Source organism: Dermacentor variabilis, chromosome 5 (assembly GCF_050947875.1).
Source record: "Dermacentor variabilis isolate Ectoservices chromosome 5, ASM5094787v1, whole genome shotgun sequence".
NCBI classification, from domain to species: Eukaryota; Metazoa; Arthropoda; class Arachnida; order Ixodida; family Ixodidae; genus Dermacentor; species Dermacentor variabilis.
This window is the reverse complement of record NC_134572.1, coordinates 180,733,336-180,872,564: the sequence shown is the minus strand read 5'-3', so window position 1 is coordinate 180,872,564 and position 139,229 is coordinate 180,733,336. Positions and strand designations below refer to the sequence as shown.

Here is a 139,229-nt window from a genome sequence, read left to right as displayed (position 1 = left end):
CGTTACAACTCAGCCCATACCATGACGTCATCGCACGGTACTAACGTCGATATTAAGATGATTTCCTGTGACCTTACACCTAATCAAGCTGAAGCTCTTTGCCGCGTTCTTGAAGGCTATTGCGACATTTTTGACGTTGACAATAGACCCTTAGGTGAAACGTCCGTCGTGACCCATCGCATAAATACTGGCGATGCGAACCTATTCACCGACGTCCATATCGTGTTTCTGCGTCGGAACGAGTTGTTATCCAACAGGAAGTCAAAAAGATGCTTGCAAAGGACATTATCTAGCCTTCCTGTAGTCCCTGGGCATCTCCCGCCGTACTTGTCAAAAAGAAGGATGGAACGTGGCGCTTTTGTGTAGATTATCGCCACCTGAACAAAATCACAAAAAAATGACATGTACCCTTTGCCACGTATTGATGACGCTCTAGACTGCCTGTACGGTGCCACCTATTTTTCTTCTATCGACTTAGGGTCCGGCTACTGGCAGATATCCGTCGATGACATGGACTGAGAGAAGACTGCATTTCTTAACCCTGACGGCCTTTATCAGTTCAAGGTGATGCCTTTCGGTCTCTGTAACGCGCCCGCCAGCTTCGAACGAATGATGGACTCTTTGCTTAAGGGGTTCAAGTGGTCCATCTGTTTCTGCTATCTGGACGACCGTCATCGTTTATTCGCCCGCATTCGACACGCATCTAGACCGTCTTTCAGCGATTCTTGACGTGTTCCGCCGCACCGGTCTCCAGTTGAACTCGTAAAAATATCATTTCGCTCGCCGCCAAATCGCCGTCCTTGGACACCTCGTAGATGCCAGAGGCGTGCGACCCGATCCGGACAAAATTCGCGCCGTTACGAATTTTCCTCTTCCGAAGTCTACCAAGGACGTTCGTAGGTTCGTATGGCTGTGCTCTTACTTCCGACGCTTTGTGAAAAATTTTACGACCATCGCACGTCCCCTTACCGACCTCTTGAAGAAAGACGCCCCTTTTTCTTGGGGTCCTGACCATGCCGCATCTTTTTCGCAGCTGAGTACTCCCCTTGCCACGCCTCCAATTCTGGCCCACTTTGACCCGTCTGCCTCAACGGAAGTTCGAACTGATGCCAGTGGTCACGGCATTGAAGCAGTGTTAGCACAGCGCCAGCGTGGACATGGTCGCGTTATACCCTAAGCCAGCCTACTTCTATCACCCGCTGAGCGCAATTATTCAATCACAGAGCGCGAGTGCCTCGCTCTTGTGTGGGCTGTTGCGAAATTTCGTCCATACTTGTACGGACGCCCCTTCTGTGTCATCACTGATCACCACGCTCTGTGCTGGCTATCCTCGCTCAAGGATCCCACGGGACGACTCGCTTGCTTGGCGTTACGCCTGCAAGAATATACTTTCTCCGTGGTATATAAGACGGGACGCTTGCTCCAGGATGCCGATTGTTTGTCCCGCTACCCCGTCGACGAACCGACTGATGAGGACGCCATCGCTTGCGTTTTCTCTGTGTCCCAGTTGCTTCAAATCGGCAACGAGCAACAGCGCGATCCCTCATTACGAGCCCTCATCGACCGTCTGGAGTCAACTCCTGGCGACGCCTCTCTCCGGATGTTTCTCCTTAAGGAGGGGGCATTATACCGCCGCAATCTCGATCCACACGGCCTTGACCTTGTGCTCGTAATTCCATCGCGTCTGCGTTCGACTGTCCTCCAGCAACTTCACGATGCTTCCTTGGCTGGACACTTGGGCGTATCGCGCACATACGACCGTGTACGCCGTCGATTCTTTTGGCCGGGTCTCGCCCGCTCCGTGCGGCGCTACGTTGCCGCTTGTGAGCACTGTCAGCGCCGGAAGAAACATTCCACACCTCCAGCTGGATGTCTCCAGCCGATCGACATCCCACTCGAACCCTTTTTCCATGTTGGTCTAGACCTTCTTGTACCATTTCCTCTCTCGGGCTCCGGAAATAAATGGGTCGCCGTCGCTACCGATTATGCTACGCGGTACGCAATCACCAGAGCCCTACCGACAAGTTGCGCTACTGACGTTGCTGACTTTCTTCTGTATGACATCATTTTACTGCACGGTGCTCCGTGCCAATTACTCACTGACCGTGGCCGCAGCTTCCTGTCGGCAGTCGTCGAGGACATCCTCCGCTCCTGCTCGACAACGCACAAGTTCAGCACGTCCTACCACCCACAGACCAACGGCGTCACGGAGCGCCTCAATCGGACCATCATCGACATGCTTTCCAAGTACGTTGCGACCAACCACCATGACTGGGATCATTACTTACCGTATGTGACGTTCGCGTATAATTCATCGCGTCACGATACCGCCGGCTATTCACCATTCTATCTCCTATATGGCCGAGAAACCGTGTTGCCCTTGGACACTTTGCTGCCCTCGGCCACACGTTCCGGCACTGAATACGCCCGCGACGCGATCGCACACGCCGACCACGCGCGCCAGCTCGCCCGTACCCGTCTCAAGGCCTCCTCACAGGAGCATCAGAGATGCCTCTATGATTGCCACCATCGTGACGTGCACTTTTCTCCGGGTTCTCTGGTGCTTCTCTGGTCACCCGTTCGACGTGTGGGCCTTTCCGAAAAGCTGCTGTCGCGCTACACTGGCCCTTACCGTGTGGTACAAGGGACCGATGTCACGTATGAAATCATCCCCGCCGATCTCTCAGCGTCATCATCAGCTGCAAGTGACATCGTTCACGTGGCAAGACTAAACCATACCACACACCTTACACCGCGGATGTGTAGATTAAGCACCGGGACGGTGCTTCTACAGCCGGGGGTGATGCTACGGAACAGCCGCCACAGTGTGGCTGCACTGAGGACGACAAAGACGACGTGTGTGCCCGTTTGATATAGCGTCACCATTTTGGCCTCCGTGAGTTTTCTCTAAATAAATTGTAAATAGTATTCGGCTTCAGCTTCACGTAACAATATATACCTCTTATTATGCTGTTTAATTACGACTACAGCTACCCTCTCATTAATGCTGTAGATTTCGTCAATGTTGCGCGCTATGTCCTAATTGATCAGGAATCCTACCACGTATTGTTTCTTATCTAGGTAACCTCTATTGCGAAGCGCATGTCCGTTATTCAGCAGTGCATAAGCCTCACCAGTTCTTCTAATTTCACTAAGGCCTATGATATCAGAAACAGTGCCTGATATTTCCTCAAAGAGTCCTGCTAAGCTATCCTCTCTCGAGATGGTTTGGGTGTTAAACGTTGCAAGGGTCAGTTTCTCTTGGCAGCTTCCATGAAGGTCATACTCACCAAAAGAGGCGTGTTCTGTTTCTACCTGGAGTACTATAGTCTGAAAATGCATGGGGAAGCAAATAGTAGGATTGGGATAACTGTAATTGGGGGGTTGGCCAACCTACAATTTAGGGATGTGCCAATTTAAATTGGGGGGTGTGCAAATTTAACATTGGCGGTTGGCTAACTTGGAATTCGGGCATGGGCCAACATAAGTTCTGGGATTTCATCAACGTAAAACTTGGTGGTTGGCCAACTTACATTTGCGGTGGGTGAAGTAAAAATTTGGGTGTAGACCAAATGAAATTTGGGTGTGGACCAACTTGAAATTTGAGCGCCGGCCGACTTAAATTAGTGGGTAGGCCAACTTGTAATTTTTGGGTGGACCAACTGATATATCGGTGTATGCGTACGCATGCTAGACACATCCAGTGGCGCTTCTTTATAATTCATTCCTCCAAGGTCATTCACGCAAAACGCGCCATAGATTTGCCCCACCCTCTCCCATTTATATTTAAGAAGTCGTGATTGAGCTCGCAACAGCGACAAGTGCTTCTGTACGCTCTAAGAAAAATTTCAACATAAAGTGCGCTGTCCGATGTTTTTCACTCACCGCTAACGCAGCCAGAAAAGGGTGCTTAGGTGATATGATGCGGCAATCTTAAGTGGCACTGTTTAGATTTGCACCATATTGTCATTTTCTTAACCGAAATGTGCACTACATTTCATTTTTACAGCGATATCGTTCATTCTATTATTTCCATAGCCTTTCAGATGTCCGGCGAAGTAACCCCAAAGTCACTTCTGAGAGATATTGAAAAAACATTAAATTAAATAAAAGCCGAATTAAATAAAAGCCGTGATGCCTATATTCGAAATGAAAGGCAAAAATTTCGTCCAAAAATGTAGCACGAAGCCACAATGGAAACCTATACGCGTTTCTCAGGAAGATGCTTCTTGAAATTTTGTCCTGGTCCGTGGTTCAAACCCGGAACCAGCACCTTTCATGGGCGGTAGAGCGACCACTCCAGAAAGGCATTAATACTGGGTTAGAATCCCGGGCCAGGATGAAGTTTTTCTCAACTGCGAAGCAATATTTCTCAGAAAGGCGCATGGGTTTCCTTTGTAGCATTGTGCTACATTCGGTCGGATAATTTTCCATTTAATGACACTTCCTCCACCTTGCGTGATTCTGCAGAAGTAATTTGGAAGATTCGAAATGCGGATCTACAGTTTGCAATTAGAAAGTTCAAATCTTTATTGCCAGAGAAAAGTAGTGGCAAGGAAAGATTGCCATGCGGAAACGTTAACAGCGTCATTGCCACACTGAAAAGCGCAACAGCAGCCAAAGGTGCGAGCCTATGCAACATGGCTTGCTCGATCCCGTCAACATTGGCTCATGTTTAAATGCGTTTCAACACATGTTAACTCTACAGGCTTTGAGGTTTGAAACTGTTTCATCATATGTTTGCTACTGTTGCAAATGGGTTGCAAGCCCCAAGGGAAGCGTTGGCCTGGCGGCCTGGGGCACAAATGGAAGCATCCGAAGGTCCTGGCAAAGCATGAGTCGACTGCTAACAGAACAACTTGTTTATTCTAGCAACGCAAAAGAGCGGCCGGTCAGGTCGACCGAAGTGGAGAGACGGGAGACCACATTACTCGACGGAAGAATTCAAAGCCCCACTCGGCGTCCGGGGCAGCTGCTTTTATACTCTCGGAGTCGAGGGCAAGAAGGAACGGCTTGCGAGAGGCGCCCGTGACGGCGTGGCACGGACACGCTGAGAGACACGTTGAGACAAGAAGTGACGCATCCGCCGGGCCGGCGCCGCTCAGACCTCCTCGCTTCACAGTTGGGGAGCTCCTCTCCCCGGCTGCCGCACTTTGACAAGCGTGGGAACCAACATGCACACACTCACACACACACACGAAGACACGTGGCATTGAAACATGCCTGGACGCGCTTGGCAGGAAGCGTTACGCGAGTGCTGAGCGGGCCAAAATGTCCGCCGCTTTGAGTGAAGCCCCGGCGTCCGTTGCATCCGCGCCGGTTACACCGCACGTCGTAGGCGAAACGTAACAGACAGCCCCGCCGGGAGAAGGAGATCCCGATGGTCAGGGGACTGCATCCGCTGTCCGGAGGGATGTCGCTCGATGATGCTCATAACCGAAGTCGGTTGTCCTTCGGCGTTTCTTGGGCGCTGCGCAAAGAGAAGGTCTCGTTCTCACGTTCAGGTTCACACAGGACACTGCAAAGTGACTTCGGGAGAGTTGCCATTTTCGTTCTCGTTCCCAGCAAGCGTTAGAACTACGCCGAAACTCAACCGCTCAGTCAGCAAGCACGACACAACCCCCACTAAGCCCTGCCAGGCTCTTTCCCCTTTTATACTACTGCCTAGTTCCTTACAGTCTAGCAGCACTCAGAACGCGTCCAAAAATTGGAAAATTGCACTAGAAAGCACGTCATCACTTCGAAACACTAAACAAAAGCAATATGTGAAAAATCCTGCCTCAGGAAGAAAACATCAGTAGCAAACAATTTTGAGGCTGATTCCTACGTTAGGGGCCTCGACTAAAGCCATCGGCGTTACCGTTGAGACTCCCCTTTTTGTAACGCACCTCAAAGGAATGTTGTTGCAAAGCGAGGCTCCAGCGCAGGAGGCGGCCATTTTTGGAAGAGATGACCTGCAGCCATTGGAGAGGGCAGTGATGCGTCTCGAAGCATGCGAAGCGGAGAGCGCAGCAAGCGACCGTACACCAGCTGAGCAGGCGAAAACCCCGTAGCCGCATGCGGCGCGGTCCTTAATGCAAACATCACCCCAGGCAGACAAAGCTCCTAGTCAGTTTGTTGTTCAAACCACAATGCTCTCAACACGCGCTTCAGGACGGTGTGGGGCTTCTCAACGGAATTCGACTGTGGGTGCTACACTGAGCTGTGTAACAGCTTAACCCCACACCTTTCGAGAAAGGCTGTCGTCAAAGCGCTAGTAAACACTGTGCCCTGATCTGACTGGATTTCCGTAGGAAAACCAACTCGTGCATATATGGACAGTAGTGCAGTGAATATCTCAACTGAGCTGAGTTCTTGAAGCGGCACTGCTTCAGGGAACTTTGTCGCTGGGCAGATCACAGTCAAAATGTGTCTGTACCCCGTGGTTGTTACCGGCAGAGGTCCCACTGTATCAATAACGAGCCGCCTAAAAGGCCCCGTAATGATAGGTACCAACTTCAACGGCACCCTCGATTTGCCCCCTGGTTTGCCCACCCGCTGACAGGTGTCACATGTCCTCACAAAGTGTTCTGCGTCACGAAAACACCCTGGCCAATAGTACTCTTGCAAGAGACGGTCCTTAGTCTTCTTAACTCCTAGGTGTCCGGACCACGAACCTCCATGCGACAAGCGAAACAGATCCTGACGGTAGCACTGAGGCACGATCAGCTGATCGAACTCCACTCCCCTGCGGTCTAGATACTTCCGGTAAAGGACCCCACCTCTTTCCACAAAACGAGCATTATTCTTGGCGATACCTTCCTTGACATTGCAGCGCATTTTTTCTAGGCTGCCATTTTTTTGCTCGGCTATCAAAGCCGACCGGCTGACTTTCAGCAACCTATTAAGTACGTCTGATGTAGGCGCGATGTGCAAATCTGCAGATAGCTCTTCTAACTTTCCCGTGTCGGGCATTTCCTCTCCAGTATCTGGTGTCTTCAACGCTACAGGCTCAATTTTATTCAGTTCGGACGTGCTCTGAATATCAGCTTCCTGCGCCTCCGACCCTTTCTCATTGTTTGACAACGTCGGCCCCGCAACTACCGCCTTTGCAGCGAGCTCCCGAACTCTCGATCGGGTTAAGGCCTGAACGCTAGCCTCACCAAACAAAAGCCCCTTCTCGCGCAGGTGGTGATCAGACCAGTTCGAAAATAGGTACGGGTACTGGGGGGGGGGCAGCATAGATGACACTGCGGCCTCCGTCTCAAGTGCTCCAAAAGGTCCTTCAATAAGCACTTTTGCTACGGGCAGACACACGCTATGAGCTTCCACGGCTTGCTTGATCCATGCGCACTCGCCCGTGAACATATCGGGTTCTACGTAAGAGCGGTGAACTACATCCACTGTAGCTGCGGAATCACAAAGCACTCGGCACTCTTTCCCGTTCACGAGGAGGTCTCGCATGTAAGGCTCGAGAAGCTTCATGTTCACGTCAGTGCTACATAAGGACAAAAACACGACTTTTGTTTGTGTGTCTGGACACTGCGCCGAAAAGTGACCCGGCAAGCGCGCGCGTATAACACACGCGCGCTTGCCTCGTCTCGAACCGCTTTCTGAGTTCGGCTTCGGCTGCCGCCGTATCCTTACGTTCGGTCGGACTGCTTTCACTCGCTCCCGCACTACGTGTGTCCCCCCTTGCTCTCATGGGCGTGAACTTCGGCCTCTCAAACTTGAAGCCAAATTCACCCTTTTGACCGTCCTTAGCTCCCCGAGCCCGACGCGTCACAAACCGCTCGGCTAGCTCAGCTGCTTTAGCCACCGTACTAACGTCTGGCCTATCCAAGACCCAGTACCGCACGTTCTCAGGTAACCGACTATAAAACTGTTCCAGCCCTAAACATGCAGAACTTTCTCGTGGTCACCAAACGCTTTCTCTTCTTTGAGCCACTCCTGCATGTTTGACATAAGTATGTAGGCAAACTCTGTATATGACTCACTTCTGCCTTTCTCATTTTCCCGAAACTTCCGACGGAACGCCTCCGCTGACAGCCTGTACTTTTTTAGCAGACTCGATTTCACTTGGTCGAAATCCTCTGCCTCCTCTCTCTTCAAGCGAGCGACAACGTCGGCCGCCTCGCCGGGTAACAAAGTGAGCAAGCGCTGTGGCCACATTTCCCGAGAGAATCCCTGCTCCTCGCACGTTCGCTCATAGTTAACCAGGAACAAACCAATGTCATCTCCAAGCTTAAACGGCCGCATCAGGTCAGTCATTTTGAACGATACTCGTTCTCCTGCACTATGTGCCTGACCTCCATTACGAGCGCGTTCCATCTCTACTTCGAGACGCTTCATTTCAAAAGCGTGTTGACGGTCGCGTTCCTCTTTTTCTTTCTCTTTCTGTTCTTTACATTCGCGCTCATCTTTCTCTTTCTGTTCTTTAAGTTCGCGCTCTTCTTTCTCTTTCTGTTCTTTACGTTTGCGCTCCTGTCTTTTTGCCGTCTCCCTCTCCTCAATCGTCTCACGGCATTCCGACAGCTCGTCATCCTCAGCTTCTAACTCAAGAACAGCCCTTAGCAGTTCTGGTTTTCTGAGTTTGTCTGAGACATCCAGACCCAACTCTCTTGCAAGCTCCAGCAATATCGGTTTGCGCAACGACTTCAAATCCATGGCTGCTCTGAATGCTGCTTTCTCTACTGCCTACTATTGTCTTGCCGCAAACTAACCCGGCAGCAACGACAACCGCAATTACCAGCTCTGTTTCTGACACTAACAAAAGCCTGGCAAAACTCAGAAGAAGAAAGTCCCGCACTCACCAAACCTCGCAGCCAAGAATTCAGAGCAGTCGTTCCGCTGCAGGCAACCAGTCATCACACAGGGCTCGTTGAACTGCTCCCGGATGGTCGTTGTGCTGCTCAGCATACAGTCGACCGCATATCTTCGCTGCTGGCCTCCGTAGTCGCAATCTCACCGCTGGCAAACAGCCGGCGCGGATGCAACGGACGCCGGAGCTTCGTTGAAAGCGCGGACATTTTGGCCCGTTCAGCGCGGTCGCAACGCCTCCTGCCAAGCGCGTCCAGGCATGTTTCAATGCAACGTGTTTTCGTGTGTGCGTGTGTTTGTGTGTGCATATTGGTGCCCACGCTTGTCAAAGCGCGGCAGCCGGGGGGAGGAGCTCCCCAACTGTGAAGCGAGGAGGTCTGACCGGCGCCGGCCCGGCGGATGCGTCACTTCTTGTCTCAACGTGTCTCTCAACGTGTCCGTGCCCCGCCGTCACGGGCGCCTCTCGCAAGCCGTTCCTTCTTGCCCTCGACTCCGAGAGTATAAAAGCAGCTGCCCCGGACGCCGAGAGAGGCTCCGATTTCTTCCGTCGAGTAACGTGCTCTCCCGTCTCTCCACTTCGGTCGACCTGACCGGCCGCTCTTTTGCGATGCTAGAATAAACAAGTTGTTCTGTTAGCAGTCGACTCATGCTTTGCCAGGGCCTTCGGATGCTTCCAGTTGTGCCCCAGGCCGCCAGGCCAACGCTACCTTTGGGGCTTGCGACCCAGATGCAACAACTGTCTGCCAGCGGTGAGATCGCGACAACGGAGGCTAGCAGCGAAGATATGCGGTTGACTGTATGCTGAGCAGGACAACGACCATCCGGGAGCAGTGCAACGAGCCCTGTGTGACGACTGGTTGCCTGCAGTGGAACGACTGCGCTGAATTCTTGACTGCGAGGTTTGGTGAGTGCGGGACTTTCTTCTTCTGAGTTCTGCCAGGCTTTTGTTAGTGTCAGAAACAGAGCTGGTAATTGTGGTTGTCGTTGTTGCCGGGTTAGTTTGCGGCAAGACAATAGTAGGCAGTAGAGAAAGCAGCATTCAGAGCAGCCATGGATTTGAAGTCGTTGCGCAAACCGAAATTGCTGGAGCTTGCAAGAGAGTTGGGTCTGGATGTCTCAGACAAACTCAGAAAACCAGAACTGCTAAGGGCTATTCTTGAGTTAGAAGCTGAGGAAGCCGAGCTGTCGGCATGCCTTGAGACCATTGAGGAGAGGGCAAAAAGACAGGAGCGCGAACTTAAAGAGCAAAACGAGAAACAGGAGCGCGAACTTAAAGAACAGAAAGAGAGAGAGCAACAAGAGAAAGAAGAAGAGCGCGACCGTCAAAACGCTTTGGAAATGAAGCGTCTCGAGGTAGAGATGGAACGCGCTCGTAATGGAAGTCAGGCACACGGTGCAGGAGAACGAGTATTGTTCAAAATGACTGACCTGATGCGGCCGTTTAAGCTTGGAGAGGACATTGGTTTGTTCCTGGTTAACTTTGAGCGAATGTGCGAGAAGCAGGGGTTCTCTTGGGAAACGTGGCCACACGCTTGCTCACTTTGTTTCCCGGCGAGGCGGCCGACGTAGTCGCTCGCTAGAAGAGAGAGGAGGCAGAGGATTTAGACAAAGTCAAATCGAGTCAGCTAAAAAAGTACAAGCTGTCAGCGGAGGCGTTCCATCGGAAGCTTCGGGAAAATGAGAAAGGCAAAAGTGAGTCATATACAGAGTTTGCCTACAGGCTTATGTCAAACATGCAGGGGTAGCTCAAAGAAGAGAAAGCGTTTGGTGACCACGAGAAAGTTCTGCAGTGTTTCGGGCTGGAACAATATTACAGTCGGTTACGTGAGAACGTGCGGTACTGGGTCTTGGATAGGCCAGACGTTAGTACGGTGGCTAAAGCCGCTGAGCTAGCCGAGGAGTTTGTGACGCGCCGGGCTCGCGGAGCTAAGGACGGTCAAAAGGGTGAATTTGTCTCCAAGTTCACACCCATGAGAGCAAGGGGGAACACACGTAGTGCGGATGCGAGTGAAAGCAGTCCGACCAAACGTAAGGAGACGGCGGCAGCCGAAGCCGAACGCAGAAAGCGGCTCGAGACGAGGCAAGTGCGCGTGTGTTATACGTGCCAGAAGCCGGGTCACTTTCCGGCGCAGTGTCCGGAAACAAAAACAAAAGTCGTGTTTTTGTCATTATGCAGCACTGGCGAGAACATGAAGCTTCTCGAGCCTTACATGCGAGACCTCCTCGTGAACGGGAAAGAGTGCCGAGTGCTTCGCGATTCCGCAGCTATGATGCATGTAGTTCACCCCTCTTACATAGAACCCGATATGTTCACGGGCGAGTGCGCATGGATCAAGCAAGCCGTAGAAGCTCATAGCGTGTGTCTGCCCGTAGCAAAAGTGCTTATTGAAGGACCTTTCGGAGCACTTGAGACGGAGGCCGCAGTGTCATCTATGCTGCCCCCCCAGTGCCCATACCTATTTTCGAACAAGTCCGATCACCTCCTGCGCGAGAAGGGGCTTTTGTTTGGTGAGGCTAGCGTTCAGGCCTTAACCAGACCGAAGGTTTGGGAGCTCGCTGCAAAGCCGGTAGTTGCGGGGCCGACGTTGTCGAACAATGAGAAAGGGTCAGAGGCGCAGCAAGCTGATATTCAGAGCTTGTTGGAACTGAATAAAATTGAGCCTGTAGCGTTGAAGGCACCAGATACTGGAGAGGAAATTCCCGACACGGGAAAGTTAGAAGAGCTATCTGCAGATTTGCACATCGCGCCTACGTCAGACGTACTTGATAGGTTGTTGAAAGTCAGCCGGTCGGCTTTGATAGCCGAGGAAAAGAAGGATGGCAGCCTAGAAAAGATACGCTGCATTGTCAAGGAAGGTATCGCCAAGAAAAATGCTCGTTTTGTGGAAAGAGGTGGAGGCCTGTACCGGAAGTATCTAGACCGCAGGGGAGTGGAGTTCGATCAGCTGATCGTTCCTCAGTGCTACCGTCAGGATCTGTTGCGCTTGTCGCACGGGGGTTCGTGGTCCGCACAACTAGGAGTTAAGAAAACTAAGGACCGTCTCTTGCAAAAGTGCTATTGGCCAGGGTGTTTTCGGGACGCAGACCACTTCGTGAGGACATGTGACACCTGTCAGTGGGTGGGCAAACCAGGGGACAAATCGAGGGCGCCGTTGAAATTGGTATCTATCATTACGGAGCCTTTTAGACGGCTCGTTATTGATACAGTGGGACCTCTGGCAGTAACAGCCACGGGGTACAGATACATTTTGACTGTGATCTGCCCAGCGACAAAGTTCGCTGAAGCAGTGCCGCTTAAAGAACTCAGCTCAGTTGAGATAGTCAATGCACTACTGTCCATATTTGCGCGAGTTGGTTTCGCTGCGCAAATCCAATCAGATCAGGGCACAGTGTTTACTAGCGCTTTGAAGACAACTTTTCTCGAAAGGTGTGGGGTAAAGCTGTTACACAGCTCAGTGTACCACCCACAGTCGAATTCCGTTGAGAAGCTCCACTCCGCCATGAAGCGCGTGCTGAGAGCATTGTGTTTTGAACAACAAACGGACTGGGAGCTGTGTCTGCCTGGGGTGATGTTTGCATTAAGGACCGCGCCGCATGCGGCTACGGGGTTTTCGCCAGTTGAGCTGGTGTACGGTCGCTCGGTTCGGTCTCAGCTTCGCATGCTTCGAGAATCGTGGGAAGGCAGGGGCGACGACCCAGTCGTGGTGGAGTACGTGCTTAGGCTCCTCGAACGCTTAAGAATGGCACAGGAGTTGTCAGGTGAAGCAATGGCAAAGGACCAGCAGAGGGCCAAGGTTTATTATGACCGGACAGCGAGGGCCCGTCGTTTTGAGGTGGGCGATGAGGTCATGATATTGCGCACATCGCTAAAAAACAAACTCGACGTGCAGTGGGAGGGCCCAGCACGAATTGTTCAAAAACTGCCGGACGTCAACTTCGTGGTGAGTCGGCTAGGAAAACGGAAAGCACAGCAAGTTTACCACTGTAATCTGCTGAAACCCTATATGCAACGGGAAGCAGTGGTGTGTACGATGGTAAATGTTCCCGAAGAGCTTCCGGTCGGGCTTCCGGGACTAGGCTCAGTGACGAACAGGGAAGACACCGTTCAAGTCATTAGTGACTTAATCAGGAAAGCACCGCTGTCGCCTGAGCAGAAAACCGAACTACACCAGCTCTTACAAGAGTTTCAAGGTCAGTTCTCTGAGAGGCCTGGTAGGACTTCTGTCCTTACTCATGATATAGAACTTACCTCCCCAGAGCCAGTACGATCCAAGGCGTAGCGGGTGTCACCCCGCCAGCACGATATTATGGAGGCTGAGGTAAAGAAAATGCTACAGCTCGGTGTTATTGAGGCGGGTGAGAGTGATTATACCTCCCCTTTGATTTTAGTTGAGGTGCCGGGCAAGGATCCTCATCCTTGCGTCGACTACCGCAGGCTTAATTCCATCACTAAGGATCAAATTTATCCGATCCCTAACATCGAGGAGCGCCTTGAGAAAGTTAGTAGCGCTCAGTTTATTTCCACCCTACATCTTGTCAGGGGTTATTGGCAGGTTCCACACACAGAAGAGGCTAGTAGGTATGCGGCGTTCATTTCACCAATGGGAACATTCCGTCCTAAAGTGTGGAGTTTTGGTTTGAAGAACGCGCCATACTGTTTTTCAAGCCTCATGGATAAAGTGTTGTGGGGACAGCAAGAATTCGCTTTACCGTATTTAGACGACGTAGCGATATTCTCCTCATCCTGGCCTGAGCATATGGCACACTTGCGAGCAGTGCTAACCCGCCTGCGCGAAGCGGGCTTGGCAGTCAAGGCTCCCAAGTGCCAGTTAGCACAGGCCGAGGTTGTCTACCTCGGTCACGTGATTGGTCGGGGTCGTCGCCGCCCCTCTGAAATAAAGGTGGCCGCTGTGCGAGACTTCCCGCAACCGCGCACGAAGACCGATATTCGGTCGTTCTTAGGTGTCGCCGCCTACTATCAGAGGTACATCCCCAGGTACTCTGATATCGCGGCTCCCCTGACGGATGCTCTAAGAAAAACAGAGCCCCAAACAGTCGTCTGGCACGAGACAAAGGAAAGAGCTTTTAGCGCCCTAAAGAGCGCCCTAACAAGCCAGCCTGTGCTAGGATCGCCAGACTACAAAAAATGGTTCGTTGTTCAATGCGATGCTAGAGAGCGAGGCACGGGCGTTGTACTGTGCCAACGGGAAAATGGAGAAGTGGAACACCCCGTCCTGTATGCTAGTCGTAAGCTGACCAGTCGTGAGCAGGCGTACAGCGCCACCGAGAAAGATTGTGCGTGTCTCGTGTGGGCCGTTCAGAAATTGTCATGCTACCTAGCCGGCTCCAGGTTTATCATTGAGACGGATCACTGCCCTCTCCAATGGCTGCAGACCATCTCTCCCAAAAATGGCCGCCTCCTGCGCTGGAGCCTCGCTTTGCAACAATATTCCTTTGAAGTGCGTTACAAAAAGGGGAGTCTCAACGGTAACGCCGATGGCTTAAGTCGAAGCCCCTAACGTAGGAATCAGCCTCAGGGTTGTTTGTTACTGATGTTTTTCTTCCTGAGGCAGAATTTTTAACATATTGCTTTTATTTAGTGTTTCAAAGTGATGACGTGCTTTCTAGTGCAATTTTCGAATTTGTGGACGCGTTCTGGGTGCTGCTAGACTACTCTAAGGAACCAGGCAGTAGTATAAAAGGGGAAAGAGCCTGGCATGGCTTAGTGAGGGTTGTTTCGTGCTTGCTGACTGAGCGGTTGAGTTTCGGCGTAGTTCTAACGCTTGCTGGGAACGAGAACGAAAATGGTAACTCTCCCGAAGTCACTTTGCAGTGTCCTGTGTGAACCTGAACGTGAGAACGAGACCTTCTCTGTGCACTGCGCTCAAGAAACGCCGAAGGACAACCGACTTCGGTTATGAGCATCATCGAGCGACATCCCTCCGGACAGCGGATGCAGTCCCCTGACAATCGGTATCTCCTACCCCGGCGGGGCGGTCTGTTACGTTTCGCCTACGACGTGCGGTATAGCCGGCGCGGATGCAACGGACGCCGGTGCTTCGTTCAAAGCGTGGACATTTTCGCCCGTTCAGCACGGCCGCAACGCCTCCTGCCAAGTGCGTCCAGGCATGTTTCAATGCCACGTGTATTCATGTGTGCGTGTGTGTGTGTGTGTGCATGTCGGTGCCCACGCTTGTCAAAGCGCGGCAGCCGGGGAGAGGAGCTCCCCCAACTGTGAAGCGAGGAGGTCCGACCGGCGCCGGCCCGGCGGATGCGTCACCTACTCGTCCCAACGTGTCTCTCAGCATGACCGTGCCCCGCGTCACGTGCGCCTCTGACGAGACGTTCCTTCTTGCCCTCAACTGCGAGAGTATAAAAGCAGCTGCCCCCGGACGCCAAGAGAGAGGCTCCGATTTCTTCTGTCGAGTAACGTGCTCTCCCGTCTCTCCACTTCGGTCGACCTGACCGGCCGCTCTTTTGCGATGCTAGAATAAACAAGTTGTTCTGTTAGCAGTCGACTCATGCTTTGCCAGGACCTTCGGATGCTTCCAGTTTTGCCCCAGGCCGCCAGGCCAACGGTACCCTTGGGGCTTGCGACCCCATGTGCAACACCATGTGCGGTTGCCGAGATAGCTCGGTAACCTGGAAATGACGAAATTTCATTTCTAGTTTCCTGTAGTAAGGTAACATATGGTTTGTTCGACTCTGTGGCGATAAATTACTGCAGTGGGGCCTTTCGCCTATGAAAACTGGCGCAGTTCCACTGCTATATGATAAATTATTTAGTGTGGCCCGCCATTGTTGAGGCTTGTAATGGCCTCTAGGACGCTACCTGTAGCTCTAGCTGCCGCTGGAGCGACTTCCACACTCATTGGTGCAGCGCGCTTAGTTTGCACGTTTTCAAGAACTTGAACTCTAAAGAGCAGCATTTGATTGCCCTTGATCAATTCATTCACGGATTTTCGTAAACGGTCCAGCGAGCGTTGTGTCGCCTCCTTCGTTGTGGCAGTTTCTTCGGCTGCCTCCTGCGAGGGCGTGGCACTACGTTTAGCAGTACGCGCCTGCGCTTCTCCGTTTGCCGAAGAGCAATCTTGCCTTTGTTGAAGGTTTGCTTGCTGAAAGGCTTCGAAATCGGCCTTCATCTTTTGGATTTCTGCCTTGAGGCTAGCGTTTTCTTGCAATAGCTGTGTTACTCGGGGGTCTTCCCTATGCTGTGGCAATGTTACCTGCGTAACTTTTTTGGCGCCTTGTCCGTCTTGGGCGTGACTCGGCCCGCCCGTGAGGGTCCTTCCTGGATGCGCGCCCGGGATTGGGAACACCCCTTCGAGCGGGAAGGTCCTCTGGAATGGGAGCAGCCTCTGAAGCGAGACCGGCGGGAGGGGGGCTCTGGAGAGGCTGCGTGGAAGAGCCGCTGCTGTCTGCGAACACGCACGTCCAGGCGCGCTTGTCAGACTGGAGTCACGTGAACGAACTTCCTGGGTCGCCTGTAACTTCTTGGCGCGCAAGCGCCGGCGTCGTCTTTGTCGTACTATGTAGGGCAGCTGGAATCACTGCTTGTACTTGCGGTCCTCAGTGAGGCGAGGACCCCCGCAGATAGAACACTTTGGCGTGCATTGATGATCTTCGGCAGGGGAGGCTACACCGCATCCCCTGCATTTCTTCCTCCTTGGGTTCGGGCACACATCAGCTCGATGTCCCAAATCACCGCAGTTGTAACACACTTCCACTTGTATTCTGTATAGCGTGCAGGGCAACATGCCCGCGCCACACATGACGTAGTTGGGCACTCTCATATCTTGGAAGAGCACACCACCACCACCGTCGTAGTAGTTTCGATGTGTCTCACTTCGATCGCTTTCGGGTTCCGTTGGTTGACAATCATTGTCCGCAGCTGAGCATCGCTGAAGTCGGCGTCGACCCCGCGAACGACTCCCTTGCACGTGTTGTCCGAGGCGGCTAAATAAGCTGCCACGTCGTACTTGCCTTCCCTAAGGTGTATCTGCTGAACTGACGCGTAGGCACACGCGTTCTTCCTCGCCTGCGTAGAAAAGAGAATGTTCTGAGCAGCTTGACGCAGATGATGTCTTAACCCACTGCGTCCGGAGCTAAGTCCACCGCCACGGCCAAAGCTTGGGCTAGCCGAATCGTACTGACTTTCTTAACGTCGAGGCATCCCCTTGGTCTGACGATCATGCGTATATGGTCCCGAGGCTGTTTCGGGAGTCTTGAGGCGTTCACGAGCTGCTGCATCGCGCTCTCTCGGGTGACCGTGCGGCGGCCACCTTTCCCGCCACTGTGCGTCTCCGTACTGGCCGTCGACTTCCGACTCTCCGTCGAGCCTTCTTGCTTCTGCCCACTGCCATGGTCCAGCTCGGGCAATTCGCTTCGTCGGGGTCAATCTCGACCACTTCCACCACCTCAAGTTAAGGCATTTCGCCCCACAACGCCGAGTAGGCCGTGGCTTACCATGGACACCGCACCGACGCTAGGCTGCGTCCGGTAGGGTGAGCCAACGAACACTGTGGTCGGTAGTTCAAAGTCTCACAAATATTCGAAAAGCTCACCTATCAACAAGAGTTCGGTATGGGCTGGTTTCTTGCTACATACTGCGTCGTATAATGCACAACTTTCCAGGATTTGGCAAAAAAATTCACCAAAATCATTTGAAGAAGCAGGAGCCGATTTGGGCGTCCGCACTCCTCCAGGGATCAAAACATTTTTCGTAAAGCTACATTCGGCAACCCTTCATGTCAAAACCTGCTTAGATAAAAGGGGCTGTTTCGTGGTGTGGCAGACAAACTGACTCTTGTGTCCAGGTGCTGAAACGATTGATCATTGCTTTGTAGATTGTATGGACGACGTGTTCGTCTGAGGCATTCTCCAAAGAACATTAAAAAGGATTTGGACGTCATACAATACATAATTAATTTGCTATGTTTTAAAGATCCCTCTGACCCACCATATAACATGTTCATGGTACTTGGCCTTCATAGCCTTTGGCGCAGTAGAATGTGTGACAGGCACTGTGAAGCACCGCGAACGAATCGGTCGTTTTTTTTTCAGGAATCTGTTGCCCATGCTCGCAGTGTGTACGCTCCACAAGAAAGAGCGCCAGACTGGATACATTTATTGGACGCTATCAGATGCTTCCCCGACTTTTCTATCATTTCATTCCCTTAAGTTTCTTTAGCGGTTTGTTCTTAAAGCGAAGCTTTCATTGCCTCTTCCTTCGACTTTCCCATTGCTGCGGCTGCTGTTGGCTGCTTTCGCGCACACCGCGTAGGGGGTGGTTCAGAGCGGGTATGCAGATGACAGCGCGAGTAAGAGAGGAAAGGCGACGGGAAAAAGTAGTTTTCCTCCCACCACGTAGCATGTGCACAATGCTCTCTGCAGCTCGGTTTAGGGCACGAAGACGAAGAAGACGAGTTCTTGATCAGCTGCTAGCCCTGTTTCGCTCTGGTTTTTTTCGGTTATATTTGTGCGTACCGATGCCGCCGAGGCGGGTGCGATATCAAAAGCAATGACGGACGTTCCGCCTCCTCTGCCGCCAAGGTTGGGGGCTGGCCTTCAAGCTGCAAGTCGGTCTGCTGCGCTCGACCACCTCAACGCGACTCTGCCAAGGTCATCGAGCTGCTCAGACATCGACGACATGGATTCTGACAGCGGATATACCGAGGTCACAAGTCGTCGGTTGAAGCGGAAACTTCGTACGACATCAAACGTGAGTGAGTTTAACTACAATAAGCCGCCCACACAGCAAGCGTACACAATCGCCTACATCCCCGTCGCTGCTACAGGCAACCTCAATTCCCTCAATAGGCAAACTCTCACTGACTATCTCGAGAGGCTGGCTCCAGGGCAAATCAGAGAGGTCCGAATTAATCCCAGAAGAAACATACTTACTGTTGATGTGACTACACGAACCATCCTCGACACTTCGAAAGCTGTAACTGAGCTAGGAAATATACTTGTCCGCTCATTCATCGTACATTGAGGCAGCACCACCGCCGGTGTTATCTACGATGTCGATACATATATTGATAATGACGATCTCCCAACGCTAATCTCCTCAACTGTCTATATCACAGACATACACCGTTTTGTACGGTCGAGGTGCATAAAACTCATTTTTGAGGGAGAGCCCTTACCAACACTTGTAAAAGTGGGTTATGTGCGACATCCTGTCCGTCCATACATCCCTAGGCCCTTGCAGTGCCGTAAATGCCAGAAAATCGGGCATGTAAGTGCTGCGTGCGTGAACAAGATGACATGTCCGCGGTGTGGTGGTGATCACAATGAGTTGACGTGTGCTGGCTCTGACTTGAAGTGCCCTAACTGCGATCGGCCGCACGAGGCAACGTCGAAGAACTGTCCAAAATTAAAGACTGAAATGTCCGTGCTAAGGAAAATGGCACGAGATCGATCTACGCACAGAGAAGCGGCTACCAAGGTCCTCCGCCGCCAGAGGCGCTCACGTAATCGCAGAAGGAGATCAGCATCGACAACAAGACAACCTGCACTCCAGGAAAAGTCGTCGTGCGATCCAGCTAGTCCTCAAACGTCAGAGCCACCTTTAAACACGTCTACTCTTCTGAACACCAAGGACACTACTATATGGCCTTCCCTGCCAGCTCGGAGTAGAGAAGTGCAGCCGGAACGCCAGCGTGAACATGAACCTTCATCGTCGGATGGGCAAATCAAGGCAATGCTTGCACAGTTGATTCGTTCCTTGCGAATGCTGCTCATCGGAGTTAAGACGCCCGTTGTCAAGGCTGCGGTGCAAATTCTCGACGCACTAGAACCAATGCTTGCTGCTGTATAAAAGCTAGTAAACGCCATGGCATTATCAACTTCAAGGTTGTCACTACAGGAAAGGATAAGCGGTTCCGTAATATTCCAGTGGAACGCACGAGTCTACGGGGTCGCCGGGGAGATGTTAAACAGAGTGCTCAATCATCGCTTTCCAGTTATCGTAATATGCGAGCCGAATATGACATCGCCCATTTAGACTCTCTGGCTAAGAACAATTCGCGTCTGGGACAAGTGGAAATACTAGCAAAGTTTTACTATGTGTGCGGTGTGACCTCACATATTCGCTAAACCAAGTTCCGGTGCATAGCAGCAACGAGTACGTCTCTATAACACTGAAGCTAAAGCGCCTGATAATCTCAATCATCGGTGGCTATATTTCTCCCAGGGGAAGATTTGACTCTGGACACCTGAAACTTGTTCTTGACTCTTGCCAAGGACCTCATATTATTGTAGGTGATTTCAACGCGCACCACCATCTTTGGGGTAGTAAGATCACAAATCTTCGAGGAAGACAACTTCTTAACTTCACAAGCAGCAATGATCTTGACATCCTGAACGATGGCTCACCAACATTTCTTCGTGGCACAACGTACAGCAGCTGCCTCGATTTAGCTATCGCTTCACGATGCCTTTCGTCTTCTGCTGCCTGGTGCACAGGTGCTGAAACGTATGGCAGTGATCACCTACATACTTATGTACAACTGAGATGGTTTACAAGACTTCCAAGTTCTCATACGCAACGCAATGACTGGGATGCTTTTCAGAACAAGCTAGAAGAATCCTGCAACTGTGTAATTTCCCCGAAAGAGATTGAAGAGCGCGTTAGAGCAGCAATGCACGCAACAACACGCATCATCCAAACATCAAATTGAAGAACATCCGTTGAAGTTATACATGCAGAGCTGCGGGCAGTCCGACGTCGCGCCGATGGGAAATATAGGCGAACTAAATTGATATCAGACTTGAGGACGGCACGCCGTGTGCTAAAGAAAATTGAAAGATACTTAGACAAGCTCGACAGACAAAGTTGGAGGTCCTTTTGCACCAGCCTGGACCCAAGAAAACCGTTGTCCACAATATGGCATGTTGTACGAGCACTACCATCTTCATCCACAACAGCTACGTCCCTTCCGAGCTTTGGCTATCATCTAGACGCGGAGTGAGATGGAAATCGCGGAATATTTCTTCATACACCTCTCTGGATCTACAACATCGATAGCTTCAGTGCTCAGGTGTGCTCCTCCAAAAATGGACGATCGTCTCGACCTCCCATTCACACTGCAAGAGCTACGTGCAGCGATTTCCTCTTTAAGACACTTAAATGCGCCTGGTCCTGATGGCATTACCTATTCTACCTTGCGCCATCTAGGCCCTCCAGCGACCGAAGAGCTCCTAGCTTTATAAAATCTCTCTTGGTCCTCGGGAACTGTGCCTGCACACTGCAAGACAAGTAAAATCGTGGCATTATTGAAACCAGGCAAGACACCCCATGCTATGCTTTCCTACAGACCTGTGGCGCTTGCCAGTTGCATAGGTAAAACCATGGAATGCATGGTTTTGACGCGCCTGGAGTGGTTTTTGGAGAAACATAGTATATATCCAGACGCAATGACAGGTTTCCGAAAGGGTAGGTCGTCAATCGACAGCGTCATTGACCTAGTAACGCCTGTTGAACATCAGAAACGTCGCCGTCGATTAACGGCTGCTGTCTTTCTAGATATCAAGGGTGCTTTTGACAACGTTCTACATGATGCAATTTTAAATGCCCTAGAAGAATGTGGCGTCGGGGGACGTATGCATCAATGGATAACCAGCTATCTTCAAGAGAGAACGATATTCATGACAACTCCGGACGGTGAAACAAAGAACCGTCCCGTCTATCGTGGAGCGTGCCTCAAGGAGGTGTATTGAACCCAACCTTATTTAATATCGTTCTCATTGGACTGGTCAAAGAACACGCAGGCACAGTCTCGGTCTCTGTGTACGCAGACGACATCTGTATATGGACCACTAGCTTAACGCGCTTGCAAGTGCAAACGAAGCTGCAGCGCGCGGTGTCGATAACGTCGATATACCTAAACAGTCGCGGACTGTAGCTCTCACCGGAAAAAAGTGTGTCCATGTCATTTACGCGGAAGTCAATGGCCTGCAACCCGGTTATGATTGATGGGAAGATTATACCTTCAGTAACCCACCACAAGTTTCTCGGAGTCATCATCGACCGTGACTTATCTTGGTCGAAGCACCTCTCTGAATTAAGAAAAAAGCTAGACAGGTTTACTCAGATCATTCGACATATGTCTGGAAAATCATGGGGACCATCCAAGTCATTTCTTCTGCAGCTCTACCAGGCACTTTTTGTTGGCTACTTCCGCTACAGTGCGCCTGTACTTTCTCGGATTTGTGCAACTGCTGTACGCACACTTGAAAGTGCTCAGGCTCGCGCACTGAGAATTTGCCTTGGACTACCACGATGTGCGTCTATTTGGGGCTCGATTGCAGAGGCACGTGCGTGCCCAGCTCGAGTTTATCTGCAACATGAGCCATTGCGAGTGCATCTAAGGCTACTGACCAGACACAGGAATCATCCACTCACGAACGTCACAAGCGTACGATCTGTGTCTGCCTACTCAGAAGCCGTGTTGTCGCAGCAAGACATTGCCGTCGGACTTCCAACCGTATGACATACCCCAAGTTCCACTCTGGACGATGGCAAAGCCAACGGTGAGACTCTCAATCCCTGGAATAACGAAGAAGTCGAAGATGCCGCTTGTTGGGGGCTCAAGCATTTCGCGCTATCATACATTGCTTACATGTATGGATATCACGAACATGTTTTTACAGATGGTTCTGTGACACAGACCTCTTCCGCGGCGGCCTACACGGCGCCAGGAATGGGGATCGCAAAACGATTCAAGATAGGACACAGGACCTCGTCTACAGCAGCTGAGTTGACCGGAGTTCGAGAAGCAGTTCGCTGGATACTGCGACAGAGTCTCGAGAAGTGGACAGTGTTCTGTGACTCAAAACCAGCACTGCAACTCATCAGCAATTATATGAGTGACAGAACCGCATATAGTCCTCTAATCCATGACATCATGTCTCCACTTGCTGAGTCGTCTCACTCCGTGCATACCATCGTGCTGCGGTGGATTCCCGGCCATTGTGGAATAGCTGGAAACAAACAGGCTGACGCGGAAGCAAGAAAGGCGCACACTGACGGAACTATTATAAAAATTTATTTTTCCCGGTATGACATTAACGCCTTGCTCCATACCTCCCTTAAACCTTCTACGGCACGACATTGGGACAACCCCGAACATTGACAAGAGCGCCTTCATAGACTTGACGTTGGATTACAATTCCGGCTTCCACTTCGGTTGCGGAGAAGCCAAGAAACACTCTTTCATCGATTACGGCTGGGTGTGGCATACACCCACCAATACCTTCACAAGATTGGACAAGCACGGGACCCTGAATGTAGCGTCTGTCACACTCTCGAGACAATAGCTCACGTACTTTGTGTGTGCCCTCAATATGCGGCCGAACGAAGAACACTCAAATGTACAGTTGACAGCTTGGACTCCCGCCCCTTTTCTGAAGAAAAGCTTTTGGGCGTGTGGAGGAGTGTTCACTGTGCCCAACGTGCCATAAAATCACTGTTGAACTTTTTAAGTGAGACGATCGCGTCTAGAAGCTGTGAGACGAAATCTGTTTGCGCAAGACCTTTTTGGGACAATATTACTTTTTGTATGGACAAGATTATTCTTACGTGTATTGCGTCTACAGTGCGCACCCGCATATAGGACAACGTTCATATGGGGTCATTCCATGCCAAACGACCCGACCCCAAAAGTGACCATCGCTGAAGCTCCTGAAAAAATTTGGGCTAGATGACTTTTGTGTGAATAAGGTTTCGCCAAAGTATTTTCGTCGAAAAAAATTTTGTGATCACGTCATCGCTCTTTGAAATTTCCGGGAAGAAGCAAAAGTAGGTTGGAGGTATCTTTTTTGTTCAAGTCTGAAAGTAGGTATAATAATAAACTTTATTTTAGAACACTGTACCGGCATCCTTCTTTCATATTACGTTATAATTAAATAAATTTTAGAATTTTCCGAATTTATTTGGCTCAGTAAAAAAGCAAAAAAGTTGCGTTTTCAGACATTTCTTGCATAAACTGCGTTGACTTTTCAGCCGCAATAATTTTTCTGTCTTTTTTCCTTTGGCTATATTGTATGTTAAAATAATTCCCAATTATTAAGAAATATATTTTTTGAGAAAAATACCTTCGAAGTTGGAAAAAAATGACTTTTGGCGAGATTCAGGCCACATTTAAGCATTAAGGCCCTCCAGATAAAAATATGTCAGATAGGTCAATATACGCACCGGCCTCTTAGCTTGTGATATTGAAAGTTTAATTCGAGTAAATTTTGCTCGAAGCAAGAAATTTTCTTTTTGATGTCAGCAACCCATGTCATTAGTAGGCACTGCATACGTGCCGCCGCTCTGCTTGTCGTCTGCGTATCGTCATCTGCTTTCTCCTCCTTGTCTGCCGCCCAGCAGGCGGCGGCTAGTATATATAACTTATGCAGATTAAAATTTTTCGCGTTCTTTTGGTTTTTGCTCTTTCGGTGCTTATGAAAACGCGAGGAAAACGGCTTTACATCCTTCTGGGGAAGTTTGTTTACCCTTACCTCTGTATTCATGTGTTTCTCCGAAGAAAATAGTGTGATCATCTAATAGACATACAAGGCGGCAGACGAGGCTTCCTGTGAGCGAATTTTAAGGGAATGCGTGCAAACGTTGTCGCTACGAAGGATCATCGAAAAGAATATGGCACATTACTCGGTCCAACACGTTCAGAATGGATGCGAATCCAAGCTTCAGTATCATGCCTTCCAGTATCAATTTCTTGCAATGCTAAAGGTAAGAAAATGCCTCGAGCATTGACTTGCGATTTGAAATCTTTGCGCAATTCATCTAGAGCGCCTGAACTGAATCAGACTTTTCCACGAGAATAATAATTGAAGGCATCATCTAAAACGATGCTTCCTATGCTATATCAACTGCGCGATATTTTCGTGAACAGACTGAGGTCATCTAATCAGCCCATTTACAGTGCGGCATGTTTTGAGGTACGTCAGAAAAGCCAAAATCTTAGACAATGAGACCAACAGAATGCAGTGCGGCTAAAACGAGCCTATTTCTGGAGGCTTACTGGTACGCTTGGCACTATTTTTCAGGAAGCGAACTTCCGCCATGCTCTTTCGGCCCAAAGAACTCCCACAAAACAGCGTACTGCAGCGAGCAGCGGCTGGCAACTGTAGTTAGTTTGACTGACATAGATCGGCGTCTTCTTGCGCTGCGCTCAAGAAGAAGCCTGGGTGACGATGCGACCATTTGTATGCACCACAAACAACTTTACCTTCATCGATACACTTCTAAAGTCGCTTCGAAGTTGTGCTCAGACCCATTCTTTAGACATGCGAAGCATTGCCGGGGGTCGACCGTCATCACACTGGCCGTTGTTGATGCCCACCCTTCTCTAGGCCTGGTTCCAGGAAATCGAATCTCTGAAGCCTGCAAGCGGTACTTGTATAGTACTGAAAGAATGGCAAATTTGGTGTTGCCAGAAGAACAACTCGACGTTCTGGTCGGAGGTAGTGAAAGTGAGCCTGAATCAAGTTGTACAGGAACAGAAAAGGAGGCCTTAGAAAGAGGTGTTGGCAGCAGCGTAAAAAGAAAACTGCATCGCGGAAGACAGACGCACGCTAAAAACAAAGTGGAAACAATGCGAGAAAATGCGAAAGGAATAACGGCTAGGTCCCCGGAAATGTGCCAACCATCGACCCTTGACAAACGCGAGGGCGCTGAACTCCTCCTGTATGATTATGTCTGCTTGATGCAAGACTTGAAAAACAAGTTTTCCCAACAACATAGCCGAGAAAAAAAATACAGTACCTCACTTTAGCCCCGCAATCTTGGTCTCGTGAAAAAATGATGGAGTTCTTTGGTGCATCGGAACGACAAGTTCGCGAGGCAATGAAAGTCAAGTCTAACAGTGGTATTCTAGGCAGGCCGCAAACAAGACGTGGTCTTCCAGTTAGTGAGGAAGTGAAGTCATTGGTCAGAGCTTTCTACGAGGATGACTCTGTCTTATTGCCTACCAGGAAAAAGGACACTCTGAAAGGCCATCAAAAGCGACTATTGTTGATGAACCTGAAGGAAATGCATGAAGAATGGAAGAATCTTTACAATTTAAAGTGTGGCTTTTCAACGTTCGCCGCTTCGCGTCCTCCCCACTGTGTTTTGGCTGGTGGAAGTGGCACACACACAGTGTGTGTCTGCATGAGCCATCAGAACTTTAAACTAATGCTTCATTCTAGTGGGCTCAAGGAGACAGCTGAAGAGCTCCTGGCTACACTTGTATGTCGACTTGATAACCAAGATTGCATTTTCGGCAAATGCGCATCCTGCCCTGGCATAAAGCACGCTGAGAATCTGCTTCTACAATGTCTTGCCCATGTCGCAGAGAGCAGAGACAACATCCTTGTCCGGCAATGGATAAGTGAAGTCCGCTGTAGACTCGAAACCATGGTTTTGACATCAGAAGAGTTTTCCGAAAAGTTCACAGACATGTTGAATCAACTTAAGATCCACCATTTTATCAGTAAGCAGCAAGCTCGCTACTTTCGAGAACTGAAGTTTAACCTAAGCCAACACGAGGTCGTGATGCTGCTGGATTTCGCGGAAAATTGCATTTTTACACTTCAGGACGCACCACAGTCGTACCACTGGGTTAACACCCAAGCTAGAATCCATCCCGTAGTTGTCTATTTTCGGAAGGCGCAAAGCGACCCTGGAGAGGTTTCTGCGTGGCGTTTCGCTGTTGATTCTGACTGCCTGGAGCTTGATACAGTCGCAGCACACACATTTCAGAGTGCAGTGCGCGAGGTAGTAAAACAATATCTGCCTTAAGTAAAAAAAATCGTTATTTATCTCATGGAGCTTCATCACAATATAAGAACAAAAAGAACTTTTTTGAATCTTTGCTACCATGAACAGGACTTTAATCTATCGGCAGAATGGAATTTCTTCGCCACTTCACACGGCAAAAGTGCATGCGATGGTGTCGGCGGCACACTCAAACGTCTGGCAGCAAGAGCAAGCTTGCAGCGGCCATATCACAGCCAGATTCAATTTTCAGAGGATCTGTTTGACTGAGCTAAAAGTAATATCAAGGGAATTACAGTAATGTGGGTACCTAATTGCAAAATACAAGGAAAAAGAACAGAGCTTCGTTTGAGATTCAGCACAGCAACCGGTGTTAAAGGAACGCGATTATTCCACCACTTCAAACCAGTGACGGTTTCAACTCTTCGGGTTGGTATCACCTCATACTCAAATACCGAAGAAGTTGAAGTAAAGAAGAGGGCATGAATACTATGGAGTCTTTCATTTGTCTGTAAAAGTTCATGTGGGAAGAATTGAACATGAGTGAACGAAAAAACAGAAGGCAGCCGACAAGTTGAATCAGGCTCTAATCTCCAGCTGTGAGCGTCTGTGGCCCGGTCAACAGCCGTCTTCATTCTGGTGCGGAACAGCAGAAAAGAAGCGGCCGTGTTGCCTCCCGCTCTGTAGGAGGCAAAGTTAGCCAATAACTGCTATTGCAAGACACCCACATCGATGCCGTGTTCGCCAATCTCACAGCCCCGAGCCACAAAAATGACAAGAGGTGAACTGACAAAAACAGGCCATTTACAATGTGTTTAGACTGACGTCAAACGACATAGCCGACACAGTCAACGTTTTTTCGGCGAAGAGCTGGAGTGCGTATGTGAGCACAAAAACTCTCTGGTGGCTCATACGCATCGTGCAGTGAGGCTGAGCTCAGCAGTGGCTGCTACTAATGACATGGTTTGCCGACTTAAAGAAATTTTTTTCGCTTCAAACAAAATTTACTCGAATGAAACTTTCTGTATCACAAGCTAAGAGGCCGGTGCGTATATTGACCTATCTGACATATTTTTATCTGGAGGGCCGTAATACTTAAATGTGGCCTGAATCTCGCCAAAAAGTCATTTTTTTCCAACTTCGGATCTATTCTTCTCAAAAAATATATTTCTTAATAATTGGGAATTATTTTTAGCATACAATATAGCGAATGGAAAAAAGTCAGAACAATTATTGCAGCTGAAAAGTCAACGCAGTTTATGCAAGAAATGTCTGAAAACGCAGCTTCTTTTGCTTTCTTTTACTGAGCCAAATAAATTCGGAAAATTCCAAAATTCATTCAAATATAACGTAATATGAAAGAAGGATGCCTGTAAAATGTTCTAAAATAAAGTTTATTATTGTACCTACTTTCAGACTTGAATAAAAAAAATTACCTCCAACCAACTTTTGCTTCTTCCCGGAAATTTCAAAGAGCGATCACGTGATCACAAATTTTTTTTCGACGAAAATACTTTGGCGAATGCTTATTCACACAAAAGTCATCTAGCCCAAATTTTTTCAGGAACTTCAGCGATGGTCACTTTTGGGGTCGGGACGTTTGGCATGGAATGACCCATAGTATCTCATTGTACCATAACATAATCACCCGCCACCTACCTTTCCTTGGGTATGGACAACATTACCCTTACGTGCATTGCGTCTACAGTGCGCATCCCCATATTGGACAACGTGTATATAGTACCTCATTGTACCATAACATAATCACCCGCCACCTACCTTTCCCCGGGTATGGACAAGATTACCCTTACGTGCATTGCGTCTACAGTGCGCATCCCCATATTGGACAACGTGTATATAGTACCTCATTGTACCATAACATAATCACCCGCCACCTACCTTTCCTTGGGTATGGACAAGATTACCCTTACGTGCATTGCGTCTACAGTGCGCATCCCCATATTGGACAACGTGTATATAGTACCTCATTGTACCATAACATAATCACCCGCCACCTACCTTTCCCTGGGTATGGACAAGATTACCCTTACGTGCATTGCGTCTACAGTGCGCATCCCCATATTGGACAACGTGTATATAGTACCTCATTATACCATAACATAATCACCCGCCACCTACCTTTCCCTGGGTATGGACAAGATTACCCTTACGTGCATTGCGTCTACAGTGCGCATCCCCATATTGGACAACGTGTATATTGTACCATTGTACCATAACATTGTACCATAACATTGTACCATAACATAATCACCCGCCACCTACCTTTCCTTGGGTATGGACAAGATTATCCTTACGTGCATTGCGTCTACAGTGCGCATCCCCATATTGGACAAGGTGTATATAGTACCTCATTGTACCATAACATAATCACCCGCCACCTACCTTTCCCTGGGTATGGACAAGATTACCCTTACGTGCATTGCGTCTACAGTGCGCATCCCCATATTGGACAACGTGTATATAGTACCTCATTGTACCATAACATAATCACCCGCCACCTACCTTTCCTTGGGTATGGACAAGATTACCCTTACGTGCATTGCCTCTACAGTGCGCATCCCCATATTGGACAACGTGTATATAGTACCTCATTGTACCATAACATAATCACCCGCCACCTACCTTTCCTTAGGTATGGACAAGATTACCCTTACGTGCATTGCGTCTACAGTGCGCATCCCCATATTGGACAACGTGTATATAGTACCTCATTGTACCATAACATAATCACCCACCACCTACCTTTCCTTGGGTATGGACAAGATTACCCTTACGTGCATTGCGCCTACAGTGCGCATCCCCATATTGGACAACGTGTATATAGTACCTCATTGTACCATAACATAATCACCCGCCACCTACCTTTCCTTAGGTATGGACAAGATTACCCTTACGTGCATTGCGTCTACAGTGCGCATCCCCATATTGGACAACGTGTATATAGTACCTCATTGTACCATAACATAATCACCCACCACCTACCTTTCCTTGGGTATGGACAAGATTACCCTTACGTGCATTGCGTCTACAGTGCGCATCCCCATATTGGACAACGTGTATATAGTACCTCATTGTACCATAACATAATCACCCGCCACCTACCTTTCCTTAGGTATGGACAAGATTACCCTTACGTGCATTGCGTCTACAGTGCGCATCCCCATATTGGACAACGTGTATATAGTACCTCATTGTACCATAACATAATCACCCACCACCTACCTTTCCTTGGGTATGGACAAGATTACCCTTACGTGCATTGCGCCTACAGTGCGCATCCCCATATTGGACAACGTGTATATAGTACCTCATTGTACCATAACATAATCACCCGCCACCTACCTTTCCTAGGGTATGGACAAGATTACCCTTACGTGCATTGCGTCTACAGTGCGCATCCCCATATTGGACAATGTGTATATAGTACCTCATTGTACCATAACATAATCACCCGCCACCTACCTTTCCTTGGGTATGGACAAGATTACCCTTACGTGCATTGCGTCTACAGTGCGCATCCCCATATTGGACAACGTGTATATAGTACCTCATTGTACCATAACATAATCACCCGCCACCTACCTTTCCTTGGGTATGGACAAGATTACCCTTACGTGCATTGCGTCTACAGTGCGCATCCCCATATTGGACAACGTGTATATAGTACCTCATTGTACCATAACATAATCACCCGCCATTTACCTTTCCTTGGGTATAGACAAGATTACCCTTACGTGCATTGCGTCTACAGTGCGCATCCCCATATTGGACAACGTGTATATAGTACCTCATTGTACCATAACATAATCACCCGCCACCTACCTTTCCCTGTATTTCTCACTTCCCCTTTCCCCAGTGAGGAGTAGCAGGCTGGAGACACGCTCCCCAGGCCGACCTCTCCTCCTTTCTGTTCATTAAAATCTACTCCTCCTCCTCCTCCTCTCTGCAGCTCCTTGGCCGTCGCCACATTAGCCGCTTGACAGGCGTAATTATCCGTGACTCCCCTCAGAAGCATTGCTGAAACTGCAGCGCTTCCCTTTCTACTAACGTGTGAGGCCAGAGGGGACACAGAACTGTAGAGAGAAGTAGAACAAGGAGAAGGAGAAGAGGTACTTCCAATATAAGAGAGGGGGGAGGTGATGTAAGAAGGCAAGGACACCCCACTGCTATACGACAGTGGTTGCGGGGAAACAGGATATGCTTAAGTTCAAGATACGGTACAGTACGTTGCTGCTACTTCTGAAAAATAAACGTCATGCTAACATGTCAAGCGGGCAGCTTACGCAGGGTTTGCAGAAGCAGAGCCGCAATAATAAAAGCGCATTGCAGCGTCCAGCAGACACTACGGAAGCGGTTGACCGTCAAATCAACACTTCTGTGGCTGCCAGGTTAGCTTTGCGGCTATGGCACTGCTAGAGCTAGTAAATGTGATCCCAATCACGGCAGCCGCATTTTGACGACGGCGAAATAGAAAACGCACGTGCACTTAGATTTTGGGACGCGTTAAAGTACATGATGGTGTCAAAATAATCCAGAGTCTGCCACTGCTCCTTGCCTCATAATCGGAGTGCGGTTTTGGAAAGTACAGCCCCATATTTCAACTTTAATACTTGTGTCTTAATGCGATGTGCTATGTCAGGAAATGACAATGCTGAACCCTCTCATTAGTTATAAAATATGGCGGCCAACAAAGCCTCAAGCAAACACCTCTCCCTGTGTGTTCGGTGTACTACACAGACAGACAGCAGTGGTGCATGCAAGGTAACGTTTGAAATCAACTCACCACTCTGGTGTTAGCCTAACTTTGAAGAAATTAAGCTTTAGCCGTCAACATCACCGCTAGTTATCGTCAAAGTATCCAGCACGGAAAGCTTCGCTTACATCGATACCCACAGTGTGTGGGATCCGCATATATTTTTTCCTATTTTGCTTCAGATTGCGCTCTCATGTAAACGAGAAAAAAGAAAGCTGGCGTGGTTCAGTGGCAGAGTAGCTGATTCCTAGGCACCGAGCCCAGGTTCCATCCCGGTGGAAACTGGATTTTCTTTTTTTTTCTCATTCCCGGCTATAGCTGCTTCGGACACCTTCGGTGGCGGCGGCGGTGGCGGTAGCGGAGGCGTACACAATCGCCACCAGAAATGGTTGTTGGAATGAGCGCCTACCTGGCGTCTCTCCGCTTTCGATATTCGCCGCATAACAGAGATTAATGCTGTAAAAGTGGCGGTGAATGTTCAAGCGTTTTGTGTGCGCTATGTCGGATGACCTTGCTTGCTTGATGGTGCACTCTTGAAAGGTTAAGCATCGCACTGTGGTCTCGAATTGACGCTTGAGATCGTGCTGGCACACTGAAGCTTCAGAGATGGGAAAGTCCGCTGCGAATCACTCACCAGCAGTGACTCACCACCAGCGCGGCACATTATGTTGTGCCTGGCGATCCCTTGAAACAAGGCATGCTTCAACGGCAGACAAGCAGCTGTCTCGGGTGCTGATCACGCTTCGTCGTTTGCTTAATGCGACTAAATCAGCGTCACCTGAGACTTACGGACAAGCAGTCATGTTCCGTATCTTTGGCTTTTCGACGCCCAGAACTGACGTGCGAGACGAGCGCCTGTCTGGACTAGGTCTGGACTGCGCCGACGGCAACGCCTAAATAATGACAGCTCACTTAGAGATGACAACGCCGCCCTTAGACTACTGAGAAGGCCAGTCTGCCGATCCTGACCGATTTACCATCAGGAAGAGGCCATAATTGATAAAAGGGCCATTGTCGAGGACGCCCGGGAAACGGCGTTGACGGCAGGTTGTTAGTTTACCACGTGGTTTCCTCCTACTGTGTAACGTAAGAGACTACGGAGCAGGAAAAAGGGTAGCAGCTCGGCAAAAGGTAGGGACGCTGAGGGTGGGAGTTTGTGAACGGGTCGGCGTTTGTGATTGGCCAGTAATTTCCTTTGACGACTTAAAGAGGGGAATAAACGGGATAAAAAGCGGATATGGACTGCTGTGGAGAGAGGCTCGGACATGCGAAGACTATAGCATGTATTGTGCTCCGAACGGTGGAGCCGTTTACGTAAAACACAAAAGGTACATCTGGCTACAAAAGTTTACGGACCACGGGATAGCAGAAACCGTTCGAACTCCAATCAGCATTTAGCAGTAGCCAGGAGAACTGTATACGAAAATTTGTCAAAATATTCTAGCCAATGCCAGAAATGCAAATACCAGGCTGCGTTCTGAGGTTGCGGAGATATTCAGCTTTTTCACAGATTTTATGGTCTGTAATATTTTGTAGCGGGTGTACATTTGAATGTAAACCTTTTTCACGTCTCTTACACGTAACTCGGGACTTTTCTTTCTCCGACCACCTGGCACGGCACCATCCATTGAACCTTCGTGGCCGCACGGACCCCCGACTGCAGAACAATTTTATTATTTGCCGAGCCTATATGCAGATGCATTTGCTGAACGGGGCCGAGCTGGCTCAGTCTTGTGTATATAAAAAAAACTTAAACACTGAGATTTTTCGTGCAAGAATCACGATAAATTATAAAGCGCACCGCAGTGGGAGATTTCGGGAAAATGTTGATAGCCTGGCGCTCTTGATATACACCCAATAAACGGAACACGGACGCTTTTTTATTTTGCATTTAGCCCTTGTCGAATCCCGGCCGAAATGCCTGAGATTCGATCCAGCGCCCTCCATCGTTGCAGAGCAACACTATAGCCACTGCTTCACCACTGCGCGTTTACCTACATTGTAATCATGTTTCAGAGATTTGCAGCTAAGGAACAATGACGGTCTCAGAGGCGTCTCGACGACATTGCGCAGACTTTCAGCGGTAGCGATATAAATCCAAGTAAACCACGACAGCTAATGAGTTGTCGGTAGTGATACACGTGGTGACCTTGCGGGTGAACGTGGGCAAGCAGTATTTGGGTTTCTTCTTTTTTTATTTGGTATACAATATAGGAAATGCATCTTTTGTGTCAGGTCGTGTTAAGCGACTGTACCCTACCACGCGTGAAACAATTCCTGCTTTTTCCCGCATTCTATACTCATTACCAAGGAGACGAATGCGCCGGCATGTGAAAGTCATTTGATAGAATAAGGCTGTAGAAACAGTGGCAAGCACCAAAATTTTCTTGCTATAGGATCGGGGCCCTAAGTACTTCGTCATTTGTTAAAATTGTCTCCTTGGTAAAGCACGCCTAGTGATTTAGATACACAGCCATGAACAAAAGAATACGGAACAGGGATTGCTTGATAAGGACGATTTTTTGCTCTGTCTGTGAATGCAACTTGAAATTGAGCAGTGCAGTCCAAACTTGACATTATGAACTTTCCAGTGTACTCGTAAATTTCAGTTTATGCATGTTAATTACAAAGAAATTAAGTTTTTTCGTCGACCCTGTCGTCCGTATACATTTGCGCACGGGTGTACAACTTATGGTGTCATGGCTTTCAGCAATGCTTTCATAAATTGGTACATAATAGTGCTAGCTAAATACAACAGGCATGTTTAGCCCATCAGTGCTTTTCACAGTGTTGCGTGAGATCATTCTGGCAACTTCCTGGTGCTGGAAATTTGCTACAGACACAGCAGTGTGTATATACATATATATATATATATATATATATATATATAATGATGCAAAGGGCCACTGCCAAATGAAAACACGGGGAAGCGAGAGAAGAGAAAGGGGAAGACCGCGTTGCTACTAGGCTTTAACTTACTTCTTATTAATTGTTATTATTCAAAGTTATTTTACCCTATGAGATAACTTTATTTCACATCTCTTACACTCTAAAAACTGGGGAGGGTATCGCAGGAGTGAAACGGCCCATTTACTCTTCAAAGCGTTGTTTTACTCTTGTAAAATGTAGAGTGGAGTGAAACACATTGTTCACTCTGTCACGAAGGCGAGAGTGAAATGTGCTTTTCACTCTGCCCTTCTGAGATAGAGAGTAGAATGGCCGTTCTACTCTTGCGGCACTACAACACAAAACGTAGCGTAATCTTCTACTTCGACTGTACGAGGCTGGCCCCGAACATGGCGGTGTATCACTCACGCACGCTGAACAAAGAACACACAGTTTTGCTTCCAAGAGAATAGGCAGCCACGGTTCAAAGGAACGTGTAGCCAGCGCTATACTTTTTCACTCGGAGTTGCTCCACCGCGCGCGCGCTCAACATCGCGGAACAGCACAGCACCGGAGAAAAGTGATCTGTCCAGCGAGCAGCAACAAGGCCATCCAACGTAGACCGTGTGTCAGCCATCTCGCTCGCCGTGAAAAACACCACAGTTGTTCGTCATTCGTTGGATATAACAACAAATCCTCCACGGTAAGTGAATTCTAACTTAGGTGCACATTCTGCGTATATGACATTTTATCGCCAGGAAGTCGTATCGGAGCTTAGCCGACAAGATTGACAACGGACTAGGCAAGCGCGCTGTGTCTCTTGATGTCAATCGATAAAGCCAATCGTCGCGATAACTCCATGTGATTTTATCCCTTGCCGCATCCGTAAGAGCTTTGAAAATTGCAAACACTGCGAGAACCATGGTACGTTCAATAAGACGTGAGGTGTAAGGACGCTTAAAATGGTTTGCTCACCAGCCCATGATTCCGAGCCTATGCTTGGCTTCCGTTTTGTGTATTTCAATTTATGCAGTTTAGCAGTCTACTGTTGAAATAAGGAGTCACATAAGAGAAAGAGTTATTTGGCTGGCAGCATGCTTTCGTTATAAATAAGCCGCGCGTATGGCAGGGTCTCGCCCATGGGTATTCGCCCAAGTTACATGCAGCACCAGTGCTAGTTAGAAACTTTGGCGCAGGCATTCAGCTGCATGCTGCAGGTCAATTGGGCGCGTTATCTTGAACTTACTGAAAACGCACGAGGAATTCGTTTTATGCTGAATAAAGTATAAACCCCATATTATCGATCTTGCGCGCGACAGCTACAAGCGATGCAAAGGAGATGGCTATCGCGTTCGCTCGTCGCCTACAAGTTGTACTCTATGCGAGCGACGATTTTGAGCGACGTCTCCCCGGTGTTGCCGATATGAGGGCTGCAAATACGCGTCGAAAGCAGCGTGACGCGTGCTTTAGTAACTTAAGTTTATGTATTTTACAGTAAAAAGTAGCATCAAATATTTCCTAAGGTCTTGTAGTAGATTCTTATCGTTGCACGTATAAAAATTGAATCGTCTACTCGTTCCGCGAGACAGTCGGTAGTATTTGAGGGAAGTACTGTATATCTAGTTGCGACTTCGCGCTATTGGCTGTATTGTAGAAAAAATTTGCCTCACTTTACAGAAAATCTGCTGGAAATTTGTGACCGAACACTCTTAAGAATAAGAATGGGCTGGGGTGCGTTTGGCAGGCATTCCCAAATCATGAACAGCAGGTTGCCATTATCCCTCAAGAGAAAAGTATATAATAGCTGTGTCTTACCAGTACTCACCTACGGGTCAGAAACCCGGAGGCTTACTAAAAGGGTTCTACTCAAATTGAGGACGACACAACGAGCTATGGAAAGAAGAATGATAGGTGTAACGTTAAGGGATAAGAAAAGAGCAGATTGGGTGAGGGAACAAACGCGAGTTAATGACATCTTAGTTGAAATCAAGAAAAAGAAATGGGCATGGGCAGGACATGTAATGAGGAGGGAAGATAACCGATGGTCATTAAGGGTTACGGACTGGATCCCAAGGGAAGGGAAGCGTAGCAGGGGACGGCAGAAAGTTAGGTGGGCGGATGAGATTAAGAAGTTTGCAGGGACGGCATGGCCACAATTAGTACATGACCGGGGTTGTTGGAGAAGTATGGGAGAGGCCTTTGCCCTGAAGTGGGCGTAACCAGGCTGATGATGATGATGATGATCACTCTTCCGTAAGTTAAGAACGGTCATTTCCGTAGAACGGACAACTGTAAAAGAGAGACCGTAATGCAAGATACGAGTGCTTCTGTATTTAGAAAACGGAATACTCTGTATTCTGAATCTGTACTGTAACCGTTAAAATACAGGTGCTTGCCGTATTCAGAAAACGAGACTCCGTATGCTGAGTCTGTACTATATCCGTTACAGTACAGGTGCTTCCCGTGTTTCCTCTTGCAGAGCATATCCATTGTTCGGAGAATGTGCCATTGGGGACAAAATTGCCCAGGACGCGCGATAGTAGACCGAATTTTATGGTGCACTATTTGCTGGGATCAGCCGTGCTAACATCGGCGTTCGGAATGTCCATACGTGACCCACTGTTTTCAGCGGTCTTGAACAGAAATGCAATTTGGTCAATGCTCGCACTTCCAGGGTACTTTTGTCCACGATACATCTCCTTTAATGCAAATGTCATGAAGGCAGCTCATAGCGGAAGCAGCAGGTCAGCATCGAGAAAATTGTCTTGCCAACACACTGACATGGCTGCAGAGATAAAACAATTCGCACATTGTGATATGAATGCATTGCATAGCATATATACAAAAAGGTGCAACATTTCAGTCCTCAAGTTCTTAGATCACAGAAGCAACTTTATTTTCAATCACTCGTCTTGCACTTTTTCCTGGTGAAAGTTGTTCTTTACCCCAAACACTTGCAAGGATAAACTTGCTGCTGTTAGGAGAAACCAATAGTATTCGTGAATATCCATCCTAAAGAAAGCGCCAAAGAAGTATAATCACAGAACACGACAAAGCAGTAACTTCTGTGTTAGAAAAACATGTAAGTAGACCAACATTGTTGGAACAAGGGATGTTGTTGTAGCTAACATTTAAACATAGATGCTTGTCAGCAGGGTAGCAAATGTTTTCCTTGGCTGTGTTGTTTTGGATTCTGCATAGCTCACTGGCCCCTAGCCTCATTGGGGGAGAAGAAACTGGTGCATATAATAGGTCAAGAGAAGCCAAAGTGTTAAAGGCAGGAAGGGTGTGCTTAACAGTGGTGATTGTGATAGAGCGGGTATGAGCACTGCTGTCAGTTCTTGCTAAGAGCAGGGGTGACCAAAACAGAAAAAGATGTACACATGTAAGCAGTCAATAATCCAGTAGACCTAATCTTCCCAGCAGTCAAAATAGGTATCAAGATAAACAGTTTGCACTTTTGGAAAAAGAAAACGAAGAATTAAGGAAAATAAATTTTGTATCAAGATGCAACTGGTTAAGATCACTGTAAATGGTAAATGAAGGCACATTAAGAATACATATTTTGTTGAAAGCCGATGAAGAAAAGATATATTAAGCAAATATTAAAAAATAGGGACAATAAAATTAAACTGGGTATGATCATAAACAAGTAAAGAACAGCCTGTGGAAAAAATTAGGATGGGCAACATGATAACCAAGTGAAAGATTGCAAAACGTCGAGCGCTGTTTATATTCATGCTGCTGCTGGCGGCTTCAAGTTTCTGTCTTCCTGTGGAAGCTTTGTCTTACTTGAACAAGGAAATGGGTCATTTTTAAACAAGTCAGTTGAAATGCAGTTCAAAGCTTCAGCATTATAATGAAAGAAAATATTATGGGCAGTTCTCCTGGTTGTGCTTTCATTCACCAGTTATTTCCACCGGTGTAAGCTCAAAATTTAATGGTCTAAATGGACCTTAGCTCCTGGCAAACCATTAGCTGGTCTTTTTTTCAAGACAGATTCCTGCACATGATATATGTTGGCAGGAGCGCTAGCGCACTACATTATACTTGTTGCCACAACCAAAGTGAAACTTGGTAACAGTGAGAGAAAAAAACCAGCATTCCACAATACTGATTCAAGTCGTCTGGAAAAGTTGCTTCAGTTATTGTACACCCCCCACCCCACCATAGACACAATTATACACCACACTGACTCTCATGGTGTCAACCATGCTGTTATAACACTAGGCATCAAGAGAGAATTAGGGGATAAGAGGGCACAATTCTTTGTGTTAGAAAATCAAATGGTGCTTTACAATAATGCTACATTCCAACTAACAAAGGAGCAGCCGGTTTGTGAGAAAGTGAACACTGCATACGAAAGCTAATGGCATTCTGTGCAGCAGAATGCTGCCGATGAGGTGGTATGCGCACAAGTGCACTCTTTCACACAAAATGACATCCTGCAGTCAAACCTTGTGCCAACATTAGAGTTTGAAAAACACCACAGGGGAAAGCAAAGAGTGTTAAATTTGTTGAAAATTATAAAAAAAGATTTTCGATTATTCATTATCCTTACTGTTCGTTAAAGATACAGACTGTTCTCTACAGGTGCTGTAAACAGGCACCCTGCTTTTACAGGCGTAGCAACAATGGCCTGTGGCCCAGACAAGGAGGAATGCTCATGAAGTTTCTGCAAGAGTATACCCTACGAATTACGCCCCATTTCACATTCCAATGTGGTAGAAGAGGAAGACGAAAAGAACTATATTCTGGTGGAGGATGCATACCCCAGAATAGAAGAAAGAAGTGTACCCGAACCATTGCTGTTGCCGATGCCTGTGCACTAGCAGTTACATATAATATGGCAGTTACAATTGTTTTTCCACAAGCACTGCAAGCTGCTGCCACTTTACCAGTACACAGCTGTAATAAATTTTGGGCAAGTTAAAGCTCTCTAATGGATTTATCTCATATCAAACAATTGGAATGCAGTATTCTGCAAATAAGTGAAGCGCGATGTGCCATCCCATGCAACGAAACACCTTTGAAGAATCTGAATCACCACCTGCACTTTTAGGCAAAGTTACACCCTTTGGAGTGCCCCTTCTGTCACACAACAATAATCGTTATCTGCCTTGATGGGTTTCCTTTCTTGAAAATGCCGCGCCCGCTACTTTCCTGTCGGGAATGCTATCATGCTGATCACGCGCCTTCCGTTCGTTACTGGAAAGTATCGGGCTTGCAGTGTTAAAGAAAGGAAACGCTTCAAGGCAGATGACGATTATCGTTGTGTGGCAGAAGGGGCACTCCAAAGGGTGCACCTTTGCCTAATAGTGTGGGCAGTGACGAGGTAAAAGAGTGTGTCCTGTGTAAAGTAGTGCACCTGTATAACCTAAAGCTGTGGAGAATGCATTTAGTATGAGCTGTGAAGGTTTCTAATTTTAATTGCACACAGTAAAAACCTCAAAGCAGTTTTGCAAAATGAAAGCCCCCTACCTTTTCGTTGTTCAAAGGTAATGACACGTCGGGCCATAACATGTACATTATGGGTTTCGTTCCGAAACAATCAAAGTGGATAACACCACCCTAAGTATTATGTGCCTTCTGTCTCACATTTTCTCTGAAAGATTGTAAGATTGTTAGTGACGAGTGCTACGATCGGCAGGGAAACGGATTTATGGAGCAATATAAGGTATTAACTACTGTGATCTCAGTTCCTTCACTGCTGTTTAAGCATTATCGGGTCTTAAAGTAAAAAAAATGAGGCATAAATACAACATGTATATTTCACGTCACAACCCTCATGAGGTATTTAGTAGTCTGGATTATAAAGGATTCCAGATTTACAACGCAGGACAGATTTTATTCCACTGAAAGAATGGCATCATGCCAATGATTCTGCATTTGGTGCTCTATTTATTTGTATTTAGTTCATTTGGAATGTGTGTGCATTATCAGCGATATCGCTTGACATGTTTTAGATTGACTGTTTTCCCAATTTAGGCAAATTCGTATTCGCAAATAACCTTGTATGATACCAAGAACTTGCTTAGCAGAAGTATTTCTAACGTTTGCAAGATATGAGGCTCTTGAATGCATATCTAAGCCTGGGGTGCACGCCGCCCTCTAATCTCATCAGCAAGTTTCTGGAACTCATCTACAGGGTTTCTTATGATGAATGTAATGTTGCTTGAACGTGAGAAATAGGGAATTTAAACAGCTGAATTATGCAGCATAAGAATGATGTCAGCAAGAAGCATCAAGAAGCACTGTCGCTTGATGTGCATAGACTATAAAACGCAAGAATCATTTGGAATGATTTAAAATTCTGGCATTGGAGCGAAATGTCTTTTAATCTATGTATAAACTTTGATTATTCACTTTACTACCACTACCTTAACCAGAGACATTCATAATCATTATCATATCTATGCCACATCATCCTAGCCAATATTCAAGCCTTCATAAGCTGCTTTTTTTACTGCTAATTCTCTGTGAGAAAGGGTGTCGGTATGAAGACCATATCATATACTTATTACCCATTTTGCGATAAATTATAAGGGAAAAACTTCACACCAAAATGCATCGAGATTGATCAAGACCTATGTTTGAAGCTGTTGACTCTTTTTTCCATTTGCCATCTTTGACCCACCTACTTAGCTAAGTAGACCGAAAAGCTGCAGGAGAAAGGTGGGGGTGCCAAATTAGACTTGTGCCCCAGGGGACCCTTTCACGGTCATTGGAGGAACTGCCTGTGGCCTCGGCATCGTCCTTTAGGCCCTGGCCATGTCTAAGAGACCTTGTCTCCACAGGCTGCATAAAGAAGGTTAATTTTCTGAGCCAAGTGTTTTTCTTAAAAGAACCCATTTAAGTCGTATTCGTGTCTTTGCACCACAAAACGGACACATGACTGGTCACTCAAGACACTACGTGTATTGACAGGCTGATTCCTTGGAAAAACACTTTTAGGTAGCACACAATGAGTAACAGTAACAGAAAAGTGTATCGGGAGGCTTTCATATTGCTCTACAACTTTCATTGACACTTTTCATTTAATTATTTGAGATGTTTATTAACTAATTAAGAATTATGTAATTAGGCAGAACGCAAGAAATAATCCGAGTATCTCCAAGCGATGGCAAACAACGTTACCCTCATTCTGTCTAGATACAACGCATTTACATATTTCTAAATCTTGGTGCACGCTAGTTAGGACACCCTGTAGATCAAAGAATATTACAATTTTCATAATCATCTCTTGCGTGTCATTGGTCGCTATGGCTGCTTCAAGTTATTCTTTCAGTACGGTACAAGCAGTTTTGAAGCAAAATTGCTTTGCATCAAGGGCGTGTAACATAGAAAATCGAGCAAAAGGTCAAGTTGTGTTCACTATTCAGATGTTTAACTAAGAAGCTGCAGGAAAAGAAGACAGGACACAACACCTAATAAACAATGCAAAATTTGAAAATCTCAACTGAACAAGAAACCAGTTTTTGAAAACACAGAAAAAAGCCACCAGCTTACGTTGAGTACACCCTTGCTATGTACGCCAAGTGAAGTTGTTACCGCAATGCTTGGGCATCATATGAACGTAACAATCAACAACGTTGAGCAGAATATTAACACCACTAAATGAACCGGCCTTTGAAGATTCTTGATCTGAAATCCTCAACGACTTGTTCTGGAGTTTAATCTGTCGAGCTCAATCTGCATTCTCAAAAGCTGGCTTTCGGCCATACTTTCTCTAAACGCAACATCAGCCTAAGTGTCAAGATAGGGTTGACCTGTAGATAAAGTGGATAATGCATGGCAAACATGATGAACACTCTTACATGTTGAACAGAGTGTTCACTCCTGCAGCCATGAAATTGTGTGATGCAGACATATGATATATTGAAGCTGGTTTTGTGAAGTGTTTCATGCTTCCAAGGCTTCTTCTCCAGGTGTGAAAGCTGTCTTCACTAGCTAAATAAGCGATGAGCATAAAAAAAGAACTTCAACATGCTCACAATACGTTGGCCATTTGCAATTAACCAGCAGTCTTTTTGGGCTCCTAGGTTGCCTGGTGCAAATCTACTACGCCACAGTACTTGCGTTACGCAGTACCAGCCACTTTAATATGCAATGTGTTCAGAGCCTTTTCCCTCTGTTTTTCTGCTTTGGAAGCAGTTTACCATGTGTTCAGTAGGCGTCGAGAAAGGAGACAGAAAACACTGTGCACCATTGATTTCTAATATGTTTTGCTGGATGCAGCGGACCGCACCGGATGCAGGTGAAGCCAGTGGAAATGCAGTGTCATGCAGTCGCTTGTCCTGGAAGCAGAGCATGTGGTGGACTAACTAGTGCGTGCGATCACATCATATTGTCACGTGGTGGTGACGTTAAGAACACAGTAGCAATACTGTCAAAGGCAAAACTAGATTTTATTGGGCGAACCTGTGCCCACAAAACAGGCTACACTTATAGCACAACGAAAGCGGGGAAAAGAGTCGGTGATCGTCGGAAATCTGATGAGCGGGTCAAGCGCGTCGACTTTTATAGAGCAGTCGTCGAATGTTCCAGACTAATCGTTTGGACCCGCGTTCCTTCCACAAAGTTCTACACCATTCGCGTTACGCAATGAAATCAGATAACACAAGGTTCGGCGACAACAGACAGCCGGGTAGAAGCATCGATAACTTTCCAGAAACGTCGGATACATGCAGGCGCGTCCGTCGCTGTGCGATTACAGTTGTTAAGCGGCGAAAAGTGGTCGTCCGATAAAGATAAGCACACGTGTCAATACCCCCCTCTTAAAAAGCATCGAGCCGATGCTGCATACAAGCGAAAGTAATAAAGAAAAACACCCGTAGCAAAGAAAACAATAAAATAAGGAAGTTCGTCAGCGTCTGTAAAAGGGTTTCAGACGCACCACGTGGACCACTTCAGATCGTGCGCGGCGCCGCTGTGAATGCGAAATTCCGTCTGGCACGACCTCATAGTCCAGTGCGCCAATACGTCGAATGACATTGTAGGGTCCGAAATAGCGGCGCAATAGTTTCTCACTCAGACCTCGTCGGCGTATCGGTGTCCAAACCCAAACACGGTCGCCGGGCAGGTACTCGACGAAGCGTCGTCGGAGGTTGTAGTGTCGGCTGTCGGTCCTCTGTTGGTTCTTGATCCGTAGGCGGGCAAGCTGACGGGGTTCTTCGGCGCGCTGCAGATAGCTAGCGACGTCAACATTCTCTTCGTCAGTGACGTGGGGCAGCATGGCGTCGAGCGTCGTTGTCGCGATCCTGCCGTAAACCAGCTTAAACGGCGTGATCTCTCTTGTTTCTTGCACTGCCGTGTTGTAAGCGAAGGTTACATACGGCAGGACGCCATCGCACGTCTTGTGCTCGACGTCGACGTACATTGTTAGCATGTCGGCGAGGGTCTTGTTCAGGCGCTCCGTGAGACCATTCGTCTGCGGATGGTAGGCAGTTGTCCTCCTGTGGCTTGTCTGGCTATACTACAGAATGGCCTGGGTGAGCTCTGCTGTAAAAGCCGTTCCTCTGTCGGTGATGAGGACTTCTGGAGCACCATGTCGCAGCAGGATGTTCTCGACGAAAAATTTCGCCACTTCGGCTGCGCTGCCTTTTGGTAGAGCTTTAGTTTCAGCAAAGCGGGTGAGACAGTCCGTCGCCACGACGATCCACTTATTCCCGGATGTTGACATCGGAAACGGCCCCAACAAATCCATCCCAATCTGCTGGAATGGTCGGCGAGGAGGTTCGATCGGCTGTAGTAATCCTGCTGGCCTTGTCGGTGGTGTCTTGCGTCGTTGACAGTCTCGGCATGTCTTGACGTAACGGGCGACGTCGGCGGTCAGACGCGGCCAGTAATACCTTTCCTGTATTCTCAACAGCGTCCGGGAGAACCCCAGGTGCCCAGCGGTTGGATCGTCGTGTAGGGCGTGCAGTATTTCTGGACGCAGCGCTGAGGGTACAACAAGAAGGTAGCTGGCGCGGACTGGTGAGAAGTTCTTCACGAGCAGGTTGTTTTGTAGCGTGAACGAAGAAAACCTGCGTTTAAATGCCCTAGGGACAACTTCGGTGTTCCCTTCCAAATACTCGACGAGGCCTTTTAGCTCCGGGTCTGCTCGTTGCTGTTTAGTGAAGTCTTCCGCGCATATTATCCCAAGGAAGGCGTCGTCGTCCTCGTCGTCTTGCGGCGGGGGATCGATGGGGGCGCGTGATAAGCAGTAGGCGTCGGAGTGTTTTCTTCCGGATTTGTATATTACCGTGACGTCATATTCTTGTAGTCTGAGGCTCCACCGCGCCAGCCGTTCTGAAGGGTCCTTTAAGTTAGCTAGCCAACACAAGGCGTGGTGGTCGCTGACGACTTTGAATGGCCTGCCATAGAGGTAAGGGCGGAATTTAGCTGTAGCCCAAATGATGGCGAGGCATTCCTTTTCAGTCGTAGAATAATTGCTTTCCGCTTTTCACAGCGACCGGCTAGCATACGATATCACCCGTTCAAGTCCTTCTTTCCTCTGAACTAGGACGGCACCGAGGCCTAGGCTACTGGCGTCAGTGTGAATTTCGGTATCGGCGTCCTCGTCGAAGTGTGCAAGTACCGGCGGCGACTGCATGCGTCGTTTGAGTTCTTGAAATGCCTTGGCCTGCGGCGTTTCCCACTTCAACTCGACATCACATTTGGTTAGATGTGTTAGCGGCTCCGCGATACGTGAAAAGTCCTTGACAAAGCGCCTACAGTAGGCACACATGCCAAGGAATCTGCGCACTGCCTTCTTGTCGGTTGGCTGCGGGAACTTTGCGATGGCAGCTGTCTTCTGTGGGTCGAGGCGTACTCCTGATTTGCTGATGACGTGGCCTAGAAACAAAAGCTCATCGTAAGCGAATCGGCACTTTTCCGCCTTATCTTTATCGGGCGACCACGTTTCGCCGCTTAACAACTGTAATCGCACAGCGACGGACGCGCCTGCATGTATCCGACGTTTCTGGAAAGTTATCGATGCTTCTACCCGGCTGTCTGTTGTCGCCGAACCTTGTGTTATCTGATTTCATCGCGTAACGCGAATGGTGTAGAACTTCGTGGAAGGCACGCGGGTCCAAACGATTAGTCTGGAACATTCGACAACTGCTCTATAAAAGCCGACGCGCTTGACCCACTGATCAGATTTCCGACGATCGCCGACTCTGTTCGCCGCTTTCGTTGTGCTATAAGTGTAGCCTGTTTTGTGGGCACAGGTTCGCCCAATAAAATCTAGTTTTGCCTTTCACAGTATTGCTACTGTGTTCTTAACGTCACCACCACGTGAGAATATTGCTGCCGAAAAAATTTTTGTGGTTTTTCACATTTTAGGAGTACTCTACATGTCTGGTAAGCGTTTTTATGACAATCTCAACCCGTATAAGATAGTGTTCTCTTACATCAAGTTTTTTCTCATTAACCAGTGTTTCCATTGCACGCCACTTATGTTAGCAACACTGTGGACACTGCAATGGAAAAATTCTGGACACCTCGAAACACTGCTTGGGTAGTTTATGGCACATCAGGCAGGCATGTTAGGGGAAGAAATGCCACACACCCGTGCAAACGAAGTGCTGCTGCAAAGTTGTGAAGCAGCAACTTCCAGGACAAGGTTGGCTTTAGTCGACGGCGCTCGATGTGCTGTCCATCCCATGTAGTAGAGATCAGTGGTGTGGACCCTTTTATACTGGCTTTCTTTTCAGGTCGGAACCTTGGCAACAGCTTCCACCATACTTTTTTGAACCTGCAACATGTGCAGAGAAAGTCACATCACTGTGCGTTGATTGTATGGCTTTATTGTTCTACACATTCTATCAAATCATTAAAAAATACAGTTCGCACATTTTTACTGTTGTATATAAACAGTCTAGTTGCTATACACGCAAAACATTACCATCCCTCTAACAGAATGCAACAATAGAAGCATACACTGTAAAGCTACGCTAAAATTTAAATTGATGTGACACCATATGAGCATAAAGTATGCTTTCTGTATGCACTAGCCCTGTGTCAAGTAAACGTTAAATGTCAATCATTTATGGTGTATTTCTACTTATTCTGGGTCATCAAAGAGTACAATCAATGTTCCAAGTTTACACACTGTTGGCTTTTGATTGCCTATGTGATACGTTTCCTACTTACGCATGCAGTAATCCCACTGTAATAAGGAAAAAGAGTTAGAAAAAGAAATGCCGTGATAATCTTCGACTTTTGCTGACGGCAGGAGCAATGGCCAATAGCATGTGGCTGAAGCTACATAAATACTCAGTTTTCACAGAGATTAATTGTTCAGCAAGTAATAAAGAGGTACGCTGTGCGCCTCTGCATGACCAATAAAATCTTGACTACTTGACACTGCACTAAAGCTGCTGCTTGGTATTGTTCGGCAGTTCGGCTTTAGTTTTCTGATATACAGAACTGTTTATGTACCAGGAGTTTAGTTAGCGATATAATGGAACTTGGAGCACTGGTCATTTGCACATAAATAATGCGACAGCAAATATAACACAAGGATAGGAATATGGGTCTCTTAGAAAAAGTACATATACATTATGATTATAATGTGATGGGATACCACAATGAAACAGAAAGCAACGTATGGAAGTGGACGGCACTTCCATGCCACCAAGGTTATTGGACAGACAGTACTTCAGAAGTGCCCGCAACACAGTCAAACAAGGCAAAGCCGCATTTCCTTGCCTTCAACACAATGCGTGGCGGGCTAGTTGGTGTGAATCCATACATAGTTTGTTTAGCGCAAAACAAAGGACACAAGAAAGACGAACAGCACAAGGTGCTGCTCTCAACAGACATCACTTTATTGCGTCACTCCTTTACAGATAGCAGAATCTAGAAGAACATGCGCAGCGAGCACCATGTGCAGGAACCACCAACATCCGATCACAAGAGCGCACTCATGCGACGGCATCCAAAAAACCCTATTGAGCACTGCACAAGGTTAAAGAAGGCACACTAATGCACTGTGACCCCAATGACTGAATGAAGAAAGCTTCCGATAACTCTAGGGGGATGGCATCACAGCACTTTTTCAAAACCGTAGTATCACAAAACATGGCTTTGCACTTCCATATTTTACAATGTTGAGCCAAATGGGAACCATTGCCTGTTGGTATGGATCGCTGATGTTCACAAACTTTCGTGATACTATGATTTTGAAAAACAGCCGTGATACCACCTCCCGAGAGTTATCGGAAGCTTTCTTCACACAGTCATTGGGGTCACAGTGCATTAGTGTGCCTTCCTTAACCTTGTACAGTGCTCAACATGTTTTTTTTTCCTTCATATGTGTGTGCTCTTGTGTTCGGATGTTGCTGGTTCCTGCACATGGTGTTCACAGCGCATGTTCTTCTAGATTCTGCTGTCTATAAAGGAGTGACGCAATAAAGTGATGTCAGTTGAGAGTAGCGCCTTGTTCTGGGTCGTCGTTCTCGTGTCCGTTATTTTGCGCTAAAAAGTAATTATGTGTTCCTTGTGTGTGTTTGAAGACAGCTCCCCACACAGTAGCGATTCCAGCATTGCTGCCCAGTGGTTTAGCTCGCCGCAGTTTGAAGTGCAACAATATATAAGGAGAGAAAGCTGCATTATAGCCTTGTTGCAAACAAGAATATAACGTGAAGTGCATTCTGAGGAGAGAAACTATCAATAAAAATTTCATGATGCACCACTGTGCAGGGTTTTATACAAAGTCAAATACATTTAGTGCAAATATCACGCTACGATAGTGCACAATGGTGGTAATCTGTAATAATATAAAAGGTGCCTTAATGTTACAACAAAAGTTGACATAATAATAGCCCTGTAAATTTTAGCATGCAGGGGCACCACTTGGTTAAACAATAGTGATGTAATGTCTATGTGTACAAGTATTACTCATGCGTTTCTGCCATTGTTCAAATGGCATAAATGAATGGGTAATACTTGTATACATAGATATTAGATCACTATTGTTTAACCAAGTGGCTAAACTATGTCTGTCTCATACGAGATTAGAATTAAAGGATAAATTATATGTAGTCACCCTAACAGTAACAACTCATTTGAACTTCACAGTAAGTACACGCCAGTTGATGCCAGCCTCCCCCAATCCTAACTGTGCTGCATGCTTTACAGAGAAATTATAGTGGTATCACTTAACTCTGAAGCTATTCAGGACTGTAGCATTGTAGAAGACATCTACAAATGTCCCATTTCATGTATAACAGCCTGAATCGCTTGCACATCTTACCAAGTGCAAATTAGAATAACTTCTTGTTTAGCATTTTTGCCTGCTAGACCACAATCCATTGACATCAATACATTAACATATTACCTCAAAGAACCTAATTCAGCTTATAGATTAACAGCTTCGAATACTGCCACAGCTGCATTCTGTCATATACGTCACAACCATAAAGGAGTGCTTGTCCACCAGCACTCCAATGTCACTAAGAGTGATCACCTACACAACTAAGTATATGGTCATGATTCAGATAGCAAAGAGCGAAGAGAAAAAAAAAATCGCTCACTTTGAGAGCTACAATACTGCGATAACTTGCGAGAAATGGACCCATTGCAGGCAGCAGACCTCTTCTCAGCTCTAGCAGAACAACAGCAACTTGCCTTTCAGTAAAAGAAAATGAGTAATTAGTAATGATAAGTTACCTTGTTTATTTTCTAAGTATCAATACAATGTGACTTTCAAGCAAATCTACTCTCCGCTTTAGTAATACAACTGAATTATTCGTAAAACAGAGTCTATGATGATACCATTCGCATCTCTTGTATGTCCAAATGTTTTCGCACTGACACACCGTTTACTGCTTGCTTACTGACACGAATATCTTGACTGCCCAGACATTATTCGAAGCAACACTTCTTGCTGCACCGCAAAAAGTTGCACCAAGGAAACGCAGCGGAGCAGCCAGAGCGAAGAATTTTTTTATATGGTTACAATAAAACGTGCACCCAAACAAGAAAGTAACGATCACAGGTGGTGAGCCACTGATAATGCCTCGAACGTTTATTTCCGTATTCTAACAGAAGTTCTTGTATCGGATACAGTATGTTCTCAAGCCAATACAAGCGTCAATACAAGTGCGCAACTGAACGCAGTTTTATTCTACGCTTTTAACGCGAGTGAGCAAAAGGTTAGAAGTACCAAACAGAAATTGCGACAGAGCCGATCGCGCTACCACTGGAATCGATCTGAAAAGATAGGGTGATCCTTTTCCCCATTCATGCGTCATTTTTGCCCTAAGACGTTGAATAGTGGTCTTTTGAAAGAATATTTCTATTCGCGACACCGGCTTACCACACATAATTTTAACACCTACGTTATGCAAACCAAATAAGATTAAAATGGCCTTACCTCATGAGCAAGTTACGAGCGCGCGTAGACTGTTGAACACCCGTTGAGAGCCAGCAGGCTATCCGTGTCCAAGCGCATGCGTGCACCCAAACACAGGACAACTTCTTCGATGCCGCAGCGTGCAGAGTTTTGTAGACGAAGTGAAAGACATCCAGCGCAAATATCCCCGCGTGATGACGGCAAATGACGAGCGCCCAAGCGTACACCATGCGGCGACGAATTCGGAACTTTGCCAATTCAAACGTGCCGAGATCCAACCAGCGTAACCATCCATCGTTTCTGTTCTTCGCTCCCGATGCGTCAATCTCTCTTTCTTGGGGTCTTGCTCCACTCTTGAGTACAAATCAAGAGATATTTATGGCAAACTAACAACTTTTACACCACGCCACGATAAACGCCGGCTGACTTCACATCTGCCGGTTCGTCCACCACTCCTAACGGAAGCGCAGCGCGCGCTGCCCCCTGGTGCCGCCCTCTGTGAGCGAGGAGAACAGAACAGAATCGGTTTCGTTTTCGCATTTGTGCTCTAGTTGCTGGAACTGCAAAATAATTCCTTGACAATTAATTTAATTCTAAAAGAGGAGGACGCTTTCTCTCCCATAAGTTAGTGCGTTTTATACAAAGGGAGAGAGAATGCAAGAAGCAGAAAGGCAGGGCGGTCAAATCAAATCAAATCAGTTTATTTTTCATCTCAAGGATGAGGGCAGGCTCGGGATAAAAGTGACATCAGTCACTTGAGGGGAACCCGAGCCTCCCTGATACATGGAATGCATTGAGGACAGACGAACCGTTGAGACAACCAAACCGTTTGCTACTGAGGATAGCAAAGCACTGTGCTGCAATGAAGTGCAAAGCAGTGCACTGCGATACGTCCATAAGCTCTAGTATAGTGATAATTTGGGCTGGTTGGTGCGTGTAATGAACGGGTAAATAATGAGGTAAGTCATAACATTTACCCATGCATAAACACATGGAACTAATGGTGTTGCATTCTAGGTCAAAAAGAAATAAAGTTTAATCGGCACATCTCGTTACTGGGCATTCTTTCTTTCCGTATTTCTTTTCTTCTTTTTGACAGTATACACAGTACTAGCAGTGTAATAGGTCCTTCATCTTCAGACACCTTCCGGTAGTTTGCACACATGTCGATGCATGTTCGCGTTCGTTATTCTGCCGTAAAAGAATGAGCGCGCTTACCGGTCTTCTTTCAAGATGAAGTGCCAAATGTTTGCGATTACATCTTACCGCAAGAATTAACACATGAACAGTGAAGATTATGCGTAATCTATTTGTGTCAATAAGTGGGCAGTTTTTGTTAGAGACGAGATATTTTGTAAATATTATGGGAAGGAGGTAGACCAACTACATAGCAGTTCAGCAATGCCCTTTGGCACTTAGGTTAATTGCTTGCCGCATTCGAAAATTCCATCCGACCGTTGTGCTTGGATCTATAAGCCGCCAGTCCCCTTCGAGTCCATTTGTTGCCAAATGAAAGCGCAGTTAGGGTCATTATACCACTCCCTGCGTTTCGGTACTGATTTATAGTGCGCACAATTTTTGGCGTAAGGAGCACCAATGTCATACCCAGTGCACCAGCACCTGAGTGCCGCAAGCTTGTTTACGTATGCACGTATGCTCACGGCTCTTCGTTCACTTAAAAATATATGCTGTATTATTAACTACAAAGCGCTTAATTTCAGAACATTGCGAGAACACGCTAATACTTGCGCATATGATCAGCCTTACAAGGCCCATATGCGCGGCAAACTGCGACCGGAATAGAAGATGCGTATATATATTTATGCGATCTGTTATTGCAGCTTTTGGTAGAAGGCTAGCTCTCACATCTTGTACGTATCTTCATAATGCGTACGGTTTGCGTGTTCAATAAAATATTGTTAGGTGAAACTTTGTGAGTACGAGCGCTCATTCAGACAGCTTAAATTTTCTGACAATATATGGATGTTCGCATAACAAAAATACGGAATTCTCTCTGTTTCATCCAAAACAGTGTATAGCCGTTATATGTTTGCAGTGAAATGTCCGGAAAGCTTAAAACGGAGAGCATTTTCCGTATAGTAATGGCAGATTTTGCCGTATTTTTGAAATATGACACACTTTCCGTATTTTTACCTGCAGTTCTCCGTATAATGACGGAAATTTTTTACAGTGTATAGTCCCTCATAGAACTTCCGGGAGACGAGCGAAAATTTCTACATTTCCAGAACAGAGTCGCTCGTCGCCATCGCGCACTACATCGCCCTCATGGTGTTTAGTCCTAAGACAACTGTTTTTGCTCATGTATTGAAATTGCGTGATTATATGCCTGATTTTATGTCTCCTGTTGCGGTTTCCGAGCACGGTGCGAATCAGAAAGGGTGCTTATATTTACGAACTCGGTGAATTGTCAAGAAGCGATATGCATCGGCATCGAATATAACGGCTGCTTTGAGTAATTACAATTTCAGGGGCGCTTTGAATACGCTTATTGTTATGGACATGCCTGTGCATTTGCTAATATGAATTGGCGTTTCAGAGTTATATGAACAGCTAAACTACCCTTCCTCTGGGGGTTACCAACGTAATGTGTGCATCTTGCTACTGCAACGCAGATCAAAATGTGTTATTGCTTTAATATTTGTAGTAAAGAAATAAAGTATCAAAATAAAACGTTGCTTTAATTCCGTGTTACCCGTCGTCGGTCGTACACAAAACACAGAGTTTGTCTAATAAACTAATAACTGCAGTCGAACTGCAACTTTTACTTGTCTTGAAGAATGTAAAATGCTAGATTTCAAACTGCAGCAGTCGTCGAGTCTGTCAAAAGTGAACTCCATTGCGCACCCCATCAATGAAAATAAGTTGATGCCTTCCAGTAAGCTTAGATGCAGGTTGCAGTGAACTTACTTGTTATTATTGAAATGTGGGTAAGATTGCCATAACAAGCCTTGTTGCCCTTTCTTTTAGGCACATCCAGTCATATCCACTGAACTGGAGTACCATATTTTCATCCCTACTGAGCATCATGTTTGGAGATATGATCTTCAAATTATGGCCTGAGCAGTGACACAACTAGAGTTATTGCGGGGAGCACACTGGGCACGTGCTTTGGATGTGTCACAAGTGGTGTTTGCGACACAGCTTATGACACCGACGTATGACATCTGACAATGACCAATATTCTATTTATTAGCAGGAGCATTTTAACATTGGTACTGAACGAGGATGAACTGTCGGTTATTTCTTTTTTGCTCAAATCTAAAAGTTGAAGTTAGTTTAGCAGTCGACTGTCGCAGTCATTTGGAAGTTGCGCATGCATTTCAGTAGAAAGAATAAGAGCTAGGACTTTCTTTTAGTGCCATGACCTTGACTGTCTTGATTTTGTTTTACGCCATCTCCTCGTGTTCACTTTTGCACACGATATTTTTCAGGCACCCGCTTTTTATAACGCAGGAAGGCAGCTGCAAGAACACAAGGATGTCAAAGAGCCAGCCCAGCGTGACTTCACCTAGCGCAGAGGAGCGCACGCCGAAGAATCAAAATACATTGCCACGTAATTTGGACAAGAAACCTAGAATGTGGGTATAATGTGTGGGTGTACCATTTGACTAAATGTCAACAAAATCAAAATGCAGTATGTCACACCAAGATAAAAATTCTCACGTCCTTAGGCAGTCATAACTTGGTATATTTGTGTAATGTCTCTGATAGGAAAGTCAAAATCAAGTATGCCCTCTGGAGACAAACACATAGGAGCAAGGGCCATTGAAAAGGTAAAAATGTGTTTCAAAGAAAGCTGATTAGTTTTGTGAGAAGTGACAACTTTCTGTCTTGCCTCTCAACAGATATATCGATGTGACAAAAAGATAGTGGTACAATGAAATTGCATATTTGCTTACTGACATGGTACATACTTGCTATGAGCACGGTGCCTGTGTTCACTATCAAAAGGAACAGCTCATGCTTGGTTAGGTGCTTACATATATTTAACATTTACCAGCTTTAATAGCTTACATTTAACAGCACCTGAATGCAAGGATGCAAATACAAACCACTGTGATTTTGTATTTTAAATGCTGACATGAAGCAGACAGATTTTCATATCTTCCTTTTATCTGTTTTTACAACTAATTTCAGAATTGCCATTTGTTGGGCGTGTTGGTAAATTGAAAGCATATTTAGCGCCAGCAAACAAGGATGCATTGTGTTGCATTGCAGCGCATTGTGTTGTCGTCTCCCTTCCCTCCTTGTTTGCTGGCGCTAAATATGCTTTTAATTTTAGAACTATGGGTGCCTTTTACGTTCTAGAAAGGGGAAGGGGGAAGAGAATCCCATGTTTAAGAAGTCATCATCGTTTACTTGCATGCTCACGAAACTAGTTCATTAGAACCGCTCATGTCTCCCGAAGCGAAAGCAAGGAGCAATGAAGGCTTTTTAATGTGTAGACCTTGGTGCACACCTTACGTATTAGATGTCGGAGGGTCACTTGGAATTGAAAATTATTTGAAAAATGTAAAATTGTAGTTTCTCCTGTGAAATAGTCATATGATTGCTTCTGGCAGGCATTTGACATTTTGATTAGGGTGACTCAATCTTCGTGCCAACCAAGTATGCTAGTGAAGGTACAGATGCGTTCAATGCAAAGAACTTAGAGCATCTGAGTAGAACACTTGTTCAACAATTGGAGGATGTGAACGTATAGTGTTAAGAAAAAGGCCCTTAGCTTCATGGCTTCTGTAGACATTTTTACAAAGCAAAATAAAATTAAAGCATTTTTGAACATGGTAAAATTCTGAACTTAAGATAGAGTGCAGAGTGAGGCCATGCATTACCCTACCCAGACACATATGTACGTGTTTTGAGAAGAAGATTCTGTGAAGTGCGATAATGTTTTTTACTTTAGCACATCTTAACCACTTACGCAAGAAGAAAGCTTTGGTTTCAGGTAGTTGGTTCGTTGTGCAAGTATATGCATAGTCGCACGCTAAAATCCGCGGGCATGGAAGGGATATGCGAAGCAGGAAGGTGCCATTCTTACTTCATGTTTTGCTTATTTGTTTGTCTATTTATGCATTTCCGTGCCTGTACTTAGGCTTATCTTGCCTTTGATGCATCATATTCATCACATCTGATTTTGGGTTCACATCTGAAGCCATGCTATACTTTATTTAGATTGCATATTCAACAAGTCACAATAATTAATCATGTAATTATGCAAGATGCTCCTCAGAAGTATAGCCTTCTTACGTACTGGGAATGAAAAGCTACCATATATTTCAAAAAATTTGATGCGCAAGATTTTAATGGCAATGCTCCTTGCAGTTTTGGACTAATTTGCTACACACTAGATAATAATTTAAATTTAATTTTATTTATTTGTGAGAAAGTGTAGCGGATCAATCCCGACAGCACCAGGAAACTACTTTCGTGAGGAGGCCAACCGAGAAGGAAATATGATGCGCTTCCGTACCGCTTTGAGACCGTGCATGATATTGCTGCAGGACCACGACAAGACACACTTAAAAACAATGGGGTGCAGCCCATATGTGAATAACTTTATGTGAAATATAAGCAAAGCTAGCTAGACCAGCGGCCTCATGAGAATATACAATAAATTTCTAAATGCACTGTACTCTCTCTCAGGAACATCCATACGCTGTACAGGACGTTATCAAATGAGGTGCTGTCTCAGCATATGGCACACAAAAAATTTTCTTGAAACATTTATCTACATTACCAGCCCCATGCTTAGCAGCTCATCTGTTAACCTCTGCCATATAAGTGCAGGCGTTTTCTGCCGGAAATGCGTTTGCTAGCCAGTCATGTGGCGCATATTTCTCTTGGATCATAGTGTCAATACTTGGTGAGTTTGCACACGTTTCTTTTGTTTAACTTTCCATTGTATACTTTATTTTTGAAAAGGAGCCGATTGAAATTAATGGATCTTTCTAGACTATAGTACTGATGAAACTTTAAAAAAACATACTCATGTTTTATTAGAAGATGTCTTCTAAAGCTCACGGGCATCTTTCCAATCTGATGTTAAGTGTTTGTCAGTATGTTTCTCAAATGATTATTCAGTTTGTCTTGTGACTGATCAATAAAGATTTTGACCTTTTAAGGGAGAAAATGTGTTATTTGAGTAACTCCGCGACTACAGATTACATCCCATTCACCAAGCATAAGTGCAGGAGGTGCTTATAAAGGAATCAAATATTCCCCATGTGTAAGTATTGCGATTCCCTATTATTATTATTATTATTATTATTATTATTATTATTATTATTATTATTATTATTATTATTATTATTATGTTATTATTAGTTGTGCCTGGCGGATCAGTACTGTGTTTTCTCTAGTTCGTGTTTTTGATGGAGATGGTGAGAGGAGTCTGTTGCGTTCGTATTTTAATCGCCGAAAACAAAGGCGATTACGCCGTTGTTTTCGATGTTTAGTCCTTACACTCCTGCGGCAATAGGTCCCGAGTCAGTTGTGTTGCTCGGTGTTTGAGGAATCGCAAACTAAGGCATGAGCTAGGTCATTGCACTGTATTACTTGGTCACCTGGCTGTCACTCCTGAAGAACCTGTATGCAATGTTTGTCAGTGTTGTACGGATCTGACTCGCAAGTCCCATTTTTTAAAGGCACCGTACGTAAGAATGGTGTTAATGTCAGTATGATCTGTGTGCAGGTAGATTGCTTCTGTAATGACGTGAATGTCTGCGTCTGTAGAAGACGGTACTGCTTTGGGAATGCGAGTTGTCTGGCTTCTTGATCACCTACTGGTGTAGTATAGCATTCTCAGAGCTATAGCCGGCGTATACCTAGTAGGAGCCGTGGCCTGGTGTAGCTAAATGATCGGTGCGAGCTTGTCGTCTACCTTGGTGACGGTGCACTTTGAAATCTTTTGGGATTGGTAGGACCTTGATGATCTGGTCTTCCATGGTGGTGGAGCAGGGTAGATACAAAGCAGATGTCGAGTCTCAATTTCCCAGGCTCGCTAGATTAGGCGCGACAGGAAACGACCTGCCTCCATGGTCAGTTAGTCTGAAAACTCTCAATTATGATGACGAATGCAAAGAAGAAGCACATTGAGAATTCTTAGGGATTAAACGAGGGTGATCGGCGGCGCCTAATGCAGCGGTATGAGCATGCGCAATACTTCGAAACTGTGAGCTCTTATCATTTCCTGTTTCACGCTAAGAAGTACAGAATCGTAGAGGTGTCCAAATGACGCAGTGACTTTCACTGTGATAACGTGAAAAGAGCGTCGGAGAGCATCGTTATCTCTGCTGCTCCAGCTTGCTAGGCTTTCGACGACGCCTCCGGGGCGCACGATCCTAGAGAAGCTAGGTTTTGCACAAGGAAACATAGCAAAAGACTTTGCGGACCTCCCACGGGACATCCGTGCCAAGATCATGGTCCGCCCTATACCCAGAAACGTACACCCCGAAAACAACAGGGGCAGACGACAAGCGAGAGGACAATTCCTTCTTAACCAAGCCTTGGCGAACCGTGAACGCTCAGCTTTTGTGGACGCGGCGGCATACACGGGAAACAAAGCTTTCGCAGTGGCGGTTGTGGACGGCCGTGGATCCACAAGATATGCAGCCACGGTAATTGCAAGGAAGCCTGAACAGGCCGAACAGGTTGCGATCGCTGTTGCGCTCACCGACGACAATCTTTCCCATATCTACAGCGACTCCATAGCCGCTATCAGAGCTTTCCAAAAGGGCACGGTCTGCGCACAGGCTCTCAGAATTGTTTCAAAGAAAGAGATTAAGAACCACTTCATATACTGGTTCCCGGCACACTTAGGACCAAAGATCGGCGACGTCCCCAACCTTAACGAGGCGGCACACGAGGCTGCGCGCGCGCTTACAGACCGCGCGGCTTCACCCAACCACTCGGAGAATAAGGACGCGCCCACTACATACAATGAAATCACTAAACACTACTATCTACAACGCAGACAGTATAGCACGCCACACCGCACGCTCACTCGAGCTCAAGGGGTTACACTCAGAATGCTACAAACAGACACATACCCCACTCAAAACAGATTACACCATTACATGCCTGGGCTCTACGACAAGTCTCATTGCACCAATTGCAACACATCCCTTAACGTATATCATTTACTCTGGCCGTGCTCGCAAGCTCACGTAAACTACGAACAGGACAAGCGCAAGTTTGAAGAAGCAATCCGAAGCGAAGAACTCGCTCCCCAACTCTGGGCCGTCCAGCAGGTCCACGACGCCGCCAGGAAACTCAACCTCCCGGTTCCGTCGTGGGAGACGCCCACTCCATGAGAGCCCAAAGCTCTCGTGGCCTGCAGGACCTGAATAAAGTTGATTTCCTTCCTTCCTTCCATGGACACGCACAACGTCCGCGCATGTTCTTTTTGCTTTCGGGAAACATACTCTGCCGAAAAGGCAGACGGCGACGCAGGGTTCCCAAAGCAACGACTTCGGAACATCAAGTTTCGATTGAGGAAGGTGATGTGAATGAATCAAGTGATTATGAGCTCTTGGTGCCAGCGGTATGAGTCCACTTAAGAGAAAGTGCGGCCAAGGGTAGCAAATTGCCCGTAATAGGAGGAGGTCACCAGACATCGAAGGAGTGCCGAAAATTAGTGTATTGCCATGTCCGAGGCAGGAACAATCTCAACCACCAAACACACCACTCGTCTTTCCTACATTGCGGGTTCTCTCTAGCCACCCGAAATTGTACATTGAGACATCTCTGCACTCGACACAGATTGAGTATATGGATTATAAAATTTTGGCATTTCTGACTTGAGGCAAAGTTCGATTGATAGGAGACGCCAGGTAGGTGCGTGTCCTATGTAAAAGTCACTTGCTCGCTTATAAGAAAAACTGTCATAGAAAACTATCACACACAAATATAGGTAAATTTCGCGAACAACAGAATTTAAAATCAAATTCTTACTTTGACCCCCAAACTCTGTTACCTGAGGCGATGCATCAGGGCTTCACAATTTTTAGACTTTAAAGATAATTCTTGCTTATATTTATTTGTTATCGGACCAATAAAGATTGATTCCCATTTGTTTGCATTCTGCGTATTCCTAAAATATGACAAATTTCCCTTTGTAGACAAGAAAAAATGTTAAGCAATTTCATACTTTGTGGAATTTCTGCTTTGCTATTGTAAACAATTCACAAACTAAACCAAAGCTGTTAAGCATCCGTCATACCAGGAATGAGTGTTTCTTTAATAATCAAAGATAGATGAATATAAGTAAAGAATTATATCTTTTTTAATATTTCCCAAGTGGTGTTTGCGGCGCATCCATTAAAACAAAATGCCAACAAGAAAATTTTCGGGGTTGGGAACGTAAGTTACAGAAATAATTGTCAGTATAACGAGATCAATCGCGTCTTTTTAGAAATAACTACAGGTGGTCGAGCACAATGTCCGTTGCGCTTCGGATGGAACGAACGTACAACCATGCATCTCTTCTATCTTGCAGTAATTGCGTTTTCTTTACATGGCGTACTATCACGTGCCGTAATTGTCTACTTACCTATGACTGTATGGATGCTGGTTGTTCATTTCTATGATTTCTGTTTACCATCACGAACACCCTAGAAAAAGAACGATCTTTATGTAGCTCGTGTAAAAATTGTTCTAGGCTGCCAGGTAAGCGGGTCCGTCAAGCTGCTTAGTCTTGTGGATTTTATACTGGTCTACAAATGTTTTTCGATGTATAAAATGCTTTAATTGTGATGCATACCTTTTCTGTATGTTGAACGGAACAACCTCGTCGTGGCGTTATATGTTGGAATTGACGTTTCTTCATTTTGTATGTATCACGCATTCAAAAGCATGCTCCTGCTGCAGTATGTTTGGTTGAGGAGGAAGTTTATTTTGAAAGGAAGGAAAAAATGCCCCAGACAGCCCGTTTGGCAGACACCATAATAAAGTCGCATACGGGTGCGTCACCCATCATACGTTGAGTCGCTATCGTCGTCTTGTCCATCGTTTTTTCTCGTTCGTTGCATGAAGCTTGAGAAGTAGCCATCACCACCACTGAATTGGCCGTACAAAATGCCGGTGTTGTCGGGGTTTGCCTGGGTCACGTGAGAGGGAGGCATCGTGTGAAGGCTAGCAGTTAAATCATCCGCCTGCATCGGGAAGCTGTCAGGGATAATTGTCTGCCATCCACCACTGACTCCGGAACCGGAAGCGGTTTGGTTTAGACGGAGTTGCGATGCCAGTTCGGTGGTCAGATCCATTATGGAGGGCGATGTCTGTGCCCCGCCTGGCGCGGTCGTGTTCGCTGACGCAGATAGTGAAACAGTCGTCGGGTCAGCACCAGCTCCGAGCTCCGAGTCAGTGAGCTCGCGAAGCCGTATAGGCATGGCTGATTCCAGGGGCGCCATGCGAAAAGTAGCGGAAGACATGTTCGGTGTTAACGGTGGCTCAGATGTATTTTCCCCACCGAATGTGAACACAGGAGGCTGTTGGCCTGAACAACGGTCAGATGAGTTTGCGATTGAGAGGGGCTCTGCGAAAGGAAGGAATGCTGCTTCGTTGAGGTGACCGGTTTCCGGTGGCATGTAAATTCCGAAGCGCGACTGGCCGCAGCACCTGTCAGCGCCGTGAATGACGTTGGCCCTGAGGTCCTGATCTGAAAACAACTTGAATGGCGGCGTGCTCTGTCGTGTCTGCAAATATAAGTAACATATTGTAATGCTGTAATGCTGACATCATTGTACTCACAGAAACATGGTTAAATAGTAAAATAACAAACTCCGAACTGTTTCAGTGCGAGAACCAATACGTTGTTTACCGAAGTGACCGAACTGGTAGAATTGGTGGTGGCGTTCTGCTCGCCGTTAAAGAATGTATTAATTGTTTTTTTGTGACCATTGATACCAATTTAGAGCTAATTTGGTGCTGTATAACTATTAGTTTTAAAAAAATAATACTAGGTGTGTGCTACCGATCCCCATCAAGCGACTCATCCTTTTGCGATGACTTATATGATTGTTTAAATAAGATTACCATGCGTTTCCCCGGAACTGAAATTATACTCTTAGGCGATTTTAATTTTCCTAACATTCTCTGGTCACATGTCAATCCCTTTTCTAATCCTTCGTCGGCCGAGGCCAATCGGTTCATTTCCATTTGCTCTGACTTCGGCTTATCGCAGATCGTCAGACTTCCAACACGTGTAGCACATAACACATCATCACTCCTGGACCTCATTCTAACGTCATCGCCCGATAACTTTTCTGCGGTGACACACATGCCCGGACTGAGCGATCATGACATCTTGCATTTTACACTTACAACAACACAACAAAAAACATACCGACAGCGAAAAAAGTTCCGAGATTATAAAAAAGCTAACTATCAAGCCAGCAACAGAGAACTATGCATATTTCTAGACACTTTCCTACCACTTTATCTGCAACGCTCCATAGAAACTAACTGGTCTATCTTCAAAAATAAAATAAGTGAGCTTATCACCAAACACGTACCCCTTCGATCCGTCTATGCTAACAATAAAGCACCATGGTATAGCACATATCTTAATCGGTTATCGAACAGGAACAAACGTTTATTCCGTACAGCGAAACATTCCTCAAAACAGACACATTGGCTAGCATATAAACACGCAGCAATTTCATATATTAAAGCCCTAAGGTCAGCCAAATTTTCATTCCTTAATTGTACACTTCCAAATTTATTGAAGACTAATCCAAAACGCTTCTGGGAAGCCATACGAGGCAACAACCATAAAACTGGAATCTCATTGCTAACAACTTCTGGGGAGCCAGTACCTGACCTATTGTGTTCTACCGTGCTTAACAATACCTTCACTCAGTCATTATCATCACCTCAGACCCCTGATCCGATGCCCGAGATAAAATCAACTAACTACCATTTCATGGATCCCATCGTTTTCGACGCAACTGGTATCAAAGCCATAGTACAAAACTTAAAACCTAAAGCATCATGTGGGGTAGATGAAATTAACACTATATTCTTACAAAACACAGCGGAATACTGTTCAATCCTACTAGAATCCATTTACTCACAATCTTACAACTCTGGCACCTTACCTTATGATTGGAAAATTGGCAAAGTAATCCCCATTCACAAAACCGGACCAACCCATGATCCACACAACTACAGACCTATTTCACTTACATCTGTACCATGCAATGTTATGGAGCATATAATATACACACATCTGGTTAATTTTCTTGAAAATAACAACTTCTTCACAGTTAAGCAGCATGGATTCCGTAAAAACTTCTCTTGTGATACTCAGCTTATCCTCTTCACTAATGCCCTACATGCCAATTTAGATTCTGGTTTTTTAACAGATTGTATATTTCTCGACTTCTCTAAAGCATTTGACAAAGTGAACCATGCATTGCTTCTTCATAAATTAGGCGTTCTAAACATCGACCCCTCCGTAATTAATTGGATTCGCGCGTTTCTGACATCACGTGTTCAATATGTAACCACTAATGACGCTAACTCACCTTTAGCCCCAGATGACTCCGGCGTCCCGCAAGGGTCTGTGCTCGGTCCTTTATTATTCCTAATTTATATTAATGACTTGCCCACTCACGTTTCCTCGAACATTTGTCTTTTTACGGATGACTGTGTCTTGTATCGTAAAATAACTAATTCTTCAGATATTCTACTAATTCAGGAGGATCTCAATAACATAAATGAGTGGTGTCGTACATGGCGCATGGAATTAAACATTAGAAAGTGTAAGACTATGAGGATTTCTCGTACTAACGTCATCTGCCCCACCTATACGCTAAATAACATCCCACTAGAATGTGCAACGTCATATCGATACTTGGGGGTTCACATTGCCAGCAATCTATCCTGGAAAACTCACATTGATCACATAACATCTAAGGCCACTCGCACGCTGGGATACTTTCGTCGAAAATTTTCTCAAGCACCATCATCACTAAAACTCTTATTGTACACAACTTACATTCGCCCACAACTAGAGTACGCGTCATCAGTATGGGACCCCGGTCATGACACCCTCATACACTCTCTAGAGGAAATACAGAATCGATCAGCCCGTTTCATTCTCACCAACTACCAAAGAACTGCGAGTGTCACTAACATGAAAGCTCTCCTTCACCTCCCGCTGTTATCAACCCGTAGAAAACTATCTCGCATATGTCTTTTCCATAAAATCTACTACCATAACACATATTTACGCTCTATCTTTGTCCAACCACCGCCATACATTTCATCTCGCATAGACCACCGCCAAAAGGTAAACATTCCGCACTGCAACACCGTCGGCTTTTCATACTCATTTCTTCCCCAAACGAGCAAAGATTGGAATAACTTACCCGCATTACTTACAAGCATTATTGGCACCAATAACTTTAAAAGCACACTTCAAAGCTTCATGTTATAAATAATTGTTGCGTTTGCTTGTTCTGTATAATAACTGCTTTTATGCCATTGTTTTACATTATTGCTTGTATTTTTATATCGTATGTTCTTTCCTTTCTTTATTTTGTTCCGCCATGTATTTTTGCCACGCTCACAAGTTTATATTTACCATTCTTGTTTTGTATACGATGTTTTTTGCCATGTTGTTTGCCTTCCCTCCTTATTTTGTGATTGCCTCTGTATTTACTTACTTTGCCCCTCCCCTCTGCAATGTACAACCGTACCTTGAGGGTATGATAAATAAATAAATAAATAAATAAATAAGGTAGGGTGAGGTAATGCAATAAACTAGTTTTCTATGCACGCATCCTCAACTCAACGTACCCACATGTACTCCTCATGAAAGCATACATATTAGCACTTCGAAACAGTGATGCTTGGAATCTACTCTGGCATCGAAAGAAGTTGAACGACCTGTTTTATACGGAATGGGGACAGAGCCTGCAACTTTTCCTTTTGCTGCATCAAGCACGAGATATACACAGTTAAAATTAAATTAAACTGTGGAGTTTTACGTGCCAAAACCACTTTCTGATTAAGAGGCACACCGTAGTGGAGGACTCCGGAAATTTCGACAACCTGGGGTTCTTTAACGTGCACCAAAATCTAAGTACACGGGTGTTTTCGCATTTCTCCCCGTTCGGAATGCGGCCGCCGTGGCCGGGATTCGATCCCGCGACCTCTTGCTCAGCAGCTCAACACCATAGCCACTGAGCAACCACGGCGGGCTAACACAGTTAGCGCAGCATACTCATTGTACAGACTCAAGAAAGTATGCAATTTACGTGGCGCGTCTTGCCCAGTTGCTTGAATTTACTGCGCTCACTATTTTTCGCTCAAGAATCCTATGTCTTGCCGATAAAGCACATACCGTTCTTGATCGGACCGTTAAGCGTTGCAGAATGGAAAGGCGCGCAAGATGGATGACGATTATCGTTTGAAGACGACATAAACCACAAAAGGTGAAAACTTTTCTGAGAGTGTACCTGAAAGAGATGCATTGGCTTCGTTTACATGAACCCGATGCGAGCGAGTTGGTTGATATATCGGGCTGATAGAGCCCGGTGTGAGCATGTTTGCATGAACTCGGCTCACAGGTGCATTAATGACAGTGGAATGCAGCGTAGAGGTGAGGTATCAATGCTTTCGAACGAAACTTGCCTTTAGACACACCAAACTACGACAGCTTTATTTCATGGTTTCTTCCATTACATGGATTAGGTTGCGCTACACATACCTCGTCTTTCGATTATCCTGATACCATTCCCAATGACGGCCTGTAAGAACGCCGATGTCTCAGTGGTACCACGCAAGTCTTGCACGTGGCTTATCCTAAGCGTCCGCGTCTACATCCGTGCTGCCATTGGTGAGGCTGGATCAACCTGCGCCTTGCATTTAGGCCGGCTGAGCGCCCGTTTGATGATTGCCCAGCACGACTACATGCGTTTAAACGAACTCAAATAGCCTATTACAAAACGACGAGCCGTTTAGACCCACTTCTGCTCTGTTCAAGTAAACGGCTTGACTATACACGATGCTCAGAAGGAACGGTGACAGAAGCAAGGAACGGCAATGATGCTAGACTTTCACAACTGATGAAAGTTTATTTTAGCGCGCGCGCCAGCGTTTATGTAGTAACTTGTGCATCAGATGGCCAAAAATAAAAGAAATTACGCTGGGCACGTGTAAGCATAAACACGGTAATCAACGCAGCATGACGCGAAAGCAATACATCGATTACCTACACGCTTGAAACCCATGAAAGGAAGCTCAATTGCCCTGACAGGTAAAGAAATGTCAGTTGTTTCTAAGTGGTTTCTCCTTTATGTCTTTACAGCCCTATGTTGTCTCATTGACTATATGAGATGCCTACACGTACTCCGTATATTTTATTGTATGGAAAGTCGCATTCTCTATACATCATTACCTTATTTGTTCATAACAGTGTTCATTTTATATTTAAACGCTCGCACCTGCACCGAAATAAGTTATCTTCTGTGCTCATAGCACTGTGTCGTTGTTATCTTCAGTCCGTGTTCTTGTTGCACTTTGTTTAAACTGAGTCAATTCCCATTTTCAAACAGAGTCTTCATAGCGCTAGAACAGGCCGCCATTGGAATCTGAACCTGGCAACGTTTAACGCTAGAACGTTATCTAGTGAGGCGAGCCTAGCAGTGCTATTGGAGGAATTAGAGGGGAGTAAATGGGATATAATAAGGCTCAGTGAAGTTAGGAGGACGACAGAAACATATACAGTGCTGAAAAGCCAGCACGTCCTGTGCTACCGGGGCTTAGCGGAGAGAAGAGAACTAGGAGTCGGACTCCTGATTAATAAGAAGATAGCTGGTAACATGCAGGAATTCTATAGCATTAATGAGAGGATGACAGGTCTTAGTGTGAAACTTAATAAAACGTACAAATCGAAGGTCGTACAGGCCTACGCGCCTACATCCAGTCATGACGACCACGAAGTCGAAAGCTTCTATGAATACGTGGAATCGGCGATGGCTAAAGTCAAAAGAAAATACAGTATACTGGTGGGCGATTTCAATGCCAAGGTAGGCAAGAAGCAGGCTAGAGACAAGTCAGTGGGGGAATATGGCATAGGCACTAGGAATAGCAGGCGAGAGGTATTAGTAGACTTTGCAGAACAGAATAATATGCTGATAATGAATACCTTCTTCCTCAAGCGGGATATCCGAAAGTGGACGTGGCGGAGCCCAAATAGCGAGACTAGAAATGAAATAGACTTTATACTATGCGCTAACCCTGACATCATACAAAATGTGGACGTGCTCGGCAAGGTGCGCTGCAGTGACCATAGGGTGGTAAGAACTCGAATTAGCCTAGACTTGAGGAGGGAACGAAAGAAACTGGTACATAAGAAGCCGATCAATGAGTTAGCTGTATATAGGGGTATTCCGGATCATGCTACAGAACAGGTATTCGGCCTTAACTCAGGAAGAGGATCTTAGTGTGGAAGATATGAACGACAATCTTATGGGCATCATTAAGGAATGTGCCATAGAAGTGGGTGGCAAATCCGTTAGACAGGATGCCAGTAAGCTATCGCAGGAGACAAAAGGTCTGATCAAGAAACGCCAATGTATGAAAGCCTATAACCCTACAGCTAGAATAGAACTTACAGAACTTTCTAAGTTAATGAACAAGCGTAAGACAGCTGACATAAGGAAGTAAAATATGGATAGAATTGAACATGCTCTCAGCAACGCAGGATGCATAACAGCAGTGAAGAAGAAACTAGGAATAGGCAAGAATCAAATGTATGCGTTACGAGACAAAGCCGGCAATATCATTACTAATATGGATGAGATAGTTCAAGCGGCTGATGAGTTCTATAGAGATTTATACAGTACCAGTCGCACCCGCGACGATAAGCAAAAGTATCTGCGCCTAAAGATTTTTCCTGTTATAGTAGGGCGCCCTGAATATGCCATGGTCTAAGCGCAGTAATGCAAAAGTATTGTTCACACCAGTATCGACTTCCTCGATTGCTGATATAGTATTTCGTACTATAAATATGACAGTTATATGTACAATAGTTTCGGTGTGTCACTACTCTTTCTATAGGTTATAATCACTGTAATGAGTACTTGCCACTTCGTTTTGCTGTCGCTGAATAGGACAGAAGGCAGGACTGGTTGGAAATTCCCACCGGTGCCTGTTTGAAGGAGACACGGAGAAGCGAGCGGCGTGTTGGATGGACGATGGTCCACTGGCGCTTCCACCCGTTCTGCTTTCGAACAAGCTTCGCCCAGGCAGGTGCTTTTCCTGCTGTTGACTACAGCGCAACGGGCCCAATGCGGGTGACTGCGAAGCAAGAGCCATGCCCAGCAGTTGTAGCATTCTTGACGACATGCATTGAAGCAGCCGGATATATGCTGCTGAATGAAAGTGAGCAAGAGTTCCTTTCTTTTTCTGACTAGAAGGTAGGCTGAAGCTTGTCTTGAGGACTTGTTCTCATCAGTATACTGTCTCCTATGCCAAGCGCATACTGTTTGAAGTGTGCTTTCAAAATTTTACCTGTGAGACTGTTATCAAAGAGCCGAAGGTTACCACTTATGACACCGATAACGGGGCTCATACGTTGCCGCCTTTCCGCGCGCGGAATTCAGGCAAGTGTAGAATGAAGCTCAGCCTTGCGAGAAATAAAAGGACTAACACATAACCGTTGCTGCAGCTTGGAAGAGATATTGTTGAACAATTCATTTTTTCTTTTTTTGAGCTACTGTGAGCTGGTCCAAAATAACGCACAATGAGCGCAGAATTACTGTGATATTCTGCATAACCTGCAGAACGTCACGCTGCTTTCAATAGCTAATTGCGTTTCACGTGCGATCATAAACTCTTCCTAAAATAAATCATGTCGTGTGCAGCTATACTGCAATGAGGAGGAATTAATTTATATGAAAATATAAACACGTTAAACATATCAATTTTAATAATAATGCGAAAATTTGTGGCCACTCAATATACACAAACCAATAAATATTCGTTCGACAAAACTTTGCTTCTATTTAATCCATTAAAACATTGAAAAACATAGGAACGCGTTTATCTATGAACACCTACACTGCCTGGCATTGAACGAGCTCCTGCGACCGCGATGATAGCCTCCGTCAGACTGCCATGCTGTATGGTGACCAACGAAGTCGAGGCTGTCACTCTGCCGACATAATGCCACAACTGGAGGCATTCCACAATCACGATACAACCTACCACTTTCATACATTCCCCTGATTGCACGAACGCGGGTTATAGCTCGCGGCCGCCTATAGACCAAGAAATTCTATAGCCTACACTTCGTAGTCTCCTATACGTCACATGCTACCCAGACTTCGGCCCGGTCTGCGGTAGCGCTTCGAAGGCGTATCACGATATATCGGAGTGCACGGTACTCATTTTTCCAGCCTGTACCCTATTTTGTTCCGCACAAATTGGAGCAATGGTGTTGCGGAACGGTCCCCTCGACGCCAGCCGCAAGTTCTCCACCTGGCAATGGACATCGCAAGCTTTATCACAAGGGCTTTGCACTGCCGGCTACTGTTACGTTTCGCCTACAACGCGCGGTATAGCCGGCGCGGATGCAACGGACTCCGGGGCTTCGTTCAAAGCGGCGGACATTTTGGCCCGTTCAGCGCCGCCGATACGCCTCCCCGCCAAGCGCGTCCAGGCATGTTTTATTGCCACGTGTCTTCGTGTGCGCGCGCGTGTGTGTGTGTGCATGTTGGTGCCCACGCTTGTCAAAGCGCGGCAGCCGGGGAGAGGAGCTCCCCCAACTGTGAAGCGAGGAGGTCTGTCCTGCGCCGGCCCGGCGGATGCGTCACCTACTCGTCTCAACGTACCCGAGCGGCGCCGTCACGTGCGCTTCTGACGACACGTTCCTTCTTGCCCTCAACTGCGAGGGTATAAAAGCAGCTGCCCCCGGACGCCAAGAGAGGCTCCGATTTCTTCAGTTGAGTTACGTGCTCTCCCGTCTCTCCACTTCGGTCGACCTGACCGCCCGCTCTTTTGCGATGCTAGAATAAACAAGTTGTTCTGTTACCAGTCGACTCATGCTTTCCGGGACCTTCGGATGCTTCCAGTTGTGCCCCAGGCCGCCAGGCCAACGCTACCCTTGGGGCTTGCAACCCATTTGCAACAACGGGTGTCAGCGCTGAGATTCCAACAACTGTCTGCCAGCGGTGAGATCGCGACAACGGAGGCCAGCAGCGAAGATATGCAGTTGACTGTATGCTGAGCAGCACAACGACCATCCGGGAGCAGTGCAACGAGCCCTGTGTGATGACTGGTTGCCTGCAGCGGAACGACTGCGCTTAATTCTTGGCTGCGAGGTTTGGTGAGTGCGGGACTTTCTTCTTCTGAGTTTTGCCAGGCTTTTGTTAGTGTCCGAAACAGAGCTGGTAATTGTGGTTGTCGTTGCTGCCGGGTTAGTTTGCGGCAAGACAACAGTAGGCAGTAGAGAAAGCAGCATTCAGAGCAGCCATGGATTTGAAGTCGTTGCGCAAACCGATATTGCTGGAGCTTGCAAGAGAATTGGGTCTGGATGTCTCAGACAAACTCAGAAAACCAGAACTGCTAAGGGCTATTCTTGAGTTAGAAGCTGAGGATGACGAGCTGTCGGAATGGCTTGAGACCATTGAGGAGAGGGCAAAAAGACATGAGCGCGAACTTAAAGAGCAAAAAGAGAGACAGGAGCGTGAACTTAGAGAGCAAAAAGAGAGAGAGGAGCGCGAACTTAGAGAGCAAAAAGAGAAACAGGAGCACGAACTTAAAGAGCAGAAAGAAAAAGAAGAGCGCGAACACGCTTTGGAAATGAAGCGTCTCGAGGTAGAGATGGAACGCGCTCGTAATGGAAGTCAGGCACACGGTGCAGGAGAACGAGTATCGTTCAAAATGACAGACCTGATGCGGCCGTTTAAGCTTGGAGAGGACATTGGTTTGTTCCTGGTTAACTTTGAGCGAACGTGCGAGAAGCAGGGGTTCTCTCGGGAAACGTGGCCACAGCGCTTGCTCACTTTGTTACCCGGCGAGGCGGCCGACGTAGTCGCTCGCTTGAAGAGAGAGGAGGCAGAGGATTTCGACAAAGTGAAATCGAGTCTGCTAAAAAAGTACAGGCTGTCAGCGGAGGCGTTCCGTCGGAAGTTTCGGGAAAATGAGAAAGGCAGAAGTGAGTCATATACAGAGTTTGCCTACAGGCTTATGTCAAACATGCAGGAGTGGCTCAAAGAAGAGAAAGCGTTTGGTGATCACGAGAAAGTTCTGCAGTGTTTCGGGCTAGAACAGTTTTATAGTCGGTTACCTGAGAACGTGCGGTACTGGGTCTTGGATAGGCCAGACGTTAGTACAGTGGCTAAAGCCGCTGAGCTAGCCGAGGAGTTTGTGACCCGTCGGGCTCGCGGAGCTAACGACGGTCAAAAGGGTGAATTTGGTTCGAAGTTTGAGAGGCCGAAGTTCACACCCATGAGAGCAAGGGGGAACACACGTAGTGCGGATGCGAGTGAAAGCAGTCCGACCGAACCTAAGGAGACGGCGGCAGGCGAAGCCGAACGCAGAAAACGGTTCGAGATGAGGCAAGCGCGCGTGTGTTATACATGTCAGAAGCCGGGTCACTTTTCGGCGCAGTGTCCGGAAACAAAAACAAAAGTCGTGTTTTTGTCATTATGCAGCACTGACGAGAACATGAAGCTTCTCGAGCCTTACATGCGAGACCTCCTCGTGAACGGGAAAGAGTGCCGTGTGCTTCGCGATTCCGCAGCTACAATTGATGTAGTTGACCCCTCTTACGTAGAACCCAATGTGTTCAAGGGCGAGTGCGCATGGATCAAGCAAGCCGTGGAAGCTCATAGCGTGTGTCTGCCCGTAGCAAAAGTGCTTATTGAAGGACCTTTCGGAGCGCTTGAGACGGAGGCCGCAGTGTCATCTATGCTGCCCCCCCAGTACCCGTACCTATTTTCGAACAGGTCCGATCACCTCCTGCGCGAGAAGGGGCTTTTGTTTGGTGAGGCTAGCGCTCAGGCCTTAACCAGATCGAAGGTTCGGGAGCTCGCTGCAAAGGCGGTAGTTGCGGGGCCAACTTTGTCGAACAATGAGAAAGGGTCAGAGGCGCATCAAGCTGATATTCAGAGCACGCCCGAACTGAATAAAATTGAGCCTATAGCGTTGAAGGCACCAGATACTGAAGAGGAAATGCCCGACACGGGAAAGGTAGAAGAGCTATCTGCAGATTTGTTCATCGCGCCTACGTCAGACGGACTTAATAGGTTGCTAAAAGTCAGCCGGTCGGCTTTGATAGCCGAGCAAAAAAAGGATGGCATCCTAGAAAACATACGCTGCAATGTCATGGAAGGTATCGCCAAGAAAAATGCTCGTTTTGTGGAAAGAGGTGGGGTCCTGTACCGGAAGTATCTAGACCGCAGGGGAGTGGAGTTCGATCAGCTGATCGTGCCTCTGTGCTACCGTCAGGATCTGTTGCGCTTGTCGCATGGGGGTTCGTGGCCCGGACACCTAGGAGTTAAGAAAACTAAGGACCGTCTCTTGCAAGAATACTATTGGCCAGGGTGTTTTCGGGACGCAGACCACTTTGTGAGGACATGTGACACCTGTCAGCGGGTGGGCGAACCAGGGGACAAATCGAGGGCGCCGTTAAAGTTGGTACCTATCATTACGGAGCCTTTTAGACGGCTCGTTATTGATACAGTGGGACCTCTGCCGGTAACAGCCACGGGGTACATACACATTTTGACTGTGATCTGCCCAGCGACAAAGTTCCCTGAAGCAGTGCCGCTTAAAGAACTCAGCTCAGTTGAGATAGTCAATGCACTACTGTCCATATTTGCGCGAGTTGGTTTTCCTGAGGAAATCCAGTCAGATCAGGGCACAGTGTTTACTAGCGCTTTGACGACAACTTTTCTCGAAAGGTGTAGGGTAAAGCTGTTACACAGCTCAGTGTACCACCCGCAGTCGAATTCCGTTGAGAAGCTCCACTCCGTCATGAAGCGCGTGTTGAGAGCATTGTGGTTTGCACAACAAACTGACTGGGAGCTGTGTCTGCCTGGGGTGATGTTTGCATTGAGGACCGCGCCGCATGCGGCTAAGGGGTTTTCGCCAGCTGAGCTAGTGTACGGTCGCTCGCTGCGGTCTCCGCTTCGCATGCTTCGAGACGGATCACTGCCCTCTCCAATGGCTGCAGACCATCTCTTCCACAAATCGCCGCCTCCTGCGCTGGAGCCTCGCTTTGCAACAATATTCCTTTGAGGTGCGTTACAAAAAGGGTAGTCTCAACCGTAACGCCGATGGCATAAGTCGAAGCCCCTAACGTAGGAATCAGCCTCAGAGTTGTTTGTTACTGATGTTTTTCTTCCTGAGGCAGTATTTTTAACATATTGCTTTTGTTTAGTGTTTCAAAGTGATGACGTGCTTTCTAGTGCAATTTTCCAATTTGTGGACGCGTTCTGAGTGCTGCTAGACTACTGTCAGGAACTAGGCAGAGGTATAAAAGGGGAAAGAGCCTGGCAGGACTTGGTGAGGGTTGTTTCGTGCTTGCTGACTGAGCGGTTGAGTTTCGGCGTAGTTCTAACGCTTGCCGGGAACGAGAACAAAAATGTCAACTCTCCCGAAGTCACTTTGCAGTGTCCTGTGTGGACCTGAACGAGAGAACGAGGCCTGCTCTGTGCGCTGCGCTCAAGAAACGCCGAAGGACCCCCGACTTCGGTTATGAGCATCATCGAGCGATATCCCTCCGGACAGCGGATGCAGTCCCCTGACCATCGGGATCTCCTTCCCGCGGCGGGGCGGTCTGTTACGTTTCGCCTACAACGCGCGGTATAGCCGGCGCGGATGCAACGAACTCCGGGGCTTCGTTCAAAGCGGCGGACATTTTGGCCCGTTCAGCGCCGCCGATACGCCTCCCCGCCAAGCGCGTTCAGGCATGTTTTAATGCCACGTGTCTTCGTGTGCGCGCGTGTGTGTGTGTGTGCATGTTGGTGCCCACGCTTGTCAAAGCGCGGCAGCCGGGGAGAGGAGCTCCCCCAACTGTGAAGCGAGGAGGTCTGAGCGGCGCCGGCCCGGCGGATGCGTCACCTACTCGTCTCAACGTGCCCAAGCGGCGCCGTCACGTGCGCTTCTAACGAGACGTTCCTTCTTGCCCTCAACTGCGAGGGTATAAAAAGCACCTGCCCCCGGACGCCAAGAGAGGCTCCGATTTCTTCAGTTGAGTTACGTGCTCTCCCGTCTCTCCACTTCGGTCGACCTGACCGCCCGCTCTTTTGCGATGCTAGAATAAACAAGTTGTTCTGTTACCAGTCGACTCATGCTTTGCCGGGACCCTCGGATGCTTCCAGTTGTTCCCCAGGCCGCCAGGCCAACGCTACCCTTGGGGCTTGCAACCCATTTGTAACAACGGGTGTCAGCGCTGAGATTCCAACACTACCCTCCTCCTCCCGCTCGGTTTCCCCGAACAGCCGCACTCACTCTCTGATGGTTTTCAAGTGTGTCACCATGGCGCCACAACAACCTATCTTCGCTCCCACTTCCATCATTCAAGTTGTAGTCTACTGTCCGTATTATTTACTGGGCCACCTGAATGGAACTTAGGTGGTATTTCTAACTTTCTTTTAGCAGGCCTGTATCATTGTTGATGTGCAGAATTTCCTTGATTATAGTCTCGGTAACAAATGCAAATAAATTCGCAACAGCGTCCGGTGACAGGCGATTTGGATGGAATTTCATAGAAAATTTACTGAGGAATACAAATTTTAATCCAATCAGAATGTGTGGCTTTGGTCTTTCTTGGTAGATACAGGATGAATTGAGGTAACGTTCGTAGCTTTCCGATAAGATTTATATATATCTACGTTTTTAATTTTTGCAATGTAACTGTCGAGCATCGCCTTTAAGAGCAATAAGAATGTGTTTGGGCTTTTTGAAGCAGAGTTATCGCACCTGCATGCGCACCTCGCTTTATGGGGCGCCTCAACGTACTGTCGTAATTCGTTCCCAAACCCCTGCTCATTGATGCAATCATCATCGTCATCAGCAGCAGCAGCATCCTGGTTACGCCCACTGCAGGGCAAAGGCCTCTCCCATCCTTCTCCAACTACCCCGTTCATGTACTAATTGTGGCCATGTTGTCCCTGCAAACTTCTTGATCTCATCCGCGTAGCTAACTTTCTGCCGCTCCCTGCTACGCTTCCCTTTTCTTGGAATCCAGTCCGTAGCCCTTAATGACCATCGGCTATCTTCCCTCCTCATTACATGTCCTGCGCATGCCCCCCCTCCCTATTTCGTTTTCTTGTTTTCAACTAAGGTGTCATTAACTCGCGTTTGTTCCCTCATCCAATCTGCTCCCTTTCCTATGCCTTAACGTTACACATATCGTTCTTTCCACAGCTCGTTGTCTCGTCCTAAATTTAAGTAGAACCCTTTTCGTAAGCCTCCAGGTTTCTGCCCCATATGTGAGTACTGTATTGATGCAATACTCTGTCCAAAAAGAAACCTTTCAGACTGGGTGTACGGCCCAGTATACCGTGGGAATACAAAGTTTCCAGTGCTTCAAAATGACCCTCGGGCTTAGATCACTCCAACAAGATAGGGTGCCTCGATGTAGCGCGCCACCATAGAGGGTGGAGACACTACCTTCGTGACCGCCATATTGGTGCGAGAGCAGATACGGGGGACAGTGGAGCGTCAGCCGATATTCTTGTTTAGCATGCGCTTGCGCCAGCAAATTCAGGTGTATAAAGGCCTTGCACATTTACTCGCAATCCTATGAGCTTCTTGCACACGGAAATAGCATATTGTCACGGTACAACGCAGACAGAACACAGGGAGTCGTTCTTCACGAACAACAGGACAATCTGTTCAAAAACAAACAGAGAAAAAGACAAACACGTCTTCTTCGTCATCATCCAATCTCACTCTGACCCACTCGGCGGAGTCGTTAGTGCTCCCATCGTCGTCGTCGTCTGCACGGAATACACGCGTGATTTGTCCCTCCCTACGAGAGCATCGTCCCGATGCTAGACAAGAAATGTCACTTGCGGAAGTAAAGGCCGCTAGCATAGTTAATCGTTCACATACAGCCTCATGCGGACAACGTGCACAAGTTCAGGACGTTGTGTGCGGCACCGCGTACAGTTGGGATTTTCGTTAACCACCTCGTAGGTGGCATCACTGAGTCGCCGCAATACACGGTATGATCCGAAGTATCACCTTAACAGTTTCTCGGAGAGGCCTCGTTTCCGTATGGGTGTCCGAACCCACACTCTGTCGCCGACTTCATAGGTAACTATTCTACGGTGAAGATCGTAGCGGCCTGCGTCGTAGTCTTGCTGCTGGCAGATCCGCAAGCGCGCGAGCTGCCGAGCCTCTTCTACGCGTTGCGTAAAGACATCGGCGTCCATATCAGTGTCGTCAAAGTCGTGTGGAAGCATCGCATCCAGAATTGTTCGTACATCTCGTCCGTAAACAAGGGTGAACAGAGTCACGCACGTCGTCTCTTGTTTCGCCGTGTTATATGCGAAGGTAATATAAGGAAGAATATCGTCTCAATTTTTATGTTCGACATCCACGTACACTGATAGCACGTCTTCAATGGTTTTGTTTAGGCGCTCTGTTAACCCATTGGGTTGTGGATGGTAGGCGGTTGACTTTCGATGGGCCGTTCCACTTAGTAGCAAGACGTGATGTAAAGGTGCAGCCGTAAATGCGGTTCCTCGGTCTGTTATTACGACAGTCGGCGCGCCGTGTCGCAGCACCACGTGCTCAATGAAAAAGCGCGCTACCTCGGCTGCTGTGCTGCTCTGGATTGCCTTTGTTTCAGCGTAACGTGTGAGATAGTCGGTTGCGACGATAACAAAGTGATTGCCTGCAGTAGAAGCAGGAAGTGGGCCAAGAATATCCATTCCAATTTGCTCAAATGGTCTTCGAGGGACGTGGACGGGTTGTAGGAGGCCGGCTGGTTTCGTCGGAGGCGACGTGCGCCTCTGGCAGTCGAGACAAGTGCGAACGTGATGTTTCACGGCGGTGGTAAGTCTCGGCCAGTAGTACCTTTGCTGCACTCTGGCTAATTAAATGTCCGCGTGTAGCCTAAGTGACTAAAGTCACCTCGTTGTGGCAAGCTTGAAGTATTTCCGTACGAAGAGCTGCAGGAATGACAAGAAAATAGGGGGACCCGGTCGAATAAAGGTTTTTTTCGTAAAAGGCCTTGGCCCGTAAACAAAACGACAACAGTCCTCTTGCGAAAACTCTAGGTGGTTTCGCAGATCTTCCCTCGAAGTAATTAATTAATACAAGCAACTCAGGGTCGTCCCGTTGTTGTTGCGCGATGGCAGATGTGTCCATAACACAAGGAAATGCTGAATCTTTTTCTGCGGGCGGAACAGCTGACTCTATCGGGAATCGAGACAAGCAGTCAGCATCCGTGCGTCGTTTACCCGACTTGTACGTGACAGTCATGTCAAACTCTTGCAGCCTTAGGCTCCAACGCGCCAGTCATCCAGAAGGATCTTTAAGGTTTGTCAACCAACAGAGTGAATGGTGGTGGCTGATAACTGTGAAGTGGCGGCCATACAAATATGGGCAAAATTTCATAACCGCTCATACCACGGCAATGCATTCTTTCTCAGTTGTGGATTAATTCGCCTCTGTACGTGAGAGTGTTCTACTTGCATAGGCAAGCACTCTTTCTGGGTCGTCTTGCCGCTGCACAAGAACAGCTCCCTAGCCAACGTTGCTGGCATCAGTGTGCAGCAACGTAGGAGCGGTCTCATCAAAGTGAACAAGCACTGGGGGTGTCTGGAGACGTTGCCGCAAGTCGTTGAATGCACTTTGCTCTTCGTCGCCCCATACAAAAGCAACGTCGCCTCTCGTCAGGCGAGTTAACGGCGACGCAATGCGCGCAGTCTGCAATAAACCGCCGGTAATAGGCACAGAGGCCGAGGAAGCCCCTGACAGTCTTTTTATCGGATGGTACAGGAAACTGTGCCACGGCTGTATTATTTTCAGGATCCGGCCGGACACCTGCGTGGTTGACGACGTGACCGAGAAATTGCAGTTCCACGAAGCCAAAGTGGCACTCCTGCGGCTTCAGGGTGAGGCCGGCGGACCGTATGGACTGCAGAACCGCCACAAGCCGTTCGAGGTGTTCTTCAAACGTTGCGGAGAACACGATGACGTCGTCGAGATACACTAAGCAGGTTTTCCACTTCAGACCCGAAAGTACAGCGTCCATGAGGCGGTGGAACGTAGCAGGGGCAGAACACAAGCCGAAAGGCAAGACTTTAAATTTGTGTAGGCCATCTGGCGTCATGAAAGCAGTTTTTTCACGGTCTCTCGGGTCTACTTCGATTTGCCAATATCCGTTTTTTAAGTTCATTGAAGAGAAGTAACGTGCCTGTCGAAGTCTGTCGAGTGAATCATCTATACGGGGAAGCGGGTATACGTCTTTCTTCGTCACGTCATTTAGCTTTCGGTAGTCGACATAGAAACACAAGTTGCCGTCTTTTTTTCTTGACCAGAACTACAGGAGATGCCTAGGGACTCGTTGATGGTTGGATCACGTCGTCTTCCAGCATTTTTGTCACTTGTTGTATGGCATCATGTTCTCTAGGAGCCACACGATATGTATTTTGGTGAATTGGTCTTGCCATATTCTATGTAATTATTCGGTGCTTTGTTAGAGGTGTGCGACCGACTATTGACGTCGACGCAAAGCAGTCGTTGAACTTGGCCAATAGCGTAAGAAGGCGCTCTCGTTCGTGCTGCGACAAAGCAGTGCTAACGTCAAGTACAGGAGCTGGGTCTTGCGTAGGTGCCTCTTTGAGTACTGAACAGCAGCCACGAACATACGCAACGCCGTCAAAACAAGCCACAGCCGTGCCCTTGGGAAGGTGGCGTCGCTCTGTGCTAAAATTTGTTAGCAACAGGTTTGTGCGCCCATCGGAGACATTCACGATTCCTCGTGCGACCGAGATACCATGAGTAAACAACAACGTGGTTATTTGGTCGGCAACTCCTTCGCAACAAAACGGTATGTTACATGCTACCGAAACAAGCGCACACGATCGAGGGGGAATGGCGACGTCGTCTTCTTTTAGACAAAAGGAGTTGTGTTGCCGCGATAAGCAATGGACTAAACCGGAGCTCTTATAAAACATCACCATGCGGTCCGGGATGTTAATTACGGCGACATATTTTTTTAGGAAGTCCATTCGAATAATTAAATCTTTGCAGCATACAGGAAAGACGATGAAAGCGGCCACGAAAGAAGAATCCCCGATGTTAACTCTAGCAGTATATCTTCCAGTAGGCATCAGTAATTGGGCGCCTGCCGACCTTATGTGAGGTCCCGTCTATGGCGTCTTTACTTTCTTCAGGCGGCGAACGAGTTCCTAACTCACTATAGAGAAGTCGGCACCAGTGTCGACTAACGCTGTCACCGGCTGCCCATCCACGAAATCATCAATGTCGGCGCTCACAATTTATTCAGTGTTTATCTGCTTCAAGTCGTTCTTCAGCGAGAACATTGGGGGCTTTTTTGTGTCTTGCAGCAGGCCTGCAACCTTGCCCCCAGAGGTCGCCGCCTTCAGTTTCCCCGACGGGGGCTGGGCGACCTTCGTCCTCGGAGGTCCGCAAAAGCACGTCCAGTAGATGAAGCCATCTGACGTGGAGAGGTTGGAGAACGCGACCGACGGCGGAAATCGGACCGATCATTGGGCACGAATTCGTCACTAGGGCGTGCTATTGGGGGTCCCTGAAAAGCAGCGTCGTCGCGGCGTAGCAAAGCGTCGTCATGTGCACGTCGACCATAGGACCACGGGCGAAGAGGTTGAAATGTTGTGTCACGATGCTAGCAATGACGCGAAATTTGGCCAGCGCCTCCGCCGTGTAAACAGAGTGGGCGAATATCGACAGTGCGCCATACGTCGGTTCTCCGAAGTTGCGGCGGTGACCAACACGCGGCGAACGACGGCTGGCGGTATGACTGAAGCGCCATAACGGCTGCGCGCTTCGAAGCCTCCTCTTGCGGCGGTGACCAAGAAGCGGCTGTCGGAGGCTGGTGGTACGGCGATGTGGTTGCAACCGGTGGTGGACATCCGACAGCGGTGGCCTAACTCACGGGTCGCTGGTGGTCTTGAAGATCGGTTACCGGGAACGCCTGCCGGATGTCGTCACACACCACTTCGGTGATTTACGCGACGGGTCTATCTAGTGTCGGTGTTAGAATATTTTGAATTTACTCTCTAATGAGCTCTTTGACCAACTTACTCAAGGAGTACTGATACTTGGGAGTCACTGCGGCGGCGGCATTGATTGTAGTGCTGGTGGACAGTCGATCGTATTGCCTGCATCTTTGATGAAGTGCCCGCTCAATAGCCGTAGCCTCTTTGAGAAATTCAGCGACAGTAACTGGCGGATCGCGCACAAGCCCCGCGAACAACTGCTCTTTTACAACTCGCATGAGGTAGCGCAACTTCTTATCTTCGGTGATGTTCGGGTCGGCTCTACGAAAGAGGCGGGCCATGCCCTCGGCGAACATTGTGACCGACTCATTAGGTTGTTGCACGCGTAGCTCCATCATTTGCTGGGCGCGGTCGCGTCGGTTGGCACTCGCAAAAGTATTCGTGATCCTCTGCCGAAAGTCATGCCAGCTCGGGAGGCTACCCTCGCGGTTCTCGAACCTAGTACGACCACTGTCTTCAAGGGCGAAATAGAGGTTGGAGAGCTTTTGCTGCTCAGTCCACTGATTAATCTATGCGACGCGTTCATAATTGTCCAGCCAATCTTCAATGTCTTCGAAGACTGCACCGCCACAGCGATCGGGAACCAGCGGATGCAGAACGGTTACCTGTTGTGGACTGGGAAACCGACTGCTTTGGGGTACTTGTGGTGGACTGGCTTCAGCCATTGCGAGATGTGTGCAGCTCCTGGAGAGAGGCGGTTGGAGACAGGAGAACTGCGGGGCAAAGCCTAGCAGTCGACGACTAATGCGATGCATGGGTGTGGTAGCTGGTGACAGTGCGTCCGGGCTAGATGAACGACTCCCAGAAGGACTCCGACGCATCAAACGCGGTCAGTACCCAGCACCTCCACCAGTGTCGCGGTACAACGCGGGCAGAACACAGGGAGACGTTCTTCACGAACAACAGGACAATCTGTTCAAAAACAAACAGAGCAGAGACACGTCTTCTTCGTCATCATCCAATCTCACTCTGACCCACTAGGCGGAGTCCGTTAGTGCTCCCATCGTCGTCGTCGTCGTCTGCATATAATACACGCGTGAGTATGCTTGCATGTATACATCTCAAAAGAAATGACTATTGGGTAGCTAGCCCCACGTTGGCCCACTGGGATGCTCAACCCGAAGAATTAGTTGACTAGACTGCCTACATTATAAAGGAACGCCTTTCCGTGCTGTCGGGCATCAGTGTTTATAAGGTGCATAACATGCAGTAGGCCTCAATTGTGTCTCTTGTTACAAATCAGCAACCAGTTGACGTTGAGCACAAATTCGGAGCGGCGATAGTAGCAAACGTGCTCGGCGGTCATCGACGAACAGGATGCCTGCCGCTCTCGGCCGAGCTCAATTTAAAGCCGGTAAAGAACATCGTGGCTCGGATCAATCGAGATAAATCTGGTCGCATACCGTGTTACAGAAAAATTTATGAAAGATTATTAACCTAATTAACTAACTAATTAATTTATACATACTGCAGTCTCAATCAGGCTATTGCCAGTGTGGGATGAACAACAAACATACAACATTTATAAACAAGCTTGCGTGAATTGTTTGAGTGGTAGTGAACGGATGTTCGCCGGTAATGAATTCCAGACTTCAATTGTTGAAGGAAAAAAAACTGTGTAAAGGAATCAAAGCGGGTAAAAAAAGGTTGAAATATTTAGAGTATGGTGACACTAGGTTTGAAAAAAAGTCAAGTAATTGCCTAAACAGGAGAGGTGAGAAGAATTGATTAACGTGTGAAGGAATTTTAGGCATTCAAGTTTGCGATGCTCTGCAAGAGGAGTGAGACGAAGTAGGGGAAGAGAGACGGCGAAGATTCCTTGTCATATCTCCAACAAACAAAACACACTGCCTTTTTTGCACTGATTCTAGTTATTTGACATTCTCAATGCGGCGTGCCGGCCGCTTTAAGAATGATCAAACAAACAACAGCAAGCTTCGCGGCATTGTTCTAACCATACAATGTTGGTACCTAAAAGCGGACAGGTGCACACCTTTCTCCGTTCCTTATCCCGTGGAAAGCGAAAACAGCGCTTGCCTTTCGTTGTCGAGCCGGCACACAGCGGTACACAAGACCCTGGCATGCTGGTGTTTCAGACTTAACACAATTCAATCGCCCAGCACCTGGCGCAGAACAAAGCAGCTACGGAGACTACCCAACAATTCTTCTTTACAAAAGCTGGAAAGAACGAGCGCAGCAAGCGACTTGCCACAGTACGTCGACCTCGGAGCAAAACGGTGGCGCGGCAGAGGCCAAAAGGTGTCACCACCCTGTACGGCCATGCGCTACTTCGATGCACCCTACGATGAGAGAAAACACCCTGACCCCTAGCATCCAAGTCATCCTCATTCACACTTTGCGCATATTAGCCATCGCGCGTCACGGTTTCCATCATATTGTTTCCATCACATTCCATCACACTGTTGTAAGCGTCGTTTTTTGTATTACGGCCAGCCATTTCTAGCACCCATGTTTGCATCCACCGTTTTACAAACAGCTAATGAGGCTAATCGGCAGTTAGCAGTGAGTTCATTCGTTGCCTCCTTTCTCATTTTTCGAACAAACGTGACGCTAATGAACAGAGTATATCCAGCCTAAATGACAAACGTAGAATGCAACTGAATAAGTTAAATAGTATATTTTTATACCCTTGGTGTAGTGGGAGCTTCGGGCTCTTCAGGCTGGCGCGCCCAGAAGGCCTCCATTCGGGCAGTGATCTGCCGCATCTGGCGGTTCACGTGCGACAGGTGCTGCAGCGTGTACTCCATCTGCTGGCGCAGCATGTCCAGCGTGCCTTCCAGCGTGGTGATGTAGTCACGCATCTGGCGGATGCAGTCGTGGTCACGCTCCGTGTCGGCGCGCAGGCTCAATCCGCAGTCGCGCCTGCAGCGCACCATCCGCTTGGAGCAGCTCTCGCGTTGGTGCCTGAACAACTCAGATGCCACCATCGGGGCAGCGCAGTCCGCGCACTGCACTCGGCGGAACTGGCAAGTATCCATGTGGCAGTTCAGCGATCCCATAGCCACCTGTAGAAATCACAGCGGTTGCGTTTGCTCTCGTAAGAGAAACTGGAAATGTCTTTGTCAACTTTGTACCGATTCACTGTGGCGATTGGATAAGTTCCTGTTGGAAGCGTCAGTGGCCAAGCGTGTAATTTATTACGTTTTAAACGTACAGGGCGTTTTTTTTTTTTTGCTGCACCAAATGTTAAAGTTAGAAAAATGTAAATCACGGTAACGTTATGTTTCTAATTGGAGGATACGGATTGCAAGCCTCTAGATACAGAGCAATTCCTGCACTTGCCTGCGTAAATCGCAAAGTTACGGCAATTAACTTTCTAAAGATCAACAGTTGGTGGTTCCGATTTTTGGGTTTACTCGCCGGTTACCTTCAACCAAAAAGATCATGTTCTCGTAACGCCTGTGGCAGAAAGGATGTTCGACATCCGCGCCAAGGTCTGTGAAGGGTGGCGCTGGCTAACACTCCCAGGGTTCTGCTAGGAAACATGAATACCCAAGAAAATGGACGGGGAAACTGTGCCGCGGTAGCTCAATTGGTAGAGCATCGCACGCGGAATGCAAAGGTTGTGGGATCGTTCCCAACCTGCGGCAAGTTGTTTTTGCATCCACTTTTGTTTCCATTAATTTATCGTTTCTTTATTTTATTTATTAAGCACAAGTAATTTCTCCTATGTTGTCCTTGGTGCCAGTGTTTGTTGGCTTCTTATGATATTACCTACGCATAGGACTTTATGTACCTGTAAGCATATATTGACAAATGTTAGTATGGCCGACGTTTGTTGAAACCGGTGCGCCGCCAGATCATCCTTTCAGGGTGGGGGGATGGATGGATGGACGAATGCTACTAGCGTCCCCTTTGGAACGGGGCTGTGGGTGGCGCCACCAAGCTCTTGTTACTGTATTGCGTAGTGTCCTACATATATCTTCAAAAAGAATAAGAAAAGCCAAGAATAATTCTTATCACCAAACTTTCTGAACCTCTATTGGGAACTCCGTTGTTTGTCGTTTCCCTGCTTTTCAACCCCTGGTCATCTGGTCGCCTCTTACTAATCTCTACTGCGTACATGTTTGCTTTTCCCCTGCTCTTGCTGAACCCAAGGTCTTCGAGAAGGGCAGAGGTGCCTAAAGCGACCGCTGGGTAGGTATCTTCTCATTCTAACAAAACATGCTCCATCGTTTCCCTAGCTTTAGCACAGCAAACACATGCGTCTTCTTTCTTGTTGTATCTCGCTTCAAAAGTGCGTGTTCTAAGAAATCTGATCACACTTCAAAAAGCAAACAGCTTCCCATCATATCCAGTGGCACTGCATTATCAGCGCTCCTAGCGGCCGCTGCAGGAACCTCCCCTGTTTCGAATGGGACGGGCTCATTTTTCGGCATGAAAAAAACGTAGAGGCGCAAATTCCACAAATTCCGCAGACAGGCACGTTCTAGGAGGTGTACCGCCATTCACAAATTTAGCAGTCTTAACATCGGGGCTTCCAGTTCTCTTCCCATAATGTGTAAAGCTTAACCAATGGGAACTTGTGGAAGCTACTGAAATGACGGCTCATTATTCAAGACAAAAACGGCCCATTTGAAAAAAACAAGATGGAAACCCAAACATCGGCCGATAGTACAAGCATTACATATATATTGTTACGAATGATGTTTATTTACAGGGTGAAACGAGGTCCGAGATGGAAGCTACAGGCTAGGCACAGCCGGCGCAGAGTACCCCGAGATCACGCGCGCCCACTGTACTTCTTCTTTCTCTGCCTCAGTCGCGCAGTGCTGCGACATTTTCCCCGGGGGCAGACGAAGCTCGCTGAGCGAGTTAAAGGGACCTGCGATTGTACTGCTTTAGTCTGGCCACGTGAACAACTTGCGCCGCACGTGAACGCCGAATACTTGCCGTCACTTTGGCGACGACATAGTTCACATCACTCAAGCGGCTGAGTATAACGAACGGACCGGTGTAAATGGCGAGAAACTTGCGGTACAATCCCTTTTTGCGAACAGGTGTCCACAACCAAACATAATCACCGGGCGTAAAGCTGACGGGGATATGCCGCGCATCATAGGGAATCTTGCTGTTGCCTTATGAGGACAACGTCCTAAGATGCGCCAGTCGACGTGCTTCCTCAGTACGACACCGAGTTTGGGCGATGGAAGGATCTTCTTCGCACGATAAAGGTAGAATAGTGTCCAGAAAGCTCTGGGGAGCGCGTCCATACAGCTAAAAGAACCGCGCATATCCAGTAACTTCGTGCTTGGCACTATTGTACGCGTACGTTACAAAAGGTAAGACGGCGTCCCAATTCTTGTGGTCAGCAGCGACATACGTTGATAACATGTTGGTAAGAGTTCGATTCGTCCGCTCCGTGAGGCCATTGGTTTGCGGGTGGTAAAGAGTGGAATGCCGATATGCAGAACCACAAAGCCGTAAAAGTTCTTCAACGACGTCGGCGGTGAATTGCCGTCCGCGGTCACTGATGACAACCCGGGGAGCGCCGTGACGAAGCATGACGTGATGCAACAAAAATGAAGAGACATCGGCTGCAGTGGCGGATGGAAGTGCCGCCGTTTCCGTGTAGCGAGTAAGATAATCTACGCATACTATAATCCAGCGGTAGCCAGCTGACGTCTTTGGGAGCGGGCCAAGCAAGTCGATGCCGACTTTTTCATAAGGTTGCGTCAGTGTCCTAACTGGTTGTAAATAGCCTGCTGGGGCCGTCGTCGTTTGCTTGTGGCGCTGGCAAACAGTACAGCTGGCGACATACTGTTTCGTTGTTTTCCAGAGCTTGGGCCAGAAGAATCTGTCTAAGTCTGTGTAGTGTGCGTGCAAAGTCAAAGTGCCCGGACGTGATATCGTCATGCATGGAACGAAGGACAGCAGGGCGCCGATTTTCAGGCACAACTAGAAGCAATGGGGGACCATCCTCCGAGTAATTTTTTTTGTACAGCAAACCATTACAAAAAGTAAACAGTGTTGTTCCTGCTGGCTCACGTGCAGCTGCCCGTAGGGATTTCAAGGTAGGGTCGCAACGTTGCTCGCTCTCGAAGGTACGCGGGTCAGGAAAGTCGGAAGAGATGGAAACTAGGTAGTCATCGAAGTCATCATCCTCATCTTTAGTGTGAGGCGAAGGGAGACGGGATAGGCAATCAGAATCCGTGTGACAGCGCCCGCTCTTGTAGTTAACGGAAAAGCTGTACTCTTGAAGGCGCAAGGCCCCGCGGGCCAACCGACCAGACAGGTCACGCAGCCCAACCAGCCAACAGAGTGAATGATGGTCAGTCACTATCGTGAATGCGCGGCCATGTAGATATGGACGGAACTTCTGTATGGCGAATACGACTGCTAGGCACTCGTGTTCAGTAACGGTGTAGTTTGTCTCCGCTTTTGTAAGCGTCCGACTAGCGTAGGCAATTACATGCTCACGGCCATCGCAGAATTGAACAAGCACAGCGCCAACACCCGCACCGCTGGCGTCAGTGTGCAGCTCAGTTGACGCCTCCGGATCAAAATGCCGCAGTACCGGTCCGGAAATCAACAAAAATTTCAGCTGTTGAAACGCCGACTCGCAGTCAGCAGCCCACAGGTATGGGGTGTCTTTGTGAAGGAGAGACGTGAGGGGAGAGGCAAGCTGTGCGAAATTCTTGATAAAGCACCTAGTACGAGGGCTTGACGCTCACCGAAATGAAATTTCTTCGAGTTTAATATAAGGCCAGCTTGCTGGATCCAGTCAAGAACGATCGACAGGCGCTGATTGTGCTCGTGAAATGTCCGGCCGTAGATAATGACGTCGTCTAAATAGCACATGCAAATTTCCCATTTGAGTCCGCGGAGCACGGTATTCATAAATCGCACGAATGTCGCTGGAGCGTTGCATAAGCCAAAGGGCATAATGTTGAACTCAAAGAGACCGTCAGGTGTCACGAAGGCTGTCATCTCCTTGTCTGAGGGGTGCACGGGGATTTGCCAATATCCTGCGCGTAAATCAACAGAAGAGAAATACGACGCGGAGTGGAGGCCGTCGACGGCGTCATCTATTCGTGGTAGGGGGTGCACGTCTTTCTTTGTGACGGTGTTTAGGCGGTGATAGTCCACACAGAATCTCCATGAGTTGTCTTTTTTCTGCACTAGGATCACAGGAGCAGCCCAAGGGCTACATGATTCCTGGATCACTCCTTTCTGTAACATTTCTTCGACCTGCTCGGCGATGACTTTTCTCTCTGAAGGTGAAACGCGGTAGGGCTTCTGACGAATTGGCGTTGCTTGCCGTGTATGGATGCGGTGTTGCGTACGAGACGCCGGTGGTGTATGGGACGCTCGTTGGCCTTGAGCAAAATCAAACACTGTGGCGTAGCAAGCGAGCACAACTTCCAGCAGACACTGCTCACTAGAAGACAGCGACTTGTTAATCATGCGCTTAAAGTCAGCAGAATTATCATGGTTGGAATTGGGGTTGAATTTCTTTTCGGCAGTTGACATTTCGACCGTTCCGACGCTGACAATGGCTTGTTCATCAAAACTTGCCAGTTTAAATCCTAGCGGCCATGTTATGGATTGGGTTGAAACGTTCACTGTCCACAAACGAGTACAACCATCAGTGGCGACAACGAGGGAGCGAGGGACTATCGCATTTTTCTTGAGCTTATTGTTATAGGCGGGCTCGGCTAAACCACAACAAGAACCTGTAGGAGGGTGAGAAGTATGCACAGGTACAAACATTGCAGTCTGAGGGAGCAAAGACACATCTTGTGACACAGAGAGAACGTCCGCGGCATCACTGGTGCTATCTGTCATTGAAGTTGGTGCGTCGCGGCGAAGAGAAATCGCGTCACTTCCACAATCCAAAGTTGCCCCCCACTCACGCAAGAAATCAATTGCTAAAATAATGTCATGCGTTGCACGTTCAAGCACAGCAAATTCACTTCGAAATGTCTGGTCCCCTATCGTAACTGGAACAGAACAGACCCCAAGTGGGCGTAACATTTCCCCACCAACTCCACGAAAGGTAGCGTTCCGATCCCAAGAAAACATAACTTTTTGCTCAAGACGATTTTTGAAGGACAGGCTCATAACAGAAACTGCCGCCCCGGTGTCAACTAAGGCAAAAGCACTCACATTGTCAACTAAAACGCACACTTTGTTTTTAAACAATTTTACACAAGGGGGTCTTGAAGAAGATCAACATATTGCGGCCTCACCCCCGTCGGTCGCACCAGCTAGTTTCCCAGCGGCGGCGTTGTACGGAGAGCAATTGCTGCTCTCCGTACGATCAGCATAGGTCCTGCGAGGTTATCGGTAACTCTGTGGTTCCCAGGTGGCCGGTGGCACACGAGAGTGATGATCAAACGCACACTGATGGCACACATGAGCGTCGTCAACAACTTTAAGGCGTTCAAGCTCTTCTTTAACCACTTGCCGAATCACCGAGGAGATGTCGTCGTGGGTTGGGACGGACACACTTGCAATAGTAGTAACGTTGTCCAAGCGTCCAAACTTTGGCCCAATCCTTCTCATTTTCAGCGCTTCAAACGCCCGGCAGTGTTTCCTCAGATCAGACGGAGTACTAAGATCATCCTTCGTTATAAGAAAATTATAAACGTCTTCAGCGATTCCTTTAAGCAGATGTCCTACTTTGTCTTCGTCTGTGATGGTAGCGCTGAAGATTCCGCATAATTTCAGAACAGCCTCTATGTACGTTGTACACGTTTCCCCAGGTAATTGAGCTCGTCGGGAAAGCGTCTGCTCAGCCTTCTTTTTCTTAGAGATCGGGTCCCCGAAGCACTTGGTGAATTCTTCTACAAAATTGTCCCAGCTGGTCAGAACGCTCTCGTGGTTTTCAAACCACAGGAACGCGGTTCCAGCGAGAAAAAAAACCACGTTATCGAGCTGCTTCGTAGTGCTCCAGTGGTTGTGACGACTCACTCTGTTGTAGTGTTTAAGCCAGTCGTCGACGTCTTCGTTCGCCTTCCCCGAAAAGGTGGGTGGCTCTCGCAGCGGTGTGCAGTAGCCAGCCTGACCTACGTGATTGCTGTCTGGTCCGCCACAGGTGGGGTCGTCACTGTCTTCTCCGGAATCGGCCATGTCCGCTGCTTGTGGTCGTAAACCGGCCAAGCGCCTACTCCGTCCGACAGTTGGTAGAGCTGGGTCGTCCAGGATTGTCCAAGATTTACTCCGCACCACCACCAAAGATGTTACGAATGATGTTTATTTACAGGGTGAAACGAGGTCCGAGATGGAAGCTACAGGACAGGCCCAGCCGGCGCAGAGTACCCCGAGATCACGCGCGCCCACTCTACTTCTTCTTTCTCTGCCTCAGTCGCGCAGTGCTGCGACAATATATATATATATATATATATATATATATATATATATATATATATATATATATATATATATATATATATATATATATATATATAATTTGAGCCAATCATCATGTCTTCGCGTGAAGGAGAACACGTTCCAAAATGACGTATTCGACAACGCATTCGGGTCTTCGATGATACCTTTGTGGCCTTTCATTACTTCAGCTGTTCCTTTTACATGTTTTTGGTAGTAATGAACCCTGCATTGAGGCGTATCTTTTGTATTACACTTTAGAATGCTGTTTACTCTTTCTTTTCTCCCTTGATTTTGTACCCCCCTTACACAATGCCCCCATAGGGCCTGTAAGTTATTTTAAATAAATAAATAAATAAATAAATAAATAAATAAATACCGATCGTATCACGCCGCCATCGATGTTCGTCGCAGCCGAGCGGTCTAATCGGTCGTGCCGTTGGCTCGCGCACAATCTCAATTGCCGGAGTTAGAATCGCGAAATCCTGTTACCGCTTTTTCTTTTTTTGTCGCAGCATGGCTGAAAATCTAGCTGCTTATATTTTTTTTCCCTAGAGCGCAGCACCCGAAGTCTTCGCTGCAGCTTCGGTTTCACTTTTGGAAATATATTCCGTGAACTTCTCACGTTTTATTATTTCTTATAACTCAACCTTCTCTAGAACGAGAAGAATGCGAACTGCGGAGTCCATTTTGTTCAATCAGAACCGTAAGAAGGCAACATATTGAAGCCAAGGAAAGTGAGGAAAGTTATTTGCAATATAATGCAGCAATATAATGCAATATAATACGCTAGCACTTTCCACATTGCACTAGCTTTGCACTGGCAGAACCAGCGAAAAGCTTGCATTGTCGAATTTACGTCTTAATTCTGCGTGACTACCACATTCTGCTTCGGTGCGTAGTACTGCTCTTGTTCAATACAGTTACTTTCCTGCCGGAAAATGGCCATCCCGACGACTTATGGGCAGCACTCGACTGCAGAGTCATAGTAAGAATTTAGCCGGTCTATATGCACAATCTCACGCCCTCGTCGTCGTTGATAAGAAGACTCAAGCGGCTGGTCGACGTAATTGGCGCACGAAGTTTGCTTGGCCACACGGGGCGGACCGTGGTACTTCGTAAGAAGTTTTGTCAACTGACCGGGCCTAGTTGAGGGAATTCAGAGCCACACACGTGAGTCTGGATTATACGACGATGAAGGATTCGAGACGTCTCGATGGCGTTTTCGGCGCTGCTGATCACATATGGTGAGAAATGGGGTCACCTTAAAACACTCTTCAGCGTAATAAATTTAGCAGCGTGGGAAAATTGAGTAGAGTCACTTACATCAGGATGATAATCGAGTACGGTGTGTAGCGTACAGAAGGGCTCGTGTCCACATAGCACGTACTAAGGAGAGAATCTATTCGTGATCTGCGTAGCAGTATTATGGGCGTAAGACACAAAGCGCAGGACACGGTCCCAGTCTGAGGAATCGGAAAGGACGTACATAACCAGCATATCGACCAATGTTCGGTTATGTCATTCTCTCATACCATTCGTTTGAGGATTGTCTGTCGTGGTGGTCAGGAGAATGACGTTGCTATAATGAAGAATTGTTTCGACGACGTACGACCGCAACACACGTCCTCGATCGCTAAGTGGTTACGTGGTGCGCCGTGCCGTAAAATGACATGGTGTGAAATCAAAGAAGCACTGCCACTGGCAATTACACATAGAAATAGTGAACTCTCTGCGTAGCGCGTGAGCTGTTTGATAGAAATGGATCAAATCAAATCAAACAGGAATATTATTATACAACAATATGAAAAATGGGTACAAAGATATTTGGTCCTATAGCCTAAAGCGGCTAGTGATGGGTCCAATACATAAAAATGTATTGCAATAATTAGCAGTCTTATAAAAACAAAATAGCGGAAGTATCATACATAAGCGGCAATTGCTAAATATAATCATAGAACTGCGCTAAAAACGAACAAAACAAAAACAAAACTCAAGAACATGCTTGACAAGATAAGAAGTGGCATTTGCATGTAATGTCAAAATTTCTTGCGAGTTTTATTTCAAGAAGCAAATTGTTCCACAGCTTAACACCAGAGAATTGAATTAATCTTTCGCCGTACACATTCGAACATAAAGGGAGATTAAGATTACCCTTTCGTGCATGCCGTGTGTTTAAAAACGGAAACGTGAAGATGGCACGCGGAAGAGGTGTGTTTGTGTTTATTATTTTATTTACTAGGCAGGAAATCTTGTAGTCCCGAATGTCACTAAACGGCAGTATACGCAGCCTCTGAAATAGAGGATTAGAGGGATGACGCACCGAGGAGAAAGTAATCGCACGAACAGCTCGTTTTTGTAATCGGAATAACGGGGTAAGGTATGTTATGTAGGTTTGGCCCCACGACTCGCAACAATAGCTAGGCTGGCAGTGAAATAGGCTAAAATATAATGTTCTTAGCAATGTCACATTAAAGTGTAGACGTGCTCGTATGAGAGTGTAAAAGTTGAATGACAACTTTTTACAAACGGTATTGATTTGGTCTCTCCAGTTAAGGTTACTGTCAAATATAATGCCTAGATACTTAACAGCTGGAACACATTCAATGGTACGATTGTTTAATGATATGCTAATTGAAACGTAGTTCAGAGTTTTCATTCGGGAATGCAAAATAACGCATTTTTCTTTTATCGGCATTTAGTAATAGTTGATTTGCACGAAACCACATTGAAACAGCTCAGTGGCGTAACCAGAAATTTCGTTCGGGGGGGGGGGGGGGGGGGGGGGGGGGGTGGCTCACGTTGCAGCTCGGCCTCCTCCTTAAGATGAAGCTTTAGCTCAGGTGTTCCGATCATCTAAATACATCTAGAAGGGGAATTCGCTTTTCTCGGGAACCGCTGCACCAAATTTGACGGGATTTGTTGGATTTTGAATGAAGACGTAAATTCTATTGACGTCTGGTTTCGAGTTTTTCATTTACATTGTGAATTATTTAATAAAAATTGGCCAAATCGCAAAATTTGAGAAAATGAAACTGTCAAGTTTAAAACTCTGTAACTCAACAATGAAAAACGTTATCATAATTAGGTGAGTTGCATCTAATAGTACCTCTACAGCGGAAAAAATTGATATATTTATACATGAATTTAAAGAAATTTACTAATATGAAAATACGGCTTGTGCAGAACCTTTTTACACAACGTAACTAATTCACCAAATTTGTCCGCTTTTACCGTCATAATAGGTGCTGTTTACAGAACCGCGATATCTGTTCTTGATGCAGAGCTATTAGATTGTAAATTTCGTGCTTCTAGATTTTTCAAACTTTTCAATTTTTCGAAGTATTTTAAACAATAATTCAGGCCCTAAACTGAAACGCTTCCAACAGAGACTAGAAGTTGACTTTCTCTCTCAAACGCAACACATTTTATTAAAAGCGATCCAGGGGTTATCTCAGAAAAGTGTTTCTGCGTTTTACATGTACTTGAATGGGCCGCGTAGGAGTTGGGCCCGAGCTAAAGATTCCTGTTAAACAATTTGTCGAGGGATCAAATACATGAATAATAATTGCATTGCCATGGCCAGAGATGCTGCAAACGAATTCTTGAACACTACGCACTGTCAAAACAAGTAAAATATGTATTTTTTCGTAAAATAAAGTACTCGTATGTGCCAAATATTTTGCCCAAGATAACTGATGTCAATGCTTCCCTGTTTTTGTCTATTTAATAAGTAAACGAAACATCACACGAACTTTAGAACTACATCAGTTCGAAACCAGCAAAGAAGTGCATGCCGTCGATATGAAAAATGTAAAGGCGATGAAATGAACAAGTTGAGGAGAAATATGTTAATGAAACATTGTCATTCAAGAACCGTGTTTACATTCTTGTACATATCCAAGGTCCAGTGAAAAATCTCAATGAAGCTCTCATTTGTTCCTGTGTATTACGCAGGAGCAGCTGTCACCGGTCGTGTATTGTGAGTAATTGCACCGAAATTATAGCCGCAACATAGAGCACGTATAATAAGCAGTTCTGCAAAATGTACGAGGGCGAGTCAAATGAAAGTGAGCCAATGCAAATATATGACAAACGGGGTCCATTATTTAAATGCAGTCTCCATGAGAATTTAGATGTTTGTCCCATTAAATAACGAGTCGCGTGATTCCCGTCTCATAAAACTGCTTGGGTTGCTGCTTCAAAAAAGTCTCCAACTGAGTCTTTCACGTCATCGTTGCACAAGAATCTGGTTCCTTTGAGCTCCTTTTTTAAATTGCCCAAAATGTGAAAGTCGCAAGGCGACTGGTCAGAGCTGCATGGCGGGTGTTGCAGCGTTTCCCACTCGAAGTTTACCAGTTTTGCATTAACCACATCAGCGAAGTAGGGACCGGCATTGTCGTGGAGCAAGATGACTCCATTACTCAATTTTCTACGTCGTTTGTTCTTGATAGCGACACGCAGCCGTTCGGGCGTTTAAACAATTGATAGTCTCTCAAGATTTAGCGAATTCTATTAGTAATAGCTTCTGATAATCGAAAAAAACAAGGCAACAACACCTTTCCGGCGGAAATGACGGCTTTTGCTTTCTTTGGGCATGGTGAATTCGAATGTTTCCACTGTAAGTTTTGCCCTCGTGTGTCAGGATCGTAGTGGTGGCACCATGATTTGCCCCCGATCACAACTGCAGCGAAGAAGTCGTCACCCTCATTGGATACCGGATCAGATAAGCCAAGGCAACCCCGAACTTCTCCGTCTTCTGGCAATGGTTCAAAATCTTGGGCATTCATTGCGCACACAAGAGCCGATAACCGAGAGGTTCATGAATTATGGCGTGAACGGAACCGTGACTGATGTTCACATGCTGTGCAAGTTCATCGATGCTTATCCTCCGTTCTTGTCTCCTCAGCTCATCGACCATTGCAATTTAGTTGGGGGTGATTGCACGATGGCTTTGGCCCGGTCTTGGATCTTCTTTGCAACTTTCACGTCCTTCTTTGAACCGTTTGTTCCAACACTTCACAGTGGCCAATGAAATGCAATATTCAACGTACACGGCGTCCATACGGCGACTAATTTCTTTTTGGCAAATACCGTCAGCTCTCAAAAAATTGATGGCATCACGCTGTTCGACTTTTGGAGCGTCGTTTATGTCCTGAAACCATGTTCAACCCAGTGTATGTCAGCATTATAGAGCATTTATCCTCCCACCTGCGTGCCACTTTTGTAAATGAGAGATGCCTGTGTACTATGCGCATGCCTCGGAGATAATGAACCGAACAATTATTGCGCGGAATGGCTTGACGCACTTTCATTTGACTCGTCCTCGTACATTAGAAATGCGAAGATACACTGGGGTATACAAATGCGAAAATACAGCTGGATGAAGGGCAAGAAAGTGTCAATGCAAACAAAGTTCAGTGCACGTATCCACAAAACCTCCCAACAAGATATTTAAATATAAGTCCCCAATAAATCTACGTATCTAAGAAAAAGTAACTGTATATAATGCGTCAAACAAGGCAATTAAACAGGTTGCGCAGTCACAGATTCACAGAAAACTAGATCCCGCCCCCATTTCTATCCGCTCCCCCTGATGTATCGCGCGCGAATCACTTGCCCGCCACTTTTCTTCTTTGCGCACACAAGACTGAGTCACCATCCTCGGCTCATCCATTTAGCACCCCAACCCCACGCTTTCACTCGCACTTACAGCATGCGGCGCTCGGTCACGATGTTATCGCCTTTGGACTTTATACGAAACATGAGGGCGACGGCAGGGATGTGCCTGGCGTGTCCATATAATTGCTATCGTATTATTATAATAAGAGTACCCAGTAACTGAAGCCTCCCATGGCCCATTGCTTTCCGCAAAAGAAGTTACAAAATCGAACTTTCACCATGCGACATTTCACTGTGCCGTAACAATGTATTTTTTTCGCCTTTTGTGGGGCGGGGGCAGCGAAATGTAGAAACGCAAAGTAAGGTATGTTGGCTTCAATCGAATGCCTACTTTGGGCACCTAATGTGGCTAGCAAAGTAATATCGAGGAAAACGTGAGACGCTTGGTCCTCCGAGAAGCATACGCATACTGCTCGGTATCCTACGCCGGTGAGATAAGACTTTGCGAAGAGGTTGCGCTCAAGCGAATGCCATGCAATCCGTCGAGTCCTCACAGTGATGGCGGGCAGTGACCATTGTTTCTTTTTCTCGTCTGCTAGCCAGAAAGTGTCCAAAACTCTGCTAGGTGAAAATCCACTCAGCCAGAGCAAACCGAACGCGCAGCAAAGTGCGCTGCGTGGTGGTCGGGGCCACACGAGAAAAACGTAAGCGCTCTGACTGGCTCTTGCAGCCCGCAGGTAGGGAAACGAGAGCAAAGGAATTGAAGAGGCTCAATGTGTCCGCGCGAATAAAAGTCAAAACAGAAAAAATAAATGAGAACGCAGTTACGTTGGCTGGCTTTAGGGTCTTTACATGGATGCTTTGGCGTAGGTGAAAAAGAAATGTTGGTATATTTTATGTTACTATGACGGCACAAATGATCCACCACAACGCTTCCTCTCATTGGACCTCGCTGCGTGCTTTGAAACTTATGTGATAGTGTGTTGATTTGGCTTGTCTCGTATGTTCCGATGTAAGGCTTTAGAAAAATCAATGCACATTTGGCGTCAGATATTTATAACAGCATTAAACCGACAATGTTCCGCAATTTAAAATATAAAGCACAACTTTGAAAATGTCAATGCTCATTTTACATCAAAAGCTTATTAGATTTATTCCTATAAAGTTTGGGAATTGACATCCATGGCCTCCGCAAGGTGCCGCGGCGAGCCCGCTCGCCATCAAAACGCCTATGAAACTTTGTGCTCGGCTGGCGTTGCTTGTGTTATGTGACTCCCGGTACATGGGCGTTGCCTCAAAATCCAGCCCGAGTTCGCAATGTTCTCGGTGAAGTGTCTTTTCCAGCGTGAAAAAGACCCCCCCCCCATTCTAGACAACATCCATAATGATTTCCGGCGACGGGGGTGGTTTTGGTCGGTGGTGCGTGGACAGCACGAAAAAATTTCGGGGGGGGGGCTGAAGCCCCATAAGCCCCCCCCTCCCCCTGGCTACGCCCCTGAAACAGCTAGTAGTTCATTGGATACAGTATATTTTCAGGTTTCAAGTGAACTACCTGTGAATAAAATGACAGTATCGTCCGCATACATTAATGCTTCAGATGATTGTAGGATTCGCGGGAAATCATTAACGTATAGAGCGAATAGAATGGGACCCAATACGGATCCTTGCGATACACCACATGTGAAATTCCTAGATTTGGATAAAAAACCATCAATTAGTACTTTTTACTTTCGCGATGTGAGATAACCGGAAAAGTAGTCATGAGCGCCATCAATAATACCATAGCACTTTAGTTTTTTCAGAGTAACAAATGGTACCGAACGCCTTTTTTATGTCAATAAAAATTCCAATAACAATCTTTTGATTGTTGAAAGCAGAGTTCAGTATTTGAGATAAAGTAAGCACCGCTGTTGATGTGGATTTCCCTGGGACGAAACCATGTTGTTCCGGGCAAATTATGTTATTATTGCTAAGGAAGTCCTTCAGCTGTAGAGCGATTAATTTTTCAAAAATATTGTTTACTATACTCAATACGGATATCGGTCTGTAGCTGCTGCGAATATTATGGTTGCCCGATTTGTATATTGGTGCAACTTTGGCCATTTTGAATACATCTGGATAGGAATTCGCATTTAAGAGGAAGCTTTAGCTCGAGTGCCCCTATCTAAATACATGTAAAAGGAGAATTCGTTTTTCTCGGCAACCACTGCACCAAATTTGACAAGGTTTGTTGCATTTAAAATACAAACTTAAAATCTAGTGACTGTTGGTTTCGGATTTTTGAGTTAGGTCGTCAATTTTTTATTGAAAATTGGCAAAAATCGAAAATTTTCAAAAAACGAAACTATCAAGTTTACAACTCTGTAACTCAACCACTAAAAATGATAATACAATTCTGTGAATTTCATCTAATAGTACATGTAAAGCGGACAAAATTGATATGTGACACATGAAAATAAGAAAATTGAATCATAGGGAAATACAACTTTTGCAAAACCGTTGTAACCAACGTAACAAATTCACGTAAGATGCAAAATGACACATTGAATTTGTCCGCTTTGAGTGATCTAATGGATGCCGTTTACAGAACCGCGATATCAGTTCTTGATGCAGAGCTATGAATTTGTAAGATTCGTGCTTCTATTTTTTTCAAACGGTCAAATATTTGAAAATCGTTTTAAGAAAATTCAAGCCCTAAATCGAAATTCCGCTTCCAACGGTCACTAGAATTTAACTTTCTCTTTCAAATGCAACAAATTTCTTTAAAATCGGTCCAGGGGTTATCTCATAAAAACGTTTTTGCGTTTTACATGTATTTGAATAGGCCGCGTCGGAGTTGGGCCCGAGCTAAAGCTTCCTCTTAACGAACGGTTAAATAGATGACAAACTGGAGCATTTAAAACGTCTGAATTGTCTTTTAGTACTCTAGCTTGTATACCATCTATTCCTGTGGCTTTGTTCAACTGTAGATTTTTTGTAGCAGACGTCACCAGCTCTTCTGTTATGGACTGAAAGCTAAATCTCTTTTCATTTTTTTCAACATAAGTGGTGGGCCGTGCAGTACTAAATTGTTTCGTAATGTTTTCGCCAATCGTGGCAAAGTAATCATTAAAATAATTTGCAAGGCTATTTGTGGCATTGTCAGGGAGAATGTTCTTTTTGTTATCGAGCCCTGTCACTTTTTTGACTATATGCCATGTTTGTTTTGTGTCGCAACGGGCAACGAGACGTGCATAGTATGCCCTTTTAGATTTGCGCATTAGCCCAACTGACTGATTTCTGAAGTACTTAAACTGAGCGTTGTAATATTAATTTGTTTTGTTTAACTTCAGCTTATTGTAATAGTAACTTTTTTCTTCAGTAGTGCTAGAATAGGCTGTGTAAGCCAAGGACATATGGCGTGATCATACCTACGTAGGGTGCACGTATAAGATGACTGCTTTATTGCATTCGGGATACAGCAAATAATGTTATGACTTTCTACTTGCACGTCATCCTTATACAGCGATGACGTGCAAGTAGAAAGTGATAACGTTATTTGCAGTATCACGAATGCAATAAAGCAGTCATCGTATACGTGCATGTTATCACTTTCTACGTGCACGTCATCCTTATACAGCGATGACGTGCAAGTTGCTGATGGGTCGCCAGCAGAAAAATTGGCAAAGCGCCCATGTAAAACAATGCTGACGAGGGTCGAAGGGGGGAAGGGAGAAGGAAACTACTGTAACCGAGCAAGCAAACGACAAGTGGCATTCTTATGGCACTTGCTAATGACGCGAGAAGCGACGTAGAGGCAGACCATACCGTAGTAGCAGGCGGGTTCAAGTCTTCATCCCTCCCGCATGTGCGCACCGTGAGTAAGCGTGGAAGGCGGCGCCTATGTCATAGCGCAAGTGGCGTGGAATAACAATGAGTCATTCACGTCCATCGGAGAGATAGTTGCGCTGGTAGAGCAAACCGTCACGAAGAGTGAAGTGGTGCGTTTGACGACGCATTTCTCGAGTGACAGCAGGTGACGTTGGTTCATACAACAGGTACATAAGGGTAGCAATACAGCGCTCTTCCGATTGCTCCAGTGACATGTTGGTGGCGACACAGTACTAGACACAGACACAGTACTAGACGGGAGAGGCGAGCGTGACAGAGCATTTGCATCAGAATGCTTGCATCCAAAGCGGTAAATAACGCGAATGTCGTACTCCTGAAGCCGTAGTGCCCAGCAAATGAGCTGACCAAATCTATCAAAGAGGAGAGCCAACATACAGCATGGTGATCTGCAACTGCGTCGAATGGGCGGCCGTAATGGCATGGGCGGAACTTCCCTATGACCCAAATGATGGCTACGCACACCTTTTCCTTAATGGAATAGCTCGCTTCGGGTTTGGTAAGCGCACGGATAGCATAGGCAACGACGTACTCGTCAAATCCACTTTTAGGGTCGGCAAGCAAAGCGCCAAGGCTAACACATCTAGCGACTGTGTGAATTTTAGTTGAGGCGAGGGGTCGAAATCTTGCGGTATTTGAGGTGGCGTAACAAGACGTCGAAGTTTGGTGAATGTATCGTCGCTTGCTGGTGACGCCGCTGAAAGGTCGCGGCTGCTGCGGGAAAGGTCAGTCACAGGCATTATAACTGAAGGGAAGTTGCTGATAAAACGTCGAAAATATGAGCAAAGGCCGACAAAGCAGCGAAGGCATTTCATTGTTGTCGGTTTCCGAAACCCTGCAATAGCACGAACTATCGTGGTATCCGGGAGGGTGCCTTCCGGGGAGACGACATGACCCAGAATAAGCAGCTTTCGTCGAAAATGAGGACAGTTTCGAAGCGTTGTAGATGTGTCCCATAGTCGTGTGGAAATATCAAAACATCGCCCAGGTAGCAGCGGCATGTCCGCCACTTCAGGCCACGAAGGATGATGAACATGCGTTCAAAAGTGGCAGGCGCGTTGCAGAAAATACATGGATACGTGAAATACTTGAAAATACTTGAAAATACGTGGGGTGGTCAGGAAAGTTGTATGCTGAGACGGAATCAATTCATCAACCCTGCCAAGCCACTCGCCGCGTCGCAAGTTGGAGGAACATGAGAACGTATTCGTAACGAACATGGCGTTGGTAATGTCTTGAAATGTAAGTGCGGCGAAAGGAACTACAAAACTGTTGTGATTGGGATTAGTTTCAGAAGGAGAAAAAACAGCGGTTAAGTCAGAAGGGAAGTCAAAGGAAAGCGGCACCAGAACGCGTGAAAAAAGAAGGAATCACGCGATTTGCGGGAACAAACACTTTTGCAGGTTGACGTAGCGAGTCGAGAAAAACATAGCCGCAGAACATTCTGAACTCGAATTCCCCGGGGACGGGCATAGTTGATGACGGCATGATGAGTGCAGAGGAAGTCCCAGCGAAGTATAAGGTCAAGGTGGAACTCTCAGGAACTAAGCGCTGAAGTCCTGGAAAGCTGAATCTGCACCTTAGAATGGATGTCTACAGCAGTGTTTATAAACGTGAATTACTGAGCTCATCAAGAGAGATGTAGATACATATTCAACGAGAACTCCCTGGGCGTCGCCATAATGCTCTCTTGGGCGTGGCAGTGAACGTTCCCAGAAATGCGCATGCGCTGTCAGGAGCGGCCGCAGGGCAGCATAGATAGTCGAGGCGCCAGCCGCCGTAGCGGCTGAGAAGTCACCTGCTTGTCTTGCCTGGCGCGTGCAATCCGTGCACGGCCTGGTGGTCCCTTCTCCCAGAATGGTTTGTGCTTAACCACAGGCCGTCAGCACTGATGGTGCGCACATTTCTGGAACAGCCCAATGCGCGTCAACCTTCGCGCAAAAGCATTTCAGAAGCTCTCATGGGTGCCTGTGTGCTCCCGTGCCAAGTCTAGAAAGGAGGTTCTCGCTCTCTCAGGTAAAAAAAAAAAACATGCATTGAATAAAGACTTTCTTCCGAAAAGCTTCGCCATGATTACCGAAGCTTTCTGAGCTTACATGGAGAAATGTCAGTCACAAAAAATATCACAGGGGTTCACATTAACGTAATTGTCACGGCAGATAATGAGAATCCCACGGGACTCTACCATTTTCATTTGCCCTTGTCATTAAGAGCCGTGAAGTCGCCGTCTTTTGTGGACTTTATTGCAAAGTCATCGTATAGGTGTTTGGGAAAATAATGTTTGGTACTCATTCGCTGACTTTTTTTTTCTGTGGAGTGATTCCTTAAGACATACTCTATATGTGCCTACTTGAGCAAACCTGTGCTTTATATTTCACTCCAATTTTCATGCATTGTGTACGTTACTCATAACGTACGTTTGAAGCATTGCTGTGTGAAATAATATAGGTCAACATAATTTTACCCATGTTTGGCTGTTTTGTTGTCTTGTTTCCTGCACGCCATAGTATCTCCACGTAAAGGGTGCCGAGATCTTAGCCAAGAAGCTACAGCTTTAAGCTCTGACCCCTTCTGTCGAGGGAAAAATTAATTTGATTGATTGATATAAATATGAAGGTACTACACTGTGGCCCAACATAAATTATTTCATTCACTTAATCAGAGCATCCCTACTCTCATCCTCTTCAGAAAGCATAGTTACTGCTTCTGTAAAAGTTGCATGGTTTTAAACCGCAGCTGTGCTTAGTTCATTAAAATTATAATATTGAGCAAGACAATGAAACAGTATATAAGAGAAACTAATTTCTGCAATTACCAGTGGTCGCAAATAATTACAAACGAGAGGAGTTAGTAGTAGTGTGTAGTCAGACATGTCCCATTTTTTACCTCATAAAAACAGCTTACTCAGTGGCTCAAAGCATAGAAGAAAGTCTGTCATTTCCTGCTCGTATTATGAGAAAGAAAAAGACTTAGTCCCAAGAAATGGAGATGCCACTGTGCACTGTGCTGAATAAGTTTTCTGCTCAAACTAGTAGTACCTTATTCGTTCCCGTGCCGCATGTACGTATACTGCCTAAATCCTGCACTTGAAGGGATGTTCTGGATAGGTACTCGATGGGGGCGAGCGACGTTGGCTGGCACTCCAGGATGGAGGTTCGTACACTCAGAATTTGAAGGCGTACCCAGTGAACATTGTAGGTGCGTCTCCCGTCCGTGGCCAAGTTTCCTTTTCTACTGCTTTCGTCTTCCTTCTTATTTCACCATATGCGGGGCGATCATTTTTAAGTTTTATGGAATTTCAATAATCACCTGTGTAAGTTAAAGGGAAGCTGAAACACTTTTCGAAAAAAAAATGAGTTCTCTGCGGCATTCTACAGTTTTGAGTCCCCTGAACACGAATATCTGGTTCAAAAAGGGCGGAAACAAACGCAAGCGGCTGTTTTTTCAAGAAAACGCGCACCAGCGCCTCAGGGCATCGCGCGAAGGCCGCTGTTGCCCGTGATTGGTCGCGGCCGCTGTGACGTCATTTGCGGCAGTCGCCGGTCGGCGCCGCCGTTTCAGAGCGTAGCACGCTGTTCTGTTCTGGCTTCATAGCTGAGTTGTAAGCATTGTGGAACGTTCTCGCTGTCTCGGAGAGATTGTATTTTCGCCGTACATGTTCGAACCGACAGCCGATACGGAAAACGATGGCGGCAACCACGATGTTGAGTGTGCCAACAGCGAGAGCGATGTGTGCACCTTCTCGCGCGTTGGCAATCTTAGGTGGTACGTATGTTTTTTTTTTCATGCAGCTGCACATTCCAATGACAGGAGAAAAAATTCGCTTAAGTGTCACTGGGAACTTGCTGCTGGAACAATGCTGAAGCACTAACTTCTCATTAGATTGTAAACACGGGTGCAATTCCGCGATGTTAAGCACCTTGCCGCTGCTTGTCTAAAGTCCCGTGGTTTTTTGAGTGTTGATACACGATCGCGAACATTAGTGGCGCGTTTCAAAGTGCGCACATGCAGTGCTGCGAGGTGCAGTCATGGAATTTGCTTATGATACACATCCAGAGATGGCCAGAGGTATTATATGTGCAATATTCATACTATGGTTCGACGACTTTGCGATTGTGGCTCGATCAAGAATCGGTATGCGTGCTCCATGCTAGTGTTGACATAAAGATATTAGGCGGTTTAGCACCGCCGTGTGGTAAACACGATAACTGCAACCGAACGTCAAATGTCACTAGGCAAGCCTATACTCGATTTCATACCTCAGGTGCAACGCTGTGGAAGGTACGCACGAAGTCCGCTCACCAAAATTTATTACTGCCCGTTTCCGTCTATGCTTCGCAGCGTGCCAGCGGAGTTTGCTCGCGCGAGCATGCACGTGAAGCTGCCGCGACGGGCTGCAATTAAAAAATTCCGAAAAGAAAATTGATTTAAAAGAACGTGTTAGCAGCCGTATAAGTACACGGATTGTTTCTATGGGTAAATTCTTTTTTTTCATTCAGAACTGAGCTTATATATGGAAAATTTTCTCAAAGATCGGGTCAAGAAACACCGAACTTTTTCTAAGTGCGAATGCAGCCACTGCAAGAAGTATCTCAAGTCTCCACAGTGTTGCACCTGATGTATGAAACGGAGTATACCAACGCTAGCAACAACGCGTTTCCGCATTTGTCGTAAGGCTATCCGGCTATCGCGGAAACGGTCCGAGCACAGCACAGTTGATTTCGTCGGCACGAAATTATCTCTCCTCACCGCACGGACCCACTGCGATGCAAGTTTCTTGTCCTTCGGGAACCTGTGAAACACCACATCGTCTCGCCCGCCTGTGTTCGCGCAGCCGAATGCTGCACAGAACGAGGGCATGTTGGGCGCCCTTGGCTGTAGGCACTCAGGCAGCACAGAAGGAAAGAACAGTTTACGAAAATCGCAAAAGAAAACAAACGTGAGCGGCGGCGGCGGCAGATCTCTGGTAGCGTCGTTCAGTAAATAGCAGCATGGAAAGAGGCATGCCAGCACATGCCAGCACGCCGGTCCGGCAGCTCGGTCCCCGCGAATGACGTCCCTCTCGCCGGTTCTCTCCTCTGGCAACCACCTCACCCGGCGCTCCGGGAAGCGATGGGGGCGTGTCCGCGGGCGTGACTTAGAAAGCGATTTCCGCCCCTTATATTAACAAAACGAAGAAAAAAATTTCGTAATCGTAAATCGTTAGGTCTGTTGTTCCCCATCCCAGCAATTCATGAAAATTGAAAACCGTTTCAGCTTCCCTTTAACATAATTCTATTCTTTAATCCGCATGGTTTGGAAAGGCGGACATTAGTTGCACAAGAAATCGAAATATATATTCAAGGAACTAACCAGAATTTGCTAAATAACTTCGTAATTAGTTACACTACGGCGCATATTGCAATTTGCGAATTGTAGCTTGTAAGTTTGTAAAACGTATCCGGTAAATAAATTTCCAGAATGACACCAGTTTGGAAATATGGGCCATCAAACTGGCCGCAAAAGGAACTGTTAGTCCGATTACTTTTTAAAAAAGCGCACTTTTCTGCACTGAAACAAAAAGTAACTAGAACGGCCATACAATTTGTCCGACGATTTTAGAAATCATACCTCGAAACTGATGTTTCTGAAAATTTATTTCAAGTGGATGCGTCTTGATAACTGACGGGCTGCACTTCGTAAATTGCAACATGTGCCGCAAGTTAATTATTTAAAAAGAGAATTAATCTATTTTCATTACTTCCTTGTGTACGTGTTTCAATTTCTTGTGCTAGTACTGTGCGCCCCTTTGAATCATCCAGCTCAACGACAACAATTATGCAATCTGCCACAGGCTAACCTTAAAAATTCCATAGACTTATAAATTACGAAAGTGTAGGATACAGAAGCAGTGAATTTTTGCTATGCATTGCTTCATTCATTCAGTTGTTACTAAAGAAATATAAGGGACTCGATATGTTCTCTCGCTCTCTCTCTCTCTCTCTCTCTCTCTCTCTCTCTATATATATATATATATATATATATATATATATATATATATATATATATATATAGTCAGTACATGAAGTGAGCGTCAGCGCGATGAGCGCACTGTCAAAATGCCGGCCTAAGATCGGCAGCAGCGGCAAGTGAATCGATGTCCGTGCTGCTGCCTCTCATCTCAGCGCTCACTAAGCGGCGAGAACACAGCGCACACGAAGCTACCAGCCGTCGGTGCGACGAGACTCTGTACCCACCATTGATCGCTTCCCAGATAGCACTTGCGCGCCCTAGCGCAGCTGCGCAGTAGACAGTGGCCGCCGGAGTACAAGTACTTTTTATTTTGATAGCGATTTTATGGAAACTCCAGGCGCACTTCTGCCGTCGTCGCCGCCGCCATCGTGACGTTCCGTATAAAGTCCAAGGCTGATAATATCGTCACCTCGCCCTGTAAGCTGCATCTGGGAGTGAAAGCCTGCGAGGCTGAGCCAGCAATGGCGACTCAACCTCGCGCGCGCAAGAGAAGTCGGGAAGAAGCGCGCTATCTCTGCCGCGCTCAATGCACCGGGAGGAGGGTGGGGAGGAAAGGAGTCCTCTCAAGCGTGTGCTGGGGTTTGTGCAGCCGCACGGGCCCTACGCTGAAAGCCACTTGCGATGGAGGAGGAGTTCGCGAACACTGATAGCTTCATGTGCTTTTTCGCATTTCACTCGTTTCTGCTGTCGCGCTTCTTTACTCCAGCGTTTTGAGAGCGAGTTACCGGGGTCATCGAGTGAGATGTGTTCACAGTTGCTTGTGCGCGTGTTACACCATGCTTGTTAATTCAGTTGGTAAGTGAATGCTTACAAGTTCACACGTCCGATAAAACTACTCGTCATACTTCGTATAGCTGTCCATTGATTTGCTATGGCAATCAATGCTTCGCCCTCCGGGCGAAACTGCGATTTCTATAAAGCGGAACTTTCTTTGCGAAACCCCCGCGCCTGTTGCTGAGATTGGCTGCCGCCTGCTGTGGCCCGTGCGTTGTCACCGAATAGCTCTGAATTGGCGGCGGGAAGGCGGCGCTGTCTGTGGGAGCGATGACTCACACTAGGTTACCTGCAGCAGCAGAAGGCAGAGAGGAGGGGCAGGGGAGGAGCCACTATGTGCATGCTGGATTTCGGCCACTACTAAAAAGGGCGAGAGGTCCTAGACGTGGAGAGGCGCGGTGAGACGGGAGGGAAGGCACTGAAGAAGATGGCCTCACGTTGCGCTTACGTTCCGCCGCCTGGCAACCGCGTGCCTCTAAGAGGAGGTGGGGCACCCAAAACAAATGGCGCAGGAAGCCAGCTTGCCTCTTTCAAGCCCTAAACGCTGGTTGCAGTCAAAAGTCCCCTGCATTCTTCGGCAATATGATTAAAGCCTTCGGTTTCACAGCACTGAATATGCGTTTACGGAAAGCTTCGCTGCATAAATTCCAACGCAGCACGTTGGATCTGTTGCGTTTTTATCTAATTTCATTTCAATTTATTTATCCTCTCTTGAATTGAATTACGATGGTTTCCCCTATGCTGTTCGCGTCAATGTCGGCGTCTTTTGGTACAATAAAATTGGTCACCTCAGTTTCTTTTCTTCTCGTTCAATAAATAGCGAGGATTTAGAATCCACCAGCTGTGATATCATCGGCAGCATGGGTGGGTTTATTATCCAATTCACCCATGTAGTAGATAGCATGTTCTACATCCACTGCTACACTCTTAGGCAAAGTCACACCCTTTGGCTTGCCCGTTCTGCCACAGAACAATAATTGTTATCTGTCTTGATGCGTTTCCTTTCTTTAACGCTGCGAGCCCGGAACTTTCCAGTAACGAACGGCACGCGCGTTATCAGAAGGGGGCACTCCCAAGGGTGTAAACTGCTCTATGCTGATAACGCGCGTTTCAGTATATGTCAATAACTAACACTTAAAGTATTGTTTTAGGCACAAAATACTCAACGAAGAAGTTATAGATCCTGTTGACAAATACCTGAACGAGGGCGAATCAGAAAGTATTTCCCCTATATTTTTAGTCAAACCACGGCTGTAAATGCGAAGTCAAAATATTGACGCGTGCGTCTATTCTTCTATGCAGACGACAACGAAGATAGGGACATTAACGGATTTCGTCTAGTGGGTCAGTGGGATTCGGCGAGATCGATGAAGACGTGGCTCTGGCCTGTTTTGTATTTTAAACAAGTTGTCCTGCGGCTCCTGAACGTCTCCCTGTCTGCTGTCCGCGTTGTACTGCGACACTAGTGGAGGTGCGGGGTACTGACCACGCCTGATACTCGGGAGTCCTTCTGGGAGTCGTTCCTCTAGCCCGGACGCGTTATCACCAGTTTCAACACCCGTGCATCGCTTTAGTCGTCGACTGCTAGGCCTAGCCCCGGAGTTCTCCCCCCTTCAACCAACCCTGTCCAGGAGCTCCACACATCTCGCAATGGCCGAAACCAGCCCAACGCAAGCACCCCAAAGCAGCCGGTTTTCCAGTCAACAGCAGGTAACCGTTCTGCATCCTCTGGTTCCCGATCGCTATCACGGAGCAGTCTTCGAAAACATTGAAGACTGGCTTGACAAATATGAACGCGTCGCGCAGATTAATCAGTGGACTGAGCAGCAAAAGCTCTCTCACGTCTATTTCGCCCTTGACGACAGCGGCCGTACTTGGTACGAAAACCGCGAAGCTAGCCTAACGACATGGAATGACTTTCGTCAGAAAATCACAGATACTTTTGCGAGTGCCGACCGACGCGACCGTGCCCAGCAGATGATGGAGCTACGCGTACAACAACCTAATGGGTCGGTAACAATGTTCGCCGAGGACATGGCCCGCCTCTTTCGTAGAGCCGACACGAACAGGACTGACGAAAGAAAGTTGCGCTACCTCATGCAAGGTGTAAAAGAGCAGTTGTTCGCGGGACTTGTGCGGAATCCACCAGTCACCGTCGGTGACTTTATCAAAGAGGCTACGGCTATTCAGCGGGCCCTTCATCAGAGATGCAGACAGTACGATCGACTGTCCACCAGCACCACAATCAATGCCGCCGCAGTGACTGGCGAGTATCAGAACCCCTCGCGGGAATTGATCAGAGAACTCGTCAGAGAAGAAATTCAAAAGATTCTGACACCGCCACGACGAAACTGCTTTTCAGGGACCTCCAATAGCGCACCCGAATGACGAATCTGTGCCGCATGTTCAGTCAGATTTCGGCCGTCGGTCCCGCTCTCCAACCCCTCCACGTCAGATGCCTTCCCCTGCTGGACGTACTTTTGCTGACCTCCGAGGACGAAGGTAGCCCAGCCCACGCCGGGGAAACTGAAGGCGGTGACCTCTGGGTGTAAGGTTGCAGGCCCACCGCAAGACAATAATTGCCCCCGACACTCTCGCCGCAGAACGACGTGAAGCCGATAAACCCCGACACCAAAGAAATTGCGAGCGCCGACATTGATGTTTTGGTGGATGGACAACCGGTGACAGCGTTAGTCGACACTGGTGCTGACTTCTCTATAATGTGTCAGGAACTCTTCCTCCGTCTGAAGAAAGTAAGGACGCCATGGACGGGGCCCCACATAAGGACGGCAGGCGGGCAATTACTGATGCCTATTGGAAGATGTACTGCTAGAATTAGCATCCGGGATTCTTCTTTCGTGGCCACTTTCATCGTTCTTCCTGTGTGCTGTAAGGATTTGATTATTGGAATGGATTTCCTGAAAGAATACGGGGCCGTAATTAACATTCCGGACCGCATTGTGACGTTTTATAAGAGCCCTGGTTTAGTCCATTGCTTATCGCCGCAACGCAACTCCTTCGTCTAGCAGAAGACGACGTCGTCATCCCACCTCGATCATGCACCATTGTTACGGTAGCATGTGACACACCGTTTTATTGCGAGGGAGTTGCCGACCAAGTAACCACGTTGTTGCTTACTCACGGTATCTCGGTCGCACGAGGTTAGCACAACTTGTTACTAACCAATTTTCGCACAGAGCGACGGTACCTTCCAAAGGGCACGGCTGTGGCTTATTTTCATGGTGTGGCGGATGTTCGAGGCTGCTGTTCGCAACTCGAAGAAGCACCTACGCAAGGCCCAGCTTCTGCACTCGACGTCAGCACTGCATTGTCGCAGCACGAACGAGAGCGGCTTCTCACGCTATTGTCGAAGTTCAATGACTGCTTTGCGTCGACGTCCAGCGTCGGACGGACGCCTCTAACGAAGCATCGGATAATTACAGAACATACGGCAAGACCAATTCACCAAAATCCTTATCGTGTGGCTCCCAGAGAACGTGAAGCCATACAACAACAAGTGACAAAAATGCTGGAAGACGACGTGATTCAACCATCAATGAGTCCCTGGGCATCCCCTGTAGTTCTAGTTAAGAAAAAAGAAGGCAGCTTGCGTTTCTGCGTGGACTACCGAAAACTAAATCAGGTGACAAAGAAAGACGTGTACCCGCTTCCCCGTATAGACGATTCACCCGACAGGCTCCATCACGCGCGTTACTTCTCTTCAATGGACTTAAAAAGCGGATATTGGCAAATCGAGGTAGATCCGAGAGACCGTGAAAAAACTGCTTTTGTGACGCCAGACGGCCTATACGAATTTAAAGTCTTGCCTTCCGGCTTGTGCTCTGCCCCTGCTACATTCCAACGCCTCATGGATACTTTGCTTTCGGGTCTGAAGTGGAAAACCTGTTTAGTGTACCTGGACGACGTCATCGTGTTCTCCGCAACTTTTGAAGAACACCTCCCACGGCTTGAAGCGGTTCTGCACTCCATCCGGTCCGCCGGCCTCACCCTGAAGCCGGAGAAGTGCCACTTTGGCTTCGGGGGACTACAGTTTCTCGGTCACGTCTTCAGCCACGCAGGTGTTCGCCCAGATCCTGAGAAAATTGCGGCCGTAGCACAGTTTCCAGTGCCAACCGATAAAAAGGCTGTCAGGCGCTTTCTGGGCCTCTGTGCCTCTTACCGGCGGTTTATTGCGGACTTTGCTCGCATTGAGTCGCCGTTAACTCCCCTGACGAGAGACGACGTTGCTTTTGTATGGCGTGACGAAGAGCAAGGTGCATTCACTGCCTTGCGGGCACGTCTCCAGACACCTCCAGTGCTTGCTCACTTTGATGAGACCGCTCCTGCAATGCTACACACTGATGCCAGTAATGTTGTCTTGGGAGCTGGTCTTGTGCAGTGGCAGGAGGGCACAGAAAGAGTACTTCCCTATGCAAGCAGAACACTCTCACGCACAGAGGCCAATTACTCCACAACTGAGCAGGAATGCCTCGCCGTAGTATGGGCTGTTATGAAATTTCGCCCACATATGTATGGCCGCCACTTCACAGTTATCAGCGACCACCATTCACTGTACTGGTTGAGAAACCTTAAAGACCATTCGGGACGACTGGCGCGTTGGAGCCTACGGCTGCAAGAGTTTGACATGACTGTCAAGTACAAGTCGGGGAAACGACATACGGATGCTGACGGCATGTCTCGATCGCCGATAGAGTCATCTGCTCCACCCGAAGAAGACTCGGCATTTCTTTGTGTTCTGGACACATGCACCATCGCCCAACAACAACGGGACGACCCTGAGTTGCTTGAGCTCATCAATTACTTAGAGGGCAGATCTGCGAAACCGAATAGAGTTTTCGCAAGAGGCCTGTTGTCGTTTTGTTTGCGGGCCAAAGTCCTCTACAAAAGAAACTTTTCTTCGACCGGGTCCCCCTATCTGCTCGTCATTCCTGCAGCTCTTCGTACGGCAGTACTTCAAGCCTGTCACAACGAGGTGACTTCTGGTCACTTAGGCTACACGAGAACGTTGGCCAGAGTGAAGCAGACGTACTACTGGCCGATACTTAACACCACCGTGAAACTTCACGTCCGCACTTGCCTCGACTGCCAGAGGCGCAAGTCGCCTTCGTCGAAACCAGCCGGCCTCCTGCAACCCGTAAAGGTGCCTCGAAGACCATTTGACCAAATTGGAATGGATATATTGGGTCCGCTTCCTACTTCTACTGCCGGGAATCGCTTTGTTATAGTAGCGACCGACTATCTCACACGTTACGCTGAAACAAAGGCAATCCAGAGAAGCACAGCGGAAGAGGTGACGCGCTTTTTTATTGAGCACATTGTGTTGCGATACGGCGCACCAACCGCGGTAATAACAGGCCGAGGAACCGCATTCACGGCTGCGCTTTTAGATCACGTCTTGCTGCTAAGTGGAACGGCGCATCGGAAATTAACCGCCTACCATCCACAAACCAACAGATTAAGAGAACGCCTAAACAAAACAACTGAACACATGATCTCCATGTACGTGGATGTTGAACATAAAAATTGGGACGACAGCTTACCGTATATCACCTTTGCATATAACACGGCGAAACAGGAGACGACGCGCATGACTCCGTTCACCCTTGTTCATGGGGGGGATGTACAAACGATGTTGGATGCTATGCTTCCACATGACTTTGACGACACTGATACGGACGCCGCTGTGTTTACGCAAGGCGCAGAAGAGGCTCGGCAACTAGCGCGCTTGCGGATCTGCCAGCAGCAAGACTACGACGCAGGGCGCTAGACCTTCACCGTCGAATAGTAATCTATGACGTCGGCGACAGAGTGTGGGTTTGGACACCCATACGAAAACGAGGCCTCTCCGAGAAGCTGTTAAGGCGATTCTTCGGACCATATCGAGTATTGCGCCGATTCAGTGACGTCACGTACGAGGTCGTCCCCGATAGTCCCAATTGTACGCAGCGCCGCACGCAGCGTCCTGAACTTGTGCACGTTGTCCGCATGAAGTCGTATGTGAGCGAATAACTATGCGACAGACCCTTAATTCCGCATGTGACACTTCTGGTCTAGCATCGGGACGATGCTCTCTTAGGAGGGACAAATGATGAGTGCGTCTATTCTTCAATGCAGACGACAACGAAGATAGGGACATTAACAGCTTTCGTCAAGTGGGTCAGTGGGATTCGGCGAGATCGAAGGAGACGTGGCTCTGGCCTGTTTTGTATTTTAAACAAGTTGTCCTGCGGCTCTTGAACGTCTCCCTGTCTACTGTCCGCGTTGTATTGCGACAATATCCATTCCCAGTGGTGCACCTTTCCTGTACAGACCCCTACCGACCCAGACCTAGGGGCCTTAGCTGCCGGTGACTCCGAGGCACGGCGCTGCTGCCAGTTGTTAAGGGTGCTGTTTGTGATTCACACGTCCACAGCCTAGGAGCAACGAAGTGTGATTCTTTGTCTATGGCGGAAGGGACGAACGGCCATCGAAATCCACAGGGAAATGCAGTCCGCTCATTGAGAAGGATGTCTCGCTTTGAGGACTGCGAGGTGGGGCTATTGTGAGATCGCAAAATACCAAAATACTTGCATGACAATGAGCGTTCGGGGAGACCGCGTGCGTCGCTGATTGACGACAGGGACATCTCAAATTTAGTGCTGTGACACGGAAAATGTCTGAACCGGTATGGGGGCTACATCGGAAAAGAGAACAAGGTACGTAGAATAGTAGGTATTCAGAGACCTGTATATGGAAGAATTGGAGATAAGCGTTAGTGGAGAATACCTTAGTAACTTGCGATTCGCTGATGATATTCCCTTGCTTAGTAACTCAGGGGACCAACTGCAATGCATGGTCACTGGCCTCGACAGGCAAAGCTGAAGGGCGGGCCTAAAAATTAATCTGCAGAAAACTAAAGTAATGTTTAACAGTCTCGGAAGAGAACAGCAGTTTACGATAGGTAGCAAGGCTCTGGAAGTGGTAAGGGAATACATCTACTTAGGACAGATAGTTACCGCGGATACGGATCATGAAACTGAAATAATCAGAAGAAAAAGAATGGGCTGGGGTGCGTTTGGCAGGCATTCTCATATCATGAACAGCAGGTTGCCATTATCCCTCAAGAGAAAAGTGTATAACAGCTGTGTCTTTCCAGTACTCAAGTATGGGACAGAAACCTGGAAGCTTACGAAAAGGGTTCCACCTAAATTGAGGACGACGGAGCGAGCTATGGAAATGATGGGAGTAAAGAATGATGGGTGTTACGTTAAGGGATAAGAAGAGAGTAGGTTGGGCGAGGGAACAAACGCGAGTTAATGAAAAATAAATGGGGGCAGGGCATGCAATGAGCAGGGAAGCTAACCGATGGTCATTAAGGGTTACGGACTGGATTCCAAGAGAAGGGAAGCGTAGCAGCGAGCGGCAGAAAGTTAGGTGGGCGGATGAGATTAAGCTTGCAGGGACATTATCATCATGATTATCATCGTCATCATCATCACCATCATCATCATCATCATCAGTCTATTTATGTCCAGTGCAGGACGAAGGCCTCTACCTGCGATCTCCAATTACCCCTGTCCTGCGCCAATCGATTGCAACTAGCACCCGCAAATTTCCTAATTTCGTCGCACCAACCTAGTCTTCTGCCGTTCTCTACTGTTCTTCCCTTCTCTTGGTACCCATTCTGTCACCCTAATCGTCCAGCGGTTATCTATTCTGCACATTACATGACCTGCCCAGCGCAATTTTTTCTCTTGGCTATTAGAATATCGTCTATACCCATTTGGTCTCTGATCCCAACCAATCTCTTTCTGTCTCTTAAAGTTATGCCTAGCACAACATGGCCACAATTAGCACATGACCGGGGTAGTTGGAGAAGTGTGGTAGAGGCCTTTGCCCTGCAGTGGGCCTAACCAGGCTGATGATGATGATGATTTAATTACCTATATGTACCTTATTTTGGCTAACGAAAATAGGGGCAAAGACTTGCTGATTCGCCCTCACATTATTCTTTCCCGTGGTGATAGCTTTCATGGTTTCAATTTTTACAGGTGACTAACAAAATGTGCCACATTTGAAAAAGCCCCACATAAGAAGACGCTTACGCACACCAGCATTAGTTCCTTCTTAGTTGCCATGAATAAATGATCAATGGTGCATGCAGACCTAAGGAATGAACATGCCTTGAATAACCGAGATTGATCGAATATGGAAGTCTAGGCTTCAACTTTCACGTAATTGTCTTGTCTGCTGAGGCGATGTAATAAATAAAACCATCTGATATGCGACAAATAACGCTTGGCCATTTTTATGCTCTGTCATTGTTCTTACTTTTGGAAGACAGTATAAAGGGCAAAAGTATGTTGGCGGCATATGACAAGGTATCGGTGGCGAGAAGTGTCACCGTCACGTATAGTTTTTTATCGTGGCCAATTTATTCTTTCGGTGTGCATGCAGCATCGGTTATTCGTTGGCAGTATGTACAAGGTCCGTAATGTCGTTGTGTGCAAGGTTCTAATAATGTGACACTTCTTCCAGATCTAGCACTATTTCTTTGCAGAACAACACATAGAACTGCAGCGGCTATCATCAACGCAATCAATCATTTGAACATCTATCTATCGTATCTGCAATTTCAACAGTAAACATTTTGCTGTAAAGCAACAGCTTAAAGGTAAAAAAAATAGTATTGTTAGATAATCCCCGTAGCTGATAATAATAAAGTCCAAATTGACCAAGAAGAGAGGAAATAATTAATCGTTTGCTTTCTCCTCGTAACATAACCTTAAATATTTGACGTGTGCCCCGTGCTACCTGAAAAGCCTTATGTATGTATGTATGTATGTATGTATGTATGTATGTATGTATGTATGTATGTATGTATGTATGTATGTATGTATGTATGTATGTATGCATGTATGTATGTATGTATGTATGTATGTATGTATGTATGTATGTATGTATGTATGTATGTATGTATGTATGTATGTATGTATGTATAAGTGCGCCTGAGGACAAAAGCTTCCATATTCGTATATATTTCCCTCCCCTATGGGCAAGCGTATAATGGAATGCTGCACTGTTGAACCTAAATGTGGACAGAAGGCGAGTTTTTGTATGTTGCCCAGTCCTGAAGTACCCTCACAGTATGTCTTTAACCTTACTATGGCTGTCTCATTCTTTTGCTTGTGTCTCCCTTTTCTTTTTCCGTTATTAGTCATTTGGTGTGCATTGTAATAGCTTCTAACTTCTGCAGTGATGAATGCGTTTTGATGGCATCTGCTGCACTCCTGGATTTTTTGGTATGTGCATTCTATTCTGCAAATACTATGATCAGTTGTAGAGGAACCAGTGTCTTGTGCAGCCCGTTAGCCTTTATCTTGTGTTTCCTTACCTTAGAGGAAAGGATATAAAATGTATTTGAATAAATGCAACTATGTTACTTTTACACGCCGCTTCATACGGAATAGACTTGAAGTGGCCCTTAGCTTCGTTCTTGTACAAATGCAAGCTCAGGAGGATATGAAACACTGCGATTTTGCTGCAGTGCTAACTTCATAAGCGAGAAGGACAATGCGAATAGCAGAGATTACCCACCAATGATGCATGGTTCGATTTCTATAATACATGTGCGAGATGATTGACAAGTATTTCGATCGTTCAGTAGAATAGTTGGGCACAATATAATTTAGTGCCCAGAACAGCTAAAGATGCCTATATTTATTAGGTATATATCTTGAGAAATCGCCAAAGATTTCCCTTGCGTTATAATCGCCATTCATGTGCCTTTTACAGGTAAAAAAAACGAATGGTTCAACAGTGGCGCACCTTTGCTTTGCAGCCTGTTTCTCTGTTGGGGCAGCGCACCGTGAGACGGGCGATCATGTTTGTCACAAGAGGAACCACTGGTACAACCTGGGACGCGGAAATCTCTTGGCGACACATGGGGCAGCTGCCAGATCCGGGACTCGAGCCACGGGCCAGCCAGTCGCGGATGCAGTTGTGACAGAACACGTGGCGACAGGGACATTCCACGGGGTCCCGGTACACGCCACGGCATACGGTGCACACGAGCTCCTCTGGAGGCCTGGGTTCGAAGTTTTCCACAGCGAAGGCGGCCGGTTCAATCGGCATATCGGCACGCCGTGTCGTACTCCGGTTTGAACTTGGCGCGGCCGGCGAGTGCGCTGGGCTGTCGCTGAATCCGTCCGATTCAGATGAATCCATTGTCTAGGTGGTGCGAATGACACAAACCCTGCAGCGCACATTGTAATGTTTCAGAGTAGCGATCGATTTGCCGTATGCTTAGGAATGCGAGAAACGCGGGAAGTTATAGTTTGTGAAGTTTGGAGGCCAATAGACTGCGGAGGCACTTATACAACCATCAATGGCACAGTTATTATAATGTGCCGCTTCTGAACGCATTTCTCATGTGGTAATAGATGTTGCCACGGCCGGTTGAGCGTCTATCACACCTTTTTAATACTGTTGTATTCATACTTCAGAACATAGATATATTCATCGAAAACTTTCTTCAAATTGAAGAGTTTTTACTGTTTCCGTATGTAAAATGTTGAGCCGATATTTGAAGCCGTGTACTTACAGTCAAAATTCGAAAATTTATTAAATTGCTTCACTTAGCGTCTCAAAAAGCACTGGTTGGTATGCTGAAAACATTGGTATTAGGTGACCAATGAAAGTAAAGCTGATGTTTTACAACCATGTTTTGTCTGACAGTTCTACACATGCGGAGATTCAGCAAGATAGGCGTAAAATGAGGCTACCTTGAAAAGTTTTTGTGCAAGCATCAAGGAGAAGAATTACAAGCACTGTGATTTACTATGGAATTCTCATGTTACACCGACTACTTCGTATCGCTGCACCATTTTAACAATTACAGAACAAAGTTTGCTTAGATTACAGAACTGAGGCATTGAAGTACCGCACAGGACACATAGGATGAGAGTGAAAAGCACACAGGTTATGACGAGAAACACACAGGGCTAGCGTCATGTTCTGTGTACTCATCGTGCACTTTTTAAGAGCTATTTAAACATGTGTACCACCTTCCTTCGAGGAAGGTCTTTATTGCTTCCAAGTACTTTATTGGTATTCCCAACAATTTGTAAACAATGCACTGGCGTACACTCGAGAACACTCTAGAGAGCGCCTACTACGATTTTGCCAGTGGGCGAACAAGAGATGTTTCATGGTAGAAGCAGCATACGGACATGATGACACATGATGACTTCTGTGCTAAAGGTTAACGAGTGGTTTTCTTGTCATAGGGGGCTGATTCTCCCTGCTTTCTTGTGCAAGGAGCATGAGTGGGTAAAACATGTCTTAAAGCAAAGAAGCTGCGAGGTTTCAAAATGGGAGAATAGGTAATAGCGTGAAGAGGTGAGGGTGTGTGCTGAAGGATACTTTGCAGATAAGGAAGACAAAGCGTCGAATAGACATGGCGACGAATCGTCATGAAGGACTTGCAGAACCTCTAGCCGCAGTGCTAAAGGTATAGCAAAGAGCTAGCATGGATGGGTAAGGTGTACTTGGCGAGTAGATCATAGTCCAGGAAATACGAAGAGAATGGCCACTTGAAGACCCTGCGAACAGAACTGCTCTATTATCCAAATACTTGACAAAACTGGACTTCGTCTGATAAAACTGTTGACGGAAAGTGCAAACGCACTATTGTCTACAGATTCCGTAAAGTGTGCCAGCTCGAGCCGCTACTAAAATGTTCGCATATATTCTTGAAGTTTGCCACCATCACCTTTGCCTTCCCTCTCAGCACCTGAGCGCTTGCGCTTGCGTCGAGTACTTGCTGGACGTGAGAAATGCTTGTCCCCCTCAACGCTGTCTTCATGTTTGCGGCTGTTTCGACAGGTAGAAATAATGCTGGCAAATAACGATACTGACGATCTTTTTACACACTTAAGAGACGCTCCTGCAGTATCTGGCGAAATGCCTTTGTTCCTCGCCCAGAGCATCATACATATATTGTAGGGAACTGTGGCTCTAGTGCTGCTGTAAGCAGGGTAGTTATGCCGGCGCGAGAATTATGGTTAGTACATAGGAATTGCCTAAACTTCGTCCTTCTGGCTCATGGCATCAGCCTCGTGGGATCATGACAACATCGCATTGTCCCCTACTCCTATGTACTGTTATCAGTTCTTTGAAATCGTGCATTTTCTTTAGTTCGGAGCCTTGATAGTGACGGGGGCTGCCATTGCTATGTCATCGCGATGGTGCTTGCAGTGCCATTGTCGTTAGAGGATATTTCGCATTTCAGTCAGCCATAGCCGCAGCTCCGTCGGCTGCCCATTACGGTTTTTAGGGAACGGCCAACGAACCATCTGTAGGTTGCGCAGCCTTGTCACCGGCGCTGGTGCGAAAGATAACATCTTGGCGATGATGATCGGGTGGGTTGTCAATCTCGCAACGCAGTTGCTGCGTAATAACCGACGACGCCAAGTAAACTGAGGTATAACGCCAAAGGGCACGCAGGACGACAAAGAAGACAAAGACCGCGCTACTAACGACTTTTCGTTTTATTGCGCGTTGTGACTACATATATACAACAGCACAACAGCAAAAGAAACAGCGGGAAAAAACAACCTTGGAAATAAAGATTATTTTCTAGCGTAATCATACGTAACAAGCCGCTACCAGGACACAAACAGGTTTTCATTTTTTTACACTAAAACAGGCGGGCAGCTCCCACAATTTTTCCTTATATTCATCTCGAATGCCTTGAAAATTTTTCTAGTCACTTTATCACTGTTTCTGGATATCACCATATCACTTTTGCTCTTTGAAACAAAGATTTTCAGTCATGCTGCATGTCATGTGCGGTTACATGACCGCTCAGTGACCGCGATAACTGATAACGATAACGATAACGATATTCGCCCTTCTGTGCAATATGTTAGAGCGCAGGTCTTAGGCGCCCATTGCTACGGCAAGCGCCGACGTTCTCTATCGTAACCGAGAGAATGAAGAGAGCGAAGAAATAAAGTGAACACGGAGCGCAGCGGGAGATGGGTGACGCAGCGACGCGTATAGGTGACGCGCCCACGCGTCACCCACGTGTCGCTTTTGGCGGTCTCTTGATTAGCGAGGCAGTCGCGCGACACATCACTCTGTTTAAGACGTACCGCACGAGACCGATTTTGCGCGCCAGCAATATATCGCGAAATAAAAAGACATTTAGGGCTGCGGTCACGTTTGGCATTAGGGAGTATCGTAATCGTTGGTGAATAATTGCCCGCATGACAAAAAAATGTAGTAACCACTTATTCTATCCGAGATATAGAGACTTCGCGGCGTTCTTTATTACTGCCATGATACAATAAAGAATCGGCTGTTAGTAGCGGCGTGTCTTCGTCTCCTGAGTTGTAATTCATGTCATTTTGCCATATATACCATAAGTCATGCAGTACCAACTAGCCCATCAGTCTGTCCATTTAGGTGTCACGTTGCCGTTCATCTTGTTGCACTCTGAGGGAAGAAGGGAACTCAGAAAATTTTCCTAACGGAGTCATGCAGCTCAGGCCAATTCTCAGTGAACAAACAATTTTGGTCACATATTGCATCGTATGTGGATGCTTTTTTTTGTAGACGATACATTCTTCTCCAATAAAAAGGCAATAAGCGCCACGAATGCGACGTTTTTGTAGAGAAGTTTGTAGCAGAGTTGGATTTACTTTGCCGCTAATACCGTGAGCTTCAGAAGATTAATTACCATCATTGTACTAAGCTTTTATTAGTGCTTTAGGGGCCGTTCTAGAAATGGTGACTGAGGGCAGTAATATTTTAACGCACCCATATTTTCCAACCTTGAAAATTGCACCCAATCCGACATATTATTTGACTTCAGCGGTAAATCAAAGCAATATCAAAACTGAGAGCGCCGGCACCGCAATAAATGCACACCCGCTTTCACACCAGACGGAAATTGCCAGTAACGTTAAGCTCGAGGAAACAGAGCCTTGGCCAGACGCGGTAGTTACGGATATTGTACGCTTTTCCAGGCAACCATATGCGGTTGGTCAGGATTTGCCGCGAGATGCGATCATTCAAACTTCACCCACATTGCTTTGCGGGGCGTTGCCGTCTGACGCGCAGCGGGACGCCTTCTGTCTCGACATTGCCTCGACTCAGCTTTGGAATCCTCTAATGAATATCTAAAAAAAGTGCAAGTTCTAAGATCGCAAAAATGGGTGTGCGGCAATATGTGACAGTCTCCAGATATTCTATGTACACAACTGCCTTCGAGGCACTCATAAAAATGTTAATAAATATTTGTTATTAGTCTTCTGAAGCTCAAATTAGCAGAAAAGTAATATCCACCTAACTAGAAACTTCTCTGCAGAACCGTAGCGCTTGCTGCGCTGATTATTTCATGAAAAAATCTGTGTAGTTTAAAAAAAGCACCCTGTATATTTGGCGTCTTCCTCGCAACATTTGAGTACAGCAACCACACTTTTCTGCCACACCTGTCTTTTGGAACAGCATGTGCTTAGCGCGGCAGCGGAAGATACTTAAGATTACAATGATAACATCATGTGTCTGGCTGACATTTCCTGACTTCAACTTTGTCCGGTTACACTTTTACCTTGTTCATTTATACCTGCATGTTGATGCGGGCGCGGCGCATTGAAGGGGAGCACTTGTAGCCCCATCTGGCAATGTGGAAATCGTAGGCAAATGTGACCGGTATTTGCATGCAGTGAAGGCAAGACCAGCGGAGGTCGGAGGCGCCAGAACATCTTTGGAAAAAATGTCTTGCTTAATGCGTCGCACGATACGACTGACGGACGTGCAGGAGGCGTCGGTTGGCGATTTATTTGGGGCGTAACGAAGTCCTGGTCCTCTTCGTTGTGCAACGAAAGTAATGCTTGTTGGAGACTAGCTAGTTGATCCGAGGAGAGATTTGTGTTGGCTTCAACTACTTGGCTCACAGCTTCACAAGCATGTCCGAAACATTAACACAAAACTACCTTTGTTGAGTCGCGATTACGAAGCACCAAGCAACATGCATATCCTAGCTAACGCATTTGTTATTCAGTTGAACGTGATCATTTATGTCCACCACGAAAGGGAAATCGTGCGGCCGGTGGTTATTCCCATGGTGCATTGAACGCCACACCAGCATTTCCATCCTTATGAGCACAAACCTTGTGGAGGCTGTCGAGTTCTTCTCGATCTTCTTGTGATCTGAGACGTCTGTAGGTACCGGATGTCCTGTAGCTTCGTCACCTCGGGCTGTCACCACTAGTGAATCCTCGGTAGCGTGGGTGTGTGGAGGCTGCAGCTTACGTATGCGTCAGTGTTAAAATATAAACTACACCGTTCCCATTGCCATCCGTAATGCAAGTGTGCACGGCACGTTTCCGGTTACATATTATACTTATCCGACAGAATATGTGCGGCTTCAGATTACCTGTCGGCTCGACATTAAATTTCTTTGCAAGTGTGAATCTGCAACATCCACCTACATTCTTGTTCGTGTCTGTTAAATCAAACCAAATCTTTATTTTACATCAGGTGCTACAGATGGAGGGGCTACGGAAAAAAAGCTACCACTTGGCGGCTTGACGAGTCCGCAGACCCATATATAAGGCAGCGTCTAGACAGCACCAGAGCATAAACAAGCTAAGATAGCTAACATCTATGATGGCTGTTTACCAGCGTTGACAGGAGTACAACAATAAAGAAAGAGGAAACACGTCAATTGCACAGGCAAGCTACTGCCAGATGCTTTATCATCGCTTTCTTTCTCACTGATCGCCACACACTCAGCTAGACCATTCGTCTACGGGTGTTGAGAGGTCATAACCCGGTGCTTGATGTGGTATACCTTCAAGAACTCTTCAACACACCGGCGCAACGTGTTGGGCTCATTGTTGGATACTGCGATACCAGATGGACTAAACCATGCTTGGACTTCTCGTACTGTTCCGACGGTGGCGTTGGTCTCACTCGTGCAACAAAAGGCGCGACACCTGCTATGCCGTTTGCGGTGCTCTTCATTACGCCAGAGTGCCTTCTACTGGACGCTATGCTTGGCTGTCGCTTTGAAGGCATCGCGTTCGCTCGATTCTGCGACCTTCTAGAGTAACAATCACGCGAAACACGTCGCGCGTTCACCCCGTCATCACAGCCGTAGAGTTTCCTACAAAAATTACTAGAGGGATCTCTGGCGCTAGTGTCTACGGGAGCTGCAATGGAAGCGGTCGTGTGTGTGAGTGGTTTTAAAGGGGAAAAGGAAGAGATAAGTACAGCGCTGTTACTGCCTCTCGTGCGAGGGCACCTCCACGGCGCTGTACGGGTGAGGGGAGAGGGATGAAAAGGGTGGCGAAGAAAACAGAGTCGTCCACAGCATGGGAATCATGGGAAGTACATGGGATTTGCCTAAACTTCGTACTTTTGGCTTCAAACGGCTTTGTGAACTCGTCATTTTCTGCAGTGTATTGGGAAATAAATAATCATCATTAAAATTGCCCGACGGCAGGATTCGAACGCAGAGGCTCTGGCACAGAAGCTTGATATTGAAACCATTAAGCCACGAACGCGTGTTTCGACAAGCGAATGAAACGCCCTTATGAATCTATCGCGGGCGTGTCAGTGCCTTGAGACGCTTGGCGCGTTTCGATTTGTCCACTACACAAGCTCAATCGTTGCAATTCATAGCAATTGTACGCGTTCCCGGCGTCTTCTGCACTTCGAAGAATATAGATTGCGCTGAAATATACGACAATAAGATTTATATAGCGTAATGTACAAAGCCACAAGAACGTCTGAATCCACAAGCACGAAGATCATACAAATCCATGTACTTCCCATCATTCCCATGGTAGGACAACGACTGCAGCGCCAGAGTTCCCTCTAGTAATTTTTGTAGGAAACTCTATGATCACAGCCACCTGTATCGCATTGTCACGATATCGACAGTGCTTCCGCGGTTCCCGCCTGGGGAGGCAGCAGGTTTCGGAGAAGCATGAAAAGCCACACTGCATGCAGCAGCAAAATGTCAAACTTAAGTCAATTGCAAGCGTTGATTACCTGAAGTGTGCTGAAGAAAAGTCAACCTATGTCATGTAGAGACAGTAACGAACGAAACGCGTAACAGTGGATTAGTTAAACATCTCTACGTGCTAAACTTGTGCTTAAATAAATAGCGAACATTCAAAGTGCGAGGAAAGCTTCGAGCGCAGTCGTCGGTTTCCAAATCGAGTCCCATAGGCCACGTTCGTCCTGAATATGCACAAGTAACCACACCTGCTAGATTCACTCATTGCTGATGCTCGCATGCATTCTGCGTTGTACGACTGTGTTCATGACACACCCGGAATGTTATCAGGCGTGACGCCTTCGCTATAGCTTTTACCTGTCAACTTTAAGGCGCATGTAATTTCGAAACTGAAGCTGAGTAGTTGTAAAATTAGGCCTGATTAGCAGAAATTCACTTGCGCTTAAGAAATTTAGAAGCACTTGCAATATATTCTAATTTGAAATGTGCTACAAAACGCATTGACATTCCTATTTACTATTCCCCGAAAAGATCACTCTCACAGTTTGGGACAATCTTAGTTGGAACGCCGAGGGGATTTTTAGAGATGTTTCAGAGACATATATGCCGAAGCCGTGCTTGTCTTGAGATTTCCGCTAAGCACAAACGACTTTACCACTCCGTGGCTTAAATTTCGGAATTAAACGTAATGGCAGACAGAGACAGACCAAGAAGGATTGAAAAACTAGCAAAGATAAAAAAAGCTAAGAGTACACTTTATTCAAAGCTATGCGCCAGCGAAAAAAAAATAGCTATTGCACGAAACCTGCTCCGATTCAAATGAGAAATACGATTAACAATATTACCTGTTACACGAACGCAGTCGCTAAACGAGGAGTTTTCGGAAGGTCCCAGGGTCCGGTGCTGCGACGCACAGTGTAACTCACGTCCCGTGCCAGATGGTCAGCACCTGGTCCAGCGTTTGAAAGTCGTGCCTGGTTTTTGGTCACCTCTGCCAGTTCTCGCTGTTCGAATTGCACAGATAATGATGATGATGTTCCTCTTTTCTCGCGCGTATCCTGTATGGGAATAGACCAAGAATTAGACCAGCTGGTAGTAGCTTTAAAAAAGTTCTCATTTAAAGAGGAGAAAGTAAAACAAAAAATGCAATAAATTCCGCAAAAGCTCCAATAAAGTGAGAGTGAGCAGCCTGGCTAACCGAAGGAGAAGTACCAAAGAGGCGAAAATCCCAGCCTCACCGAACGCGCCATTCTATAGAAGATGAAGACGCGGCGCGTGCAGACCTTGCCATTTGTTCGCAAGTTCACAACGCGAGGGCACGCGCTTCCTGGAGGCCACGATCATTACGTGAGCGAAGCAACTGTGGAACTTGCCTATGCTATGGGAGAATGTACAAGAGTCGGGTGTCGTGGCTAAATACAGTTTCGCCGGACAAAATTTCTCGTTTTCAGTGAAGGGACATTCTCTCGCAAAAGATAATCGAAGCGGTCTTCCACGTAAATGACACCTCCTTATCTTTAGGAACGACAAGAAGAAAGCAATCAACGGAGGGCTGTCAGACTGACATGGATAAAGTACAAGAAAAAAAAGAAATTATAACAAGTATGTAACCAGAGCGAAACGTAAGAACTCGATTAAACAGGTTGAAGGGAATATTCAATTAAAAATCTTTTTATAGTGTTTTCTACTTTCCAGAAAAATTCCCCTTATGTAAAAACATGACGTGAAAAGAACAAATATGATAAATTTATTAAATGCATTGTTCTGGTTACCCTAAGAGAAAACTGTTCATCCGTCCTTTCCGCGCCTAAGACGAACGCTTCAAGGATAAGAGCCAGGCAGCTGTGGAAGACGACGACGATCGCGCGAGAAATGGTACCAGCGCGTCTCTGTGACCACGTGATTTTGTACAATTAGGCCCGCACTAAAACTGTGAAGCAGCCGCAGCTTCAGTTCGGAACGTCATCAGCGAACTTGGCGCCGCCACTTGCAGTAATTTGCTAGCCTCGTCAGTTCACGTTGCACCGCCTTCCGCAGCAGTGCTTGTCGCCGCAGCGCTGTTGCGTTTACCGTAATGGCGCCAAAAAGACCGCAGCCGCTTTCCGAAGAAGAACGGAAACGCAGGGGTTCCGAGTTATCATCGTGAATACAGATTACACTACAAACGAATGAACGACACTGCGCAAAGCGAGCAACTGCAGCAACACGCGGTCGAACGCAAGAAACAAGAGGAACGACGCCGTACCAACACTACCCGATACCGACGTTCTAGGGAACGCTGCATACATTGCCTTCCTTTCCTATGTGTCCCTCGTCGTTTCACCCCACGTCCACATCCACTGCGGCGTCTCTATAACGCGGGTAAAGATTGTTTCTACTCACCTCTTCTGCTACATCGTCTCGTGTGGGTCTCACTTAACAGTTCGGTATTGAAATCGCCCTTCTCTATTTCACGAATATTTCATGGTCTTTCTCGCTATCACACACAGCAGCGCACGACCAGTCAACACCACGTCGTTACTACAAAATGCTTACGCATCAATCAGGCCCTGAGGAGATGGTACGTACAATTTTCCTCTGGGTAATTGAAGAAAGCGCAAGGGGATTACATGTACGACCACATCAGTGCGGTTGAAATGTTAGCGTAAACATAGAAGCTTACTGAAGTTGTTGTGTGCTGTGGAATTTAGTACTGGAAGGTAGTGATATTAACACAGGTGTTTGTTATAATTCTCCGGTGACCACTTTTCACCGATTCACAAATGTTAAACGTAATCGCTCAGCGCAGGGCACGCCTACATATAACGGAAGTTCGTCCAATGTTATCGGTGGTTCTATCCGTTGTCTGTTCTCACCGATCCTTGCGTAATGTCACTGCATGCGCGGCGAAAATTGTGTAGTACTCTCTGGAAGACACGCGGGCAGCAGCAATTTCTCTGGAACCTTCAATGACTTGTGTTCAATAGCCGACGCGCTTGATCCACAGATCTGATTTCGACGGTCGCCGACTGTGCTCGCCGCTATCGTTATGCTTCAAGTACCACTTGCTTTCTTGGTCACAGGTTCGCCCCAAAAAAGTTAGTTTTGCGAATCACACTTTGGCTATACTCTGTTTTTCAACGTCACAACGACGTGACAGTTGTGGCAGTTTTGATATGGTGACACATTGGCACCCCTGCATCAGACAAAGAGACACAGTCTCTCTACTGCTATTCACTGTGTGCTTGGAAGAAGTATTCAAGCTATTAAACTGGGAAAGCTTATGAGTAAGGATCAACAGCCAATATCTCAGCAACATTCGATTTGCAGATGACATTTTCTTGTTCAGCAACTCTGGGGACGAGTTACAACAAATTGTTGCGGACCTCAAGCGAGATAGTATAAGAGCGGGTTTGCAGATTATTATGCAGAAGAAAAGCATAACCATCAATTGCCGGCCAAGTGAACAAGAGTTCAAGATCGTCAGTCAGTCTCTAGGGTCTGTGAATGAGTACTTTTATCCAGGTCAGTAACCCACAGGGAACCATGATCATGAGAAGAAAACTTACAGAAATATAAAAATGGGTTGAAGCGCATTCAGCAGACATTGTCATATCCTGATTGGAAACTTACCATTATCATTAAGAAGAAATGCAATCATTGCATTCTACCGGTGCTGACATATAGGCAGAAACTTGAAGACTGGCCAACAACCTCGAACACAAGAACCGCGCAAGAGCGATGGAACAAAGAATGTTAGGCATAACGGTAAGAGGCAGGAAGAGAGCGGTGGGGATCAGAGAGGAAACGGATAGCCAATATTCTAATTGACATTAAGAGAAAGAAATGGAGCTGGGCAGGTCATGTAATATGTAGGTTAGATAACCGGTGGAACATTAGGATTACTGAATGGGGGCCAAGAGAAGGGAAGCGCAGTAGAGGATGGCAGAAGACTAAGGGGGGTGCTGAAATTAAGAAATTAGCAGGCGTTATCTGGAATCGCGGGACGCAGCATAGGGGTAATTGGACATGGCAGGGAGAAGCCTTCGTCCTGCAGTGGACATAAAATAAGATGATGATGATGATGACGACGAAGACGACGACGACGACGACGATGATGATGATGATACATTGGCACCTATGTTGAAATTATTTTGCCAACGGCACCACTCAGCAACTTCACTTCTTAACTTTGTTCCCAATATACCTACAGAGTTCGAGCTCTGCTCTAGCTTCGCGACTGCGTGAAGCACTAAAAGAAAGCCAAGGTCAGGCAGAACAAATCCAAGAATTATGTAGTTATGAGCATACTTTTCTAAGTTTCGGCGATGTGTGCATTACGACACATTTTATCTATAATTTGCCAGTCGCCTTATTTAGAGAATACGACGTGCCTATAGTTACGGATAATTGCATTATTGCGTATATTATTTGACTGCGAAATACAGGACGCGTACCTAAAGACATCTATGAGGACAGTCACTATGATGAACGCTTGATTCATATGCACAACGGACCTTGACGCAATTGTCATGTCTTATAATACCAGCTAGAAGTTGCGAAACATCACTGCTGTTGCTACTGCCAAAGCGCTCCGCGTTAGGGCCAAAGCCAAGGACCGAAAGAGCAATCAAGTTAAGAACTCTGCCATTCGAAATCACTTTGGGGCACTTGGGGTTGGAACACATACGCCATGCGTAACCAAAAGATTTCGTCGAGAGTAAGCATCAAATAAGGACGGGATCAGCATGGTTATTTAAGAGGGCGCATCAATTCTGCAAACTGTACGAGATGCGATGAGATAGGAGATATTGAACACTTGCTGTGGTCGGGCTCAAAATTCCGAGACAACACGGTCGCTCTCCTGAAAAATCTGCAACAGAAGGGCCTTCCACATACGTGCCTGCCACACCTTGTGTTCCACGAAGGAGCAGTTATAGCCAGCAAAGAAACTTCACGTCTCATTATCCGATTCTTGAGGTGCTGGTCTGATGGACATATGGTAAAACACCACATTGATTTCATAAGAGACGCTCTGGCGGAGTAATAGCTGGCCTTGATCGCCATGCTAAACCCGCCTGTTGCTAGAAGTCACCAGCACCACTACCTGATAGGTTGGTACGTGGCCGTGAAAGCTTCGCTTTGAAGACAATGTGCTCTTTGCTGACATAATACGGATTTCGCGTATCTAGAATATTGTAACCTCGTAACAAAAGGGGCAATTTTGTTACGTTGTGATGCGGCGAGTAGCAAAAACTATGAAAATGGAGGCCTCAACGAGAAAAAACCGGGGAATTAGTCACAAAGTTAGTAAATTAATGGCACGGGCAGATTTACCACTGATTCACTGGTAAAGTAACTACATTGCACTATTAACTGCACTATCTATAGGTGTCAGCACACTTAGCATTTTGCTAAAAAGAATAATTGGTTTGTCAACTAACGTCGGCACGATAAAGACAACATTAACCTACATACGCGTAAAAAAACAAACGACAAACTCGACATGAGAACAAAACAAAAACAAATAGAGGTTCCGGAACCAAAATGGAAGGTCTGGCAATGTAACGAAAAAAACAATTTCCCTCATCATCCAAAAATATCAACCAACTATGCTAACTTCATTATCTATAGTGCCCCCGATTTTGGTACCCACAAATAAATGTACCACGGACGTCAAGTTTGACTTACAGGCCTTTTTAAAAGCCAAAATATGAGATAGACCATGGACTTTCATCTACAGCCGATGAATTCGCTGTCCACCGGCACCGCATGCCACTCTTTTGCTGTACTTTGGTGTAAAACTGCACCAGTCAACACCGAGTCAGCTTTTACAGTCTTTGATATCCCTGCTGCATAAACAACGGGGTCATAAAACGGAAAAACTTTGTACGCTGTACGAAAACAAGAAACTATACATCATTGTCATCGTGCTGCCGTGGGCACCTGTGATGTGATAACTTTATTTGGAATCCAGTGATTGGAAGGCCCGGGCCTGGGGCCGCCTAGATGGCCACTGGGAGCTGCTGCTGCCGTGCGGCTTCCTTGGCTCGCTGGACGGCCCAAAGTTGGTCTTGGAGTTCTGAGCTGAGCAGCACGGCCGACCACCGCGCCCGTAGATTTTCTGGAGAGACTTCCATTTTATTTTGGTATATTTCATATCCACACAACATGTGTTGAAGGGTGGCTGTAACAGAATTGCATAGCTTGCACATATCGCTCTCGTATATATCGGGGTAGAAAGTTTTTAGTTGCACGGGACTCGTATAAGTTTCTGTTTGTAGTCGCCTCCAAGTAACGGAGTCAGCTCTGTTCAGTTTAGTGTGAGGCGGTGGTAATACTCGCCTCCGATTTTGATAGAATTTGGTAATATCGCTAAATCTTGTTAATATATTTTTTTCTCTCCAGATTTACTCCTCCGCGTTCTCCTGACCGATGGAAGTCACTCTTTGCTCAGCTCGGCGAGTAAGACCTCGAGCTTCGCGGTGTGCTACCTCGTTGAGGTTGACTGCGAGAATGTCTGGAGTCGTATGCGCTGGGAACCAGAGCAATTGCCTGCCGTTCTTCTCTGCATTGGAGAACTTTGCTTCATTGACTCTGATGATGTGGCATGCCTCAGGAGAGATCCTACCTTTTGCATAATTTCTAATGGCCGCTTGAGAATCGCTAATGATGTACTGAGCATTCGTGGTGGGCACCTGCGCGCTTTATTATCTGGTGACGCATCAATTGCTTGCCTCAGATAGCATCCTCTGCCTCTGTTTTTAACAGCAGCGTATGACGCCGTTGTGGCGCAGCAATCCGCTGTTTAAGCATTTGCCGCCGACAATGCCTGCATGAACGGCATGAAACTTTGCGCACAGCCTAAAAGCTGTTACAAATCCAACCTACGCTGCTCATTAAACCTTGTGCCCAGGATGCAATCCAGGAGCGGGGCTATAGAGAGAACTTTCCAAAGCACAGTGGTACGAAATGTAATTAAAGACAATGACTGATATTGACTCGCAGATTTGTTTTGCCTTCAATGGCAGTGGCTTAGAACCAGTTGTCATTTACAGATTTTACCGAAGCGATACCAACACATGATTTACTTTCGTACGTGGTCACACGTGAACGTGTCCATTGCGCTGGATGTCTTTATGCCTTGCTCCTGGTTTAAAACACATGTTTTGAAGTTTTGTAGTACCATAGTGAAAGTTCTTGTTATCGCCCGTCACTGATTTACGTTGTGATTCGTGGAACAGCGTTCGGCTTCAAACATCCTTACGCAACATATCTAAGTGACTCGCTGACCGGGAAAATCACTAAGGACTGCGAATATACGTAATACGTGATCGTTTTAGACAGTTTTAGACACTGCGCAACGAAGATACGTACGCAGTACGCAAGTTCTTTGCGGATCGTAGAAGCACGTGTTTCGTTAGGACTTTTAGTACTGCGAAATGCCTACGTACGTAAGCGGGCGAGCGTTAGGCGCCGGGCGTGTCGGAGCGCATTGGCCTCGTCCGCCAGTTTGTCGAACCGTCGGTCGAACGAGACGCTGTTGATCTCGCTAACGTGATGTAACATGTAGGCACGTTCTCGCTTCGTTGAACTATATTTAGGCCTTTAAGAGACTCTGCCTTTAATACGGATGAAATGCACGAATCATATCGAGAAAAATAAAAACCGAGTACTTGCTTTCTGAGGCTGGCCGGTCATTTGCGACAAACTGCGCCAAAAGCAGGTCGAGCTTTCATCGGACACAGCACACACTGAGCACTTTCTCAAAAAAATCCTATTTTTGCTATGCATTCCCACCGTGCAGGATCCGGGAATGGCTTCTGCGCGTTCACGTCACGCAGCAAAGCCAATTCGTAAGCCATGGAAAAGTACAGCCTTCTGCTGGTCGCCTTTGACGCTACAATTTAGGTAAACTCTTTTGTCTCGCGCTCTCCCGAACAAATGAGAACCACAAGAGCAGCACGCAAGGCTCCCTACGTATGCACGCAAGAATCGAATGTGTGCGTACGCAGCGGCCGCGTGTGCATTACGTACCGTTCATGTTGCGTTCTGCACATGCGCACTTTGCAGAACGTAGCGATCTTACGTACGCAACGCCGTTGCGTACGCAACATACACAATACTAAAACTGCCTGTTGAAACCTTTAGCGCAAAAAAGAAGATTAAGACGAAAGAAGTAGGCATGGAACACTTCGCGTACAATTACGTTCTGTTGTACGCTGAAAGTTTCAATCATGCTAAGCCGACATGCACATACAGCCCCGTTAGTGAATGCGAGTTTCATGCCACGGAACAGAGCCGGACGCTAGTAGAGACCAATAAATTATTACTCGCAAGTGCTAGCGGGTATCTAATAAATTTTCTGGGCTATCTTCGTGATCATATCTCACACCAATGTTCTTGATACGAACAGAAGCGTTCGAGAAGTGTTTTCTCTTGGTTCTTATGGTTTTTAGAAAAAAACTGATAACCTCATGAAGTTTTTAGATTGAAAAGCTGCGGCGTATCAATGAGGTAATATGCATGCAAATGTTGAAGTGTGTGTGTCAATTCGGGTTTAAACTAAAATTAATAAACTCTCGTTTTGGCTCGTTTAGAGGCGTTGTATTTTAGGCTTCTAAAGTTTCTCCGGTTGGCAGAGAGGACTATACAGGGCAAGAATTTCATACTTTATTGAAATGTGGGCCGCTATAGGGCTGGCGCGTATCCATGGTGTTTAATGTGTAGGTCATTTATGTCCTTAGGAAACAGTTACTGAATACTCCTCTTATGCAAATTTTTTACAAGGTATATAACTGCTCTTTGCCAGGTGTATTCGGTGAAATATACCAGTCATGGTATTAACGTTCGACAAGCGATAAATTTTTACTTTGTGCAGCTTTATTTACAGCCTCCATTAAAGGTCACTTGCAGAGCGTGATTAAGTTTGTAGAGCGTTTACGCAGTGTCATGCTGCCGTTATCTACGACCTTTCCCAGGTTGACAAAACAAATACACAAGGCGCGAAAATAAAATTCAGTGAAAATGTGAGGAATAGTTACGGTAACGTGTGGCGTATATTTGTATTTCTCTCTACGACAGAAGCTTTGCAAATAATTATTCGATGCTATTTTTTTTTGTTTCCGAGAACGATAAGATATTGTACTTAGTTTCACCTCTGTTCTTGGTCAACTGTGCAAGTTTTCGTATATTTGAAGAAATTTTGTGTACATGTCTTTTAATAATGCGAGGTTTAACGCCTCAAGGCATACAGGGGTAAGGAATGCGGGCGAATAAAGATGATTATATGAATGAAAAAAGATTTTCGGATCTAATAAAGTCCAGGAGGGAACGATAATGGGGTCGCTGCGTCCAGCAGTGCAATGGCTGGGATTAGTCGGCGAAAGTCCTGCTGTTGCAAGGTGCCGCAGCCTCGTCGGTTTCAGCGCAGGGCAAACCCACAGCATGTGGCGGTTGTCGGCTTCAGTATTGCGCGACTTGCAGAATGGACACCCAGGGCAGGGATATAACTGGCGAAAGTGCGGCCACTTCCGAGTCGGGGCAGGAGGGAGGGCAACCCCGACCGGGATGCGCATTTACATTCGCTCGCCGGTGCAGCCGGTCGACTGCAGCGCTGCTCCCGCGGCACCAACGGGAACAATATATCTAGGTAACTTCTCGCCCTAAGGGAGCCTAGGTCCCTAGTTGTCGTGTAAAAAACGCGCCTAGCTCCTTAAACGCCCTAGTCCCCATGCGCGCGCGCGCGGGGCTCATAGAAATATACCATAGCGCAGGTAGTATGTGGTAGTATTGTTTGTGCCAACTCGCCGAGGCAGCCGAGTAGGCGGTTCATTGCGCGTGCACGCAAGCAGCACTACTACGAACGAAGCGATACAAGGTGCAACAGCGCGTTTTACGGCAATTGAAGTTGTGTGTGTGTGTGTGTGTGACGCGCTTGGTGTGTGCAAAGAGCAATTTAGTTGCGTGCGTGACGAATGTGTATGCGCAAATAGCACGACCACGAACGAAGGTGGAACATCGCGTTTTGCCGTTTGGTGTGCGCAAACAGCAATCGAGTTGCGTGTGGGACGCGTTCGTTCGCGCAAACAGCACGACCACGAACGAAGCGATTCAAGGTGGAACAGCGCGTGTTGCACAATCGAGTTGTGTGTGTGCGTGTGTGTGACGCGTTTGTGGTGCGCAAACGACGATCGTCTTCTAGCTGCGCCAGAGCAAACCGATTGTTGGGTTCTACATACGTATTGAACGGGCGTTAAAACTAGAGAAACACGGGATTGCGACGCGACCAGCCGCAGTGTATAGGACTGTACGTACGTACGTTTTTGTAATGTGGTCAATCTTAAAAGGACGATGGCATTTCTGCACCGGCGGAGAAGTGGGAAATCGTGATGAAATTTGGCCGATCACTGTCAAAAGCAAATGCTTACACTGAATTAGGGGTTATCCCCTACCTTCTACTGAAACTGCAGCCTCTAGTAGTCTTCATGCACTTTTGTAGTCATGACACAATACGCCGACACCCTCTGACGTGGGGCCCAGACTACTGTAGAGCTGGTTGATCAAGCTTGCTCAGTAACCTTGACCTTTAGTTCTTTGATTATGCAACAGTGCTAGAGCGTAATTTCTTGCTATTAGTAAACAGGCAAGACAACAAAACATTGCTACTCTACTCCTGTTGTGGCTCTTCAGTCAATGACACTAGAGGGGAGAGGAATCGAGATCCAAGCCAAGTGGCAAATTGTGTTTAGTCAGTCTTAAACACCCTTAACTCAATGTCTTAAATGCCTGTGTGGTTGATACCTTGTCTAGTGGAACTTCTTGCCAGCACCAAAATGTGCATAGCACCAGAGGTATAGTTTGGAAGCTGTAGGCAGTGCAATTAAGGGAATGCAGTACCTGTATTGCAGCTTTACAGCAGCTAAGATATTGAAGCTTGGAAGTATGTGCATATTTCTCATCTGTAGTGTGGCAACAACTTGTAATCCGCCCTCAAGTTCTTCTGGTACACAAGCTACTATTGCTCTTTTGTGCAGCTAGTGTCAGCAGACAAGCTTGCAGTATTGCTAGGTAGAAAAGCGCTTAGGCTTCACGACCATCCAAGTCATAAATGAATAAGTGCACGGCTAGAAGTTGTTGTAATTGCAAGAAACAATTCAAATGCCATTGAGCATAATTGCGCTATTGCAATGTATCCTTCAGAGCATTGATCGAACCATGGTAGTTCCCACATTGTGTTGAGTGCCACACCAGTGACTTGGTAATGATGCCGGTGAGATCCAGCGTCGCTGTACTTTGTTCTATAAAAACTTTTCATGTATTTTAGATTATATTTAGTGCAGTGTCTGAAGGGCTATGCACAGAAGGTGATAATTGAACTTACAGCCATTTTTTCTATACAGTCCTTCACTTGCCATCAACTTCAGCGAATCATTGAAGCCCCAAAATAACACATTTAATATTGGTACTCAGATTGAACGGTTGTAGTTCTATGTGTATGTTTCAGAGAACTGGACCAAACATCAAGAAAAAAATGAAAACTTAGCTACCTGTTGGTGCTGTAGCTTTAGGCTCAGGAGGAACCATTTATCTGCAGCACCGAACTTATCCCGTATTTGACAGAATCATGATAGATGTGTGAAGAAGCACGAGTGTTATGCAGAACAATTTTCAAAATGAATCTCTACCATATAATTCATAAATAACTGGAAACCTTCTAAGAAAATGTTTATGCTCTGAACTGTAACAGCGACAAGTCCCTCCCTAAGATAAGGTATAATGAGAGCTGGTTTTATGAATATGTTGTATTTCCACACTTTTAGCATGGTGTAACTGAGGCCCAAGGCATATGGGACTGCGTGCTGTTCCGTATGTGTGCTGCGCTTATTGTACAGAACAATAGTAGCCAATCAATAGCCATCTTATTGAAGGTGGAAACTGGATCATATCCTAAGGCCAACTCACTCTCAATGGAAACTGTTATACTGGCTTCCTGCACTGCTTATTGATCAAGGACTTCTTTTTGAGGTGCGATTGAAGTCCCTCAAAACTTTACTTAAACTATGAATTGCAACTGGGAGAACATGTCGATTCATTAGGACCACACTTTTTGTATTTAGCCTTCATCATTGTAAACAGCTTCATAATGAGAGGAACCTCAGACGAAATGCTTATTTTTTCCTTGCATCCTTCTGCCTTCTTTGTAAGCACAAACTACGGACATGTAAACAAGGTAATCTTGCATTCATCCTGCCTACAAATGCCTCTTTTGACATTCGTGCCTGTATTGCCTTTTCAGTGCCTAAAATTCCCTTTTTCCTTCTTTTCTCATGACTCCATTTTGTTAAACAAGAACCACTGAACAGTAATGAATCTGAACAGTAATCACGAAAGTATTGTGCGGAAACATGCAAGGTGATCAGGAAATGTAAAATGAGTCATACACCCAATTGTAGCAAACAGTTATAGAGAAAACCCGTGCGGCTTTCTCGGAAAGTCTTCACAAACCTACCACATGCTTCAGACTGCGCTTGTGATTCATATGTCTGCGATAATACGTAAAAGTAGGTTCTCACGGGCACATCTATTCTATAGTTCATGAAGTCTTCAATCCAGAGAGCCTCACCATGCCATAACACTTACCTCCCGTATTCAGAAATGCATCTTAACTTAAAGCTCATGATTGACTCGATTTAAATGACGCCTGTCGTGAACACACCAAAAGAAACGCAATGAGCATCTTGGGCGCGTTCACACCACGCGTCATTTATATCAAGTCAAGCATGAGCTTCAAGGCGTATTGCTGAATACAGCGGTAAGACTTGATAAAGGTTGCTATTAATTATTTGAACAATGTTTCAGTTTTCTCATCAAGAATATCTGGCTTTTTCTGAATGCCACCAATTTTTGCTTCATTCTCCTTTTCACCACATGTGCTTCATGGCAATCTCGTTCATCTTTCTATCCCTTCTCCTTTCCCACACTCCCCGCAGGGGCGTCTGCGTCAGCAGGCGTTTGGTGTGTTGCGACACCACGTACCCGAGCACACGAGGGTTGGATTCTCCCGCGTGTAGCCGTGCGTGGCTTAGCCGTGTCCGGGGAAAGGGGGATCCTGAGGGTTGAGCTGATGCCGGGTGTTCGGACCGTTAAGGCCCCCCGGCGGAGGCAACACACCTCTTTGGCCTCTGCTTCACGTAGACGGCACCCCTAGACTGACCCAGCCGGGTCACGCTCTCCACTCTTCGTATTTCTCTCTCACTTTGAATCTTTCCTGTCTTCTACTCACTTCAGTTTACTTCTCATTTTCCAGGCAGCAAGGGTTAACCGTGTGGATCTACCCAACATTGGGTACATATATTAGGTTATAGCGGCATTGTATAGCTGACGTATACAGGTATGTTCCTAACCTCGTAGCCTCCCCTTGTTGGGCTCGGTGGTGGGTGGCTACCATCGCCGCTGAATATTCTAACAATACATGGCAAATGCATTCCCCCCCCCCCTTGCAGATCGTCCTAACAAAAGAGGGCGCACCGAAGCAATTTTCGATTTCACTTTGAAAACCAACGCAGAAACGTTCCCACGCTACCATGTGATCCACAGTGAAGGATCTCTGCCAATGAGAAAACTATCGCCATTAGTAACTCCATCCGTCCCCTTGGTGGCAGCAGCCAATGCTGCTCCATCATCATCATCATCATCACAGACGGCCCTGCAGACCCCGGTTCCACATGGCCCCAGCCTAAATCGAACTCCCAGGCCTGAGACGCGCGTCTCAGTGCCTGGTTCTCGATCATCCAGCGCCTCGGAGAAGGTTATGGATGTCGACACCAAAACTCCAGCGTCATCGACGCCACAACATCAGCGCTCTCTGGAGCGCACTAAGAAAGACAAGCTCACAATAACTACGCCAATAAAGGGACCGGTAACCTGAACGGATACCGTTCTTCCAATAGTACATTCCCACTAACAAATGTCACCTCCAGTTGCTTAGTAGATATATGTAAATTACCATTCTCAAATCTGCCACTATGGCTTTTATCGTGCATTGGAATTGTAGAGGACTGATTCGCAATTTAGGTGACATTAAAGACATAACAAATAACTTTTCGCCAATCGCATTTTGCCTACAGGAAACAAACTTAGGCCCTAAACGCAGTCAATTCCTTAGAGGCTTCACCGTTGTCCGAAAGGACCGCGAATGTTCCAACAGTTGTCAGGTGGAGTGGCTATAGTCGTGCAGGGTGGCACTCCTACTCGAAATGTCCAATTAAGATACATCTTTAGAGGCGGAAGCTGTCACCATTCTATCCTAAAAAACCATCACCATTTGCTCACTATATATTCCCCCCCACACACATTTTACTATTAAAGACTTACAAAATCTGACAGATCAGTTACCGGGGCCATTTCTCTTGATAGGAGATTTTAACGCTCATTGTACTCTTTGGGGCAGTGTCAAAACTGACGAAAGAGGGCAACTCGTTGAAGATTTTATTATGTCAAACGATATCTGTCTTTTAAACTCAGGTGCGCCAACTTATTTCTCACCGACTTCCCTCACATTTAGTTGTTTAGATTTAGCTTTTTGTTCGCCCACTCTTTTTACTGATTTCGTATGGGAAGCTCTCGACACGTCATATGGCAGCGACCACTTACCCGCACTCATCAAACTCCTACCATCACCACAAACTTTAGTAACTGGACCACGCCGATGGAAATTACAGCTCGCTGACTGGCAGGTTTTTATGGAGAACGCGAAACTGGAAAATGTCTTTTCACCAGAGCTTTGTGTTGATCAACTTAACAAAACAATCACTGAACATATAATATCAGCGGCAGAAAAGGCAATACCCCAGTCATGCGGTATTGTGCGCAAAAAGTTAATTCCTTGGTGCACAAACGATTGTACTGAAGCCAAAAAAGAACAAAATAAGGCCTGGGGAATCCTACGGAGGTACCCCACTTATAACAATCTTCTAAATTTGAAACAGGCCAAGGCCAAAGCACGATTTGTTCGAAGAAGTGCGGAGAAATTCTCATGGCAAAAATACGTAACTTCAATGAGTAGTACAGTCACATTAAAACGAATGTGGGACCAGGTGAGGAAATTTAGAGGAGAGTTCTCATCCTACACGATACCACTACTTACAGTCCAGGCACACAAACAACACTACAGGATCAGGCCAACTTATTAGGTGAACACTTTTATAACATATCCAGCTCAGCAAACTATTCAAATTCATTTTTAAAATATAAGGAATCGGCTGAGAAAGAAAGACTGCCTACCTCTGGGGCTTCAGCTGAAATCTACAATAACCCCCTCACAATACATGAATTGAATAGAGTTCTCTCTGCCGGTAAAAAAAAACGGCAACAGGTCTCGACCGTGTGCATTACATAATGCTGGCACACCTATCCCAAGCATCGGTAGGGGCACTTCTTAAATTTTTCAATAAGATATGGGAGTCTGGGGTAATGCCCCCAGATTGGAAAAAAAGCGGTAGTAGTGCCTTTTCTAAAACCTGGTAAACCCGCAACATCCCCTAGCAGCTATAGACCCGTTGCACTAACAAGTTGTCTAGCCAAATCCTATGACATCATTATTAGCATAAGACTCACATTCATCCTTGAAACAAGAAACCTAGTAGACAAACACCAGTGCGGATACAAAAAGGGCTGCTCCACCACAGACCATCTCGTGCGACTAGAGCATGAAATACATGACGAGTTTCTTCACAAGCAATACTGCCTCACGGTTTTCTTTGATTTTGAAAAGGCGTATGATACCACATGGCAATACGAAATTTTGAGAGACCTGGCTGACATGGGAATTCGCGGAAGAATGCTAAATTGTCTATGCGATTTCATGTCAAACCGAACATTTCAAGTACGTCTCGACACAATACTCTCGCGCACATTCACACAAGAAAATGGCGTTCCACAAGGTTGCATTCTGAGCACGACGCCCTTCATAGTCAAAATAACCTCTGTAAATAAGATCATTCCACCATCTGTTATGCATTCAATATATGTCGACGATTTGCAAATAGCTTGCCGCGCCTCAAACTTACCCACCTGCGAACGACAGTTACAAATAACGATAAATAGTCTTAAACAATGCGCTGACAAAAATGGTTTCCGGTTCTCAACACACAAAACTGCTACAGTTCTCTTTTCGCAGAAGCGAGTGTTACACTGCACTCCAGGTCTCACATTGCATGGTTCAACGCTGCCGGTCAAAGAACACTATAAATTTCTAGGCGTAAGGTTTGACACTAAACTGAACTTCCTGTCCCACATTAACGCAACTAAAATTAACGCAAATAAAGCGCTAAATATCCTCAAGGTTTTATCACATAAGCACTGGGGATCTGACCGAACATGTCTACTACATATATACCGGTCCCTTGTACGTAGCATCCTCGATTACGGCACTGTAGTTTATGGAGCAGCTAGGCAGTCCTACATTAAGCGACTTGATCCAGTTCATAATCTCGGCCTACGACTGGCAAGTGTTGCCTACAGGACATCGCCTGTACAAAGTTTATACGTTGACTCTAGTGAGCCTTCATTACAGCACCGCAGAGCACAACTTACACTTTCCTATGTATTAAGAATTCGGTCATCACCACAACATATATGCTACAACATCGTAACACAGTGCAAATCACGAGTACATTACACAAATAAACCAAACATGATTCGACCACTCATCTTACGACACGAACAATATTGTCAGACTTATGATATTCCTCCTGAATCCCTGCAGGTTGCCGAAAGGCCACCAAGATTGCCCCCGTGGTGCAATTTTACGCAACTATGTGACTTGATCTTAACAGATGTAAAGAAAAAAGACATTCCACAAGAACACATAATACAAGAGTTCCGAGCTATTCAAGAAAAATACAAAAATTACACTGAATTTTACACTGACGGCTCTAAAACACAAGAACACGTAGGTGTTGGGATCGTGACGAAAAATTGGGAAAATAGCATTCGGATGAATAATTTTTATCAGTATTTACCGTCTAAGTTTATGCGGTATGGATGGCAGTTAAGAAAATTACTTCCGACAAGCAGAAGAATGCTATTATTTATACCGACTCGTTAAGTGCTCTAAGAGCCCTAAACTTAAACTCCGCGTCTGAACCCCTGCTTGGCGATATCTCAAATATAGCACTTAAAGAGAAATACGAAGGAAGCATACGATTCTGCTAAGTTCCAAGCCATGTTGGTATACCAGGGAATGAAGCAGCAGATAGAAGCGCATCCATGGCAGCACAAAAAAGCATAACACACATAACACTTCCATACAAAGACAGTATCCGAGCGGTTCGTAAGGCCCAAGCATCAAAATGGCAACAAAAATGGACCTGGTGCGTAAATAACAAGTTACATATGACTAAACCCCTGCTTCGCGAGTGGTAATCATGCATTCACCAAGAACGGTTCTTTGCAGTAATGCTATGTCGACTTCTAATTGGACACACGCATCTAACACACAATTTTTTTACTTCGAAACGAAAACCCACCAACACGCGAGAAATGTCATGAACCGCTTACAGTAACCCACATCATCATATCATGTCCACACACTGAAGCACAGAGGCGGAAACATTTCAAAAATATATATCACTTACACATACCTTTGCACCCTGCCTTAATATTGGGCGACGATCCACTAGTGCCATTCACTAACTTGTTCGAGTTTTTAGATGAAACCGGTTATC

The 139,229-nt window shown here is 46.7% G+C and overlaps 1 protein-coding gene across 2 annotated transcripts; it reads right to left on the bottom strand.

Moving 5' to 3' along the window:
* Window positions 1–59,470: 59,470 nt before the first annotated feature.
* LOC142582051 (uncharacterized) lies at window positions 59,471–122,700 on the bottom strand. Of its 2 annotated transcripts, XM_075691471.1 has the most exons (5): window positions 122,367–122,700; window positions 114,315–114,741; window positions 81,485–81,862; window positions 66,691–66,903; window positions 59,471–60,287 (listed from the first exon to the last, which is right to left on the bottom strand). In XM_075691471.1, the coding sequence occupies exons 2-5, from the start codon at window positions 114,711–114,713 to the stop codon at window positions 59,559–59,561; spliced, it is 1,719 nt and encodes a 572-aa protein (XP_075547586.1). In that variant the 5' UTR covers window positions 114,714–114,741; window positions 122,367–122,700; the 3' UTR covers window positions 59,471–59,558. The 2 variants fall into 2 exon arrangements, with proteins under 2 accessions (XP_075547586.1, XP_075547588.1); XM_075691473.1 differs by lacking the exon at window positions 66,691–66,903 and having other exon boundaries at window positions 122,367–122,699.
* Between the last annotated feature and the right edge of the window lie 16,529 nt (window positions 122,701–139,229).

What these genes read in the sequence shown, in the direction of transcription:
- LOC142582051 (XM_075691471.1), bottom strand. Translation starts at nt 114,713, where the DNA reads ATGGATTCATCTGAATCGGACGGATTCAGCGACAGCCCAGCGCACTCG. An exon ending in AAACAGGCTGCAAAGCAAAG is followed by an intron (nt 81,863 to 114,314) that starts GTGCGCCACTGT and finishes TGATTTCTACAG; the next exon opens with GTGGCTATGGGATCGCTGAA. An exon ending in AAGCTCCCACTACACCAAGG is followed by an intron (nt 66,904 to 81,484) that starts GTATAAAAATAT and finishes CTTGCTTCGCAG; the next exon opens with TCACCCGCATTGGGCCCGTT.